General features: G+C 48.0%; 2 protein-coding genes across 2 annotated transcripts in view; one reads left to right on the forward strand and one right to left on the reverse strand.

The window, feature by feature from the left end:
* Nucleotides 1-10,376, forward strand: part of LOC139268769 (syntaxin-6-like) — a 40,151-nt gene extending 29,775 nt beyond the window's left edge. The window contains exon 8 of the mRNA XM_070887448.1: nt 6,370-10,376. Coding sequence (XP_070743549.1) covers nt 6,370-6,446 — 77 coding nt within the window. The 3' untranslated portion in view covers nt 6,447-10,376. The remainder of the gene's footprint in view (nt 1-6,369) is intronic.
* A 21,098-nt stretch (nt 10,377-31,474) lies between these two features.
* Nucleotides 31,475-103,192, reverse strand: kiaa1614 (KIAA1614 ortholog). Its single transcript, XM_070888269.1, has 9 exons — nt 102,190-103,192; nt 97,634-97,706; nt 84,458-84,598; nt 80,682-82,396; nt 74,823-75,024; nt 59,094-59,322; nt 45,437-45,558; nt 39,423-39,604; nt 31,475-32,070 (listed from the first exon to the last, which is right to left on the reverse strand). The coding sequence occupies exons 1-9, from the start codon at nt 103,190-103,192 to the stop codon at nt 31,859-31,861; spliced, it is 3,879 nt and encodes a 1,292-aa protein (XP_070744370.1). The 3' UTR covers nt 31,475-31,858.
* Between the last annotated feature and the right edge of the window lie 40,987 nt (nt 103,193-144,179).

A 144,179-nucleotide genomic window follows, 5' to 3' on the forward strand; every position in this document is an offset into this window, starting at 1 on the left:
AAGATTTGGAGGCAAATTACAAAAAGATGCAAGAACTATGGAGTAATAATGGAGGACTTCAGTCATCCTATATAAACAAGGATAGTAACAACCTAAAGGGGGAAGAAATTCCTGAAATGTATACAGGAGAACTTTCTTGATCAGTGTTTCTGGCCCAATGAAGAAGCCATGCTGGATCTAGTTCTATTCAATGAAGTGGAGCATGTTTCAGTGGAAAACATAACATAACATAACATAAGAATTAGGAGTAGGCCATACAGCCCCTCGAACATGCTCTGCCATTTAATCAGATTATGGCTGGTCTTTGACCTCAACTATACTTTCCCACCCAATCTCTATATCCCTTGATTTCCACTAGAGTCCAAAAATCTATCTCGTACTCAACAATTCAGCATCCACAGCCCTTTGGGGTAGAGAGATTCACAACCTCTTCAGTGAAGAAATTCCTCCTCATCTCACTCTTAAATGGCTGACCCCTTATCCTGAGATTGTTACCCCTAGTTCTAGACTCTCCAGCCAAGCAAAAACACCTCAGTGTCTACCCTGTCAATCCTCCTCAGAATCTTTTTACTGATATCATCTATCATTCTTCTAAAATGTCAGCTGTGGCTCAATGGATAGCACGCTCCCCTCTGAGTCAGAAGGTTGTGGGTTCAAGTCCCACTCCAGAAACTTGAGCAGATAAATCTAGACTAATACTCCAGTGCAGTGCTGAGGGAGCGCTGCACTGTTGGAAGTGCCGTCTTTTGGATGAGACGTTAAACCGAGGCCTCGATTGCTCTCTCAGGTGGACGTAAAAGATCCTATGACACTATTTCGAAGAAGAGCAGGCAAGTTATCCCCGGTATCCTGGCCAATATTTATCCATCAATCAACATAACAAAAACAGATTATCTGGTCATTATCACATTGCTCTTTGTGGGAACTTGCTATGTGCAAATTGGCTGCTGCGTTTCCCACATTAGAACAGTGACTACACTTCAAAAGTACTTCATTGGCTGTAAAGCATTTTGAAATGTCTGGTGGTCATGAAAGGCGCTGCAAATCTTTCTTTCTTAAACTCCAGAAAGTATTGGCCCAATCTACTCTCCATCTTTCCTCATGGACAACCTTCTCATCCTAGGAATCAATCCCAGGAGGGCATTTGGCGACCAGTGATTTATAATCCGGTTTAGAATAGTTATGGAAAAGGACAAGGTACAATCAGCATAAAAATACTCAACTGGAGGAGGCTAACTTCAGTGAGTTGAAAAGGGATCTGGCCCAGGAATCTGGATTGGAATCAAAAATTGTTCGGCAAAACAGTAATTGAACAATAGAAACATAGAAAATAGGTGCAGGAGTAGGCCATTCGGCCCTTCGAGCCTGCACCGCCATTCAACAAGATCATGGCTGATCACCCACCCCAGCACCTCCCTCCCCCACCCCCCCTCCGCACACCACCCGCCCCCGAACCCCCCTCCCCCCCCAGCCGCAGCGAACACATCCAACGAACTGGCATAACAACCCGCCGCGGCAGGGAACCCCACAAGCCATCAACTCCCCGAGTGAAGAAGTCTCTCCCAATCCCAGCCCCAAACAGCCCACCCCCCATCCCAAGCGCGTGCCACCCCCCGGCTCTGGACCCACCCAACACCGAGAACACTCCCCCCGCACCCAACCCGCCCCGTCCCGTCAGAAACCTTCCCAAATGCCGACCACCTCTGGATGTCGAGCCCCCAGCCCCGGCCACCCCGGAGCCACGCCCCCGCGATGCCAACCACACCACATCCACCAACCGCCATCTGCGCAGTCAACTCGTCCACCCCACTCCGAACACTCCCCGCACCGAGGCACAGAGCCCCCAGGCCCGCCCCTCCAACACACTTCGCCCCCCCCAGACCTTCGCTGCAATGTGGCCTCTCCTGTCCCCCGCCCTGGGTTTCTCCGCCCCGCCCCCCCCCCCCATCTCCATCCATCCCCCTCCATACTCTCCCCTCCATCCCCCGCCCCCGTCTCCCCTCATCTGCCCTCTGCCTCCCCGCACAGGCTCCCATCTTGGGGGCAGTAACCTTCTGGGGCAGGGAATTTTAGCCCCCAACGTGGAAATCCTGCTCCCGCCGCAGAATTGGCCTTGCCACCCCTCAATGGAAGCGGAGTGCAATTTCCCACACTCCACTTCCTTTGGGGGCAGTTACCGGGGCACGACTGGATGCTCCTGTGACAGTTTGAACTGGTGCTCTCCACTCTCTGTGGGAGGCCTTCAAAGAGGAGATGGTTCGGATACAGAGTAGACACATTCCACGAGGGGGTAAGAAAGGGAATCCAAACCTAGAGCTCCCTGGCCACAATCTTCTAATCTTGCTTGTATATGGGGTTGGTGCTAGAGGACTGGATGATTACAATTGTTACATCCTTGTTTTTTAAAAAAGGGAGAGCGATAAATCTAGCAACTACAGGCCAGTCAGCCTAACGTCGGTGGTGGGGGAAACTTTTAGAGACAATTTTTTTTTTCATTCACGGGCCAGCATTTATTGCCCATCTCTAATTGCCCCGAGAAGATGGTGGTGAGCCGCCACCTTGAACCGCTGCAGTCTGTGCGGTGAAGGTACCTCCCACGGTGCTAACTTTGTTGTAGCGGGTTGGTACAACTGAGTGGCTTGCTGGGCCATTTCAGAGGGCAGTCAACCATAAATGTATTTGGAAGAGTATGGGTTAATAAATGAAGTCAGCATGGATCTGTTAAAGGGGAATCGTGTTTGACGAGCTTGATCGAGTTCTTTGATAAAGTAACGGAGAGGGTTGGTGAGGGTAATGCGGTTGATGATGTGTATATGGACCTTCAAAAGGTGCTTGACACAGTACCACGTAATAGATTTGTTAGCAAAATTAAAGCCCATGGAATCAAAGAGCCATGGATATGCAATGGCTAAGTGACAGAAAGCAGAGAGTAGAGACTTTAGAACATGGGCAGACACATGGCAGGTGAAGTTTAACACCGAGAAGTGTGAAGTGATACATTTTGGTAGGAAGAATGAGAAGAGGCAATATGAACTAAATGGTACAATCCTAAAAGAGCGGAAGGACTATAGAAGGTGGCAATACCAGTTGAGAAGGCTGTTTAAAATATGCATAGGGGTTCCTTGGCTTTATTAATAGAGGCGTAGAGTACAAAAGCAAGGAGGTTATGCTAAACCTTTATCAAATACTGGTTAGGCAGTATTTAGGGAGTATGATGTTCAATTTGGGAAGGATGTCAAGGCCTTAGTACCAGGGATGAGGGATTTCAGTTACCTGGAGAAGCTGGGGTTGGTATCCTTGGAGCAGAGAAGGTTAAGAGAAAGTTTGATAGAGGTGTTCAAAATCATGAATGGTTTTGTTAGAGTAAATAAAGAAAAACTGTCGGTAACCAGAGAACAGTTTTAAGGTGATTAGCAAAAGAACCAGAGACGACATCGGGAAACTTTTACACAGTGAGTTGTTGTGATCTGGAATGTACTGCCTAAAAGGGTGGTGGAAGTAGATTCAATAGTAACTTTCAAAAGAGAATTGGATAACTACATGATGGGAAAAACATTTTCAGGACTATGGGGCAAGAGCAGAGGCGTGCGATTAACTGGATCGCTCTACCATGGAGCTGGCACAGGCACGATGGGCCTCCTGTGCTGTGTCATTCTATGATTCTAACAGAAAATTCTTGAAACATTCAGCAGGTCAGATAGCATCTGTGGACACAATGAGAGCTAACGTTTCAGGTCGATGACCTTTCATCAGAACTGGAAGAAGTTAAGCCTGTAATATCCTGATCATATCGAACGTGTTCTTCACCAGCTACAATCTCTCTCAATCTAACGCATAATCACTCGGCTTGTAACGAGCTTGTGGAATGTTGACTATCAACACCATGATTTATTTAAAGCTCTGGCAATTCCAAATACATATTTATAATTTTCAACCCAGCTGTGCTTTCCCCACTCGATGCAGTGCTACTATTGGTGTGCTGGTGCTGCTCTGAGAGAGTGCTGAGTCGCAGGGGGGGATTGAGAATTAGAGTTGAGAAAGTAAATTTTGTTTCAGACTTGCTACATTCATATCTCGTATTAAAACCAAGCCAGAAATCGGAGTACTAAAATAAAAGCAAAAAAAGCTGGCAACACTCAGCAGGTCAGGCAGCATCTGTGGAGAGTGAATGAGTTAAGGTTTCAGGTTAATGGCCCTTCGTCAGCACTGAGAAAAGTTAAGATATGTAACCAGTTTAGAAGCAAGTACAGTGGCAGAGAAAGGCGGTGGGGGGGCTGTGGACAGAGGCGGGAAGGTCTGTGATGGGGTGGAAGGCAGGAGAGATTCAATAACAAAAGGGTTAATGATAGGCAAAAAGGGGTGGTAATGGGACAAGTAAAAAAACAAAAGATGGGTCCAGTGGAGATGTAAATGGCAACGACAGAACCATTACCAGAGCTGCTGTCTGAAACATTGGGAGTGGTGGTTATTGTCTGAAACATTGGGAGTGGTGGTTATTATCTGAAGTTATTGAAATTGGTGTTGAGTCCAGAATTAGTGCCTATTCGAAAGATAAGGGTGCTATTTGTCGAGCTTTATTGGAACAGCGTAGGAGGCCGAGGATAGAGTGGGGAGTGGCAGATTGCCATCTTAATTCACCATCCCATTCTCTGTCGCCATGAGCTAGGGAAGGCCTGCTGGTCTCTTTGGTGTTGATGCCTTCAGAAGAGCAGCGAAGCAAATCAAAATGGGGAAATAAACTCCTAGCACGAGTGTTGGTTATTACTGAGAAGTGTTCGGTGGCCAGTTATGTTAACGAACTGCTTTATTTAAACTCAGAGTTTGGGGGGGGGAGGGGGGAAGCAGACTGGTTTGCTTGTTTGTTTTAAGAAGCTCAAGTCCATGATTGACTGGCCAGTGGTTCACATTTAATGTGGCTTTTCTGTTCAGCAGGGCTGCCTCTGGCTTCTGATAGTGGAGTGTTGCTACACAGTGTCTGCTCAGACACCAGGAATGTGTAGGCAGCTGGTTGGAAATCCCCAAATATGGTACTGGGTTTTGATTCAGAGAACTGAGTCTCAGCCAGCAGGAAGTTGTGGAATGGAACAGGAAGTGTGAAGGGGGAACTTGCCAGGAAGTGACACCGGGGCGTATGTGGTTTGTTTTCTAGCTGGGTCGTTGACTCATATCACAGTTAAATCTGTGTCTCAGAAACTTGCACCAACTGGTGCTGTAACTGCTAATTGTGCCAACTGACCACATAAACTCAGGCTCTGTGGTGCATCTTAGGACAAAGATTGATCAAGAATTAGGATCACGTTGCTTTGTTTTTTTTTTCTTTTAAATGTATTGCATGAATACTGCCTTTGAGACCCATTGTTCAAGCAATACATTTAAAAGAAAAAAAACCTGGCCAATCTGGGAAATTCCTCTCCGACCCATCTTAGGCGATCGAAACTAGTCCAGGAGATAATTTTTTTTTTTAGGTGTTGGTTGAGGGATAAATATTAGCCCAGAAAACTGGGAGTTCTCCCCTGCTCTTTGAAATACTGCCCACCTGAGAGGATAGGTGATTTAATATCTCAATTGAAAGATAGAATTTGCGACAGTGCAGCGTATTGTACTGGGAGTGTCAGCCTGGATTATGTGCTCAAGTCCCTGGAGCGGGACTTGAACCCACAACCTTCTGACTCGGAGGCGAGAGTGCTGCCCACTGAGCCACGGGTGACACTGAGGCAGAGCAGCTTCGCTCTTGCGGAGGACTGTGCGGTAAGATGAATCGCCATTAGAGCTAACCCGGTTTCTTCAGCCCGCAGTAAAAATGCACCAGCAGTGAAGTGTCAGCTGAGGGGAACATGTCCACTGCTCACAAGGCTTCAGCAAGCCTCCTGCTCGATATGGAGAGTTGCTCGCTGCTCTTGTGCTTGCCCTGCAGCTGGCAGTGCCACCACCTGCAGACGGTGAAGGGCACAGTGGAGGCTTCTGTGTGTGGGGAGGGATGGGAAGATGAGGTTCCTAACATATGGAATTTACGGGCAAGAAAAGACCAGTTGGTCCATTAATCCTGCCCTTCCCCCCTCCCCTCCCAATCTGGAGTATCGTGACTAAACACATCCCTGCAGTCGTCTCCTGGGAGAGGCAAAAAAGCTGAAAAAAATCCCAGGGCCAATAAGGGAAAAAAATACCTTGGAAAATCACCCCTCAGGTGATCGGAACCAGACCAGGTGATCACAAGGGCCAAGTGTTATCCATAAAGGCACTTCACTTTCATATGATGCAATCTGCCCCAGTCAAAAACCAGTCCGGCTCCCTCATGCAGGCATGCAGAAAGATTGTGAAGGACATGAATAATGTGTTCTTTTTTAAATGACATTTTGTTTCCTTCCTCAGATCGACGACAATGGTGTGGAATCGTCATCCTACTAATTATCCTGCTTGTGGTGCTGATATTATTATTCACTATCTAAATCGATAGAGTCGGATCTGAACTGTTTGTGTCAGAGAGAGGAGGAGGAGGAGGCGGGGGCGGGAATTGGAAAAACAAAAGAACAGCCTTCCATTCTGTGGTGCATGCTTTTCATGGGCCAGTTGTCCAGACCAGGCCATGGGCTTTCTGTTGCCAAGTGGGAAGAGTTTTCTCCAGCGAACACGTCGTCCTAGCTCTGGCCACTGCATTTTCCAATTGCAGAGTTGCCGCAGAATTTCTATTGTGTGTTTTAAAAAAAAAAAATCATTCATAGAAACGGTTAAATATTAAAGCAGGGCTGCGCTAACAGCAAAGATCGAAGGTCTCACACACACAGCCGCACCCCACAGGGTGGAGGAATGTATTGTTTATCTCGGACCTGAGTAAGAGGGTTCCTGTCTTTTTTAAACAGTTCAAATTTTTTCTGTCCAGCTCCCTTGATGGGGCGGGTGGGTAAAGGAGGCTGTCCCGCTGTGTAGTCAGCTTCCAGCCCTGATCTGCCCCGAGCCAGCTTATCGCAGCCAGCGGTGCAGTTTGAGGCCCTTATAATAGAGCTGAGCAAAATGGAAAATATCAAGAGCCGAGCTCCTGCTCCTGATCACTGTGTGTGTGTGTGTGTGTGTGTGTATGGATACGAGGTACAGATAGGATAGGGCTAAGCTGTGGTGCCTCCCCCAGTCGAATAACCTAGTAATGTTCGCTTGTGGCGAGTTACCTGAGGGCTACCACCTGTGGAGGGACAAACCCCTCCCGCATCTGCAGCAGAAGGGATGAAGCCATAATTGGGTTTTGCCGGGTCTCCATTCTAACAGGCTCAGGGTGATGTGGTGAATGGCGATGTCCAGTTTATTCATGGGAAGGGGAGGTTGACACTGAAGAATAAGCATTCCCTGCAAACCCCTAACTTCAACCACTCACCTTGGGAAGGGAACCCATTGAAAATTATCCCCACAAAACCCTATCATACAAATTATATATTTTTTAAAAAGGATGCATTGTAGATCAACCTTTTTTAGTGCCTTACTGGTGCGTTGAGGAAATAAAATATATAATTCCCCTTTTTTTAGCTCTCTGTTAGCCAGTGAGGGCTGGTGTGTCTGACCAGCATGGTATAGTCCGTTAACCTGTCGATTCATGCAATCAGAAGTGAGCAGCTTTGGCTGTTTCTGACTACATGGCTGACCAGCTAGTGACGCTTTCCCGCTCGCACCCAGGCTGACCCCTTCCTGCTTGTTCTTGCCAGGCGCAGGCTGAGAAGATAATGAGCAACAGCGGCAGAAAACTGAGGAACGACTGAATTCGGGCTTGGTATGACTTTCTTCATCTGCGTTGGCACAAGCTGATGTATTCCCCTCCCCTAGCCCCCCCCCCCACCCAGGGAAAGAGCAGCAGTGTGGTGTAATGTGGCATGGCCCTTTAAAAGCAGAGGTGGGATGAGCTGGAGGGAACAAGTCATATTGTTCGGGGTGGTGGTGGGGTGGGAGAGTCTCACAATGTGCCGGTGGAATATTCTATGGTCGTTGCATTTCAAGTAAAAATCATGAGCAGAGCGTTAATTTTCAACTGTGGTTACTCCTCACCATTCTCAACCAACGCTCTTTATATTTCTTCTCCCCCCGTCCCCCGAACTTCCTCTTCCACCCGAGTAAAGTTAGACCGCGTGTTTCTGAGGTAGCGTTTTCCCTTTTAAATCAACTCCTCCCCAGTCCTTCAGATCACAAAGGGTTAACGCAGAATATTTCCAATGGAGTAAACCTTTACAACGTACTCACAACTCTACACTGCAGTTGTCACTATCAAGATGCCCTTGCTGTTATACTTTAGTATGTGTGTGTCGCCTGCACTTTGTACCTTCATTTTGGACTGACGGTAAAGCGGCACTGTATTTTACTGCTATCTTTGTCCTTTCTGAGATGGGGGTCACACTGTGCCGCAGTCTTGTTTTTCCTGTGGGGAATTAACAGCCAAAGTTAATTGCACTGCCAGCGAACGCCACTTGAAGAATCCTTACTTTCCTATGGCACATGAGCTGCCACTTGCAGTCTGTACAATCTGCACTCAAACTCCGACTGCCGCACCTCCCCATCCCCTCCAAACCCCCAGTGGCTCTCAGTGCATCACGGAACCCTACAGACTGCCAAGTTCCCAGGTTCAATCTCAGTGCGGCCGTAGGGGTGCTAACATTTGCCTCGGTGCCCCTGGGTTTTGGGGGAAGAGGTGTTGGGGGGTGGGGCGGTAATCGAAGCCGGCCAGGTTACCCACTCCTGAGCGCTAGCCCGTGACACCCGCTGCAAAGTGCGCCTGTGTGGCCCTGGAGTGTGAGCAGGACCGGGCTTGGCTGTAAGCTCCCACCCCTCGGCTGAATGGCCTTCTGACACTCTGGGACTGGGCTCACCCATTGAACAGTAGTCACGGGCTAGGTGTCCACAGAAGAGGGACAATTTGGGCATTTGGTTGGTGGTGCTGCGGAGCGTGGGGGCTGGGGGAGAATTTGTGGGGTGAATTAATTTGAAGGAAATTAAGGGTTGATCTAATTGAGGTGTTTAAGATGATTAAATGAGTTGATTTGAAAGGGTAGATAGAGAGAAACGATTTCCTTTGGTGTGAGAGTCCAGAACAAGAAGGCACAAAATTAGAGCCAGGCTGTTTAGGAGTGAAATTAGAAAGCACTTCTCCATGCAAAGGGTGATGGAAATCTAGAACTCTCTTTCCCCCCCAGCCTCAACAGCTTTTTAGGGGTGTTGATTGATAATTTCAAAACAGATTGATAGATTTTTATTCGGATGGGAAATTAAGGGTTACAGAACCAAGGCAGGTAAGATGCTGAATGGTGGAGCTGGCTCGAGGGGCTGAATGGCCAACTCCTGTTCCTATGTTGTTTTCCCATTTTTACCAGATGAAATGTTTTAATTTTTCCAATGCAGTATTAGCAAGGGATATATTTAGGTGTTTAATTAAAATCATAAATGGTATTGGGGCAGTTGCAATAGCCGGAAAATGTAAATTATCTGGAAATATTTTACTCTGGTCCAAAACCCGTGACAGATGTGATGTTTGAAAGTTCCATTTCTCTTCGGGTCAGACGTTCACTTCAGAGGGTTGCAGTTGGGGATTGAGGATGATTGGGCAGAGTCCTGCTGTTCAGTAATTGCTAATAGCTTCATGGGCATGACGCACTCACGAGTAGCACTTGCTGTTCTGAGATTCCCGTAGCCAATTGGATCTTTTTGGCGGGAAGAGTAGCCACAGATTCTGGCAGACTTTCCCCGCAGGGAGCGTTTGGCTGGGGTCACAAAATCGACGATGCCGCCTGCCGTTCCCAACGCTTATGGTTTATAACCCTGGCCAAAACTCGCCCCTCAACCAGTTGCTCTTTTCGGGAGGATCCTTGTATTAACAGTTCTCAAGCAATCAACCTCCACTCAGCCTTGACTAATTTCCACACGCTGGCCTTTTATGCTCCATTAGCTGTCAGCCGTGGCTGAGTGGGTAGCACACTCGCCTCTGAGTCAGAAGGTCATGGATTCCAGTCCCACTCCAGAGATTTGAGCCCATAATCCAGGCTGACACTCCAGTGCAGTGTTGAGGGAGTGCTGCACTGTTGAGGTGCTGTCTTGCGGATGAGACGTTAAACCGAGGCCCCCTCTGCTCTCTCGGGTGGACATAAAAGATCCCACTGCACATTTTTGAAGAGCAGGGGAATTATCTCCAGTCCTGGCCAATATTTATCCCTCAACCAGCAACACTAAAAAAAACAGGTTGATCATTATCACATTGCTATTTGTGGGATCTTGCTGTGCACAATTTGGCTGTCATGTTTCCCACATTACAACAGTGTTGACACTTCAAAAGTACTTCATTTTCTGTAAAAGGCTTTGGGATGTTCTTGAGACTGAAAGGTGCTAAATAAATGCAAGTCTTTACAAGGTTACTTTGTGTCTTCTGATTTCCATATTCACTATCTGGTGTGTAAATAAATGATGCCTTCTCTTCTGGCTATTCATAGAGGTTTTTTTTAAGTGCATCTAAGGAGTGAGGGGAAAGGACTGTGTCATCATCATCGTCATTATACGCAGTCCCTTGAAACGAGGATGACTTGCTTCCACGTCGAGAACGGATGAGTTCACAGGTGTTTCAATGATATTCCGGGTCCCAAACTACATCCTGAAGGGTGGAAGATGCCTGTGCGTGGATTTTTTTACCGTGTGGTGACCGTTGCACACCAGCCACCACACGGGCTTGACAGAGCTAGGCCTTGGTCCAGTGGCAAGGATTAACCAAGAAGACTGGAGACCAGCTCTGCTACACGGACCTAGTGCGCACATATATCCCAGTGTGGGCTGCCCCTGGGCCCTCACCTCTTCTGGGCCCCGAACTTTCGCCTCCTGGGCCCCGATCACATCCCTCTACGAACTCTTGCCGCTCCTTCACCCCGACCTCGCCGCTCATGCTGTACCTGCCCGCACTGCAGTCAGCTGTCACCCTCCTCAACAGCACACGCTGCTCCCTGAAGTGGCAGGCCGCCGCACGCTGCTCCCTCCAATGGATGTGTGTTTACACCTGGCATGAAAGTCCAGTTTGCTGCCTGTCAAAATCTGCGCCAACACATCAGTTGGGAGTAGCAGCGGGAGCAGACGGACCTCTTTCGAATCAAGAGTTTGAAAAACAGGAAAAGTATGATGTCACAGGAAATCAGGTAAGTGATTGGTTGGTTAGTATTTATCATCATTTTTTTCTAAACTAGGGCATTGGTTTAAACTAAGAGCTGGGAAATTAAAATGTTTAATCAGGGCAAGTAAAACAGTAAGCACATTAATAAAAGTATTAGAACAGAGCAAGTTTACCCGAGTGCAACGGAATTTGGCGAGTGCGGAAAATCGGTGAGGTGCGTGCATGAGGTGCTGCTTGATATATAAAAAAATAAATATAAACAAATAGGACTGTGGGCTGTTACAGTAAAGACCTAAAACATAACTAAATGTAATCAATTCAACAAGGTTATTGCCTAGATTAAAAACTATAAATAGACAATAGAGTGATATTTCAAAACTTGAAAACCTAATTAGTTAAATAAAATACAATAGAAATGGCAGAGCAGATGATTTGTTGCAGCTGTAGCATGTGGGAGCTGCTGGACACCAATGACATCTGCAGTAAGTGTCTGAAGCTCAAGGAACTTCGGCTCAGAGTTGATGAGCTAGAGTCCGAGCTTTGAACACTGTGATGCATCAGGGAGGGACAAAGACACTTCGTTCCAGGAGGCAGTCACTCCCCTTAGGTTAAGAACTTCAGATCTGGTCCGTGGTGGACTACAAGTGAGGCAGGTATGGGGATCCAGAATGTAGCATTGGAGGAGCCTCAGCCCTTGCACTTGTCCAACAGGTTGTTGCTCCCTGTGTGGACGAGAGCAGGGTCTGCAAGGAGGATGAACAAACTAACCTCAGCACCGTGGTGCATGGGGCCATTAAAGTTGGGTGAGTAAAAAGAAATGTAGTAGTGGAAGGGGACAGTATAGTTAAGGGGATAGATACTGTTCTCTACAGTCTAGAGTATGAGTCGAAGGCTGTGTTGCCTGCCCGATGCCAGGGTTAAGGACATCTCCTCTGGGCTGGAGAGGAACTTGGAGTGGGAGGGGAAAGATTTAGCTGTCAAGGTCTAAGTAGGTACCAACGACATAGGCAAGACTAAGAAAGAGGTTCTGCTGAGGGAATATGAGTAGCTAGGGCTTAAGGTAAGAAACAGAACCATAAAGGTAATAATCTCTGGATTACTACCCGAGACTCGAGCAAATTGGCATAGGGTCAATAAGATCAGAGAGTTGAATGCATGGCTCAAAGATTGGTGTGGGAGAAATGGGTCTCAATTAATGGGGCACTGGCACCAGTAGTGGGGAAAGAGGGAGCTGTTCCATTGGGATGGGCTTCACTTGAAACATCCTGGCGAATCAAATAACTAGGGCTGTAGATTAAACAAAATAGTGTGTGGTGGGTGGGGGGGGGGGGGGTGGGGCGGGGGCGGTTTCAGGTGGGTGGAAATTTTTAAAAATTCAAAGAGAAAGGAGAAGGCAATAGTGCAGGGTAGTGATAGGGATAATGATAACCAGAGTGTGACACGACAGAACAGAGCATACAAACATAAGAGTGTACCAGAAAGTAGAGTCACAGTAGGGAAAAATGGTAAAAATACAAATTTAAATGCTCTTTGTCTGAATGCACGCAGCATTCATAACAAGATGGATGAGTTAATGGCACAAATAGAAATAAATGGATATGATCTGATGGCCATTACAGAAACGTGGTTGCAAGGTGTCCAAGGCTGGGAACTGAATGTTCAGGGATATTTGATATTTTGGAAGGATAGACAGAAAGGAAAAGGAGGTGGGGTAGCTCTGTTAATAAAGGATGAGATCAGTGCAGTAATGAGAAAGGATCTTGGCTCAGAAGATCAAGATGTAGAATCAGTTTGGGTAGCGATAAGAAACAGCAAAGGAAAGAAGTCACTGGTGGGAGTAGTCTACAGGCTCCCTAACAATAGCTATACTGTAGGACAGCATATATATCAAAGAAATAATGGGCGACTTTAATCTTCACATAGATTAGACAAATCAAATTGGCAATAGTAGCCTTGAGGATGAGTTCCTAGAGTCTATTCAGGACAATTTCTTAGAACAATACATTGTACAACAATGAGGCAGGATTAATTAATGATCTCACAGTAAAGGATCCTCTGGGGAAGAGTGATCATAACATAGAATTTCACATTCAGTACGAGGGTGAGAACTTTGGTCTCAAACTAGTGTCTTAAACCTAAATTAAGGCAATTACAAAGGTCTGTACACAGAATTGGCTAAAGTGGACTTGGAAAATAGATTAAAAGGTAAGATGGTCATCATCATCATCATAGGCGGTCCCTCGAACGAGGATGACTTGCTTCCACATGTTTCAAAGAAGAACCCGATGTTCCAGTGCTGAACTCCAATTGAGTTGTTGGAAGATGCCTGTGCGTGGATTTTTTTTTAATGTGTGGTGACCATTCCACATCAGCCACCACACGGGCTTGACAGAGTTAGGTGTTTATCCAGTGGCAAGGGTTAACCAGGATAACTAGAGACCTGCTCTGCTGCACGGACCTAGTGCGCACCATATCGCAGTGTGGGCTGGTTCTCCATTTACAGGTGCCCCTCCCCTATCCCCCTATTTACTGGTGCCTCTCCCCTATCCCCTATTTACGGGTGCCCCTCCCCTATCCCCCATTTACTGATGCCCCTCCCCTATCCCCCATTTACTGGTGCCCCTCCCCTATCCCCTATTTACTGGTGCCCCTCCCCTATCCCCCATTTACAGGTGCCCCTCCCCCATCCCCTATTTACTGGTGCCCCTCCCCTATCCCCCATTTACAGGTGCCCCTCCCCTATCCCCCATTTACAGGTGCCCCTCCCCTATCCCCAATTTACTGGTACCCCTCCCCTATCCCCCTATTTACTGGTGCCTCTCCCCACTCCCCCATTTACTGGTGCCCCTCCCCTATCTCCCTATTTACTGGTGCCCCTCCCCACTCTCCCATTTACTGGTGCCTCTCCCCACTCCCCCATTTACTGGTGCCCCTCCTCACTCCCCCATTTACTGGTGCCCCTCCCCACCTCCCTATTTACTGGTGCCCCTCCCCACTCCCCCATTTACTGGTGCCCCTCCCCACTCCCCCATTTACTGGTGCCCCTCCCTTATCACCCCCATTTACCGGTGCCCCTCCCCTCCCCTCCCCCATTTACAGGTGCCCCTCCCCATCCCTCAATTACTGGTGCCCCTCCCTGTCATAGCAACACAGCAACAGGAGGCCATTCAGCCCCTCGAGCCTGTTCCGCCATTCAATGAGATCATGTATGTATATATATGTGTGTATGTGTATATGTATGTGTGTATATTAAAAAAAAGTTTGTGTTTGTCTGTATAAGAAATACTTGCCTTTATATAGCACTTTTCACAACCACCTGACATCTCAAAGCGCTTTACATCCGTCACTGTTGTAATGTGGAAAACACAGCAGCCAATCCGCGCGCAGCAAACTCCCACAAACAGCAATGTGACAACGACCAGACAAATTGCCTTGTCATGTCGATCGAGGGACAAACATCTGCCAGAACCCCGGGAACAATGCTTTCGGACGAGACGTTAAACTCTTCTTCGAAATAGTGCCATGGGATCCCCCACATCCACCCGAAAGGGCAGACTGCAATTGTATAGGGCTTTGGGAGACCACACCTGGAGTTCTGTGCACAGTTTGGGTCTCCTTATCTGAGGAAGGATACTCTTGCCTTAGAGGCGGTGGAACAAATGTTCACTAGATTGATTCCTGGGGTGAGAGGGCTGTCTTTATGAGCAGATTGTGTAGAATGGGCCTATCCTCTCTGGAGTTTAGAAGAATGGGAGGTGATCTCATTGAAACATATAAAATACTGAGGGGGATCGACAGGGTCGATGCTGAGAGGCTGGTTGAAGAATCTCGAACTACGGGGTCACAGTCTCAGGATAAGCGGTAGGCCACTTAAGAGCGAGATAAGGAGACATTTCTTCATTTCACTCAGAGGATTGTGAATATTTAGAATTCTCTACTCCAGAGGGCTGTGGATGCTCAGTCGATGAAAGAAAGACTTGGATTTATATAGCGCCTTTCACGACCACCGAACATCTCAAAGCTCTTTACAGCCACTGTCGGAAGGTTAGGACTGAGGGAGCGCTGCATTGTCGGAGGTGCCGTCTTTCGGATGAGACTTTAAACGTCTGTCCTCTCGGGTGGATGCAAAAGATCCCCTGGCACAACCTCAACGAAGAGCAGGGGAGTTATCCCCGGTGTCCCGAGTCAACATCTATCCCTCAATCAATGCAACAAGAAAACAACTACCCGATCATTATCACATTTCTGGCCGCGGGAGCCCACTGTGCACAAATTGGCTGCCGCGCCTTCCGCATCACAACAGTGCGGCACTCCCTCAGTACTGCCCCTCCGACAGTGCAGCGCTCCTTCAGTACTGCCCCTCCGACAGTGCAGCGCTCCCTCAGTACTGCCCCTCTGACAGTGCAGCACATAAAAGGTTACTGCACAAGATAAAAAGTTCATGGGGTTGGGGGTCATATATTAGCATGGCTAGAGGTTTGGCTAAAGAACAGAAAACAGAATAGGAATAAATGTGCCATTTTCAGGTTGGCAAACTAACTAGTGGGGTGCCACAATATTCAGTGCTAGAGCCTCAACTATTTACAATCTGTTATGTATGCAACATCTTGTAACCAGCATTCTACCGCCACCAGAGGGCGCATCTGTTATTGTCCCAAGGGATCCCAACATCCCTTGGGAGCGCTGCATATAAGCAGGCCTCCCATGCTGTGCCGGCACTCTGGAGTCAGAGTAAAGAGACTAAGGTCACACTTACCCAAGTCTTTCTCAAACGATTGACTGTTGAAACACCGAACCTGAGCAAAGCAATAACGATAACCCAGGCATTTATGTCCACCAGCGAAAACACCAAACAAATTTGACAGCATAAAGATGCATCGGCAAGTACTGTACATAAAGTAACGTCGTTTTCAGGCAGGAATGCATATGGCAGAACGTACACACCTGCTGCTGCACGACCTCAGATGGCTCAGAGTCCACCAAATGTGTGAATGCGAGGCAATTAACACCTTGTTGGCGCTGTGGAGGTGATCATCGAACCCATCAATGCCGCTTCAAAGGCTGTGCATGCAAAGGCTGTGGAACAATGGGACACCTCCAGCGAATGTGCAGATGAGCTGCAAACCCTGCAAACCACCACGTTGCAGAAAAAGACCGATCCATGGTGGATCAAACTGAACTAGAGACTCGAACCAAGAAGGCAGAAGTACAGGGTACACACCTTCACCATGAAATGTCCACCGATCATGTTAAAAGTTGTACTGAACGGATTTCCAGTATCCATGGAATTGGACACAGGTGCGAGTCAGTCTATCATGAGCAAAAAGGCTTTCGAGAGGCTGTGGTGCAAAAAGACACAAAGGCCCAAGTTGAGCCCTATTCACACCAAGCTGAGAACTTACATGAAAGAACTGATCCCTGTAATTGGCAGTGTAGCAGTAAAAGTTTCCTATGATGGAGCAGTGCACGAACTACCACTATGGATTGTACCAGGGAATGGCCCCACACTGTTCGGCAGAAGCTGGCTGGGAAAAATCCACTGGAACTGGGACGACACCCGAGCACTTTCGTCTGTCGATGATGCCTCATGTGTCCAGGTTTTGAGCAAGTTCTCGTCGTTATTTGAGCCAGGCATCGGAAATTTCCCTGGGACGAAGGTACAGCTCCACTTGGTTCCTGGTACACGACTCATCCACCACAAGGCACGTGCGGTTGCATACATAATGCGAGAGAAAGTGGAGATCGAGCTGGACAGGCTGCAACGAGAGGGCATCATCGCACTGGTTAAGTTCGACGAGTGGGCCAGTCCGATTGTTCCGGTTCTCAAGGGCGATGGCATGGTCAGAATTTGTGGGGACTATAAAGTAACGATTAACTGTTTTTCACTACAGGACCAGTACCCGCTACCCAAGACAGACGACCTATTTGCGACTCTGGCAGGAGGGAAGACGTTCACCAAGTTGGACCTGACCTCGGCCTACATGACGCAGGAGCTGGCGGAATGTTCGAAAGGCCTCACCTGCATCAACACACACAAAGGTCTGTTCATCTACAATAGATGCCCGTTTGGGATTCGATCAGCCACGGCTATTTTTCAAAGGAACATGAGAGTCTGCTAAAGTTGGTTTTGCACACCATGGTTTTCCAGGACGACATATTGATCACTGGTCGGGACATCATCGAACACTTGCAACACCTGGAAGAGGTTCTAAGTTGGCTAGATCATGTGGGACTCAGGTTGAAACGCTCGAAGTGTGTTTTCCTGGCGTCAGAAGTCGAGTTCTAAGGGAGAAGAATCACGGCAGATGGCATCAGACCCACCGACACTAAGATGGAGGCCATCAAGAACGCACCGAGACCACAGAACGTGACGAAGCTGCGGTCGTTCCTGGGACTCCTCAATCATTTTGGTCATTTCCTATCCGGTTAAGCACCTTGCTAGAACCTCTACATGTGTTGCTACGTAAGGAAGATGACTGGGTATGGGGGAAATCACAAGAGACTGCTTTTGAGAAAGCCAGAAACCTGTTATGTTCCTGTTGTTCTGTATGACCCATGTAAACGTTTAGTGCTAGCTTGCGATGCATCTTCATACGGGGTCGGGTGTGTGTTACAACAAGCAAACGAATCGGGAACATTGCAACTGGTCGCTTACACTTCCAGGAGTTTGTCCAAGGCCGAAAGGGCCTCCAGCATCATTGAAAAAGAAGCTCTGGCATGTGTTTACGGGGTGAAAAAAATGCACCAGTATCTGTTTGGGTTTAAGTTCGAGTTAGAAACTGACCATAAGCCGCTCATATTGCTATTCTCAGAGAGCAAAGGTACTAATACCAATGCCTCTGCTCGCATCCAAAGATGGGCGCTCACGCTGTCTGCATATAATTATGTAATTCACCACAGGCCAGGCACAGAGAACTGCGCTGATGCTCTCAGTCGGCTACCATTGCCCACCACCGGGATGGAAATGGCACAGCCTGCAGACTTGCTCTTGGTGATGGATGCATTTGAAAACGAAAAGTCACCCGTTATGGCCCACCAGATCAGGACCTGGACCAGCCAGGATCCTTTATTGTCCCTTGTAAAAAACTGTGTTCTCCATGGGAGCTGGTCCAGCGTCCCAGCGGAGATGCATGAAGAGATCAAGTCGTTCCAGCGGTGCAAAGACTGTCTTTTGTGGGGTAATCGCGTGGTTTTGCCTAAGAAAGGCAGGGAAACGTTCATACGCGACCTACACAGTACCCACCCAGACATAGTAATGATGAAAGCTATAGCCAGATCCCATGTATGGTGGCCCGGTATCGACTCAGATTTGGAGTCTTGCGTGCGCCAATGCAACACTTGTCTCAACTGAACAATGCAACCAGGGAGGCACCACTAAGTTTGTGGTCATGGCCCTCCAAACCGTGGTCTAGAATCCATGTTGACTTCGCTGGCCCGTTTCTAGGCAAAATGTTTTTGGTTGTTGTGGATGCTTATTCAAAATGGATTGAGTGTGTAATAATGTCTGTAAGCACATCCACTGCTACCATCGAAGCTTACGAGCTATGTTTGCCACACACGGCCTGATGTCCATGTTTGCAACAATGGGCCATGCTTCATCAGCGCTGAATTCAAGGAAGTCATGACCCGCAATGGGATCAAGCACGTCACATCTGCCCCGTTCAAGCCCGCATCTAACGGCCAGACAGAATGGGCAGTCCAAACCATCAAGCAAAGCTTGAAACGCGTGTCGGAAGGCTCCCTGCAGACCCGCTTGTCCCGAGTCCTGCTCAGCTACCGCACCAGACCCCACTCGCTCGGTGTTCCCCCTGCCGAACTGCTCATGAAAAAGGCACTCAAAACAAGGCTCTGTCTAGTCCACCCTGATCTCCATGATCATGTCGCGGGCAAGCGGCATCAACAAAGCATGTACCATGATCGTGCAAATTTGTCACGCGATATTAAAGTCAATGACCCTGTATTTGTACTCAACTATGGACATGGTCCCAAATGGCTTGCTGGCACTGTCGTAGCCAAAGAAGGGGGTAGGGTGTTTGAGGTAAAACTTGCAAATGGACTAACTTGCAGAAAGCATTGGACCAAACCAAACTGCGATTCATAGACAGCCACGAGCAACCTGAAGAGGACACCACCAACTTCGACCCTCCGATACACACATAACTGGCAACCGACATCACGGTTGACCACGAAGCTGAACTCATCATCCCCAGCAGCCCAGCAAGGCCAGCTGTACAGCAGCCCAGCGAAGGCCCAACCAACTCACTCAGTGTTTGCACCGAGACGATCGACTAGGGAGCGGAAAGCCCCAGATCGTCTCACCCTGTAAATAAGTGTACTATTGACTTTGGGGGTGAGTGATGTTATGTATGCAACACCTTGTAGCCAGCATTCTACTGCCACCAGAGGGCGCAGCTGTTGGATTCCCAAGCGGTCCCAGCATCCCTTGGGAGCACTGCATATAAGCAGGCCTCCCGTGCTGCGCCGGCACTCTGGAGTCAGAGTAAAGAGACTAAGGTCACACTTACCCAAGTCCACAGTACTCAGTCACATTGCTTTATTTGAGACATAACACAATCTATATTAATGACTTGGATGAAGAGACTGTGTACTGTAGCCAAATTTGTTGATGATACACAGAGCTAGGTGGGACACAAAGGATTTGTAAAGGTATATAGATAGATTAATTGAGTGGGCAAAAATTTGGGAAATGGAGTATACTGAGCTAGTTCTATAATTCCTTACCATGTGTTTTGCAGCACACTGAATGTTTATTAAGCAAAGGTGCCCTCCCTATTGTGCTGAATTAAATAAAGGCAATTACAAAGGTTGGCTAAAGTGGACTGCGAAAATAGATTAAAGGGTAAGACGGTAGATAAGATTCTGAAGGGGCTTGACAGGGTAGATGCAGAGAGGGTGTTTCCCCTCGTGGGAAAACCAAAACTAGGGGGCATAGTTTCAGAATAAGAGGTCGGCTATTTAAAATAGAGATGAGGAGGAATTTCTTCTCAGAATGTTGTGAATCTGTAGAATTCAGATTGGAGATAGACAGATTTTTGATAGACAGAGTCAAGGGATATGGAGAGTGAGCAGAAAAGATTTTTGAATGATAAGGGAGTTAAGGGGAATGGAGAACAGGCAGGAAAGTGGAGTTGAGGCCAAGATCAGATCAGCCATGATCTTACTGAATTGTGGAGCAGGCTCGAGGGGAGCGGCCAAATGGCTTATTCCTGCACCTATTTCTTATGTTCTTGTGTTCTTATAATGTGGGAAAATGTGAGGTTATCTACTTTGGTAGGAAGAATATTTCCTACAGTGACCACGTGGTTTGTAAGGCTCCCAACCTTGTTCTGAATCATGCCCAGTGATAAGAACATAACAAATAGGAGTAGGCCATACGGCCCCTCGAGTCTGCTCCGCCATTCAATAAGATCATGGCTGATCTGATCTTGACCTCAACACTTCCCTGCCTGCTCTCCATTACCCTTGACTCCCCTATCATTCAAAAATCTGTCCATATCAGCCATGAATAAATTCAATGACCCAGCCTCCACAGTGCTCTGGGGTAGAGAATTCCAAAGTTTTACAACCCTCTAAGAGAAGAAATTCCACCTCATCTCCGTCTTAAATGAGTGACCCCTTATTCTGAATTATGCCCCCTAGATCTAGCTTCACCCAGGAGGGAAACATCCTCTCAGCATCTGCCCTGTCAAGCCCCCTCAGAATTTTATATGTTTCAATTAGATCACCTCTCATTCTACTAAACTCCAATGAGTACAGGCCCAAACTGCTCAAACTTATAAGACAAAACTTTTATTCCAGGAATCAACCTAGTGAACCTTCTCTGAATAGCTTCCAATGCAAGTATATCCTTCCTCAAATACGAAGACCAAAAATGTATGCAGTACTCCAGGTCTTCACCAATACCCTGTACAGTTGTAGCAGGACTTCTCTGCTTTTATACTCTATCCCACTTGCAATAAAGGCCAACATTCCATTTGCCTTCCTGATTACTTGCTGTACCTGCATACTAACTTTTTGTGTTTCATGCAGAAGGACCCCCAGGTCTTTCTGTACTACAGCACTTAGCAAGTTTTCTCCATTTAAATTATAATTTGCTTTTCTATTTTTTCTGCCAAAATGGATAACCTCACATTTTCCGACATTATACTCCATCTGCCAAATTTTTGCCCACTCACTTAGCCTGTATATATTCCTTTGCAGGTTTTTTGTGTCCTCCTCACAATTTGCTTTCCCACCCATCTTTGTATCGTAAGCAAACTTGGCAACATTACACTCGGTCCCTTCATCCAATTAATTAATACAGATTATAAATAGTTGAGGCCCCAGCACCGATCCCTGCGGCACCCCACTAGTTACTGTTTGCTAACCGGAAAATGACCCATTTATCCCGATTCTCTGTTTTCTGTTAGTTAGCCAATCCTCTATCCATGCTAATATATTACCCTCAACTCCGTGAAATTTTATTTTGTGCAGTAACCTTTTATGTGGCACCTTATCGAATGCCTTCTGGAAATCCAAATATACCACATCCACTGGTTCCTCTTTATCCAACCTGCTCGTTACATCCTCAAAGAACTCCAGCAAATTTTTCAAACATGATTTCCCTTTTATAAAACCATGCTTACTCTGCTTGATTGAATTATGCTTTTCCAAATGTCCTGCTACTGCTTCTTTAATAATGAACTCCAGCATTTTCCCAACGACAGATGTTAGGCTAACTAATCTATAGTTTCCTGCCATTTTTCTAACTCCTTTTTTAAATAGGGACGTTACATTTGCGGTTTTCCAATGCACTGGGACAGCCCCAGAATCCAGGGAATTTTGGTAGATCACGACCAATGCATCCACTATCTCTGCAGCCACTTGTTTTAAGATGGTAGGATGTAAGCCATCAGGCCCAGGGGACTTGTCCGCCTTCAATCCCATTATTTTACCGAGTGCTACTTCAATAGTGATAGTGATTGTATTAAGCTCCTCCCTCCCTACAGCCCCGTGATTATCCACTATTGGGATCTTTTTAGTATCTTCTACGTGAAGACTGATACAAAATATTTGTTCAACGTCTCTGCCATTTCCTTGATCTCCATTATTAATTCCTCAGTCTCATCCTCTAGGGGACTAACATTTACTTTAACCACTCTTTTCCTTTTTATGTACCTGTAGAAACTCTTACTATCTGTTTTTATATTTTGTGCTAGTATAATTTCATAATCTATCTTCCCTCTCTTTATCAGTTTTTAGTTATTCTCTGCTGGCTTTTAAAAGTTTCCCAATCCTCTGGCCTCCCACTAGTCTTGGCCACTTTGTATACCCTTGTTTTCAATTTGATACCATCCCTTATTTCCTTAGCCACGGATGGTTATCCCTTCTCTTACAGTCTATCCTTCTCATTGGGATATATTTTTGTTGCGAGTTATGAAATATCTCCTTAAATGTCTGCCACTGCTCATCAGCCGTCCCATACTTTAATCTATTTTCCCAGTCCACTTTAGCCAACTCTGCCTTCATACCTTTGTAGTCTCCTCTATTTAAGCTTAGGACACTGGTTTGAGATCCAACTTTCTCCCCCTCCAACTGAATTTGAAATTCAACCACCATGTTATGGTCACTCATTCCTAGAGGATCCTTTACTAGGAGATCATTTATTAATCTTGTCTCATTATACAGTACCAGATATAAGATAGCCTGCTCCGTGATTGGTTCCACAACGTACTATTCAAGGAAACTATCCCGGATACACTCTATGAACTCTTCCTCAGCGCTATCCTGGCCAATTTGCTTTGTCCAATCAATATGAAGGTTAAAATCACCCATGATTATTGCCGTTCCTTTTTTACAAGCCTCCATTATTTCTTGATTTATGCCTACTCAAAGTCCGTCTGAGCGCTGCGGGGCACGCAGTGTCTGCTCACCTCCTGCTGACTCGCTGCAGCAATGTCGGAAATCTACTGCCTTGACCAAGCGTTTGGGCACCTGCCCTAATGGCCCCATTGTAATGTAGGCTCACGGGTATGTAGAGCTATTGTTGCCCTACGGAGGAGGCGGGGGTCCCCAATGGAGTGCTCTCTGTGTGGGAGTCCTCCCTCTATTTATTGGGGACTTGGCCTGGAGGATGTTGCACGTGGCAATCCCGTGTAATCGGTTTTTAAGTCGGTTCACAGACTCCCAGACCGCCTGCAATTTCTGCGGTCTGGAGGAGTCCATGTTCCATGTTTATATAATATGTGCGAGGTTGCAGCCCCTCTTCCATTATGTGAAGGGGCTGTTCCTTGATATTTGGTTGCACTTCAGTCCCACACTCCTGATCTTTGGGCACCCTGTGCGGAGGGGAGCAGGCAGGTCAGAAGGCCTCCTCGTAGGACTGTTCCTGGGCATGGCCAAGGTGGCCATTAACCGGTCCAGACAGGCGGTCGAGGGGGTCGTTCAGCCCGACTGCCTGCCTCTCTTCCGCAGTTACATCCGAGCCCAGGTGTCCCTGGAGATGGAGCACATGGTGTCCACCGGTATGCTCGCGGCCTTCCACAAGAGATGGGCGTCGGAGGGACTGGAGTGCATCATTTCAACAGGGAATAACATTTTAACTTAATTTGATTTGTCAAGGTTCCCTTTAATGTTTATTGGATAATTTGTGTATTTTTGTGCCCTTACAAAAAGAGGCACTTGATTTAAAGTTATACCAAAATAGTTGTAGAGCTATTGAGTTGGGAGTGGCTGAGCCAGTCACATGATGTTCATAAGACTCAATAAAACCCCAGCCAGTTGGGTTCAGGGGATCCACGATGAGGCAGGTGGTTGTGAGCCAGGTGGAGGAACTGTTAATGTGATTGTTAAACCTTTGTTAATAACGAACTAGTTCCTAATGTGTTGCTATGAATTCTTAAACAAAGAACCTATGAAGCAAATACACTACATCCATCTTTGATGGTGTCAATTTTTTCTCTGATCCACTCTTGTGAAGTGCCCTGAGATGGTTTGCTGCTTAAAGGAGCTAGTGTTTGTGAACACAATATGATAGAGAGTTGCACTGTGCACACCATTTAATTAAGAGTATATTCCCACTGATTACAGAGAACCATGTTGTTTCAGCAGCTTCTGGGGATTTCCAATGCTGCAGGGAGTCTGGAGCAGCAGCATGCGAAGGGTTAACAATGAACCCACGGCCTCTGCCTATGACATCAGTGTCTGGAATGAAAGTTGCTCTGACAGCAGGTGAGGGCGGGTTTGCCAAGCGTCAGGGCCCTTTAATCCCCCTGGGCGAGATGGACAATGGGCAGCTGGGGCCCAGGCCCCCTCCTCCCCTCTCCCGGGACAGTGGGACAAGCTGTCAGACCAGCTGGGTTGATTAGCATTGTAATGCAGCCGGAGGGGGAAGCTCAGGCTGACTGCATGGGATTAGCTGAGAGGTCTTTCGCGACACTCAAGTCGCTGACCCTGGGACGTCGCCAGTGCCTCTTCGCTCCCAGCACCTGGGGCTCCCACACATCTGCCACTCACTTCCTGCTCACGGTGGGGTGCCACAGTATGCAGACCATGGGAGCTCTAATCATAGCATTTGCGTCAGCTGTGGCTGAGTGGGCAGTGCACTCACCTCTGAGTCAGAAGATTGTGAGTTCAAGTCCTACTCCAGGAACTAGAGCACATAAATCTAGGCTGACACTCCCAGTGCAGTGCTGAGGGAGTGTTGCACTGTCAGAGATGCAGTCTTGCGTGTGAGACGTTAAACCGAGGTCCCGTTTGTTCTCTCAGGTGGACGTAAAAGATCCCATGGCACTATTTTGAAGAATAGCAGGGTAGTTATCCCTGGTGTTCTGGCCAACATTTATCCCTCAATTGACATAACAAAAACAGATTATCTGCTCATCATCATATTGCTGTGTGTGTGGGAGCTTGCTGTGCGCAACTTGGCTGTCACGTTTCCCACATTACAACAGCGACCATACTTCAAAAGTACTTCATTGGCTGTAAAGCGCTTTAAGACGTCCAGTGGTTGTGAACGCCGCTATAGAAATGCAAGTCTTTCTTTTATTTCACAGAGTTAACATATGCTCCACATGGGCCTCCTTCTACCCTACTTTATCGCACCTTATCAGCATCTCCTTCTATTCCTTTCTCCCTCATGTGTTTATCTAGCTCCCCCTCAAATGCATCTATACTATTCGTCTCAACCACTCCCTGTGGTAGGGAGTTCCACATTCTCACCACTTTCTGGGTTAAGAAATTCTCCAGAATTCCCTATTGGATTTACTGGTGGCAATCTTATAATTATGACCCCTAGTTTTGGTCTCTTCCACAAGTGGAAACATCTTCTCTACATCTCCGCTATCAAACATGGGTCTTTTAATTATTTCCAAATTTACACGTCTTCGCATCTTGCAATTGCAGATTAAAGAGTCAAATCAGAGAAAGTGCATCCAAACTGCATTTCTTCATATTCATTCTCGGAATGTGGGAGTTGCCAGCATTAATGCCCATCCCTAATTGCCCTCGAGAAAGTGGTGGTGAGCTGCCGCCTTGAACCGTTGCAGTCCGTGTGGTGAAGGTGCTCCCACAGTGCTGTTAGGGAGGGAGTTCCAGGATTTTGACCCAGCGACGATGAAGGAACAGCGATATGTTTCCAAGTCAGGATGGTGTGTAACTTGGAGAGGTACTTGAAGGTGGTGGTGTTCCCATGCGCCTGCTGCCCTTGTCCTTTTAGATGGTACAGGTCGCAGGTTTGGGAGGTGCTGCTGAAGAAGCCTTGGCGAGTTGCTGCAGTGCATCCTGTAGATGGTACACACTGCAGCCACGGTGTGCTGGTGGTGGAGGGAGTGAATGTTGCAGGTGTTGGATGGGGTGCCGATCAAGTGGTATGTTTTATTTCATTATTTCACCTGATATACTGATTTGAGGGACACTTATAATTTTCCTCTGCTTAACTGATTTGCTCTACAGTATATCCTGAGGCTGTGTCTTACTGCTCAAATATTGTGCTGTATGTAGGAACGTAAGAACTGAAGTAGGCTATTTAGTCCCTTGAACCTGTTCCGCCATTCATTGAGAGCATGGTTGATCTCTAACCTAACTCCATATGCCTGCCTTTGCCCCATATCTCTTAATACCTTTAGTTAACCCTTGGAGTCCAGGTACCATTTTTGTAAATCTACATTGTACTCCCTCCAAGGCCAATATATCCATCCTAAGGTGTGGTGCCCCGAACTGCTCGCAGTGCTCCAGGTGTGGTCTAATTAGAGCTTTGTTATAGTTGCAGCATGATTTCTAACCCCTTGAACTATAGTCTTCTAGATATAAACGCCAACATTACATTAGCCTTTTTGATTATTTTCTGTATCTATTCATGACATTTTAATAATCTATATACCTGAACCCCCAAGTCTCTTTGACCCTCCACTGTTTCTAGCTTTTTACCATTTAGAAAGTTCCGTGTTCTATCCTTTATAAGTCCAAAGTGGATGACCTCACTCTTGCTCCTATTTCTTATGTAAATGAATTTCATTTGTTTACATTGAAATTCATTTACATAAGAAATAGGAGCAAGAGTTGGCCATTTGGCCTCTCGAGCCTGCTCCGCCATTCAATAAGATCATGGCTGATCTGATCATGGACTCAAATCCACTTCCCTGCCCGCTTTTATGTGGTACCTCATCAAATGCCTTCTGGAAATCCAAATGCACATCTACTGGTTCCCCTTTATCCACCCTGCTCATTACATCCTCAAAGAATTCCAACAAATTTGTCAAACATGATTTCCCTTTCATAAAACCACACTTGACTATTATGATTTTCCAAATGTTATGCTACTACTTCCTTAATAATGGACTCTGGCATTTTCACCAAGGACAGATTTGCTCATTCATTTAATCTATCAATATCCTTTAGTAATTTTATGCCTTTATCTACACTGGCCACCATGCTGCCTATCTTTGTGTCATCGGCAATTGGAGTGCTGAAGCGCTTGGACCGCTCTGGAGGCTGCCTACAAAACTCCCTCAGCAGGTCTCCGAGTTCATTGTGGTGTGTTGCATGCTACACAACTTAGCCATCATGAGGGGACAGGATTTGCCAATGGAGATTGCAGGACCACCTCAGGAGAGAGGGGGGAAGGAGGACCACGAGGAGGAAGACAAAGAAGAGGAGCTTGGTGAGGAACTCATGCCACTACCACCATCACCACTACCACCACCACAAGCACAGGGGAGGCATCGCCGCTGCAAAAGCCTTACATCGCAGTTCATAATTGAACGCTTTGCTTGAAGAGTGAACAGCAGGTTTGAGCGTTGCCTGGCCACTCTATCCCACCATGTTGACTATTCCCACTCTTATTCTGCAAATGAGACACTACACAGGAATGGTTAAAGTGAACAAAAACATTTATTGAACATTGTAAACTTCGGAACCTTTATTGTGAGACTTAAATAAAATAAATCAAGAACATTATCAGAACATAATCCAGCACCACGAACTGAGTGGGGGGAAATGGAATGCTGTCATCCGGGGGAATGACACCACCTCCCATATTCCTGGAGCCACTCTGTCGCTGATGGGGTTGGTCCCTAGCAACCGGAGCACGATGTAAACTAACACCTTGCTTCGAAACCATCACTTCCCCGTGTGACAGTGAGGAATGCAGAGTATGGCAGCAGGCATGGATTGCATCACCTGCCCAATCTGAAGCAGAGCTTGTGCCTGTGATGCGCCATATTCTGCAAAGGATCGCGCCACATTCTCCGGTGTCACTGCTGGAGGCCACCAGCCTTGTGTGGGCTGGTATCACGGCTCGCACTGACAATCTGCGACCCTACCTCCATAATGGTCGCTTTCAGGTGTTGATGCTCACGGGAATCCTTCCTAAGACATCAAGGAGCTGACGGCTGATTAGGACGCTCTCCCTGGACATTCCCACCATGTCCAGTTCCAGGTCTGCCTGTCTGTCAGCAGACCGACTTTGCCGACTCACTCTCCGGAGAGATTGCCAGTGGGATTTAACCCCAGCACTGCAGTGCTGCACACCACTGGTCCCAGGAGCCTCGCATTCCTCGAACCCTAAGAACATCACGTGATCCGCAGAGGAGCTGAGTGCCAATAGTGGAGCAGGGGTCGTAGGATGCTGTGTTGGAGTCAGCTCATCCGTATCCTCCTCCTCCTCCTCCAGATGATGGCCTGACGTGGAGTGGTCCCTTGAGGGTTGCTGCACCTGTGGCTGGTCATCTGGAAGTAGAAAGCAACAGGTGAGTGGTTAGCAGCAGGGGAGGGGGCAGGGTGACATGAGGAAGGTCGCATAGCACAGGCTCATTTGAAGAACCTCCACTACTCCATTACATCTAATCCAGAGACACTATGACATTGCCCCAACCCTCGGGAATGATCGAGGTGGGGGGAGGGGATTGATCGGGGATAGGGGGTGGGGGGGAATAGTACGCTTTGGTGCCAGTTTCATGGCTATAAATGGGGATCAGCGTCATTGAAATTCTAGACCACAGATTGGTTCGAAAAGACAGCTGTTCTTACGCAGCGAGAGTTGGCCATCCGGCTCCTTCACCGGCTCTAAGATTATCATCCAGTGAATGCCTGAGTTATGGAGATGAGGAGAGCAGAGCCTTAACTTCCACTCATGATCTACGATGAGTTTGGTCTCCCACAGACAGAGCAGTGGCTGGGCAGTTCAAACCCCCCCGAGATAGGGACGGAGAGCTTCCTGCCTGCTATCTACTGACTCACATTGGTAGATGTGTGCGTGGAATGTTGGATGAGCACAGGGTCCGATCTCTTTCCCCTCCCCCCCCCTCCCAACTCCCCTTCACCCCACCGATGGCCAAACCTTCTGCCGACACTCACTGTCAGTCCCATCTGGACAGGTTTCATCGCTTGACCTCATCCCCCCCACTGCCCCGCCCCTGTGCTACCCTCATTGGCCGCCAGCATGTCCATCCTCATGATGCAAATGAATTTTTTTTAAAGCCCCTATGATTTTTCTCCTGGTTTGCTCGCAGCAAGTGCCCTGCCGATAAATCTTCAATTCCTGGAGACTCCAGCACTAACCTTTCTCCACTCTCCTAGCGCCAGTTTTAAATGGATGATCCCTTGTCATTGACTCCTGAGCCAGAGTGTAACGTATGCACAGATTTGTAGAGCTGTTGCATTGTGAGTGGCTTAACCAGTCACATGATGTTCTAAGACTCACCAGCCAGTTGGGTTCGGGGTTCCACGATGAGGCAGATGGTTGTGAGCCTGGTGGATGAACTGGTAATGTGTATTGTGATTGTTAAACCTTTGCTAATAAACCAACTAGTTCTTAATAGCAATGTGTTGCTATGAATTCTTAAGCAAAGAACCGTTTAAGCAAATACATTACACTGGGGAAATAGTCTTTTCCTATTCGTTCTATCAGAAACCTACATAACATTTAAAAATACATTAAATCTCTCCTTAACCTTCTCTGCTCCAGTGAAAATAGTCCCAGTATCTCAAGTCTCTTCTCATAACTATAGTTTCCCAACCCTGGCCCAATCCCGGTGAATCTATGCTGTATACTCTGTGGCTTTAATGTCCTTTCGATAATGGAATATTGATAACTGAACACAGTACTCTAACCCTGGCCCCAATACATTCTACCACAAATTTAGCATTACGTCTTTACACTTGAAGGTGAAATTTGTCTTGCGAATCGGCAGACCATTTTATACCCTGTCTGATTTTATTTTCCATTGACTTCAATAGATTAGAAATTCAGGTGAGTTGTGAAACGGTCTCACGATTCCCGTTCAGCAATTCTGCTTTCCTGCCCAGGTTTTACCTCCTTGTGCTCAATGACCCATTTTCTAAAACACAAAACATTAGCAGAAGTCCTGCCCCCGCCGTGGAATTGCCCTTACCGCCACTAAAAGGAAGCGGAGTGCAATCTTACGAGCTCCACTTGCTTTGGAGGGGGGGGGGGGGGCGGTAACCGGGGTGCTGAGTCAAACGCTATGTGGATGTTCCACGTAGTGCTGAAGCGCTTCAACACTTCTCCCCTTCGCTTAAAGGGGAGGGCCGCTGCGCGCTCTGTACGTCCTCTGATGGCCTCCACTAGGCCACCAGGGCAGCAGGGGTTGGCACCTGGCGCTGAGGGGTCTCCGATTGCGCGGCAGGCCGGGGCATTTATTGCAATTTCCCGGGAGGCGGTAGCGCCCCTTCCCCCGGGCGTAAAGTCTCCTCCACCCTGTTAGTGCCCCCCCCCGAGGCGCTAACAGGGCTATAAAAAGAGGCAATTTCGCTCCATATTGATCTTTAGTAACGGTTTACTCTCACACAGTCAAGGATTTATGTGTTAGACTCCTTAGGTGTCTCTCTCCATTTACTCCCTTCATTGACGAGCTGATCCTATTCCTTGTTTTTCTTTCCAAACTGCACTACCTCACTTCTCCACATTAAACTGCACCTGCCACCTGTCTGCCCATTCCCCTGGCTGGCTATCTCCTCTTCTACAGTCCTCCTTATTACTTCTCAAACCTCCCACCTTTGTGTCGTTGACAAATTTGAATATTGTGCTTCACATGTACCCAGAGTGCTTGGAAATACCAGTTGTAGGTTCGAAGCTTTTCAGAAAGGTCCCGTTCAGGGTCCAAGTAAGCAATATAATTTTTGCCCTTGGAACTCCCCAGCACCAGTCACCAGGGGAGAAAACTAAAGGGGAGTGAAGGAAAAGGACCAGTACGAGATTAGGCTTTATGTAAAATTTCCTACATTACAACAACAATGGGACTTCCTTGGGCAGGTCATGAAAGGCGCTGTATAAATGCAAGTCTTTCTTTTCTTTCTTTAAATAAGAAGACGTCATCAGTGCAGTTAAATAAATAGTGATTTTATTTCATGAGTAATGCTTCTGTGATGGAGTTTTATTGAATGTTATTGTGAAGGAAACACAGGGTGAGGCAGTTTCGTGAATGAAACCGCTCCAATTGTAGCTGCTGTTGGTGTCAGGGAGCAAAGTCTAAAGGCGAGTGTGTAAGGAACTCCGATTTTATCATCATTTTCAAATGGATGGCAAAGTGATGGTTTGTCAATGACTCGATGTCTCTTACCGACATGTGGGAACCCTATGCTTTGGTCTGGGTTTAAAATCCCCAATTAATTTTGTAGTTAGTTTCACGCACTTTGTGAAGAAATTACAATCCTGATCCATGCTGTGCCCAATGGAATTCCCCAAGGCAATCGTCTATGCGTCCTCCAAGTGCCAATCTGTTATGGCACGGAGTAACAGAAAGTTGGCTTGGTAAATAAAAGGGTTTGTCTGACTGGGCAAACGGAATTAGAGGGAGGTTTTCAGTACTGAGAACCAACACAGAACTGTCTGTCCAATCAGACATTGAGGAGGGTTCCAGACAATCAGAGGTCAGGAGTTCTTCAGTTACCTGCGCGAATGAAGGTTTTACAACTCTGTACCACTGCCATTGAGTCACAGGTGGAGGATGGTTAACAAAGTCATACGTGACCAGGATGCTCAGTTTTGATGCCACTCAGGGTCCTAGGTTTTGATAGGCCACCCAGATTGGCAACTGTGACTGTCCTGTGTCCATGTCCTGGGCAGGAGAATTAATGCACATAAATATTGGATCTAGAAGCACCACAATGCCCAGTCTGGTTCGAGGAACGTTTTACCCTTGTGTGCCTGCGTATTGTAAACACAAAGTACTTTGAATGAACAGCTGGCAGTGCCTGTGAACCCAATCCATGGCCCAATGGCCATTACTGTTCATGTTCTTGTTGACGTGCGGTTCCATTATGTCTTTTGACCCTAATGGACACCTTGCTGTCCTGTACCATCAGGCTGTTGACCTCATTGAAGCTGAGACCTTCCACAAGCTCCCCATTGACCTCCAAAATTTCATCCCCTAGTTCCAGCAATCCAGAGTACAGTTTCTCAGCATTCCTATCCGCCATTTGATGAATAAATATACCTAAAGGTAGGAGAAAAAAATATACGAGTTAACTTCGTAAAGACGCCACAATCAAGGTTCGTTTGTCAATCTGTGTCTCGATGAGACCTGCAGTGGGTGAAGTTTGATACACGTGTCTGTAATGGAGATTAATGATGGGAATGAACTACGAGATCAATTCCATAAGACCGTGGCAAAAATCTGTTTGGGAGCAGATTTTAAGGGCTATAAGGATAAGTACAGACTGCTAATACTAAATAGAATATGGTTCCCGAGTTACTGGGCATATTACAATTTCACACCGAGGGAGACAACTGGTCAATAATGAATGGCTTTGGATGTAAAGGCAGATAAATAATCTTGGTCACCCAGTATATGACAGGGTAGAGTGTACAGGGTGTGCAGGAGGAGATTAAATGGGTGGGTAGAGTCCATGATAGGGTAATGTACATGGTGTGTGGGAGGAGATTAAATGAGTGGTTAGAGTCCATGATGGGGTAGAGTGTATATGGTGCGTGGAAGATGGGGAAAACGAAGAAAAAGGTTTCAAATGGGTATTACTGCTGATTGGGTACAACAAACTCAACATAGGCATCGCCAGGAGCATGTATCGTCCATTGGCTTATCTGGGGAACACAAGTAATCTCACAATACTACTGGGGGGAGAGCAGGGAGATCACCCAGTGCCAACATTCAGCCCTCAACCAACAACAAACTAGATCAACTGGTTGTTCACCTCACTATAGTCTGGGGGTGTTGCTCTTGCCATATTTGCCTCTGTAACCACGGTAACTTTTCTTAAAAGAAAATTGATTATGTTGAGCGCTTTGAGATGTTTCGACATGAGATATATAAGTGCAGTATTATTTAGACATATATATCTGTATTCTTTGGATTTGGGCATTGCTGGCAGTTATTGCCTATTCCACATCTGGAGCACTGCATACAGTTTTGGTCTCCGTATTTAACGAGGGATATATTTGCATTGGAGGCAGTTCAGAGAAAGTTCACGAGGTTGATTCCTGAGATGAAGGGGTTGTCTTATGAAGAAAGATTGAGCAGGTTGGGCCTATACTCATTGTAGTTTAGAAGAATGAGATGTGATCTTATTGAAACGTATAAGGTTCTGAGGGGGATTGACAAGGTGAGTACAGAGAGGATGTTTCCCCTCGTGGGGGAACCTAGAACTAGGGGTCATAGTTTCAGAATAAGGGGTCGCCCATTTAAAAGGGAAATGAGGAGGAATTTCTTCTCTCCGAGGGTCATGAATCTTTGGAATTCTCTACCCCAGAGATTTGTGGAGGCTGAGTCATTGAATATACTTAAGTTGGAGATAGACAAGATTTTTGAGCGATAAAGGGAGTCAAGGGTTATGGGGAGTGGGCAGGGAAGTGGAGTTGAGGCCAAGATCAGATCAGCCATGATCTTATTGAATGGTGGAGCAGGCTCGAGGGGTAAAATGACCAACTCCTGCTCCTATTTCTTATGTAAATGAATTTCAATGTAAGCAAATGTGAGATCATCCACTTTCGACCTGAAAAGGATAGAACAGGGAACTTTCTAAATGGTAAAACGCTAGAAACAGTGGAGGGTCAAAGAGACTTGGGGGTTCATGTACATAGATCATTAAAATGTCATGAACAGATACAGAAAATAATCAGAAAGGCTAATGGAATGCTGGCCTTTATATCTAGAGGACTAAAATACAAGGGGGCAGAAGTTATGCTGCAGCTATACAAAGCCCTGGTTAGACCACACCTGGTATTGAGAGCAGTTCTGGGCATCACACCTTAGGAAGGATATATTGGGCCTGGAGGGAGCGCAGCATAGGTTTACCAGAATGATACCTGGAATTCAAGGGTGAAGTTATGAGGAGGGATTACACAAATTAGGGTTGTATTTCCTAGAGTTTAGAAAGTTAATGAGTGATCTGATTGAAGTTTTTAGGATATTAAGGGGAACAGAGAGGGTTGACAGAGAGAAACTATTTCTGCTGGTTGGGGATTCTAGGACAAGGGGGTATAGTCTAAAAATTTGAGCTGGACCTTTCAGGAGTGAAATTAGGAAACACTTCTACACACAAAGGGTGGTAGAAGTTTGGAACTCTCTTCCGCAAACAGCAATTGATGCTGGATCAATTGTTAATTCTAATGTTGGGGAAGTCCAGAACCAGGGGACACAGTCTTAGAATAAGGGGTAGGCCATTTAGGACTGAGATGAGGAGAAACTTCTTCACTCAGAGTTGTTAATCTGTGGAATTCCCTGCCACAGAGAGTCGTTGATGCCAGTTCATTGGATATATTCAAGATGGAGTTGGATGTGGCCCTTATGGCTAAAGGGATCAAGGGGTATGGAGAGAAAGCGGGAAAGGGGTACTGAGGTGAATAATCAGCCATGATCATATTGAATGGTGGTGCAGACTCGAGGTGCCGAATGGCCTACTCCTGCACCTATTTTCTATGTTTCTATGTAAATCGGGGATTGATAGATATTTTTTAACCAAAGGGATATGGGTCAAAAGCGGGTATATGGAGTTAGATCACAGATCAGCCATGATCTCAATGAATGGCAGAGCAGGCTCGAGGGGTTGAAAGGCCTGCTTCTGTTTCTATGTTCCTGTGTAGCAACAGGCCTCACAAAGATCTGGCGAGATGCTTTGGACCCCTCATGTTTCTTCCCTCCCACCAGGCCCCTGGCCTGTACTCCATGTCTCCTCTTTCAAGGGCCACATATTCGAACACAAAGTCCAATGCCAGTGTAACTCTGTGCACCACTGCAGGCGGCACCATGTCCCTGAGCTGAGATGAAGTATCAGGTTTTCCACTTCAATAGGACACGTGAGCAATTGAAACATTAGGAGAATTTTAAATACAAGGAATAATTTCCGCCAAGGTCGAAGAACATCAAGCCTGTTTTCATAATGGTGTATATATCCAATTATTGTATTAAATTTATGAGATGTTAAACCGAGGCCTCGTCTGCCCGCTCAGGTGGACGTACAAGATCACAGGGCACTATTCGATGAATAGCAGGTGAGTTCTCCCTGGTGTCTTGGTCTATATTTATCCCTCAACCAACAGCACCAAGACAGATGATCTGCTCATTATCACATTGCTGTTTGTGGGAGCTTGCATTGTGCAAATTTGATGCCGTGTTTCCTACATTACGATAGTGACTACACTTCAAAAGTACTTCATTGGCTGCAAAGCACTTTGGAATGTCTTGAGGTTGTGAAAGGCGCGATATAAATACAAGTTTTTTCTTTCTTTTGCTGTTTATAACTGACTGCTTATGCCCAATCAACTGAAAATAGACCAGTGCTTGACAGAACTACGCCAGTTAGCCCAAGGGTAAGGCTGCATGTTAAGTGTGTTATAGTTGAAAACCATGGGCCTGGATTCTGCACAACTTTAGAATGTAGATCTGACACTTAAAGGTCCTTCTTTAAAGGCAGAATAGGCAAGCGTGTCAGGGCACAATGAGGCTCATAGCTTGGCATTCTGACATGCCCACTTCAACAAGTGTCAGAGCGTGGATATCAGACCTGCATTCCCCTCAAACCAAGACCCTGATGTCAGCAAGGTAAGTCAATGGAGGCCATTCCCACCGAAAGTGGGGTGGATGAGAAGGCAGAAATCAGACCATGGGCCAGAGAGCTGAGGGATTCTGGGAGGAAGGCCTTCTCCAGGCTGGGAATGGTGTCTGTTACAAGGGGATCTGAGAGAGAAGACATAAAATAACTGGAACTGTGGAAGGGTGGGGAAACATCATCACAGAATTTCCGAAGTGCTTTCTCCCTCAGATCCACATAGAAACCTTGTTTATGCATGTTCTAACTGAACGACGGACCGGGCTCGAGGGGCTGAATGGCCTGCTCCTGTACGGGATTTCCGCCACACTTCCGATGAGTGAGGTTACAGTGGCCGAACGGGATCAGCTCCAAGGAAGCTCCGGGTCGTTCATTCTTACAGCTGTCCTGTAACGGTGGAGTAAAGTGAAAACATAGAAACATAGAAAATAGGTGCAGGAGTAGGCCATTCGGCCCTTCAAGCCTGCACCACCATTCAATAAGATCATGGCTGATCATTCACCTCAGTACCCCTTTTCTGCTTTCTCTCCATACCCCTTGATCCCTTTAGCTGTAAGGGCCATATCCAACTCCCTCCTGAATATATCTAACGAACTGGCATCAACAACTCTCTGCGGAAGAGAATTCCACAGGTTAACAACTCTCTGAGTAAAGAAGTTTCTCCTAATCTCGGTCCTAAATGGCTTACCCCTTATCCTTAGACTATGTCCCCTGGTTCTGGACTCCCCCAACATCGTGAACATTCTTCCTGCATCTAACCTGTCCAGTCCCGTCAGAATTTTATATGTTTCTATGGGATCTCCTCTCATTCTTCTAAACTCCAGTGAATACAGTCGATCCAGTCTCTCCTCATATGTCAGTCCTGCCATCCCGTGAATCAGTCTGGTGAACCTTTGTTGCACTGCCTCAATAGCAAGAACGTCCTTCCTCAGATTAGAAGACCAAAACTGAACACAATATCCCAGGTGAGCCCCCACCAAGGCCCTTTACAGCTGCAGCAAGACTTCCCTGCTCCTATGCTCAAATCCCCTAGCTATGAAGGCCAACATGCCATTTGCCTTCTTCACCGCCTGCTGCACCTGCATGCCAACATTCAATGATTGATGGACCATGACACTCAGGTCTCGTTGCATCTCCACTTTTCCTAATCTGCCGCCATTCAGATAATATTCTGCCTTGTGTTTTTGCCACCAAAGTGGACAACCTCACATTTATCCACATTATATTGCATCTGCCATGCATTTTCCCACTCACCTAACCTGTCCAAGTCACCTTGCAGCCTCTTAGCATCCTTCTCACAGTTCATACCGTCACCCAGTTTAGTGTCATCTGCAAACTTGGAGATATTACTCTCAATTTCTTCATCTAAATCATTGATGTATATTGTACTGAGCCCTGCGGCACCCCACTAGTCACTGCCTGCCATTCTGAAAAGGACCCATTTATCCCAACTCTCTGCTTCCTGTCTGCCAACCAGTTCTCTATCCACATCAATACATTACCCCCAATACCATGTGCTTTAATTTTGCACACCAATCTCTTGTGTGGGACCTTGTCAAAAGCCTTTTGAAAGTCCAAATACATCACATCCACTGGTTCTCCCTTGTCCACTCTACTAGTTACATCCTCAAAAAATTCTAGAAGATTTGTCAAGCATGATTTCCCTTTCATAAATCCAGGCTGACTTGGACCGATCCTGTCACTGCTTTCCAAATGCATTGCTATTTCATCTTTAATAATTGATTTCAACATTTTCTCCTCGACTAATGTCAGGCTAACCAGTCTATAATTCCCCGTTTTCTCTCTCCCTCCTTTCTTAAAATGTTTATTCCCCCCCTCCCAAGGCCTCTGGCACAGAGCAAACGACTCCTCACTAAAGTTGCCGAAACTTGCGCTTTGCGCTGTGAATTGTGCAATGCCTTCCTTTGCGATGCACCCCCAAAAGGCTGAAAGTTCGGCCTAAAATCGATTGCGCAGCGAAAATGGTAATTTTCACATATCGGCACAGTGTTCGCTCAAAAACCCTAAAATTCAGCCCATTATATCCTAAGTACAGGAAAGCATAAAAAGGCATATAAACCAGCAGAGCCATGGTGCTAACATAAAACATGCTTTACAGTTCATTTTGTGAATATACTGCTGTTAGTTTTAAAATGAGAGCTGTACACCGGCCTGCAATTAAAAAAGTGCAAATTGGGCTTGTTTATAGGGTTAAGCTGTCAATCATATAAGGATAAATGCTTCTCCAACGCTTATTTATTTAAACAAATTCAGTGTCTAAAGCTTGATTAAAACTGTATGCTCTTTATCTCATAGAGTTAACAAGTCGGTATTAATAAATGTATAAAAACACAGCTAGGAACAGTTTCCAGGTCACCTAATAACAAAAGGAAACAAAAATGAAGATAAGTTCCTTTACCAAGTTTGGTGAGAGCCAAATGAAAACATTTAAGCTATTAAGGCGGGAAGTCAGTTTTCAAATACTAGAATGTTTACAAGTTCACAGTGCAGAGTTCTGCTGTTCCTTGCAGACCCATTTCTAAAAGAAATTCAAAGGATGACGAGAGTAAAATCTGATATACATTTTAAATTATTATTTATGGCAAAATCAGAATCTCAGATAAGTGAATGTGACATATGGAGTTTCAAGTGTACCACTTTTTGTTGTTACAGGAAATGTGTTTGATGGGGGTCATGCAGTTGGTTTAAAATTTGACACATTTAATTTACTGAAGTAACAAGGCAGTGCTCATATAAACAGCAGCCCAACATGGACCCACTTGCTTTAAGCAGAGATAGAGATAGAGAGAGCTTAAAACTGAAATCACTTTTACAAATTAGTGATAATATATTGGACACTTGGTAAAATACCGATTGGTGTATAGAGATTACAGAAATGTAAAGGACACTGAGGTGTGGATCATCTTTTATAGCTAATACCAGAAGCATGAAATTTGAACATCAGTTATAACCAGATAATTTTAAAATTATTTACAATGTATGAATTATGATTAATCATACTGCATTGCATTATTTTTTGAGGGGGAAGACAAAGAGCAAGGTTTATTAAACAATTTGATATTACTTTAACAGAAAAACACCTGCATCTCTACCTGTCTGGATGCAATATTTATGTAAAAGTACAAGAGGATTTGAGTATAAGAGTAAAGATGTCTTACTGCAATTATATAGGGCCCTGGTGAGACCAGACCTGGAGTATTGTGTACAGTTTTGGTCTCCTTACTGGAAGGATATTCTTGCCATTGAGGGAGTGCAACAAAGGTTCACCAGACTGATTCCTGCGATGAGGGGATTGTTCTATGAGGAGAGATTGAGTAGACTAGGCTTATATTCTCTAGAGTTTAGAAGAGAGGGATCTCATTGAAACATATAAAATTCTTACAAGGCTTGACAGGATAGATGCAGGGAGGATATTTCCTCTGGGTGGGGAGTCCAGAACCAGGGGTCACAGTCTCAGAATAAAGGGTCGGCCATTTAGGACTGAGATGAGGGGAGAGTGGTGAATCTTTGGAATTCTCTACCCCAGAGGGCTGTGGAGGCTCAGTCTTTGAGTATATTCAAGGCAGGGATCAATAGATTTTGGATATTAAGGAAATCAAGGGATATGGGGACAATGCAGGAAAATTGAGTTGAGGTCGATCAGCCATGATCTCATTGAATAGCGGAGCAGACTCGAGGAGCCGAATGGCCTACTCCTGCTCCTATTCTTATGAAATAAACCTTTAGATCCTTGACCGAGACTAAACTCCAGATCCATACTCACCGCCACAAGATCTGGAGATGAAGAACCCAAAAGGTCCATGGGCCGGTCTGGTCAGTTCAAGCATGAAGCTGGCATCAGCGAATGTCTGAGTCACCTGACCAATCACCCTTGGGTGATTGGGTGATCCTATGTCTTCCACGCTGAGAGATCTCGTTGGCCTGCGGCCAGAAGGCTTGGGATCACTGTCAACAATGAAAGTAAAGAGCATTCACATCATGACACAACTACGCAAACCTGCACTTCCCCAAGAAGATACTCCTGGCTGAACGTTGCGAGACGGACACACACAAAGGTGCTGGTGCTCATAGACCATCCCCACAGCAATCGTTGTCACATGGATGGTGGGCGCGGACCCACAGTAGCGCAGTTACATCGTTTCCTGTCACACTTCAGCCCAGCCTGTGGAATCCCAAGGGGACCACAGCCAGGATCTGTCAGATGAGCAACTCTCCCCTGTTCAATTCCTCAGCGATCTTAATGGCCGTCACTGGTCGAAGAAATTGACAGAAAGACAGAGAACATAAACCCAATTGCTAAGGTGCCAGCCGTGGTTCAGTGGGTAGCACTCTCACCTCTGAGTCATGAAGGTCATGCTTTCCACTCCAGAGACTCGAGCACATAATCCAGGATGATGCGCCCTGTGCAGTGCTGAGGGAGCGCTGCACTGTCGGAGGTGCCATCTTTCGGATGAGATGTTAAACCGAGGCCCCTTCTGCTCTCTCAGGTGGATGTAAAAGATCCCACAGCACTATCTCGAAGAAGAGCAGGGGAGTTATCCCCAGTGTCCTGACCGATATTTATCCCTCGCCTAACATCACTAAACGATTATCTGGTCATTATCACATTGATGTTTGTGGGAGTTTGCTGTGCGCAAATTGGCTGCCGCATTTCCTACATTACAACAGTGACCGCACTTCAAAAGTACTTTATTAGCTGTAAAGCGCTTTGGCTCGTTCTGAAGATGTGAAAGATGCTATATAAATGCAAGTTCTTTCTTTAATCCTCTACAACTGTGTGCATTGAAAGTCTGTTACCATATTGTTTAAATATAACTTGTATTTATATAGCGCCTTTAATGTAGTGAGGGGTCCCAACGCGCTTCACAGCAGTATTATGCGCTAAAAATTTGACACTGAGCAGCATAAGTAGAAATTAGCGCAGGTGACAAAGAGATAGGTTTTAAGGAGCGTCTTGAAGGAGAAAAGAGAGGTAGAGAGGCGGAGAGGTTTAGGCAGGGAGTTCCAGAGCTTGGGGCCCAGGCAACAGAAGGCACGGCCACCAATAGTTGAGCGATTATAATCAGGGATGCTCAGGAGGGCAGACATCTCAGGAAGTTGTGGGGCTGGTGGAGATTACAGAGATAGGGAGGGGCGAGGCCATGGAGGGATTTGAAAATAAAGATGAGAATTTTGAAATCGAGGCGTTGTTTAACCGGAAGCCAATGTAGGTCAGCGAGCACAAAGGGTGATGGGTGAGCGGGACTTGGTGCGAGTTACGACACGGGCAACCGAGTTTTGGATCACCTCTAGTTTACGTGGGGCAGAATGTGAGAGGCCAGCCAGGAGTGCGTGGAATAGTCACGTCTAGAGGTAACAAAGGCATGGCTTCAGAGTTGAGGCAAGAGTGGAGATGGGCGATGTTATGGAGGTGGAAATAGGCAGTCTTAGTTATATAGGTGGTCGAAAACTAATTTCAGGGTCAAATATGACACCAAGGTTGCGAACCGTCTGGTTCCGCCTCAGACAGAAGTTGGGGTATTACCATCAGTTGTCTTTCTGAAGGAACATTTCTGTATAACACTCGCAGTCTTAATTATTCATTTCAAAAATGTAGCCCTACGTATCAATAATGGCGGCGAGGCGACACGATGCGTTGGAGCACTAATGGAATAACGAGGCACAGGTTCGATCACAATCTCGGCCACCTTGTCCCAGCATGTCTTCGAGTGGTGTCATTATCTGTTGCCAGAGATGGGGAGTCTCCGCCGGGTTCTTCGTACACCCAGCTTGGTGGCAGTTAACAGACCTGGTGATCTCAAAGCAGACCAGGTAAGATCCAGGAGGGGGGGGGGGGGTTAAACTGGAGGTATGGAGAGGGGGAAACATACTTTTCTAATTTTGGTCATCTGCCATAAATTCTTCTTCTGTGGCTCAGTGTCATATTTATATTTTTGCCTTATAACATTCCTGTGAAGCGCCTTAGGACATTTTAAAGGCGCTATATAAATACAAGTTGTTGTTGTTTCTTATGAGTGCTGTACCTGCCTTGGGAGTGTTTGATGGGACAATGTAGAGGAAGCTTTACTCTGCATCTAATCTGTACTGTATCTGCCTAGGAATGTTTGATGGGACAGTGTAGAGGGAGCTTTACTCTGTATCTAACCCATGCTGTACCTGCCCTGGGAATGTTTGATGGGACAATGTCGAGGGAGCTTTACTCTGTATCTAACCCGTGCTGTACCTGCCCTGGGAATGTTTGATGGGACAATGTCGAGGGAGCTTTACTCTGTATCTAACCCGTGCTGTACCTGCCCTGGGAGTGTTTGATGGGACAGTGTAGAGGGAGCTTTACTCTGTATCTAACCCATGCTGTACCTGCCCTGGGAATGTTTGATGGGACAGTGTAGAGGGAGCTTTACTCTGTATCTAACCCATGCTGTACCTGCCCTGGGAGTGTTTGATGGGACATTGGAGAGGGAGCTTTACTCTGTAAATTCTGCCTGCTTAAAAATCCCTGATTATAATCGCTCAAACATTGGTGGCCATGTCTTCTGTTGCCTAGTCCCCAAACTCTGGAACTCCCTGCCTAAACCTTTCCACCTCTCTTTCCTCCTTCAAGACGCTCCTTAAAACCTACCTCTTTGACCAAGCTTTTAGTCACTTGCGCTAATTTCTACTTATGCAGCTCAGTGTGAAATTTTTTTATCTCATAATACTCCTGTGAAGCACCTTGGGACATTTCACTACGTTAAAGCTGCCATATAAATACAAGTTGTTGAGGTTGTTGTTGTAATTGGTAGCCTATCACTCCTCTCCATGGTATTTTCCCAAGGGAGAAAAAAGATAAGCTTGGGTTCCCTCTCTTGATTGCTCTCCAGGAACTCCTGCTGATCGTGAATGCGACCATTGTGGGAGCATCTTCAGCCCACAGACAGCAGTGCTTCAAGAACAAGGCCCACCAACACCTTCTCAAGGGCAACTGGGGAAGGGCAATAAATGCCGCCAACACCCATATCCCGAGAATGAATCAAAAACCAAAGTTGGAAGCAGCATTGGGCTCGGCTTGCGATGCCTCGGACAGTCGAATAGCTTTGCTGATCCTCACTGCCTGGACTCACAAAGAATGGGCACTTGCATACGGTACTCGAGGGCTCTGCTTGCCCATGGGAATGCCCCCTAGGATAGTCAGTGCTCTCGGGAGAGAATCTAAAGGAGACATAATTAAGGAAAATAGGCTCAGTGGGCTGATCCTCATTTTCATGAAGTGAAGGGATTTGCTGAGCATGTTAGCTTGGTGCTGGTTTTACCAGGGTCCTGTGCCTAGCCTCAGTAACTGTGGGGGGGAGGGGGGGGGGCGCAGAGGTCCCAGTTATTTAAAAAGACTTGCAGTTATATAGCGCCATTCACGACCATTGGACATCTCAAAGCGCTTTACAGCCAATGAAGTACTTTTGGAGTGTAGTCACTGTTGTAAGGTGGGAAATGCAGCAGCCAACTTGTGCACAGCAAGCTCCCACAAACTGCAATGTGATAATGACCAGATAATCTGTTTTGTGGTTATGTTGATTGAGGGATAAATATTGTCCAAGACACTGGGGATAACTCCCCTGCTCTTCTTTGAAATAGTGCCATGGGATCTTTTACATCCCAGACAGAGCCCTGGTTTAACATCTCATCCAAAAGATGGCACCTCTGACAGTGCAGCGTTCCCTCAGCACTGCACTGGGAGTGTCAGCCTGGATTTATGTGGTCAAGTCTCTGGAGTGGGATCTGAACCCACAACCTTCTGACCCAGAGGGGAGTGTGCTGCCCACTGAGCCACGGGTGACATTAACATTATGTAGAGGCAAGATCCCACAAACAGCAATGTGATAATCTGCTTGCGTACGGAATTTGACTATACTCCAAGTTAGATACACGGTAAGAAAATATACCGCAGAAACTATATACAAAACGAACAGACATAACTGGGAAATTACCCAGGAAAATGCTGAATTCAACCCCTTCGTATTTGGGCCTGGATTGTGTAACGTCCGACCCGACACACTGTGGGAGTACCTTCACCACACAGACTGCAGCGGTTCAGTAAGAACGCCCACCACCACCTGCTCAAAGGCATCAGGCAACGAGCGATAAATGCCAGTGACGCCCACATCCCAAGAATGAAGCTGTAAAAAGGTTGCGAGGCTTAGAGAGCTAAATTATGAGGACAGGTTGTACAGACTAGACTTGTATTCGTTTGAATGTAGAAGATTGAGATGAATAAAGGAGTTGATAAGGCAGAGATAGAGAAACAATTTCGTCTGGTGGTGGGAGTCCAGAACAAGGGGAAATAACCTTACAATTAGAGCCAGGCCATTCAGGTGTGATATCGGAAAGCACTTCTTCACACAAAAGGATCGTGGAAATCTGGAACTCTTTCTCGCTCTCTCTCTCAAAAGGCTATTGAGGCTGGGGGTCAATTGAAGCTGTCAAGACTGAAATCGCTGGATTTTTGTTAGATAAGTGTATTAAGGGATATGGAGCAAAGTCGGGTAAATTAAGTTAAAATATAGATCAGCCACGATTGAACTGAATGTCGAACAGGCTCGAGGGGCTGAATGGCCTACTCCTGTTCCTGTATTACGAACAGTTGGTTTCAGACCCTATCAAGCCAACCAAAGGCTATTAGGGGACACCCCGGCTGACCCATTGTGCAGAGAGGTCATTGGAGCTCAGTGCTCAAGCCTGGCCAGAATCCAACTGCAGATCCATTGGTACTTCACCTCAGGTAACACGCAGTGAAAACCATTATTTGTGCATCTGGCGGACCTCCCATTAGATCAAGCAACAATAACTTGTTTTTATATAACGCCTTTAACGTAGTAAAACGTCCCAAGGCGCTTCACAGGAGCGTTATCAAACAAAATTTGACACCGAGCCGCATAAGGAGATATTAGGAAAGATGACAGAGGTCGGTTTTAAGGAGTGTCTTATAGGAGGAGAGAGTGTAGAGAGGCAGAGAGGTTTAGGGAGGGAGTTCCAGAGCTTAGGCACCTGGCAGCTGAAGGCACAGCCACCAATGGTGAAGCAATTAAAATCGGGGATGCTCAAGAGACCAGAATTGGAGAAGTGCAGACATCTCAGAGGGTTGTAAGGCTGGAGGAGATAGGGAGGGGTGAGGCCATGGAGAGATTTGGTAACAAGTGTGAAACATTACAGGGAGGATGTGATTGCACTAGAGAGGGTACAGAGGAGATTTACGAGGAGGTTACAAGAAACGGAGAATTTTAGCCATGAGGAAAGATTGGATAGATTGGGATTTGTTTTCCTTGGAACAGAGGAGGCGGAGGGGAGATTTAATTGAGGTGCATAACATTATGGGGCCTACACAGAGTGGATAGGAAGGACCTATTTCCCTTAGCAGAGGGGTCAACAACCAGGGGACATAGATTTAAAGTAACTGGTGGAAGGTTTAGAGGGGAGATGAAGAAACAATTCTTCACCCAGAGGGTGGTGGGGGTCTGGAACTCACTGCCTGAAAGAGTGGTAGAGGCAGAAACACTCACCACATTTAAAAAGTACTTGGATGTGCCCTTAAAGTGCCGTAACCCACAGGGCTACGGACCTAGTGCTGGAAGGTGGGATTAGGCTGGATAGCTCTTTTTCGACCGGCATGGACATGATGGGCCGAGTGGCCTCCTTCCATGCCGGAATTTTTATATAATTCTATGATTCTATGTAAGGTCGGCCACCCGACCCCTCCGCCGACGCCCTCCCCCCGCCCCACAACTACTGAACACATTGACTACCTACCTGCCTCCCAAGCCAGCCTCTGTCGTCTCTGCTACCAGGTACGAGCTGCAACGGCTCTTCTTCTTCTGAGAGTGAAGAGATTGGATGGACGAGGCTTTCCTCAACTGGGCCAATGGTGACACCTAGCAGGAGATAACGGAACTGCACTTAGTGTCAACATTGGAAATGCGTGGTACTAAGAGGGAGAAACTGGCCTGCTTTGTGCCCCATTAGTGCCCCTGGTGGTGGCAGTAATGGGGCGTTAAGGGGTTACCGACTGGGCACGACGGAATCATCAACATTCACAAACTTCCCTGGCGGTTTTGCGCTGGCGCTAACACTTACCGCCTCACTCTCTTGCGCCCCATAGATCGTGACGTCATCTAGTGCGCAGCGCTCCATTACCGCCCCAGATGTGATATTCGCTCCCGCCCCCTGCCGCATCGCTTGCCGTCAACAACGATAGCTGTAGGAGGCGTTATCATCTCGGGTGGCCGCTTGGGAAACGATAATTAAAGGCAGTGGTGGTCAGGTAAGGCAAACTTTTAAAAAATCTTCGCAGTGTGGCGATTTTTGCTTTTTTTGGGGCCTGCGATTGCTCAGCTCTGCACTCTCCCACAATGCTTGGGGCTGCTATGCATGTAGCACAGGTGCTGTGGCCCAACACAGACAGCAGGAAAACTCAGTCATCCCAGCATTGGCCCTTCCATTTAAGGGAGGGAAGGAGCCTGTGCAGACGGCAGCGCTATACGGAACATTGCTCAGAGCACTGCCGCTACCGCCCCTCTCGCTCCCTTTAATGCTCTAAGGGAAGTGATTTAGCGTCCCCATTTCTCTCTTGGTGTGCTAAAGTGGAAGTTCCCATCAGCGGCAAATCTTATTTTGGGTTACATACAAACAGATAAAGAACTCATGAATGCGAATTATCCACCCGACAGCGAAATAACCTCCATTCTTCGGAGTGGCCAAAAGACAGAGAAATTCCGTGCTCTTCAGGATAAACACTGGCAGGTTCTTCCCCGGATCCCTAACACAATCAAGCAAGACTCCAGGAGGTCTGAGCTACCCAGCACACATCACAAGCTGTACGTAAACTAACATCTCGCCTCCCACCTCCTGCCATAAGCCCCCATTTCCTTTGCAATCCCTGACTGTACAGGAGCTTGTGTTAATATTGAACCAATATTGAATGTTCCCTCTAATCGTCCTCTAACTTGAACTTCTTCCAATTCAAACATCCCCCGCAACTTTGGGCTTTCCTCATAGCTCCGGTGCCCTATTCAACTCGAACCACAGAGACGTAGAGCCATACAGCACAAAAGGAGGCCATTTGACCCATCGTGCCTCTTTGAAAGAGTTAATCAATTAGTCCCACTCCCCTGCTCGTTCCCCATAGCCCTGATTTTTTTTCCCTTCTCAAGTACTTATTCAATTCCTTTTTGAAAGTTATTGAATCTGCTTCCATTACCCCTTCAGGCAGGGCATTCCAGATCATAACCACTCGCTGCGTGAAGAAATTCTCCTCATCTCCCCCTCTGGTTCTTTTGTCAATTATCTTGAAGCTGTGTCCTCTGGTTACCGACCCTCTGCCAGTGGAGTTTCTCCCAATCTACTCTATCAAAACTCCTCATAATTTTTCAAAACATCTATTAAATCTCCCTGAAGGAGATGCTTCGTTGTTGGAGCTGGTATCTTTCAAATGAGACCTAGAATTACTTAGATTGTACAGCACAGAAACAGGTCATTCAGCCCAAGAGGTCGGTGTTGTTTTCTGTGCTTCACATGAGTCTCCTGTGCTTCACATGAGTCTCCTGCCACTCTAACGATAGCCACCTAACCAGCCCCCGGTAGCCCTCTATTCCCATCTCCCTCAGGTTTGCATCAAGCCTCCCTGTAAAAGCAACAATGCTCTCTGCTACAACCTGTCCATGTGAGCAATGTTCCCTTTAAGCTGTGCGACTGTGCAGCTACACAGTGCTCTGCAGGTTCCATCAGCCAGCCTGGAAATAGAAAAAACGCGCATGGACTTTTGAATGGCCCATGCAGCCTATTAAAGAAGCCACGCGGGCCAAACAAAATTAGAGGGGATGTTGGTAGTGAGTCCCACATTCTCAGCACTCTCTGTGTACAAGAAAGACTTGCATTTATATAGTGCCTTTCACGACGTCTCAAAGCGCTTTACAGCCAATGAAGTGTAGGGAGTGTAGTTACTGTTGTAATGTGGGAAACGGGGCCCCCAATTTGCGCACAGCAAGTTCCCACAACAGCACTGTGATAATGACCAGATAATCTATTCTTTTGTTATGTTGATTGAGGGATAAATATTGGCTAGGACACTAGGGATAACTCCCCTGCTCATCTTCGAAATAGTGTCATGGGATCTTTTACATCCACCTGAGAGAGCAGACGGGGCCTCAGTTTAACATCTCATCCGAATTACAGCACCTCAGACAATGCAGCATTCCCTCAGCACTGCACTGGAGTGTCAGCCTAGATTTATGAGCTCAAATCCCTGGAGTGGGACTATGAACCCACAACCTTCCGACTAAGAGTGCTGCCCACTGAGCCACAGTTGTAATAAATTCTTCATTTGATCTGTTAGTCTTTATATTTATGCTCACTTGTTTTGGACATCCCCACAAGTCAAAACAGTTACTCCACATCCACCCTATCAAACCATTTCATAATTTTAAAGCCTCTATCAGGTCACCCCCTCAGCCTTGTCTTTTGTGGAAAGAAGTGCCTCAGCTTGCTCAGTCTTTCCTGAGAGTTGCATCCTCTCAGTTCTGGTATCATCCTTGTAAATCTTTTCTGCACCTTCTCCAGTGCCTCTATATCCTTTTTATAATACAGAGACCAGAACTGTGCACAGTACCAGAGTGTGGTCCAACCAAGGTTCTGTTTAATTTAACATAACTTCGCTGCTTTAAGCTGTGACCCCTGCCATCTCAGGTGCACATAAACAGGGCCTGATATGTAGAAGAGCAGGGAATTCTCTGTGTGTCCTGACCAACATTCTTCCCTCAACCAACACCACCAAATAAAAAAATACAGATTAATTGGTAATTTATCTCACTTGCGATTTACATGGGATTACATAGGATATACAGCACAGAAACAGACCATGTCGACATTTATGTTCCACTCAAGTCTCCTACACCCTCTCCAGTGCCTCTATATCCTTTTTATAATATGGCAACCAGAACTGTATGCTGTACTCCGAGTGTGGTCTAACCAAGGTTCGATGCAGGTTTAGCATAACTTCCCTACTTGTCAATTTTATACCTCCAGAAATAAATCCTAGTGCTTGGTTTGCTGTTTTTAATGGCCTTGCCAACCTGTGTCGCAACTTTTAGTGATATATTTGTACTCTGAGATCCCTTTGTCCCTCTACCCCATCTAGACTCACACCTTCCAAGTGATCTCCCTATTCTTCCTACCAAAATGTAATCCCTCATATTTATCTATTGAATTTCATTTGCCAATTATATACCAATTCTGCAAGTTTATTATTGTCCTCCTGTAATTTGTTGCAGTTCGCCTCAGTATTAACTGTTCCCCGCCACCCCGCCCCTCCAATTTGTGGGATCTTGCTGTGCGCAATTGGCGGCCAGGTTTGCCTGCATAACAACAGTGACTTCACTTCAAAAGTTAGCCATGAAGTGTCCTGAGGGAATGATGAGGCGCTATATATGTGCAAGTTCTTTCTTCCACAAAGTCAAGATGTTCCCCCTGCCCCTCCTCATCCTGTGGCACAATGCCCAGAACTATACAGGATACCCACCGTGAGGGTAGGCGAGAGCTTGGTGCTCGATCCCTCAAGCTCTGCATTTGACAACAATAGTCTGCCTTTATATTTAACATCCGTAACGTCCCACAGCGCTTCACAGAGGTGTAGGGGGATAAACTGGGAGCCCAGACCAAGGAGATTCTAGGAGGGGCAATCAAAAGCTGGGACATAGCTGGGTTTTCAGAAGAGTCTGAAAGGAGGATAGGGAAGTGGAGAGATAGAGGGGTTTAGGGAAGGAATTCCAGAACGTGGGATCTAGGCAACTGAAGGGCTGCCAATGGTGGGGCGAGGGGTGGGGAGATGCACAAGAGGTCAGACTTTGAGGAGGTTGTAGGACTGCAGGAGGTTACGGAGGTAAGGACAGAAAAGGCCATTTAAACACAGGATGAGAATTTTGAAATCGAGGAGTTGCTGGACCGGGAGCCAATGTAGGTCAGCAAGCACAGGGGTGATGGGTGAGCGGGACTTGGTGCGAGTTAGGACACAGGCAGCTGAGTTTTGGCTGAGCTCCAGTTTATGTAGGATGGAAGATCTAAGGCCGGCCAGGAGATGGTGGAATAGTCTGGTCTAGAGGTAACAAAGGCACAGGTGAGGGTTTCAGCAGCGGATGAGCTGAGGCGGGGCGATGTTGCAGAGGTGGAAGTAGGCAGGGTTGGACTGGAGATGATTTCATGCCAATCCAGTAGTTAAGTGTTTACTACTCATCCCTAGTTGCCCTGAGAGCATCAAGAGCCAACCCATCTTGGAGCGGATGCAGGACATTCTGAAAAGGGAGGGAGAACAGCCAGTTGTCGTGGTGTACATAGGTACCAATGATATAGGTAAAAAAAGGGATGAGGTCCTACGAGACGAATTTAAGGAGCTAGGAGCTAAATTAAAAAGTAGGACCTCAAAAGTAGTAATCTCGGGATTGCTACCAGTGCCACGTGCTAGTCAGAGTAGGAATCGCAGGATAGCGCAGAAGAATACGTGGCTTGAGCAGTGGTGCAGCAGGGAGAGATTCACATTCCTAGGGCATTGGAGCCGGTTCTGGGGGAGGTGGGACCAGTACAAACCGGACGGTCTGCACCTGGGCAGGACCGGAATCAATGTCCTGGGGGAGTGTTTGCTAGTGCTGTTGGGGAGGAGTTCAACATATATGGCAGGGAACTAATGCAGGGAGACAGAGGGAAACAAAATGGAGACAGAAGCAAAAGACAGAAAGGAGATGAGTAAAAGTGGAGGGCAGAGAAACCCAAGGCAAAAAACAAAAAGGGCCAATGAACAGCAAAATTCTAAAGGCTCAAAGTGTAATAAAAAGGCAAGCCTGAAAGCTCGGTGCCTCAATGCGAGGAGTATTCGGAACCCAGGAGAGGGCTCTGAGCTAGTTAGAGTGGGTGAGAGCGCAGATGAACAGGACCCCAAGGAAGAATGCAAAAGGCAGGAGACAACAGAGCAGAGTAGCACTGGGGTAAGTGTAAACCACAAGGTGATAGGAAGGGACAATATGTATGAATATAAAGGGGCTGCAGGAGGGGTCAAAACTAAAAATCATGGTTTAAAAACTAGTATTAAAACACTCTACCTAAACGCACGCAGCATTCGAAATAAAGTAAATGAGTTGACGGCACAAATCATTACAAATGGGTATGATTTGGTGGCCATTACAGAAACGTGGTTGCAGGGTGGCCAAGACTGGGAATTAAACATACAGGGGTATCTGGCAATTCGGAAGGATAGACAAGAAGGGAAAGGAGGTGGTAGCTCTGTTAATAAAGGATGATATCAGGGCAGTTGTGAGAGACGATATTGGCTCTAATGAACAAAATGTTGAATCATTGTGGGTGGAGATTAGAGATAGTAAGGGGAAAAAGTCACTGGTGAGCGTAGTTTATAGGCCCCCAAGTAATAACTTCACGGTGGGGCGGACAATAATCAAGGGAATAATAGAGGCATTTGAAAAAGGAACGGCAGTAATCATGGGGGATTTTAACCTACATATCGATTGGTCAAATCAAATCGCACGGTGTAGCCTTGAGGAGGAATTCATAGAATGCATACGGGATTGTTTCTTAGAACAGTATGTTACAGAACCTACAAGGGGGCAAGCTATCTTAGATTTGGTCCTGTGTAATGAGACAGGAATAATAAAACGATCTCCTAGTAAAAGATCCTCTCGGAATGAGTGATCACAGTATGGTTGAATTTGTAATACAGATTGAGGGTGAGAAAGTAATGTCTCAAACGAGCGTACTATGCTTAAACAAAGGGGAATACAGTGGGATGAGGGCAGAGTTAGCTAAAGTAGACTGGGAACACAGACTAAACGGTGGCACAATTGAGGAACAGTGGAGGACTTTTAAGGAGCTCTTTCATAATGCTCAACAAAAATATATTCCAGTGAAAAAGAAGGGCGGCAAGAGAAGGGATAACCAGCCGTGGATAACCAAGGAAATAAAGGAGAGTATCAAATTAAAAACCAATGCGTACAAGGTGACCAAGGTTCGTGGGAAACTAGAAGATTGGGAAAATTTTAAACAACAGCAAAGAATGACTAAGAAAGCAATAAAGAAAGGAAAGATAGATTACAAAAGTAAACTTGCGCAAAACATAAAAACAGATAGTAAAAGCTTTTACCGATATATAAAACGGAAGAGAGTGACTAAAGTAAATGTTGGTCCCTTAGAAGATGAGAAGGGGGATTTAATAATGGAAAATGTGGAAATGGCTGAGACCTTAAACAATTATTTTGCTTCGGTCTTCACAGTAGAAGACACAAAAATCATGCCAAAAATTGCTGGTCACAGGAATGTGGGAAGGGAGGACCTTGAGACAATCACTATCACTAGGGAGGTAGTGCTGGACAGGCTAATGGGACTGAAGGTAGACAAGTCCCCTGGTCCTGATGAAATGCATCCCAGGGTATTAAAAGAGATGGCGAAAGTTATAGCAGATGCATTCGTTATAATCTACCAAAATTCTCTGGACTCTGGGGAGGTACCAGTGGATTGGAAAGCAGCTAATGTAACACCTCTGTTTAAAAAAGGGGGCAGACAAAAGGCAGGTAACTATAGGCCGGTTAGTTTAACATCTGTAGTGGGGAAAATGCTTGAAGCTATCATTAAGGAAGAAATAGCGGGACATCTAGATAGGAATAGTGCAATCAAGCAGACGCAACATGGATTCATGAAGGGGAAATCATGTTTAACTAATTTACTGGAATTCTTTGAGGATATAATGAGCATGGTGGATAGAGGTGTATTTAGATGTGGTGTATTTAGATTTCCAAAAGGCATTCGATAAGGTGCCACACAAAAGGTTACTGCAGAAGATAAAGGTACGCGGAGTCAGAGGAAATGCATTAGCATGGATCGAGAATTGGCTGGCTAACAGAAAGCAGAGAGTCGGGATAAATGGGTCCTTTTCGGGTTGGAAATCGGTGGTTAGTGGTGTGCCACAGGGATCGGTGCTGGGACCACAACTGTTTACAATATACATCGATGACCTGGAAGAGGGGACAGAGTGTAGTGTAACAAAATTTGCAGATGACACAAAGATTAGTGGGAAAGCGGGTTGTGTAGAGGACACAGAGAGGCTACAAAGAGATTTAGATAGGTTAAGCGAATGCGCTAAGGTTTGGCAGATGGAATAGAATGTCGGAAAATGTGAGGTCATCCACCTTGGGAAAAAAAAAAACAGTAAAAGGGAATATTATTTGAATGGGGAGAAATTACAACATGCTGCGGTGCAGAGGGACCTGGGGGTCCTTGTGCATGAAACTCTTTTTGGAGTTTATCTGCAAAAACAAAAAACATTAAACCGTGCCACCCTACCTGGGTGACACACCAGACATTTACAAGGCCCTTTTTTTTCCTTTTTTTTTGTTTTTTTTTGTGTTTTTCTTTTTTTTTTTGGTTTTTTTTTTGGGCACTAAAATCACAATTTTTCCCCAGTGCCCCCTATAAAAGGGGAGGGGGACACTAAAAGCACCGGCAATTAAAACAAATTAAACTTTAAAACGTAAAATCAAATTAAAATTTGGTTGCCGGGCGTGATGATGCACTCCAGTCCCTCCGGTGCCCACCTCTCGCGGAAGGCCGCGAGCGTACCGGTGGACACCGCGTGCTCCATCTCCAAGGACACCCTGGACCGGATGTAAGAGCGGAAGAGAGGCAGGCAGTCAGGTTGAACGACCCCCTCGACCGCCCGCTGCCTGGACCGGCTGATGGCACCCTTGGCCGTGCCCAGGAACAGTCCTACGAGGAGGCCTTCGGACCTACCCGCTCCCCTCCGCACAGGGTGCCCAAAGATCAGGAGAGTGGGATTGAAGTGCAGCCAGAATTTCAGGAGCAGCCCCTTCAAATAATAAAACAGGGGCTGCAACCTTGTGCATTCCATAAAAACATGGAACACGGACTCTTCCAGACCGCAGAAATTGCAGGCGGCCTGGGAGTCCGTGAACCGGCTTAAAAATTTGTTGCACGGCACTGTTCCGTGCACCACCCTCTTGTGCATGAATCCCAAATAGTTAGTTTGCAGGTGCAGCAGGTAATCAGGAAGGCGAATGGAATGTTGGCCTTCATTGCGAGAGGGATGGAGTACAAAAGCAGGGAGGTCCTGCTGCAACTGTACAGGGTATTGGTGAGGCCGCACCTGCAGTACTGTGTGCAGTTTTGGTCACCTTACTTAAGGAAGGATATACTAGCCTTGGACCGGGTACAGAGACGATTCACTAGGCTGATTCCGGAGATGAGGGGGTTACCTTATGATGATAGATTGAGTAGACTGGGTCTTTACTCGTTGGAGTTCAGAAGGATGAGGGGTGATCTTATAGAAACATTTAAAATAATGATAGACAAGATAGAGGCAGAGAGGTTGTTTCCACTGGCTGGGGAGACTAGAACTAGGGGGCACAGCCTCAAAATACGGGGGAGCCAATTTAAAACTGAGTTGAGAAGGAATTTCTTCTCCCAGAGGGTTGTGAATCTGTGGAATTCTCTGCCCAAGGAAGCAGTTGAGGCTAGCTCATTGAATGTATTCAAATCACAGATAGATAGATTTTTAACGAATAAGGGAATAAGGGTTATGGGGACCAGGCGGGTAAGTGGAGTTGAGTCCACGGCCAGATCAGCCATGATCTTTTTGAATGGCGGAGCAGGCTCAAGGGACTAGATGGCCTACTCCTGTTCCTAATTCTTATGTTCTTATCATCATCATAGGCAGTCCCTCGGAATCGAGGAAGACATGCTTCCAGTCCTGAAGTGAGTTCTTTGGTGGCTGAACAGTCCAATACGAGAACCACAGACTGTCACAGACTCTGGGGCAGACATTCGTCGGGGGAAGGGGTGGGTGGGACTGGTTTGCCGCACGCTCTTTCCACTGCCCATCTTTGGCTTGTTTGCCATGAAGGAGCTCCACATAGAGCACTTGCTTTGGGAGTCTCGTGTCTGGCATGCGAACTGTGTGGCTTGCCCAGCGGAGCTGATCGAATGTGGTCAGTACTTCAATGCTGGGGATGTTAACCTGGACAAGGACACTGATGTTGGTGCACCTGTCCTCCCAGGGGATTTATAGGATCTTGTGGAGAAATCGTTGGTGATATATCTCCAGTGACTTTAGGTGTCTTCTGCACATCATGATGTGGAACTGGAGTCACGTGAGGGCCCAGATTGGGTAGGGCTGGCAGGTTCCCTTCCCTGAAGGACCATTTGGGTTTTTACACCAATCTAGCAGCCCACAATTGTCAGATTATTGAAGTGAATTTCCCATGAATTTGAACCCATGACCTCAGGTTACCAGGCGCGTGTGATAACGACACTATCAGAGCCTTCCTGCAGTGGGCTGCATTGCAACACGAGTGTGCCTGTTCTTAGGGTGCCCACCAGGTGGAGCTCACATGCTATTTTTCACCCTCGTTTATTACTCTGAATGTTACAACATGTATTTTTATAGCGCCTTTAACTTAGTAAAACATCCCAAAGCGCTATCAGACAAAAATTTGACACAGAGTCAGACAAGAAGAAATTAGGGCAGGTGGTCAAAAGTTTGGTCAAGGAAGTAGGTTTTAAGGAGAGTTTTGAAGGAGGAAAGAGAGGTAAAGAGGCGGAGAGGTTTAGGGAGGGAGTTCCAGAGCTTGGGGCCCAGGCAACAGAAGGCACGGCCACCAATGGTGGAGTGATTAAAATCAAGGATGCTTAAGAGCACAGAATTAGAGGAGTGCAGATATCGCAGGGGATTGTGGGGCTGGAGGAGATTACAGGAGATAGGGAGGGGCGAGGCCATGAAGAGATTTCAAAATAAGGATGAGAATTTTGAAATCAAGGCGTTGCTTATCTGGAAACCAATGTAGGTCAGCGAGCACAGGGGTGATGTGTAAGCGGGACTTGGTGTGAGTTAGGGCACGGACAGCAAAGTTTTGGATCACCTCTAGTTTACATAGGGTAGAATGTGGGAGGCCAGCTAGGAGTGCATTGGAGTAGTCAAGTCTAGAGGTAACAAAGGCATGGATTAGGGTTTCAGCAGTGGATGAGCTGAGGCAGGGGTGGAGACGGGCAATGTTACGGAGATGGAAATAGGCAGTCTTAGTTATGCTGCGGATATGTGGTCGAAAGCTCATTTCAGGGTCAAATATGGCACCAAGGTTGCAAACAATCTGGTTCGGCCTCAGACAGGAGTTGGGGAGAGGGATGGAGTCAGTGGCTAGGGAACGGAGTTTGTGGTGGGGACAGAAAACAATGGCTTCAGCCTTTGCAATATTTAATTGGAGAAAATTTCTGTTTATCTGGTACTGGGTGTCGAACAAGCAGTTTGACAATTTAAGACCATGCAGGGATCGAGAGAAGTGGTAGTGAGGTAGAGTGAGTGTCATCAGCGTACATGTGGAAACTGACTCTGTGTTTTCGGATGATATCGCCAAGGGGCAACATGTAGATGAGAAATAGGAGGGGCCAAGGATAGATCCTTAGGGGACACCAGAGGTAATGATGTGGGGTGGGAAGAGAAGCCATTGCAGGTGATTCTCTGACTACGATTAGATAAATAAGAATGGAATCAGGCGAGTGCAGTCCCACCCAGCTGGACGATGGTGGGGAGGTGTTGGAGGAGGATGGAGTGGTCAACCGTGTTAAAGGCTGCAGACAAGTCAAAAAGGACAAGGAGGGATAGTTTACCTTTGTCACAGTCACATAGGATGCAATTTGTGGCTTTGATGAGAGCCATTTCAGTGCTGTGCAAGAGTGGAAACCAGATTGAAAGAATTCCGGGAAAGATGGTCACGGATTTGGGGGCGACAATACGTTCAAGAACTTTGGAGAGGAAAGGAAGATTGGAGATGGGGCGGCAGCTTGCGAGCACAGTAGGGTCAAGGGTTGGTTTTTTGAGGAGAGAAGTGATGAAGGAGAGGACAGTAACTGAGGAGAGAGAACCGTTAACAATGTCAGCTAACTTGGAAGTCCGAAAAGGAAGTAAAGTGGTCCGCAGTTTGGTGGGAATAGGGTCAAGGGAGCAGGAAGTTGATTCCATGGACAAGATGAGCGTGGAAGGTCAAGAGGGGAGATTAGAGAGAAACTGGAGAAAGGTGCAAGTTCAGGGCTAGGGCAGGGGGGGACCTCAGGAAGTTTGGCCGGTGGGCTAGGGGAAGGATGGGGAGTGACCGAGGCAGCTGATCGGATGGTCTCAATCTTAGAGACCAAAGAGTCTATGAGTTCCTCGCACTTGTTGTTGGTGGTGGAGATGGGGGGAGGGGTTTAAGAAGACGGTTAGCAGTAGAGAATAGTAGCTGGGGGTTATCTTTGCATTCCAGAATGATCCTGGGATAGTGAGCAGTTTTGGCAGGACCTGATAATGCTTTATATAGTCTAGCCGGATCTGGCGGTGATTGGCAGGGTGACCATGACCAGTATAGAATGTACAGCACAGAAACAGGCCATTTGGCCCAACTGGTCCATGCCGGTGTTTATGCTTCACATGAGCCTCCTCCCACCTCTCATCTCACCCTAACAGCATATCTTTCTCCCTCATGTACTTATCTAGTTTTCTCTTAAATGCATCTATTCTATTCATCTCAACCACTCCATGTGGAAGCGAGTTCCACATTAACATAAGAACATAAGAATTAGGAGCAGGAGTAGGCCATTCGGCCCTTGTCTGCCATTTAATATCATGGCTGATCTATCTCAACTCCACTTTCCTGCACTGCCCCCATATATCTTGATTCCTTTAATATACAAAGATTAATTGATCTCTGTCTTGAATATACTCAAAGACTGAGCCTCCACAGCCCTCTGGGGTAGAGAATTCCAGAGATTCACCACCCTTTGAGTGAAGAGGTTTCTCCTCATCTCAGTCCTAAATGGCTGACCCCTTATTCTGAGACTGTGGCCCTTGGTTCTAGACTCCCCAGCCAGAGGAAACATGCTCCATGTTCAATGAGATGAGATCACCTCTCATTCTTCTAAACTTCAGAGAATATAGGCCTAGTCTACTCAATCTCTCCTCATAGGACAATCCCCCCATCCCAGGAATCAGTCTGGCGAACCTTCGTTGCACTCCCTCAGTGGCAAGTATATCCTTCCTTAGGTAGGAACCCATAACTATACACAATACTCCAGGTGCGGTCTCATCAGGGCCCTATATAATTGCAGTAAGACATCTTTACTCTTATACTCAAATCCTCTTGTAATAAAGGCCAACATACCATTTGCACATTTTCCAACCCACACTTTTCCTGTATTCCTCATTGGATTTATTACTGATTATCTAGGGTAGATAGATGGAGTTAAGATACAAATCATTTATTATCTAAGTGATAGTGGAACAGTCTCAAGGGGCTGAATGACCTCCTGTTCCTAATGTTCCTATCTTATATTTATGGCCCCTAGTTCTGGTCTCTCCAACAATTGAAAACATCCTCTCTACGTCTCCCCTATCTAACCCCTTCATAACCTTAAAGAGCTCGATCAGGTCACCCCTCAGCCTTCTCTTTTCTCGAGAAAAGAGCCCCAGACTGTTCAATCTTTCCTAAAAAGTTGAACCCCCTCAGTTCTGGTATTACCCGTGTGAATCTTTTTGGCATCTTCTCCAGTGTCTCTATATCCTTTCCATAATATGGAGACCTGGGGGCCGAAATTGTCCTCCGACCCGTTTGGGGCGGTTCATTCGAATTAAATGGCGAATTACCCCCAGTACAGACGGGGCGGCGAATAGGGGGAAATTGGGCATTTTTGACTGCAAAAATGAATGGGGCGATGTTGGGGGTGGCAGAGGGGCGGAAGAGTCGGGAGCGGTGCGGAAGGTGGGCGGTGTCATCAGCACCGCTGACGCGACAACATCCCTCCCTTTCAGTTAAAGGGGAGGGACGCTGCGAGGCCTACTTGGCACCCACTGGTCCACCAGGGAGGGGCTTCCGCCGGGTCAGCGGCCCAGCATCCAAGAGGGGGCTGCCAGGCTGCCTGTTGGTGGCCCGGCCCAACCAGCGGCTGCCATTGTCGAGTCGACTCTGCAGTCGGCCAACAAACAAAGCAAAATGGTGGCCGCGGCAGTGCGCCCTTCCCTTTAAGGGAGTATGCGCCGCCCAGCCACTGGCAATGACCGGCGGCGGCTGCGCTCCTACGGGGCAATTTCCCTCGAGGCGTGGAAAAGGGCTCGCCACCGGGCGTTAAGGGTCGGCGCCTGTCCAACAACGGACCAGAACATTTGTTTCCACCGTCCCCGGCCAGGGGACAATTCCGGACGTGTCGCACCCTCTGCTGCCCCTGGACGGACAGGCCTTCTCTGCCCCATTAAAGGGGCAATTTCAGCTGAACTCTTCACAGTACTCCAAGTGTGGAGTAACCAAGGTTCGATATAAGTTTAACATAGCTTTTCATTCCATCTCTCTCGGAGTGAACCCCAGTGGTTGAGGCTACGCACCAGCCGTAGTGATTGTAACGAAGGAGCCTTCCTCAGGGGCCCCTGGGTCTCCTCATACTGCCGTTCCCCAGGCGTGTCCTCTGTGGATCGGCGGTTAATCTGCTCCAAACTGGACGATCGAAGCCGGCTCAGCTTACTGACCGTGCTGTGTCCAATCGTAGCGAAGAAGGCCTTCAGGGAAGATCTGGACTTGAGATGGCGGCCTGTCATCTGCTGAGCTGCAGAGCTGCTGTCAGAGGGGTTGGACAAGAAGGTAGAATGTCATTAACACTGCGCTCACACATAGCTCGTCACTACTTCATATCACAGACTAGGAGGGCCCATTCCGCAGTCCTGTGCTCCGAGCGGGAGGGTGTGTTACATGGGAATGTGGGTCAGGGGGGCGGGGGGGGGTTACACGGGGAGTGTGGGTCGTGGGGTGGTTACATGGGGAGTGTGGGTTACACAGGGAGTGTTGGTCGGAGGGTTGTGGGGAGGGGGGGGGGGTTACATGCGGAGTGTAGGTCGGGGGGGAAGGGGTTACACTGGGAGCATGGGTAACACAGGGAGTGTTGGTCGTGGGGGGGGGGGCTTACACAGGGAGTGTGGGTCACATGGGGAGTGTAGGTCTGGGGGGGGGAAGGGGTTACACGGGGAGTGTGGGTCACACAGGGAGTGTTGGTCGTGGGGGGGGGGGGGGCGGTTACATGGGGAGTGTGGGTCGGGGTGGGGGAGGTGGGGGGAGGAGTTACACGGGGAGTGTGGGTCGGAGTGTCACATATTTACAGCATTTGATGATTTATATTTTCATTTACCTCTTTAACAATAATAAACCGAATTAAGTTGGCCTGTGTTGTGGCCGATTTTATGATTGCCCAAACGCTGGACAGTCACATCGGAACACCACAGGTCCATAGTCCACGAGTTTCAATCCATTCAGCTCTGTTGCACAGAAATATACAGGCATTGCCCTCACGGTTTCCCTATATGAACCAGAACAACGTGTGTTCAGGTCCCACTCCAGAAACTTGAGCACATAGGAGGGGCAGTATGAGGGGGCGCCGCACTGTCGGAGGGGCAGTACTGAGGGGCGCCGCACTATCGGAGGGCAGTACTGAGGGGACGCCGCACTGTCGGAGGGCAGTACTGAGGGGGCGCCGCACTGTCGGAGGGCAGTACTGAGGGGGCGCCGCACTGTCGGAGGGCAGTACTGAGGGGCGCCTCACTGTCGGAGGGCAGTGCTGAGGGAGCGCCGCACTGTCGGAGGGGCAGTACTGAGGGGGCGCCACACTGTCGGAGGAGCAGTACTGAGGGGCGCCGCACTGTCGGAGGGGCAGTACTGAGGGGGCGCCGCACTGTCGGAGGAGCAGTACTGAGGGGCGCTGCACTGTCGGAGGGGCAGTACTGAGGGGCGCCGCACTGTCGGAGGGGCAGTACTGAGGGGCGCCGCACTGTCGGAGGGGCAGTACTGAGGGGGCGCCGCACTGTCGGAGGGCAGTACTGAGGGAGCGCCACACTGTCGGAGGGCAGTACTGAGGGGGCGCCGCACTGTCGGAGGGGCAGTACTGAGGGGCGCCGCACTGTCGGAGGCGCAGTACTGAGGGGGCGCCGCACTGTCGGAGGGCAGTACTGAGGGAGCGCCACACTGTCGGAGGGCAGTACTGAGGGGGCGCCGCACTGTCGGAGGGCAGTACTGAGGGGGCGCCGCACTGTCGGAGGGCAGTACTGAGGGGGCGCCGCACTGTCGGAGGGCAGTACTGAGGGGGCGCCGCACTGTCGGAGGGCAGTACTGAGGGGGCGCCGCACTGTCGGAGGGGCAGTACTGAGGGGGCGCTGCACTGTCGGAGGGCAGTACTGAGGGGGCGCCGCACTGTCGGAGGGGCAGTACTGAGGGAGCGCTGCACTGTCGGAGGAGCAGTACTGAGGGGGCGCCGCACTGTCGGAGGGGCAGTACTGAGGGAGCGCTGCACTGTCGGAGGAGTAGTACTGAGGGGGCGCCGCACTGTCGGAGGGGCAGTACTGAGGGGCGCCGCACTGTCGGAGGGGCAGTACTGAGGGGGCGCCGCACTGTCGGAGGGGCAGTACTGAGGGAGCGCTGCACTGTCGGAGGTGTTGTCCTTCGGATGAGACGTTAAACCGAGGTCCCATCTGTGCTCTCAGGAGAGTGTAAAAAATCTCGAGATACTATTTCGAAGAAGAGCAGGCAGTTTGTTCATCCCTCAAACAACATCACTAAAATGTACTATCAGGTCATTTTCTCATTGCTGTTTGTGGGAGCTTGCTGTGCGTGATGGCAGCCACGTTTCCTACATTACAACAGTGACTACACTTCAAACGTAATTAATTGGTTGCGAAGCAATTTGAGAAGTCTTGAGATCTTGAAAGACATGATATAAATACAAGTTTTTCATTTTACTGTACGATGGTGTAGCGATTGTGTTACTAATAATCCAGAGAATGTGAGTTCAAATCTCACCCTGGCCATTTGAAAAACTGAATTCTGTTAAAAAAAAATCTGAAAATAAAAAGCTGGTGTTCGTAATGTGACTGTGAAGCAGTTGGATTGTCATAACAACTTAACTGGTTCAATAATGTCCTTTAGAGGAAGGAAACCTGCCATCCTTACCCGGTCTGGGTCTATATGTGACTTCAGTGTTAGCTGTGGCTCAGTAGGTAGCACACTTGCCTCAGACTCAGAGTCAGAATGTTGTAGGTTCAAGTCCCACTCCAGAGACATGGGCACCAAAATCCAGAACAACACTCTCAGTGCAGTACTGAGGGAGGGCCGCACTGTAGGAGATGCCATCTTTCGGATGAGATGTCAAACCAAGGTCTGCCCTCTTAGGTGGATGTAAATCATCACATGGCAATATTTTGAAGAAGAACACGGGAGTTTTCCCCCAGTGTCCCGGCCATTATGTATCCCTCAATCAACATCACTAAAAAACAGATTATCTGGTCATTATCACATTGCTGTTTGTGGGAGCTTGCTGTGCACAAAGTGGCTGCTGTGTTTCCTGCATTACAACAGTGACTGTACTTGAAATAGTATTTCACTGGCTGCAAAGCGCTTTGGGACGTCCGGTAGTCGTGAAAGGTGCTCTAGAAATACAAGTCTTTGTTTCTTTCAGTCCCACCGCAACGTGGTTGACTCTTAACTGCCCTCTGAAGCGGCCTAGCAAGGTACTCAGTTGTATCAAACTGCAACTGGCGGTTTCTCGAAGAAGTCCCACCACCTTCTCAGGGGCATACAGAGATGGACAATAAATGCTGGGCTCTTCAACCCAGAAAATGAAATCTTTAAAACAAATCTGATATAGAGTGGCGATATAGAGTGTTCCCGAGATCGAAGTTGCTGTGATATTACCATCAGAACATCAGAACATGCTCACATCAAACTGCGCTCTGCTAGTGTAATGGAGGCATTAACCCATTTAAATAACAATAAGTGGTTTAGCCCTTCCACTATAACAGAAGACAGAGGAATCTGATACAAGCGTTCACACACAACCTCAGGCAGCATCATTTCCAAGTGGTTCACTCCCCCCATGACGGAGTTGGTCACTTTCTACGCTGATGGTGGAAGGGACTATACTTTATCAGCTCAAGCGGAGGGATGCGAATGTGGCGGGGTCAAGGAATATTCCCATTGTGCAGGTCTCATGCAGGAGAGTGCTACCACTGAGCCCAGGTTCACACATCAGTGCAATGTAAATACACTGCCACAAGAGGGCCGATCTAAGCCTTTTTATTTCCAGTTATTTTTAAAGCTGAATTCAAATTCTCAAACTGCCATGGTGGGATGTGACCAACTGTTTATCTGGGTTATTAGTCCAGCAACTTAACCACTGCTCTACCACACCCGTTAATTAACAGAGAGAGTGAGGGGAACAACAGGTTTTGTATCTCAGAGGTGAGGATATTCGGTGATAACTGCACAGTGTTCAATTCCATTCGCAACTCCTCAGATGATGAAGCAGTCCATGCCCACATGCAGCAAGACCTGGACAATATCCAGGCTTGGGCTGATAAGTTGCAAGTAACATTCATGCCAGACAAGTGTCAGGCAATGACTATCATCATCATCATCATAGGCAGTTCCTCAGGATCGAGGAATGAGAATGTAGATAGAAGGTTTGCAAATGTGTTAGTAAGGGATCATGGGAAAATGGCCAAGAGAAATTGTCCAGCTGCGATATTTGCCCTGTCGACACAAACAAAGGATTACTCAGAGTTGTGGTCAAACACGAGTTACGCGAAAAAGCAAAAGTCAGACATGAGTCAGACGAGGGGCTGCTATATCCAGCCATGAAATAGGGAAATCGAAACAATAAACACATCCTTGGAGCCCGCCCTATGTCAAAGAGTTGTTAGCCTGCAATTGGGTATGCTATGGGGTTAATCGACCAATGATTGTATAAACTAAGTGTCACTCAAATGTGAACTGCTGTAACAATGTATAAGTGTTGAGCTTTTGTACTGTTACGTAGCTTGTCAGGACAGAGGTGGACAAACTCGACTCGAGTGCGTTCCCCTTTATCTTAACAGGTCCCGGCTGGGAGAATCTACAGAATAAAGGTCTTATGTTGCTAAGACTAAAAGTGTTCGTGTGTCAGTGAATTCGCTGAAACAGATTGAAGGGAAAAGAATCCAGTATCTACATTTGGTGTCAGAAGTGGGATCTCAACGGACGACTGCCGAAAACTTGCGAATTAAGAGCTAGACTAGCCTTGGACGAGACGAGAGGAAAATGGCCACTGGAGTAAGTATAATTTCAATACTGCTCCAGTTTCAAAAGTCTGAGGAAAGTTTAGCCACTCGCTGGTTCTCAGGTGGTGTCTGAACGAGATCCAGGTCAATCTGGCGAACACTTTCTAAACTTAGGAAATTGTCGTGCGGCGTCACGAACAGGCTGTGTGGGTTCGAGGCCCAAGTAAATTTAAATCGGGAACCTAGAAAGATTAAGTAAGAATTGTCGTGCGGCGTCACGAACAGGCTGTGTGGGTTCGAGGCCCAAGTAAATAGAGAATCGCGCGAACCGCGTAGGGAAACGCGGAGATTAGGGAATTACGTAAAATTAAGCTGCAGGACTACGTAAATTTTAAATTGTACTTACGCCAGGTGCGGTGTCGATCTTGTATATCACTTGCTCCACCTCGGCTCTGGGTAAGCTAAACTGAGATCACCACGGGGCAGCGTGGGGGACGATTCGGATTAATTAGGACCCCGATCCAACGTGCGGCGACACAAGGATGGGTAATTTAGATAAAACTACGAATTCCCTGAAAGGTCATGGATCCAAAAATCTTGTGAACGTCTGTTTTAAATGCTTGTATGATTTTTACTGTGGATGAGAAAGCTTGTGTTGGGGAAGCCGGGGAGTTGTGGTTTGCTTTAGCTCCACCCACTTTTTCAAACAGTGAAAGTTTTTTTAACCCTTCGTAGTGTTGTCCTGTATGTGGGAAGTTTAAGAGTGTGAACCTTATTGAATTACGTATAGTCGGATGATAAGTTACGGAGCCAGGAAATGCACAAAGGATAGGTTTGTTGAGTAAAAACAAAATTTAATAGCCAAATGGAGACAGTACTGTCAAAAGCTGAAAGATGAGTCCCTTCTGTCAAGCTGGCAGGAGAACGCCACTAAACTAGGGCTGTCCTTGACAGAAGGAGGACATGTTAAAACTGTAGACGTCCTAAAGAGAGAGTGCGCGCACGAGAAACGTACTAAGAGTTCCCCTGGGACCTCTGAGAAGGGTACCGATAGACCACGTGGTCGAATGGTTGGTTTTGCGTTGACCGAGGCTGATGATGAATGGTCACTGACTCGGCGCCCAACCCCAACAGCGCCTCCCGCAGCCCCGGGCCCCTCACCACAGTCCCCTTCCCGCCGACCTCCACCCGACACTCCGGCGGTAGGAGGTGATGATAACCGTAGCCCCACACTAATGAACCGACAAACCCAGACGGACTCTTCCTCTTCAGGTAGTGACTCAAGTCCTCAGTTCACTGACCCTGCGGCCGGTAGGACCAGATCTAAGACTAAAGGACGTAACCTGATCGTTCAGACCCCTAGTCCAGAGAGGCGATGCGGGCGCTCTCATCAGCCCCGCTCTCAGTCTGAACCTCGGGGCCATTGGCGACGATTCACTCGTCATAGCTGAAGCTCCAGCATTAGTTCTACAGGCTCGGAGTGCTCTTCAGATAGAGAAACGGCCTCAGGAAATACTTCTGTCCAGAAAACTAGGGTAGGAACTAGGCAGTTCCCAGTTCGACCCATGCCAAATCCCAATCCAGAGCAGGTTGCGGATCACCCCACCATAGAAGTATATATGCCATGGAAACCGAATGAGATTATGGCTATCCTGGCTACCATACCAGATCGAAAGAGAGAACCTGTCAAATTTATCGATCGCCTCCAACTCACCATTGGAGTTTATAATGCGGAATCAAGAAACTTGTGGTTCTTAGTGCAGCAGACCCTGAGCCCGACTGAACACGTCCGGTTCTTAGAAAATTTGAGGCGAGCCACCCATGGTGCATTAGTGACTGCTGACCTTAATAATGCCCAGGATCACCTAAACGCTATCTTTAATGCTCTCAGCAAGAACCTTCAGAAGCCCATCAGTATGGCAGCAGTATTAGAGACTAAACCCAAACGAGAAGAAACTGCCGACGAATTCATGGAAAGATTTATTGAAATATACGGAGGTCAATCAGGAGATAATGCCTTCAGGGCAGGGGACAATTCACCTCAATTCTGCGCTATCCTACTTCAGTGCCTGCCCTATTCGATTGCTCACGCTATCCGGACAAATAATATGAATTGGACAGATAACAGTAGAGCCCAAATGGAAAGAGCGGTAAAATATTATTGGCAGGAGAAGAAAGGAGGGGAAGGAGGAGGCGCACCCCTGACCCGGGTCAAAACCGAATATGTGACTAGAAAGGAAGAACCCCCACAGAGAGGACCCTGGTCCGACCCGAGGGGATACCAGATGGAACCACAGTACTGTGTAAAGGGATGGGTGGATAACCAAGGATACGGATATACCCAACACCCAAATGGCCCAGGGCCCTGCTAATTACGGACCGCCCTACTGTCCCCGGCCTGGTATGGGAAGAGGTCGAGGCTGGGAAAGACGAGATGGATGCTTTAATTGTGGGCAAGAAGGACATTGGAGTAGAGAGTGTCCTTCCCGTCGGCACGAAAGAGGAAGAGGAGGGGGGCAAGGGGGGAAAGGATGGGGATCTTACACTAACTTCTCCCAGAACAACCCCTTTGGCCAACCGTCCCCCAATTACGTAACTTGATTGTACAGAGAACCTCCCTGGATGACGAACCGATTTGCCGGTTTCCAGTCCCTAGCACGGTTAAACAAATGCGACAGTGGTTGGGGATGATCAATTACTGCAGATCCTGGATCCCTAATGTTGCCCTGATGACTAAGCACCTCACCCCGTATACAAATAAGGAAGGCAGCTTTGAAATAAAAACTGCAGACGTCCAAGTCTTTAAGGAACTAAAGACAGCCCTGCTGCAAGCTCCGGCTTTGGGCCGGCCCCTCGATGACCGGCCCTTTCAACTGTATTGTACAATCTTGAAAGACTGTGCCACTGCTGTGTTAACTCAGAAACACGGGGATAAGCATAGGCCTGTTGCCTACTACTCTTCCAAAATAGACCCCGTTGTCTTGGGGCACCCTGTATGTACCCAAATATTAACCACTATCTACAATAGCCTTCAATCCGCTGCCAACATTACCCTCCAGCAGGATATTGTTGTGTACACCTTCACTCCGTAGCTGCCCTCCTGGGCCAACTGCAGACTCAACACCTTACCATGGTCAGGCAAAGCAGATATGAGATCTACCTACTGAATAATCCTAAGCTGACCTTTCGGCACTGTACGGCCATTAATCCGGCCTGTTTTCTTACTGAGCCACCCCAAGATGAGGAAGAACCCAGTCATGATTGTTTGTCTTTAATTCAGGAGGCCTCGTCGGTCAGGGAAGATTTAGTTGACGTACCAATGGAAGACCCAGACTGTATTATGTATGTTGACGGAAGTTCTTCTATTAATCCAGAAGGTGCACGAATCTTAGGATACGCCATAGTAAACCAGGAGAATCAGGTCTTGGAATCTGCCGCCTTTGAAACTGCCTATTCTGCCCAACAAGCTGAACTATTCGCCCTCACCCGAGCCTGTATCTTGGCCAAAGACCTCAAAGTCAATATCTATACCGACTCTAGGTATGCCTTTAGGGTAGCCCATGATTTCGGACAGTTATGGAAAAACAGGGGATTCCTAACCTCACAGGGGAATGAGATATCTCATAGGCAACTAGTATTAGATTTGTTGCAAGCCCTCATGCTCCCTAAACGTATTGCTATTGTCAAGTGCACTGCCCACACTACCGGAAACTCTCCGGTCGATATAGGAAACCGCCGTGCTGACAGAGAGGCTAAACAGGCCTCTCGCAGACAAAATATGGTGGTGCCTAGAATGATGAGTCAAACTAAAAATCCTGCCAAGGATAAGTTTGCCTCGGAAAAACCAATGCCAACCATCCAAGATGTTATTAAAGCACAGGAGGACGCTCCTGAAAAAGATAAACTGTTGTGGAAAGATTATGGATGTACTTATGACAATGTTTCTAAACTCTGGACCACTCACGCGGAACAGACTTGCATGTCTGACGAGTTGGCTCTATGGGTTATTGAATGTATGCATTTTGCTACTCATTGTGGAGCAAGGACAAGTGACACGCTTTTGGCCACTTGGTGGCACCCTAGACTCCAGATGCTAGCCCAGAACATCAGTAGTCGCTGCCTTGTTTGCCAACAGCATAATCCAGGGAAGGGAGTCCCCTGTGATTGGGGTAAGACGCCCCTACCAGAAGACCCCTTTGAGACCTTACAGTTGGACTACATTGAGTTGCAAAAAGTTCAGTGTTACAAATATGTGTTAGTAATAATAGATGTGTTTAGCAGATGGATTGAAGCCTACCCTACCCTGGATAATAAGGCTCAAACTGTTGTTAAGGTGTTAATGAGGGAAATTGTTCCTAGATATGGTATCCCAGCTCGACTGATGACCACCTATGTTCTTTCTCTGACTCAGGCTCTGCGACTAGTTCACAACCAGGTTCGAGAGGCTCACCTCGACCTCCCAGTTTTACCCGAATCGTCCCTCGTGGCACCAGGGAAGTATGTCCTGATTAAGAAATGGATTCGAAAGGGACTAGAGCCACGATGGGAGGGGCCTTTTCAGGTGTTACTCACTAACCCCACTGCAGCTAAGGTTGAAGGGAGAAGTGCCTGGGTTCACCTGCACCACTGTAAACTGGCTACTACATAAGCCTATGTTATCAGCCGTCCTAACCCTTGTTTCTGTTCCAGACTTCCTCTCTACCATAGCTGAATAAACCACATCCTTGGGGCAGGAAGAAAAACGCCAAGAACACGGGAAAAGAAAGGAACAAACAGACTTAGCTGTTTTTGATTTGTCCTTATCTTATTGTTAACTAATGTATAGTATCGTCTAAAATTATTTAAACATGTGTAAGCTAGCAGGTATAATTGTGCTATCTTGTGCTATCCTAGCAGAACTAGAAGGGCTACATACCCGATTGCATGGCAATCGAACTGTGTGTTACCCACTAGCCCAATCAGTAGAGGCCCTGTTCGTGGCCACCCCTGGGTGGACTCCCAGCGATTTATATATGGCGGATACCTCGGACGCACCCTGTGAGGGACAAACGGGTGAATATAGAAGGGGTATACCGGGAAGATGTGTGGAATTAATAGACTCCATGAATCCTGAGTGCAGGGGATCCCAGGGAAAGAACGGAGCGGTATGCTCGGACATTGCAAGCTACCCGCTTTGCTTCTCAGGACAAGGGTGGGGTTGTGTATATGCCCTGGTCCCCGGGAACGCCACCTGTGTGCAGACGCAGTGTGCCCATCAGCACTGTCGAGTGTGTAAGGGCCAGTTTACCTGTACCTGTAACGAGCATAGATGCCTGAATGTGACCGCAGGAAGGCAAGTTATCTGCGGTCAGTGTAACGGAACTCATGTCAGCTCAGAAGCATACCCTTTTGATGCTTACTAATTGTTAGGATCAGGCTCAAATTCAAGGGAACCTAGCAATTGGTGGTATAAGCAGTTCACGAGTGTTAGCAACACCGACGTAAAGTGTTATAGAGCTAAGGAAGGATTCGTGTTCCTCCTCAATGGCACCTTCAAGACAGCAACACCGACCCTCCCGGTCCTCTTTGCAGTAGGAACTATAGGACCACTCACTGTCCCATGCCCCAAAAGGGGGCATACCCGGAGAAGGATAGTAACACGGGCCATCAGCAAGGAATTCTGTGCCGATTGGGAGGATCCTATCACGCTAGGATCATCACTCGGCTATGGGTTCCTTGGGGCCCTGTCTGTAGGTGGATCAGCAGGGGTAATTAGTGCCAAAAATAGGAACTACCTTATTTGGGATTGACCATTTTGGGCAATAGCACATCTAAGGTACTGGATGCCATTAACCGAGAGCTGTCTGAACTAAGATTGTATACGCAGCAAACCCGCTATGCCGTAGATTATCAGCTGGCCCAACAAGGAGGAGTGTGCACCATTATAGGGGTCAAATGTACAACACATGTCAAGGATGAATCATACAATATCACCCAGGCCATTGATGGCATAAAAAAGCAGCTGGATGAGTTTAGGCAGGGCCCAAACAAAGGAGATGGTTGGTTAGATTGGTTACTCGGAGGATCATGGGGATCCTATTTACTCGAGAATCAAGAAGAGTATGAGAAACAAGAATGCGAACGGCTGAATGCGATACTCCTGGAATAATCACCAGGGTTATCATAGAATGATAAAAGGGGGGAATGAGAATGTAGATAGAAGGTTTGCGAATGTGTTAGTAAGGGATCATGGGAAAATGGCCAAGAGAAATTGTCCGGCTGCGATATTTGCCCTGTCGACACAAACAAAGGATTACTCAGAGTTGTGGTCAAACACGAGTTACGCGAAAAAGCAAAAGTCAGACATGAGTCAGACGAGGGGCTGCTATATCCAGCCATGAAATAGGGAAATCGAAACAATAAACACATCCTTGGAGCCCGCCCTATGTCAAAGAGTTGTTAGCCTGCAATTGGGTATGCTATGGGGGAAATCGACCAATGATTGTATAAACTAAGTGTCACTCAAATGTGTTCTGCTGTAACAATGTATAAGTGTTGAGCTTTTGTACTGTTACGTAGCTTGTCAGGACAGAGATGGACAAACTCGACTTGAGTGTGTTCCCCTTTATCTTAACAGGTCCCGGCCGGGAGAATCTGCAGAATAAAGGTCTTATGTTGCTAAGACTAAAAGTGTTCGTGTGTCAGTGAATTCGCTGAAACAGATTGAAGGGAAAAGAATCCAGTATCTACAGGAAGACTTGCTTCCACTCTAGCATGAGTTCTTCGGTGGCTGAACAGTCCAATAAGAGAACCACAGTTTCTGTCACAGGTGGGACAGATAGTCGTTGAGGGAAAGGGTGGGTGGGACTGGTTTGCCACACGCTCCTTCTGCTGCCTGCTCTTGATTTCTGCATGCTCTCGCCGACGATACTCAAGGAGTTCAGTGCCCTCCCGGATGCACTTCCTCCACTTAGAGCGGTCTTTGGCCAGGGACTCCCAGGTGTCAGTGGAGATGTCGCACTTTATCAGGGAGGATTTGAGGGTGTCCTTGTAACGTTTCCTCTGCCCACCTTTGGCTCATTTGTAGAGCTTTTGCTTTGGGAGTCTCGTATCTGGCATGCGAACTATGCGACCTGCCCAGCAGAGCTGATCAAGTGTGGTCAGTGCTTCAATGCTGGGGATGTTGGCCTGGATGAGGACGTTAATGTTTGTGCGTCTGTCCTCCCAGGGGATTTGCAGGATCTTGCGGAGACATGGCTGGTGGGAGAGAGTCTAACCACCTGCCATTGTCGTTCAACAGCACTACCATTGCCAAAACCTCCACCATCAACATCCTGGAAGTCACCATTGACCAGAAACTTTACCAGGCCAACCACATAAATACTGTGGCAACAAGAACAGGTCAGAGGCTGGGTATTCTGTGGTGAGTGACTCACCTCCTAACATTTCAATTCCTTTCTAACAGAATAAAAAGCACTTGCATTTATATAGCGCCTTTCATGACCACCAGACATCTCAAAGTGCTTTACAGCCAATGAAGTACTTTTGGAGTGTAGTCACTGTTGTAATGTGGGAAACACAGCAGCCATCCTACGCACACCAAGCTCCCACAAACAGCAATGTGATAATGAGCAGATAATCTGTTTTTTTGTTATGTTGATTAAGGGATAAATATTGGCCAGGACACTGGGGATAATGTCCTTGCTCTTCTTCGAAATAGTGCCTGGGATTTTTCACGTCCACTTGAGAGAGCAGATGGGGCCTCGGTTTAACAACTCATCCGAAAGATGGCACCTCCAACAGTGCAGTGCTCCCTCAGTGTTTGCCTAGATTTTTGTGCTGAAATGCCTGGAGTGGGACTTGAACCCACAACCTTCTGACTCAGAGGCGAATGTGCTACCCACTGAGTCACAGCTGACAACACTTTCTACCATGTACAAGGCACAAGTCAGGAGTGTGATGGAATACTCTCCACTTGCCTGGATGAGTACAACTCTAACAATGCTCAAGAAGCTCGACACCATCCAGGCCAAATCTGTCCTCTTGATTGGCATTCCATCCACCATCTTAAACATTCACTCCCTCCACTATTGGCACATCTTGGCTGCAGTGTGTACCATCTACAGGATGCACTGCAGCAACTTGCCAAGGCTTCTTCGACAGCACCTCCAAAACCCACGACTTCTACCACCTAGAAGGACAAGGGCAGCAGGTGCATGGGAGCACCATCACCTCCAAGTCACACACCATCCTGACTTGGAAATATATCACCATTCCTTCATCGTTGCTGGTTTAAAATTCTGGAACTCCCTCTCTAACAGCACTGTGGGAGTTCCTTCACCACACGATCATAATATATACTCTCCACCCCACCCAAAACCATGTATTGTGTATTCTCCTGGAAGAGGTGAAAAACTGGATAAAAATCCAGGCCAATTTGGTGGAAAACATCAGCTAAATTCCTCTCCAACCACCCCTACCCGCTCCCCACCCCCTCCACTCAAAATGAGTCCAAGAGATCACATTGACCCTGATTTATAGCATAGGACAAACCTTTAGTACGAGGTGATCACTGCCCCAGCCTGAAACAGGTCCAGCTCTCACTTGAAAGAATTCAGCAAGTCTGCATCCACCACTCAAGAGGGCAGCTTGTTCCAGAGGTCTACTATTCTCTGGGAAAAGAACCACCTCCTGACATCTAACCTAGATCTGGCCTTACACAACTTAAATGTATGACCCTTGGTCCTACCTGACCTACTTAATGGGAACAAACTGACCACTCAAACACAATCTATCCCCTTCATTATTGTATAAAGCTCAGTCAGATCTTCTCCAAGTCTATGTATTTCTAAAGTGTAGAGTCTCAGCTCTTTTAGCCAATCTAAGATGCTTCATACTGGGAGTGAATCTAGTGGCCCTCCTCTGCACCCTTTCCAAAGCTTCATTATCACCCAGCATGTGAGGAGGCCAAAAGTGGACAGATTATTCTAACTGAGGCCTGACCAAAATCTTGCACAAGGACAAAAGAGTGTGCCTGCAGCACAGAGGGAGGCCATTCAGCCTATTGTGTCTGTGACAACTCTGAAAAATCTACCCAATTAGTCCCACTCCCCTGCTCTTTCCCCATAGGCCGGCAAATGTTTCCTTTTCAAGTATATAGCCTGTTCCCTTTTGAAAGTTATTACTGAATCTGCTTCCACCACCCTTTCCATTCCAGATCATAACAACTCGCTACGTGGAAGAATTCTCCTCATCGCCTCCCTGTTTTTCTTGGCAATTACTTTAAATTTGTGTTCTCTGATTATCGACCCTCCCGCCAGTGGAAACAGTGTCTCCCTATTTACTCTATCAAACCCCTTCATCATTTTGAACAACTCTATTAAATCTCTCCTTAACCTTCTCTGCTCTAAGGAGAACAATCCCAGCTTCTCTAGTCCCCCCACATAACTGAAGTACCTCACGGGAGGCTGTCTTGGTGTCCTATATTGAAAAAAGAAAGACTTTCACGACCTCAGAACGTCCCAAAGTGCTTTGCAGCCAAAAGTACATTAGATGTTTTGTCACTGTTGTAATGTAAGGAAACACAGCAGCCAATTTGCAAAATTCCACAAAGAACAATGAGATATATGACCAGATAATCATCTTTAGTGATGTTGGTTGAGGGATAGATATTGTCCAGGACTCTGGGGGATCTCCCCTGCTCTTCTTCAAATAGTACCATGGGATCATTTACATCCACCCGAGCAGGTGGAGTTTAATTACTCATCCGAAAGGCTCTGATAGTACAGGGAATGCTGCACTGGAGTGTCAGCTTGACAATGTGCTCAAGTCCCTGGAGTGGGGCTTGAACCCACAATCTTCTGACCCTAAGACAAGAGTGCGACCCACTGAGCCACAGCTGACCTAGTATCCTGAAGGTGGTCACTTTCATGGAGCTGTGTTTTCCATAGGCAATGGCTCCCTACAGTAACTCAGCCTTGTGTCTCACCGTTACCTGTCAGACCAGACAATGAGTGTCAGCTGTCTAAAGCCTGTTCCAGAGGTCCACCATTCTCTGGGAAAAGAACCACCTCCTGACATCTAACCTAGATCTGGCCACATATACAACTTAGATTTGGGAGCCCTGGGACCCCGCGAAAGAGCATTCTAGCTGAGTCCACTCCAGCCCAGGTGGGGCCACTGGACAGTGATCATGAACGGTAGCTGATTTATGTCTATTCCCTTCAGCCCCTCCTTCCGGCTAACCCAGGACCAATATTTTCGGGCCAGGTTCGGCTGCCTCAAAGTCCACCAAGGATCGAGCCTGAGGCCTACACATGTAGGGAGAAGTGACCAATTTGGTCACATAGGGTAGTGTAGTGGTTATGTTGCAAGACTAGTAATCCAGGAGCCTAGACTAATAATCTGGAGATCGTGAGTTCAAATCCCACCACGGCAGCTAGGGGTAATTTAAATTCAGTAAATTTAATTTAAAAACTAGTATCAGTAATGGTGACCATGAAACTACTAGATTGTGGTAAAAAAAACATCTGGTTCACTAATGTCCATTTAGGGAAGGAAATCTACCATTCTTACCCAGTTGGCCTGTATGTGACTCCAGATCCACAGCAATGTGGTTGACTCTTAACAGCCCTCTGAAATGGCCGTGCGAGCCACTCGTTTGACTGTGGGAGTACCTTCATCACACGGACTGCAGCGATTCAAGAAGGGGGCTCACCACCTTCTCGAGGGCAATTACGGGTGTGCAATAAATGCCGGCTTTGGCTGTGACGGTCACAAGTCTCAATAAAACCCCAGCCAGTTGGGTTCGGGGGATCTACGATGAGGCAGGTGATTGTGAGCCTGGTGGATGAATTAGTAATATGCAGTGTGATTGTTAAACCTTTTGCTAATAAACCAACTAGTTCTTAATAGCAATGTGTTAATTCTTAAGCAAAGAACCCATGAAGCAAATACATTATACTGGCCTTGCCAGCGACACCCACATCCCTTGATTGAATAAATACATTGTTTTTAAAATAATACATGAAGCTGCAGAGATTGAGGGGAGCTGAGACTCACGCTGGCACCCGGTGGCCCCCGGAAGGCCCGTCGGCCGGGCGATGGGTGGGCCTCTCTCCGCAGTGGTCCGGCCCAATCCCTGGCTCAGGAGGCCGTGCCGGACCACATTGCTCCCCGGGCTCCGGGGACATGACTGGGGCCGGCTGCTTCCGACCGGAAGTGGTATCCCGGGGCCGTGTCTTCACCATCGCAGGCCGCCTTTCTGTGAAAAAGAAGAGAGCATGACGACCCGCGACCAGAATCCCACGGGCTTTAATGTGTACAGAGTGGAGATACATCGCGAGCAACCGGACCAGAGGCTGCACGAAATGAAGTCTGGGCCGCACTTTACTTCCACCTCCCACTAGGGTACCCAACTCTACTTCGATGCGTGGACATTTCATCACATGACGGGGGAAACATGACAGGACTACGGGGATAGAGCAGGGGAGTGGGATTAGTTGGACAGCTTTACCAAAGAGCCAGGACAGGCACGATGGGCCCAATGGCCTCCTCCTCCTCCATCACTTCCTGCCGCCAATCCACCCTGCCCCCACACTCCCGCCATTGGTCGCCCAATTCGTCCATCCTCCCGGTGTCCCACCTTCCCAGCCAATCGGAAAGAAAACAGACTCTTCATTACCCCTGATTGGATGATCCTTGACGGTCTGTCAAACATCACTGTAATAGAGCTCCACCTAGTGGACTACTAATGTAATAACAACTACTGATGTATTAATAAAAGGTCATGCGGTAAGGTCACATGATCACAGTTCTTGTTAAGGAGCCATCTTGTAATGTGTGCTTGTTAGTGATGCCTTAAAGATATCACAATCACTTTTCTCCCATCTCTAATATTTTGTTAACTAATAAACAAAAGTGTAAGACAATACAATTCTTGTTAAAGCCCCGATGATTTTTCTCCTGGGTTTTTGCTCTGGACATTGATCTTCAATTCCTGGAGCCTCAGGGGCAATCCTGGAGGGTTGGCGACACATGTCAGCCACATCAGTGCGAGGATTTTAAAAGCAGATTTCTGGTAACTCAGGGATTCTTTTACAGAGAGCAATGAGGCAAAGCATCAGCAGATGCCCAGCAGCAATGTGAACTGTACCTCAGAGCCAAATGTAGGGCAGGGGGAGAAACTGAGGGATGTGCTGGGAATTTCTGTTTTTCACGCTGAATCGTTGCGGACACATTCACTCGGCAAGTAAGTGGGCAGAAGTTTCTCTGAAAGACCTCCCATGTGAAATGATGTGTAGCTGATCAGTGAACCTGGGACTCCTGCCAGCAATCTGTGCTGTGACTACATGAGTCCTAATTGCAACACATCATTTGTAATTTAGAGTAACATTAGCAACACTCCCTCAGACAAGCTGCTAATGAAGATTACACCTGCCACATCACTAAGTGTGTGCTGCTCAGATTCCAGAATCCGGTTAACCATCTCATTACAGAATGAGCTTGGTGGTTGGTTTTTATTTCAAAGACATCCTCCCTTTTTTATGAACTTACACGTCCATGTCAATGTTGAATGCCCCAGCCTCAATATCCTGGGGCATCAGCATTGACTGTAAACAACACTGGACCAGCCACATAAATACTTTGGCTATAAGAGCAGGTTCGAGGCTGGATATGCTGTGGCAAATGGCTCACCTCCTGACCACTGTTCCCTCAAAGGTGCGCAGCTACACACGAGGCTGGACAGTTGAAGTGGGGGAGGGACCCAATATATAATGGTCCGCAACGCAGGCCGAGCCGATTGCTAGTCTTGCGGCCTCCGAGCTGAATCAAATTGGAAATCAACAAAAGAGTTGGGGCAGCGGCGGACATGATGAGGGATTGGGAGACGTGTCGGTTGTGTGGCTCTGTAAGAAGTTCCACCTGCTGCAGGCAGAAGCTGTAGAGGAGTCACACACAGCTGCTCCCGTGATGATAAGGGCAACGTCTCCCTCCTTCTTCGACACCACAGTTCCGGGGCCGTGTCACAGAAACTCCGCGGGGGCAAATCGGAGCGGGGCCAGCTCAGTGCATCCAGCCGCCGCTATGGGGTTGGACGAAGCTTAAAAAATCGGTGGGCGAGATCGGTAGATAACCATGTGTGCCTCATCATATTAAACCTGTCGCAGGTTTGTGAATCGCCGAGTTTTACCTGCCACAGGTGATTAAGAATAGACTTTGTTGCTGTCAGACGGCAGTGACATGTTTTAGGAGAGGAAATGAGAACCGGGTTTGTGTGAACTTTCAGCCTGATAGTGAATCCGCTTTTTAATAATAAAATGATCCTGCTGCAGTTTGTGAGATCAGGCTTTCAATCATTAGGTGAGGCAAGGAAGCATTTTAGCACAGGGAAGAAGGGTGATTAACACAAATTTAACTTGATTTTATGAACTACCTTTTACTAAATGCAATATTGCACTGGGTTGGATTTATGGTTTTAGTCTTGTTGCTGATGAAAATTTAATAAAAACCTTAGTAACATAAAAAGTGGAGAAAATTGGAGCTTACTTTTGAAAATCCGAATTCTGGCGTCAGGTTTATATTTTTAGAAAAGTTGAGTCACCTCACTTTCTGGAGACAACCCAACGAACACATCTGCCTGCTGAAGAATTCAAACCGCCTGGGGGCAACAAAGGTTGCCTCTTGTATTGGATGGTAGAGTGAGTGTGGCAGCTAAAGGCACGGCCGTCAATGGTGGAGCTATCAAAGTCGGGAATATGCAAGAGGGCCGAATTGGAGCAGCGCAAAGATCTCGGAGAATTGTAGGCCCTGTTTCCTGTATGGTGCGATCTGCAAGGTCCCGCACACTTACATTCAAAGGCTGCATAGTGAGCTGGACAGCTGGAGCGGAGGGAGAGGCCCAATATACGATAGTCCTGAAATCTCAGTTTCTGTGACGGCCGTAAAATGTCAGAGTACATCGTAGTACCTTTGAAATGGCCCGCAGGTTCCAGAAATCGCACATGCACTTGCGCATATGCGAAACCCAGAATTTAAGGCCTGTCAATGTACGTGTTGACATGCAATCCCCGGGGTTCAGATAAAGCAATCGCTGGCGCAGATTTGGGCTATTTACCCAGCGACTGGACAGCAATGCCCACGCAAGTCTTAAAACAACAACTTGTATTTATATAGCTCCTTTAACATCCCAAGGTGCTTCATTGGAATATTATGCGATTAAAAATTTGACTTCGAGCCGCAGAAGAAGAAATTATGGTAGATGACCAAAAAAGCTTGGTCAAAGAGGTAGGTTTTTAAGGAGCGTCTTGAAGGAGGAAAGAGACGTAGAGAGGTGGAGAGGTTTAGGCAGCAAGTTCCAGAGCTTGGGGTCCAGGCAACAGAAGGCACGGCCACCAATGGTTGAGCGATTATAATCAGGGATGCTCAAGAGGGCAGAATTCGAGGAGCACAGACATCTCGGGTTGTGGGGCTGGAGGAGATTACAGAGATAGGGAGGGACCGAGGCCATGGAGGGATTTGAAAATAAGGATGATGCAAGCAGCGGTAGGGCAATTTCTGGGCCCGGCCCGAGAATCCTCGCTGGGCATTGTTTGTGCCCTCAGTCCCGATCTGAATTGGGACAGCATTTGCTAAGATCCAGCGGGTGGTGTCTCGGGATTGTGTCGGTAACTCCTTTCCGTATAGTCCATTCCCAGGGGCTGAGCAGTGGCCGCACTTTGGAACAACACGGGTGGAGGCGCAGCACGTGTACAATGACCACTGGAAGGAGGCAGAAGCAAACCATTTGTAGGCCTCTGGTGAAACAAAAATATGAGAATTTTTTTATAATTTGGAAAATTGTTTAAAACTGGAAAGAAATACGGGAAAATGATGTTGAATATCCTGCGGTAAATTCCAGTTAAATTTGGCCAGGTGTTGTCCCTGTTTTGAAAGAGTTTGTCAGGTTTATTTAAATCATGTGAGAGAGGGGAAACATTTGTACCTCAGTCAGTGAGAGGCGGAGGGAACGGCAGCAGAAAAAGGAAACAACATCTCCAAAACTGATCCCAACTCATCGCCAAGGCTGGGGGTCGATAACCTCACCGCCTGCTTAGGAAGTTTAACCACTTTGTTCACTTTCTCATTTGAGCTCCATTTGGAATTAGAATTTATTTTATTATTATTTTGTTGTATGTTTAACGACAGCATTGAAGAGGGAAAGAAAAACCTGGAGCAACTTCTTCTTTCAGAGCTGCAGTGAGAATTGAAAGGATTTAAAGATTTTTAATTAACTTTTCACAAAGGACGAGTGTTAAAAACCCTTTTTTTTTTTTAAAACCCCTAAGTTTCAAATATGATTTTGGAAGAAACAAGCAAAAATCAATTTTCCTCTCATCTAAAATTTGCCCACAGACGAAAAGGTTGCTCTCAAAGGAATGCGAGGCCTACTCAGTACAAATTAGAGGGAACAGTGCTCCTGGATGAGGGTAGCTCCAACAACTCTCAACAAGCTCGACACCATCCAGAACAAAGCAGCCCACTTGATCGGCACCCCATCCACCACCTTAAACATTCACTCCTTCCACTACCAGCACACCGTGGCTGCAGTGTGTACCATATACAAGATGCACTGCAGTAACTTGCCAAGGCTTCTTCGGCAGCATCTCCCAAACCCGCGACCTCTGCCGCCTAGGACAAGGGCAGCAGGCGCATGGGAACACCACCACCTCTAGGTTCCCCTCCAAGTTACACACCATCCTGAATTGAGAGTATATTGCCATTCCTTCATCGTCGCTGGGCCACAATCCTAGAACTCCCTCCCTTACAAAACTGTGGGAGCACCTTCACCACATGGACTGCAGTGGTTCAAGGCAGCAGCTCACTACCACCTTCTCCAAGGCAATTAGGGATGAACAATAAACCCAGCACTGCCCACAACCCGAGAATTAATAAAGAAAAAAGCATCAAATATTGATATTGATTTCATATCCAGCCAAGACGAGATCATCTACATGTCGCAAAAATAAAACTAGACCCAGCACAGATCCTGGGTTATATCGTACTCCAGTCTGAACAACCATTTACAATTTAAAGGGGGTGCAGGAACAGAGACACCTGGGGGTGTACGTACACAAATCTTTGAAGGTGGCAGGACAAGTTAAGAAGGCTGTTTTAAAAAAAAACATACGGGTTCCTTGGCTTTGATAAATAGAGGAATAGAGCACAAAAGCAAGGAAGAATTGTTAAACCTTTTTAAAACACTGATTCGGCCACCAGCTGCAGTATTGTGTTCAATTCTGGGAACAGAAAGAATGTCAAGGCCTTGGCGAGGGTGCAGAAGAGATTTATCAGAATGTACCAGGAATAAGGGACTTCAGTTATGTGGAGTGACTGGAGGAGCTGGGGTTGTTCTTAGAGCAGAGAAGGGGATTGGGAGGGAGTGTTCTGGCGGTGATTGGGCAGGTCGAGGCCGCAATGAGGGAAAGGGACACTCCTGCTCCTCCCAGCTCTACATTCAGATAAGTATATATTAAATGTTTACCTTGCTGGTTGCGGCCTCCTCCCATCCCTTTCAGACCCGTCGGCTAGGCTGCATGTAGACCTGATTATCCTGATTGTGGCTGGCACTGGCTGTCTCAGGGCAACCCAATATAGCAGAGGGGGGCCTCAAACTGGAGTTAGGTCCTTTGCCAATGCAAATAAAGGCCCTAATTCCTGTTTCAGGCACTGGCCCGAGACACACATTGTTTGGCCTACACCAATATGGTGGGCAGGGCACTTCAGGTTTGTAATGAGTGTACGCTTCCTACCCACTATATTCGAGGATCAGGAGGCCATTCAGCAGCCCCAAAAATCAAATTGCTAGGCCATGAGCTCCATACAGTTATTGCACTGAGTGACAAGGAGGGACAAGGTAGTCGATATTAATTTGCTGCTTACCCATTTTGTCGTTCTGCTTTTCAGTGTCCTGCTCAGATGAGGAGACAGTCTCAGGACTTGGACCTGTAAGACAGTTCGGGTTCTTGGCGAGTTCATTGGACTCATGGTGCTCAGAGGGCAATGCCTCACCATTTGGGTCGATGAATTGATTGGGAGCCCGTGAACTCTCTGAACTTTGACTGGCTCCACTGGTCACTGTATTCCTCGGCAGCCGGACGGCAGGACAGATGGGAGAGTGAGCAGGAGGGCCTGAAGAGTGCAAGGCATGAACATGGCCATCTGGCAGCTGTAGGTCGGGGACACCGGCACTGCGCTGAGATTGAAGAGAAGAAGCTTCTAGAACAGCTTGGGAATCGGACAGTCTTTCATCGCTCCGCTGTGGATCTAAATGAATGAGCCGATACTGAGGAGACGACGGAGATTGTAAGATGGCGCTCTCCCTGTTCTGCTCAGAGCTTTGACCTGACGTTGGGGCTGGATTCAGCGGAGTGTGTCGTTGCTCAGAGACGGGGGTCACTTGCGTAAGCCGCCCCGTGCTCAGACTTGCTATGTGACTGTGCTTTGACACCGGCGCACTGCCCACTAGTTTGGAATTGGCGGAGCGCCTGCACTTTGGACTGCTGCCGGCGGGCCCCCGCTCTCTTTGGCACTGAGTGGGTTGGACGCAGTCTCTTCCTCTGTCGATGGTTTTCCTTCTAGCCTTCGATTTCCAATCAGTCGCACTGTTTACTGGTTCTGTGATGACCCTGCTGTCCCCAGTGCATGTCCTTGGCTGATCTTTGCCTTTGGCGTTCAGTTCAATGCTCCCCGCGGTCCTCGCGTTGCTCCCTGATACTATGGCATAGCAGTACGCTGAGACCTTAGCACCTCTACTATCATTCATCTCTACAGTACTGTCTTGGAAAGGAGCGCCAGTATCGGCCAAAGACACGTCATCAATGGAAGTGACCTCCCCAATGTAAGTTTCCTTGATGGGCTCAACTCTGAACCTGTGCTGTGAAGGGAGAACCCAGCACGGTATGACTCTGGGAGGCAACGAGACCACATCTGGAGCCTCCGCAGTCAGGTTGGTCTTGACTCCCATCGCAGTATCTAGGGGATGTTCCTGCCGGTTGGGCGTGTAAGGTTCCCTGCCTTGGGGGACAATGCTATCATCTGGAAATTCATAAGAAGGAGGGTCAAGGCGGCTGGCTTTGGAATCCAGAATGATGTAAGAGCCACAGCAGCTGCATTTCCCATCAATGCAGATTGCAGTATTGATGTGTGGGCCCCTGGCCTGGTCATGTGGTCTTTCTTCAGCCTCGCCATTGGTAATTGGGTTCGCCCCGCTTCTCCAGCCCCAGGTCCCCAGCGCGTTTCTATTGTTACAGCAAGGTTTGCTGGTGTCCCCCGAGTCAGCCTTCAGTGCGCACTCCTTGCTGGGAAACCCGTAGACTGGAAGACCAGGCTTTGGGATCAATCCTCTCAGGCCGCGGCAAAGTGAGGGCTCGAGGCCACACTTCCTGCGCAGTTGGTGGCGGACTTCGGCCTCCTGGGTAGACTCGTCCTCAAACCTCACCTGGCTCGGGGATTGGCTCCGCTTCTTGCGTGGTCCGCAGCGCGACTCGCCGCTGGAGGAGTCGCTGAGGTTGCCGCTATGGTGGGTGTTGGAATATAGTCCGTCTCTGAAGAATGGGCCTTTCTTTAGTGAAGTGGTGCCATCGCCACTGGTTTCCCTGCAGAGCGAGGAGAAACAAGACGTTATTTTAACAGGCTGCAACTTTACAAAACTTTTCCAGCTTGTTGCTACCTCTGTTCTCACCCCGGAGGGGCAGCAACGGCGGCAGTAAGCTCTTCTGGGCAGATGGCCAGCTTCCAGCGGGGTTTTCGGTGCCGGTTTCGGCAGGGCACGGAGCATTACTGCCCGTAAGAGGCGAGCCGGTGTGCAACGCCACTGGTTGTGACACCGGCTCGATTTTTGGCTTCCACCCGATCCGTAGAACGACGTGCTGGGACCGCCTGTTAAAGCGGGCGGTCGAGCTGCGGCGGCTGCAGTGAGGTAAGTAAAGTCCACCTCAGGTAAGTGTGATTGTTTTTAATTGCGATTTACGTAGTGGTGGTGTGGGCTATGTATTGGGAATTTTTTTGGTGGTGCTTTTTTTTCAGGGTTTTTTTTCTACCCAGGTTTCTCTCAGCACTCCGAGGCCGACTGTTTAGCTCGGGATTTTCCATGCTCAGCCGGCCTAGTGCCCTAACAGAGGTGTACAACGCCTCCCTTAGTGCTCCACCCCACACTCGGGGCCCAATCTTGCTGACTGAGGCGCAAACTGTTCTTGGCGCAAACTTTACCGCCCCACCGCCATTACCGCCCTGAAATGAGCAGAGCCAAAAATCCAGCCCCAAGAGGCCAACCCGCTGAATGCCGATGGGTGACATAATGTGGGCATTTACCCACAAAGCAGCAGTACATCGCTTCTCAAGGTACCCCACGTCAAGTTCCTCACTCTCTCCTGGACAGTCCAGGATCAACTGAGACTCGGCATTTCCCTAATGGAAGGATGAATCAATAGCGAGGGTATTATTGTCTACGTTAGCCGTGGCTCAGTGGGTAGCACTTTACCCTCAGAGTCAGAAGGTTTATGGTTTCAAGTCCTACTTCAGAGAATTGAGCACTAAATCTAGGCTTGACACTCCTAGCGCTGTGCTAAGGAAGTGCAGCACTGTCTTACAAATGAGACGTTAAACTGAGACCCCGTCTAACCTCTCAGGTGGACGTAAAAGTTCCTACAGCACTATTTCAAAGATGAGTTCTCCCCGGAGTCCTGGCCAAAATGTGTCCCTCAACCAACTTCACTGAAAAAAACATGATCTGGAAGTTTGTGGGATCTTCTGTGCACTAATCGGCTCCTGCTTTTTCCTACATTGCAACAGTGACTACACTCCAATACTTTACTTCAAAGAAAGGTGGGGGATTTCAAAAGATAAAAATGGAGTGCCCGACAGCAGGAGTATAATTCATTTTTAGCCCATACAAGGTGAAGTTAAACCAGTCAATCATTCACTGATTCAAAGGGGATTCCTGGTTGCCACACACTTGCAACCAATTGCATCGCTCGACATTCAGTCCAGTACTGACAGAAAATCAGTACACAGACCCACAGGACTGAACCCTGCTACTGCGGAATATCCTTCAAAGCATTTTTTTTTATAGTCTTCTTTCCTCCATTTAAAGATGAGCTAGTTTGAAAGTAGGCTCCTATTTCTGCCAGTGGCATCATTTTACAGGTCACAACATGGAAGTAGGCCATTAAGCCCATCCCGTTCGTGTCGATGTTTACCCTCCGTACAGCTGGGGGAGTCCAGAACAAGGGGTCATAACCTTCGTGGGTGATGTCAGGAAGCACTTATTCACACAAAGGGGAGTGGAAATCTGGAACTCTCTCCACAAAGAGCTGTTGAGGCTGGGGGGTGGGCAATTGAATATTTCGAAACTGAGATTGATAGGTTTTTGTTAGGCAAGGGTAACAAGGGTTACGGAACCCAGACGGGACGATGGAGTTAAGATACAGATCAGCCATGATCCAATTGAATGGCGGAACAGGCTCAAGGGGCTCAATGACCTTCTCCTGTTCCTAAGTGAATATACCACAGATTATTCAGATTTAGCTTGCAGTTAACTTTAGGCACACTGATGTTGTAATCTTACTGGGGGTCCCCTGTTAAGCTTCAGGTCTGTTCCTCTGTTGCAGGGTTTGTAGTGTTGATTGTTGTTGAAGCAAGCTATGAGTGGCACTTACAGAGGGCTCCTCTCTACGGGCAGAATGCTGTGGTCGGCCTTGAGCGGACTGGCTCGGGCCTTCATTCGAGCTCTCTCCAGCAGTCGCTTCGCCTGCTCGTGCCTGGGACTCAGTGGCAGCTGGCTGGAGGACACAAAGGCTCTGTCGGGTAGATTAGGAACACACGGTGATTAGCAGAGTTAACGAGGCAGCACACGCGCGCACGCACGCACACACAGTCCTGACAAACCTTTGTGTTACCGGTGCGAGAGAGCCAAAGAAAGGATCGGGCGGGCCTCACCTTGGAGAAACCGAAGGATGATTTAATTGGGAATAATGCTTATTTATTCAAATAAAGAAAGCAGGACGGTCAAAGAAAACAAGCTCACAGGCAGCACAACACTTCACTGATCCGGGCCACAGGCTGCAGGAAGTTTTTTATCACACTGGCTGCTTTCTATTGGCCGGCCCTTTAACAATCCGGCACTTCACTAATTCAGGCTCCATCGGCCCTCACTGATTTCTCTGTGAGACGGAATGGGCTGGACTGACGAGTGGAGGCGCACGAGGGGTTTGCTTTTCACCGAGCCCCCTCCGCCTGGGGGGGAAGCTGACGGGATCAGGTCAGATGCCCGATTTACATCCCTGACTGACTACAACAGCGAGTAAAACCGGATTGGGAGGCTAGAATTACCCCACAGTCTGAAGTGAACATTAGCAGAGTTCAGGGCCCACTGACACTCAGTCCTGGCTTAAACTTGGCCCACTGACACCCTGTCGTGGCTAAGGTTTGGCCTCACTGATACGGACATATGAAAATGTAGGACAGGAAAAGACCACCTAGTCCATCAAGCTTGTCCCATGCTCTTATTGTGCAATTTCTGCACAGCTGGGAGAGGCAAAAACACACAAAGAAAAGCGACCAAACTAGTTACAGGAGACCATGGAGTCAGGAACACACATCCCTCAGTGTCAGCCGTGGCTCAGTGGGTAGCACACTCGCCTGTGTCAAAAGGTTGTAGGTTCAAGTACCACTCTAAGAGACTTGAGCACATAAATCTTGGCTGACACTCCAGTGCAATGCTGAGGGAGCGCTGCACTGTCGGAGGTGCCGTCTTTCGGATGAGACGTTAAACCGAGGCCCTGTCTGCCCTCTCAGGTGGACGTAAAAGATCCTGTGGCACTATTTCGAAGAAGAGCAGAGGAGTTATCCTCGGTGTCTTGGCCAATATTTATCTCTCAATCAACATAACAAAAAAAATGATTATCTGGTCATTATCACATTGCTGTTTGTGGGAGCTTGCTGTGCGCAAGTTGGCTGCCGTGTTTCCCACATTAAAACAGTGACTACATTCTAAAAGTATTTAATTGGCTGTAAAGCACTTTGAGACGTCCAGTGATCGTGAAAGGCAGTATATAAATGCAGGTCTTTCTTTGGAACACACATCCCTCAGTACTCGCTTACCTTCCATACATAGCTAGGTCAGCCACACTCAGTAACTCGCCCTGTTCCCTTTCAGATGTTTGCAGTGAGTTCACACTCACCACACAAGTGACTTGTTCCAGAGGCTCCTGACATCTGACCTAGTTCTATGTCTACAGAATTTATCCACAAGTACCCTGAGCCTAGTTTGATAGCCAATCCTAATGGGTTGAATTCAATCCTTTTATTGTGTTAAAAACCTCAACAGAAGTTCCCCAAAGTCTGGGAAAATAGCAATGTAAAGGGCAAAGGGGGGGAATTCCTCAAGTGTATACAAGAGAACTTTCTTAATCAGTGTGTTTCCATCCCAATGAGGAAGGAAGCAGCGTGGACCTAGTTCTGGGGAATGAAGTGGGGCAAGTGGAGCATGTTCCAGTGGGAGGGCATTTGGGTAACAGTGTTAATATCATTAGGTTTAGAACAGTTATGGAAAAGGACAACAACCACCTAGATTTATATAGTGCCTTTAATGTAGGAAAACGTCCCAAGACACTTCACAGGAGCCGTTACTAATATTTTTTTGATACCGAGCCACAGGAGATATCAGGACAGATGACCAAACGCTTGGTCAGAGAGGTAGGTTTTAAGGAGCATCTTAAAGGAGGAAAGAGAGGTAGAGAGGTGAAGATGTTTAGGGAGGGAGTTCCAGAGCTTGGGGCCCAAGCAACGGAGGCACGGCCATCAATGGTGGACGGATTAAAATTGGAGATGTGCAAGAGGCCAGAATTGGAAAAGAGAGAGATTAAAGGCTTATAGTGCTGGAGGAACTTACAGAGATAGGGAGGGGTGAGGCCATGGAAGGATTTGAGAACAAGGATGAGAATTTTAAAATTGAGGCGTGAGAATGGGAGCGAGTGTAGGTCAGCAAGGACAGGGATGATGAGTGAACGGGACTTGGTGCAAGTTAGGATATGGGTAGCACAGTTTTGGATGAGTTCAAGTTTATGTAGGGTGGAAGATGGGAGGCCAGCCAGGATAGTGTAGAAATTGTCAAGTCGAGAGATAACAAAGCATGGTTGAGGGTTTTAGCAGCAGATGAGCTGAGGTAGGGTTGGAGTGGGGCGACGTTATGGAGGTGGAGGTAGGCAGTCTTGGTGATGAAGTGGATACATGACCGGAAGCTCATCCTAGGGTCAAACTCAACACTAAGGTTGCGAATGGTCTGGCTCAGCTTCAGACAATTTCCTGGGATGGAAACGGTGGTCAGGGAACAGAGTTTCTAGCGGGGAACCGAAGCTTCAGTCTTCCCAATATTTAACTGGAGGAAATTTCTGCTCATCCAATATTGAATGTCAGACACTGGAGGAGTCAAGAGAGGTGGTGGTGAGATAGAGCTGGGTGTCGTCAGCGTACATGTGGAACCTGACGCTTGTTTTTAAATGATGTCGCTGAGGGGCAGCGCGTAGATGAGAAATAGGAGGGGACCAAGGATAGATCTTTCGGGGACACCAGAGATAACGATGCGGGAGCGGGAAGAGAAGCCGTTGCAGGTGATTCTCTGGCTACGATTAGATAGATTAGAATGGAACCAGGTGAGATTAGTCCCACCCAATTGGGCAATGGTAGAGAGGATGGTGTGGTCAACCATGTCGAAAGCTGCAGATAGGTTGACAGGATGAGGAGGGATAGTTTACCACAGTCATATAAAATGTCATTTGTGACTTTGATAAGAGCTGTTTCGGTACTGTGGCAGGGGCTGAAACCTGCCTAAAGGGACTCAAACATGGAATTGTGGGAAAGATGGGCAGAGATTTGGGAGGCGACAACACGTTCAAGACTTGAAGAAAGTGAGGTTGAAGATGGGGCTGGTAGTTTGCAAGTACAGCAGGGTCAAGGGTGGGTTTTTTGAGGAGAGGAGTGATGACGGCAGATTTGAAGGAGAGAGCAACAGTACCATTAACAATATCAGCTAACATGGGGCACATGTGCTAACAAGGAAGGGAAGTTGGGTGGTCAACAGTTTGGGATTAGGATCGAGGGAGCAGGAGATGGATCTCATGGACAAGATAAGTTCAGAGAGAGCGCGGCATCAGATGGGATAGAATCAAGAGAAAGATGTGAGTTCAGGGCTAGGGCAGCTGGGACAAGAGACAATCAAGCATAAAATGGCCCAGGTGGGTTGGAATCAAAGATTGGTAGGTAAAACAGTAAATGAGCAATGGGAGGCCTTCAAAGAGGAGTAGTTCAGGTACAGTCTGGACACATTCCCACAAAAGGGAAGGAAGGGAATCCAAAACTAGAGCACTTTGGATGACTATAACATAAGAAATAGGAGCAGGAGTAGGCCATTCAGGCCCTCAAGCCTGCCCCGCCATTCAATAAGATCATGGCTGATCTTCTATCTCAACTCAACTGAAAGTTAACATGCAGGTACAGCAAGCAATTAAGAAAGCAAATGGTATGTTCGCCTTTATTACAAGAGGATTTGAGTATAAGAGTAAAGATGTCTTACAGTAATTATGTAGGGTCCTGGTGAGACCACACCTGGAGTATTGTGTACAGTTTTGGTCTCCTTACCTAAGGAAGGATATACTTGCCATTGAGAGAGTGCAACAAAGGTTCACCAGACTGATTCCTGGGATGGGGGGATTGTCCTATGAGGAGAGATTGAGTAGACTAGGCCTATATTCTCTGGAGTTTAGAAGAATGAGAGGTGATCTCATTGAAACATACAAAATTCTTACAGGGCTTGGCAGCGTAGATGCAGGGAGGATGTTTCCTCTGGCTGAGGAGTCTAGAACCAGGGGTCACAGTCTCAGAATAAAGGGTCGGCCATTCAGGACTGAGATGAGGAGAATTTCTTCACTCAGAGGGTGGTGAATATTTGGAATTCTCTACCCCAGAAGGCTGCGGGGGCTCAGTCGTTGAGTATATTCAGGTCAGAGATTGATAGATTTTTGGATATTAAGGGAATCAAGGGATATGGGGACAGTGCAGGAAAGTGGAGTTGAGATAGAAAATCAGCCATGATTTCATTGAATGATGGAGCAGGCTCGAGGGGCCGAATGGCCTCCTCCTGCTCCTAATTCTTATATTCTTATGTTATGTTCAATGCCACTTTCCTGCCCTATCCCCATATTCCTTGATTCCCTAAAAATATAGAGATTAAGGAAGCTTATGAAAAATGTCAAGCTGATAATACAGTACAGAACCAAACTAAATACAGAACGTATAAGGGAGAGCTGGAAAAGGAAATAAGAAACAAAAGCCAGTCTTTGCTCCAGCGACAGGGAATTTACTTCCCAGCACCATGCGGATAGGTCCCTGCGATCCAGTCACCCCTGTAAGTCTGTGCACATTGCGTGATGCCTCCTGACGGTTGAATAGCCCTCCAGTACCAATTGTCCAGCCTCCGACGTGAATACAGGCCTCTGGGGATGAGATCCTGAGGGCCCCAGTGATCGAGAACCTATACGCGAGTGCAAGTCGACATCTTAAGAATGGAAGAGTGGAAAACCGCTGGAGATCGAAATTGTATATTCCAAATGCTAACAGCGCACTATCATAAATATAAAAACGCTGGCTCCCCTAGTGGGCAGGAGGTATAACCTTTATATTAGGATGCGTCTATTTGTACTAACTGAACTGCAGCCGTTTTTCTGATTGGCTCTCCATTATCACATGACCTATTGCTGATTTATCCTCCAAGGGGACCAGCCACACCCTGAAGTTTCTCTGGAATGTGTGAATGGAATCTCCCAGCCTAACTTTGCATATTGTAACATGATCCATTTTGACTTCAGAAGTCAGAAAGGACACATCCCCCTCCCAACCAAAGTGCCTTACCCCAGCACCTTACCGATGCCCCCCCCACCCCAACGCCCCTGCTCCCGCCATAGATAGGGTATTGTGTACAGATTGTCAACAGGTTTATTGGGTATGAAGTGAATAGTGACAGTGTCGTGACTTCTGGATATCATCCACTCCAACGATGTCCCTTGTCAGGGGTTGTAACAACATAATTCGTCTTCCACCGAGTTCCCTCTCTCCTCTCCGATCCCCCCCCCCCCCACCTGTGTCTCTTCCTCCACCCACCCCATGCCCCCCAGCCATCTATCCTCCCCCCCCCCTGCCCAGTCTCTCTCCCTCTCTCCCCACCCCCCACACCCAATCTCTCTCTTTTTCTCTCTCTCTCTCTCTCTCTCTCTCGTCTTTCTCTCCAGTTTCTCTCTCCAGTTTCTCTCTCTCTTCCACTCCCCTCTCAGCCACCCGCCACTCCTATAGCCCTGTACTCGGCCGCCCATCGCTTCTCTCCCCATCACTGCTCTAGGCCACCCGCGGGCCCTCTTGGGGCCAGACAGATCGGAGGTTCGGTGCTGCCCTGTCCAGGCCTCGGCGCTGCAGTGGAGGCACCATGATATTGTGTGTCTGCTCAGGGCTCCTCAGAGGCACGGTACAGTTGGAGGCAACGTGGTCAACGGATCGGAGGATGGATTGGTGCTGCGGATGGGCGCATGCGCAGAAAAGGGTTAGTCTAAAATTGCGCTGGGGGGGAGGGGGGGCGGAGTCAGAGACAGTTTGTCCTAACTCGCTTCTGCGCATGCGCAGAAGGGATGCAGTACAAATAGTTACTCCATTATATTATATAATGGCATCATCTAATCGTTACTCTAGGGTCCCCCAAGGATCTATCCTTAGTCCCCTCCTATTTCTCATCTCTATGCTGGCCCTTGGCGACATCCTCCAAAAACACAGCATCAGTTTCCACATGTACGATGAGGACACCCAGCTTTACCTCACCATCACTTCTCCCAACCCCTCCACGGTCTCTAAATTGTCAGACTGCTTGTCCGGCATCCAGTACTGAATGGGAAGACTGAAGCCATTGTTCTCTGTCCCCACCACAAACTCCATCCCTCTCCCTCACATCTGTCTGAACCACACTAGTCGCAATCTTGGTGTCATATTTGACCCTGAAATGAGCTTCCGATCACATATTTGCACCATAACTAAGACCACCTAGTTCCACCTCCGTAACATCGCCCATCTCCGCTCCTGCCCCAGCTCATCCGTTGCTGATACCCTCATCCATGCCTTTGTTACCTCTAGACTTGACTATTCCAACGCTATCCTAGCTGGCCTCCCACATTCTATCCTACATAAACTTGACATAATCTAAAACTTAGCTGCCCATGTCTTAACTCGCACCAAGTCCCGTTCATCCATCACCCCTGTGCTCGCTGACCTACATTGGCTCCCAATTAAGCAATGCCTCGATTTCAAAATTCTCATCCTTGTTTACAAATCCCTCCGTGGCCTTGCCCCTCCCTCTCTCTGTAATCTCCTCCAGCCCCACAAACATCTGTGCTTCTCAAATTCTGCCCTCTTGAGCATCCCTGATTATAATCGCTCAACCATTGGTGGCCTTGCTTTCTGTTGTCTTGGCTGTAAACTCTGGAACTCCCTGTCTAAACCTCTCCACCTCTCTCTAAACCTACCTCTTTGACGAAGTTTTTGGTCACCTGTATCTCCTTATATGGCTCGGTGTAAACATTATTGTCTCATAATACTCCTGTAAAGCGCTTTGGGATGTTTCATGACGTTAAAGGCACTATATAAACACAAGTTGTTGTTGTAGCCTGAGATACTGGCACCGTTTTTCAGTTTATTGGAAAAGATTGGCCTAGAAATTCTATTAAGCCCGAAAATAGGCGGTGCCATCACGGACCGCCCGCATAAAGAGCGTTGGCAACACCAGTACTTTGGTGCAGTCTGCTGATTTAAGTAAGAGCAGTGCTGAATCTCTCATGGAACGCATACTTTCTGACGGTTACATCAGCAGGAGGCCAAAGGTCGCGTCGAAAGGATCGGTGGGGCATTCTCGGGCAGTCACCTATTGATAGTGGTCTTTGGGATAATTTGGTGGGTTTTGGTGGGTCAGGAGGTATCGAGTCCACCGATGGCCCTTGTACGGTTGCAGCATTGTCCGCTGTGGCACGTTAGGAGGCATTTGTTTGTCCACGCCTCCCCTCTTACTTTCGCCGGCATTTGTCTGGGTCTTGTGTGGGTTCCACAAATGGGTGCCAGACTGCCCGCTACTCCCACCTTCGCTGGTTGCCATGGTTGCTGTATGGAGGTTTGTGCTCCACCATGGTGCTGGAGGGGGATGGGGATGAGGGATGGGGGATGGACCGTCTTGCAGCAAGCAGTGACTGCACTCACCTGTATGTCACATAAGTGTTAGCCATGGCTCAGTGGGTAGCTCACTCGCCTCTGAGTCAGAAGGTTGTGGCTTCAAGTCCCACTCCAAGAACTAGAGCACTTAAATCTAGGCTGACACTCCAGTGCAGTGCTGAGGTGATGTCTTTTGGATGTGACGTTAAACCAAGGTTCCGACTGCTCTCTTAGGTTGATGTAAACGATCCCTTGGCACTATTTCGGAGAAGAGCAGGGGAGTTATCCCCGGTGTCCTGGTCAATATTTATCCCTCAATCAACATAAGTGACATTACAAAAGTGACTACACTCCAAAACGTAATTAATTGGCTATAAAGCACTTTGAGATGTCCAGTGGTCGTGAAAGGCGCTATATAAATGCAAGTCTTTCTTTTTTTCTTTCGAAGAAAGTTCAATTACATTATTACCAACAGCAGAGTTTAAGAATTTTTGATGACAATTGATGAGAACAGGCGTTTCTGCGGCTGTAGACGTGACTCCTAAGTGGTTTTGTGCCTCACTGGTGCCAGGGTCAAGGATGTCACAGAGCGGACGCAGGTCATCCTGGGGGCGGGGGGGGAGGGTAAACAACTAGAGGTCATGGTCCATATCGGGACCAACGACATAGGTAAAATGAGGGATGAGGTCCTACAGGAAGAATTCAGGAAGAAAATTAAAGTGTAGGACCTCAAAGGTAGTAATTCCGGGTTACTACCGGTGCCACGTGCTAATGAGTATAAGAATAGAAGGATGGAGAAGATGAACACGTGGCTGGAAAGCTGGTGTAGAAGGGAGAGCTTTAAATTCTTGAGGCATTGGGACCTGTACAAACCGGACGGGTTGCACCTCAACAGCGCCAGGGAGTTTTCTCGCAGGGAGTTTTGTTAGTGCTATTGGGGAGAGTTTAAACTAGCTTGGCAGGTGGATGGGAACCTGAGAACGAATTCAAAAGGGAAGGAAGTAAAGCAGAATTTGGATAGTAAGAATCTAGAAAGCGAATCTGTAAGACAGAGGAAACAGGGCATAGTACGTAGTAAGCAAGGAGGTCTTCCTGTGCTGAATGGTATATACTTTAATGCAAGAAGTATCGCGAATAAGGCGGATGAGCTAAGAGCACAGGTAAACACTTGGGAGTATGACATTATAGCCATTACAGAAACATTGTTGAAATAGGGTCAGGTTTGGCAGATCAATATTCCTGGTTACAGGATTTTTAGACAAGATAGAAAGGGGGGTAAAGGGGGGAGGGGAGGTGGGAGGTTGCGGTACTAATTAAAGAGGGTGTGGAATTCTTGAAATGCATTCAAGAGAACTTTTTTAGTCAGTATGTAGCAAGCCCAACACGAGAGGGGGCGGTCTTGGACTTAGTTTTGGGGAATGAAGCTGGGCAGGTTGAAGGGGCATTAGTGGGGAAACACTTGGGTGCCAGTAACCATAATTCAGTCAGATTCAAGTTGTTATGGATAAGGACAAGAATAGGCCTGGAATAAAAGTCCCGAATTGGGGAAAAGCTAATTTTGCTAAGTTAAGGAATGATTTGGCCACAGTGGACTGGAAACAACTACTTGTGGGTAAATCAGTGTTGGAACAGTGGGAGGCATTCAAGGAGGAGATCTGGAGGGCTCAGGCCAAACATGTGCCCTTAAAGAAAAAGGCTGGGAAAAATAATTCTAGAGCCCCCTGGATGTCTAGGGACTTACAGGGGAGGATTAAGAAAAAAAGGGACGCTCATGTCATATACCAATGGCTAAATACTTTAGAATCTTTAGAGGAATATAGAAAGTTAAGAGGCAAAATTAAAAAGAATATTAGGAATGCTAAGAGAGAGTACAAGAAATTTTTGGCCAGTAAAATTAAGGAAAACCCTAAGATGTTCTATAAATATATTAAGAGTAAGAGGGTAACTAACGAAAGGGTAGGGCCTATTAGAGACCATGAGGGTAATCTTTGTATGGAGATGGAAGATGTTGGTAGGGTTCTTAACGAATACTTTGCGTTTGTTTCCACAAAGGAAAGGGGTTATACAGATACTGCTATCGAGGAGGAGTGTGATATTCTGGATGAAATAAATATAGTGAGAGAGGAAGTATTAAGGGGTTTAGCAGCTTTGAAAGTAGATAAATTCCCAGGCCCGGATGAAATGCATCCCAGGCTGTTGAGCGAAGTAAAAGAGGAAATAGCAGAGGCCTTGACCATCATTTTCCAGTCCTCTTTGGATCTGGGCATGGTGCCGGAGGATTGGAGGACTGCTAATGTAGTACCCTTGTTTAAGAAGGAAAAAAAGGATAGGCCAAGTAATTACAAGCCTGTTAGCCTAACCTCAGTGGTGGGAAAATTATTGGAAAAAATCCTGAAAGACAGGATAAATCTGCATTTGGAAAGGCAAGGATTAATTAGGGACAGTCAGCACGGATTTATTAAGGGAAGATCGTGTTTGACTAACCTGATTGAATTTTTTGAGGAGATGAGGGTAGTAGATACGATGTAGTACATATGGACTTTAGCAAGGCTTTTGATAAGGTCCCAAATGGTAGACTGGTCATGAAGGTTAAAGCCCATGGGATCCAGGGCAAAGTGGCAAGTTGGATCCAAAATTGGCTTGGAGGTAGGAAGCAAAGGGTAATGATTGATGGATGTTTTTGTGACTGAAAAGATGTTTCCAGTGGGGTTCCATAGGACTCAGTACTGGGACCCTTGCTTTTTGTGGTATATAGCAACAATTTAGATTTGAATATAGGGAGTATGATTATAGGGAGACAACACTAAAATTGGCTGTGTGGTTGATAATGAACAGGAAAGTCAATCTACTGGTCAGGTGGACAGAGCAGTGGCAAATGGAATTTAATTCAGAGAAGTGTGAGGTGATGCACTTGGGGTGGGCTAATAAGGAAAGGGTATACACATTAAGCGGTAGGCCACTTAATAGTGTAGATGAACAAAGGGACCTTGGAGTGCTTGTCCACAGACCCCTGAAAGTAGCAGGACAGGTAGATAAGGTGGTTAAGAAGGCATACGGAATACTTACCTTTCTTGGCCGAGGCACAGAATATAAAAGCAGGGTGGTTATGCTTAAATTGTATAATAGTTTGGTTAGGCCACAGCTGGAGTACTGCTTGCAGTTCTGGTCATATTATAGGAAGGATGTGATTGCACTAGAGAGGGTGCAGAGTGATTTACTAGGATGTTGCATGGAATAGAGAATCTTAGTTATGAGGACAGATTAGATAGGCTGGATTTGTTCTCATTGGAACAGAGGAGGTTAAGAGGAGACCTCATCGAGGTGTACAAAATATTGCACATAGTAGATAGTAAGGGTATATTTCCATTGGTGGAGGGGTCTATTTCGAGGAGGCATAGTTTTAAGGTGGTTGGTGGAAGGTTTAGAGGAGATTTGAGGGGGGGCTTATTTACGCAGAGAATTGTGGAACTCGCAGCCTGGAAGAACCCCTCACCACTTTTAAGAGATGGGTGGATGGGCACTTAAAGTGCCGTAACCTGCAGGGTTACGGACCTAGAGCTGGTAATTGGCAAATTGGGATTAGACTGGATGACCTTTTGTTGGACGGCGCAGATATAATGGTAGTACTGCAGGGAATAGAATACGGCTAGGGTGATCTCCTGGACTAGTTTTGATCGCCTGGATAGGTCGGAGAAGAATTTTCCCAGATTTTTTCTCCCTAAATTGGCCTGGGTTTTTATCTGGTTTTTGCCTCTCCCAGGAGATCACATGGCTCCGGTTGGGTTGGAGTGTAGACGTTTCAGTATAAGGAGTGTCGCAGTTGTGTGAGGCGGACTGGTTGGGCTGGGTGCTCTTTGCCTTTCTGTCATTGTTCATAGGTTTATATGTGATCTTTAGGGCTGCTGACCGAGGGCCGTGTGGCTCTTTGTCAGCCGGCTCGGACATGTTGGGCCGAAATGGCCTTTTTCTGCGCTGTAAATTTCTATGTTTCTATGTTGATATGGTTCTAAATCTTCCTTAAAACTTCAAAACCTTGCATGTTATTTTATCAGTTCCTAACCTAGAAATATAAAGAAAGACTGGATCGACTAGGCTTATATTCATTGGAATTTAGAAGAATGATAAAGGATCTCATAGAAACATATAAAATTCTGACGGGACGGGACAGGTTAGATGCAGGAAGAATGTTCCCAATGTTGGGGAAGTCCAGAACCAGGGGTCACAGTCTAAGGATAAGGGGTAAGCCATTTAGGACCGAGATGAAGAGAAACTTCTTCACTCAGAGAATTGTGAACCTGTGGAATTCTCTACCACAGAAAGTTGTTGAGGCCAGTTAGTTAGATATATTCAAAAGGGAGTTAGATGTGGTCCTTACGGCTAAAGGGATCAAGGGATATGGAGAGAAAGCAGGAATGGGGTACTGAAGTTGCATGATCAGTCATGATCATATTGAATGGTGGTGCAGGCTCGAAGGGCCGAATGGCCTGCTCCTGCACCTATTTTCTATGTTTCTAAAACTCAATGTATGAAATTTAAGGAAATGCAGCTTTGATTTCTTCCTGAGATCTTTACCACTGTAGCACAGTATAGTTTATTTTACAAGTATTTACCTCCTGTAATGTTTAACTGACCGGGGGGAGGGGGGTCGGGGGCGAGAGTTGATGCATTTCATTGGAAGCAGCTTTCACCCGAGATCACTCAGTCTGAGCTCTCCACAGTTACCAGTTATCTCAGCAGCTATTTACGGTACGGTTTCTCGCTCACCGCCGCTTTCTCCCGGCCCTACGCGCTGTCAATGGCTACACGCACGGGCGTGTTTTGGAGAGGGCGGTAAGAGGAGCGGCGATGTCCAAAATTGCTGAGCGTGCGTCAGTCCGGCGATTGACGTCACGCTCCTGGTAATAAAAATACTCGTGGCGAGCGCAGGCAATGGCAGCGCTCCCGACCTGCCCAATATGGCAGCCGCCACGTTCCGCGGCCAAAGTGGGCGGAAGCGAGGGGGCTGCCATTTTTGCTTCAAAACCAGCCTTCACGGCCGCCGCTCAAAGTTCGAATTTCTAAGCCATAATAATGTCAGCACAAAGATCAGAAATATCTGGTATTGTATAAAACGACTGCTATATTCAGTTTTAAAACAGTTAAAATAAGGGAAGGATTATATGGAAGGTTGGGGGATGGTCTAGTCGAGACGTTTAAGATGATTAAAGGAGTTGATAGGAGTTTTTCTCTATCTACCCTCTGATCGGGGAGTCCAGAACAAGGAGGCATAGCCTTAAAATTAGAGCCAGGCCGTTCAGGGGTGATGTCAGGAAACACTTCTTCACACAAAGGTAATGCAATTCTGGAACTCTGTCCCCCAAAATGCTGTGGATGCTGGGGGTCAATTAAATCTTCCAAGACTTAGATTACAAGATTTTTGTTGTGCAAGGGTATCAAGGGATATGCAGAAAAAGTGAGTAAAAAGAGTCGAGGAGCAAGCTTGAAGGGCTGAATGGCCTTCTCCTGTTCCTATGTGTGAGCCCAATGGCCCCCGCAGATGGAGCCTCAGCCACCAATCCCTGTAAAACTCCCGAGCAGGTCAACAGCAAGGCGCTTCATACCTGATCCCACGATCAGACTCCTGCAGTGAAATCCCTGAATCCCAGTCACTGTCACTCTGGACCATCCCGCAGCCTGGGGAAAAAGGAAACAGAAAAGCAAATTATTCAGATTGCACTCGGACACAGGGAGCAGGCTGTCGAGAAATGCCGACAACACAAAAACTAGGAGGTAGATTTAGAGAACAGAGAAGTGGGGCGGTAAAAGCCTTCAGGGGGACAAGGACAGATTGGGGAATGGGTGGGTTGGTGGCAGCCGCAAGTTAATGAGGACAAGTGTGACACAACACATTTGGGGAGGGAAATCAAGGAATCAAAGTGTATGCACAATGGAAAGAGGTGTGTCAATGAACTGAGTGTTCAAATTCAGAGGAGTACAAATTGGTGTGCCCATATTTCAGGTGTGAAACGTGCAATGCGGGGACGCAATGCTCCGTCCCACTACCATGTCAGCTGTGGCTCAGTGGGTCACACACTCACCTCTGAGTCAGAAGGTTGTGGGTTCAAGCCCCACTCCAGGGACTTGAGCACATAAATCTAGGTTGACACTCCAGTGCATTGCTGAGGGAGTGCTGCACTGTCAGAGGTGCTAGATTTTGGATGAGATGTTAAACTGAGGCCCCGACTGCTCTCTCAGGTGGATGTAAAAGATACCATGGCACTACTGGAAGAAGAGCAGGGGCATTCTCCCCATGTCCTGACCAATATTTATCCCCCAATCAACATTACAAAAAAAACAGATGATCTGGTCATAGCTGTTTGTGGGAGCTTGTTGTCTGTAAATTGGCTGCTGTGCTTCCCACATTGCAACACTCCAAAAGTACTTAATTGGCTGTAAAGCACTTTGGGGCGTCCCGAAGTTGTGAAAGTCGCTATATAAATGCAAGTCTGTCTTTCTTTCTTTGAATGCGCGGGCCCAATTTTGAGGTGCCCTGTGCCTTCAGCTGCCAAGGCACTAGGCTCTGGAATTCCCTCCCTAAACCTCTCTGCCCTCTTTGACCAAGCTGTTGGTCACCTGTCCTAATGGCTCTTTCTGTGGCTGGGTGTCAGATTTTCTCTGATTATTCTCCTGTGAAGAGCCTTGGGACATTTTATAATGTTAAAGGCGCTATATAAATATAAGTTGCTGTTTACTTCGTACTTTTATTTCCTTCCAGACCCTGATCTACATTTTGGAGCTGGAGGGAAATTTGGAATAAAAGGGTCCACACCTTGGCTCCTCGCTTCTCCACACCGATACTCGCTTGCTCGCCTGCTGAGTGCTTCCAGTGCTTTCTGTTTTTGTCTTAGGAACACATGTATCCTTTAGCTGAAAGGTAACAGCTTCTAAGACTAAGGTTTTCCAGGCACGAACAGCCCAGCCTTGACAAGTGCAACGAAGTCAATCTTTGATGAATTTTTACACGTTAAGATAAGGGAGCAGCCTGCTGACTGAATAGATTAAGGAAGAGCTCGCATAGTCTCGATGATAACCCTGTCTCCAGCATTCGACAGCTTGTAAATAAGTACAGACTTTGTTTAGAGCATGAAGGCTAATACTGCTCCTTACACACTGCTCAGGGCAGTATTTCGCAGGTGATGGGCTGAGGGAAAAAAAGACTCACGTTTCTACAGTATCTTTTTTTTAAAAAGACTTGCATAAAGCGCCTTTCACTACCTCAGGACATCCCAAAGTGCTTTACAGCCACGGAAATACCTTTGAAGTGTCGTCTCTGTTGAAATGTAGGAAACGTAGCAGCCAATTTGCACACAGCAAGGTCCCATAAACAGCAATGGGATAATGACCTGTTTTCTGTGACAGAGGCTTAGAGTACAAAAGCAAGGAAGTCAGGCTAAACCTCTATACATCACTGGTTAGGCCCCAACTGGAGTAGTGTGTCCAATTCTGGGCACCACACTTTGGGAAAGATGCCATGGCTTTGAGAAAGGGTGCAGAGGTGATTTACTAGAATGGTACCAGGGATGTGGGACTACGCTTTTGTGGAGAGACTGGAGAAGCCAGGATTTCCTCCTTAGAGCAGAGAAGGTTAAGGGGAGATTTAATAGAGGTGTTCAAAATCACGAAGGGATTTGATAGAGAGTAAATAAGGAGAAACTGTTTCCACTGGCAGGAGGGTCAGTAACCAGAGGACACAGATTTAAGATAATTGACAAAAGAACCAGGAGGGGAGATGTGGGAATTTTTTTACGCAGCGAGTTATGATGATCTGAATGCTCTGCCTGAAAGGGCGGTGGAACCCGATTCAACAGTAACTTTCAAAAGGGAATTGGATATATACTTGAAGGGGAAAAATTTGCAGAGCCTCAGATTAACGTCTCAAAGAAAAAGACTTACATTTCTATAGCGCCTTACACGACCACCAGACGTCTCAAAGCGCTTTACAGCCACTTGAGAGAGCAGTCAGAGCCTCGGTTTAATCTGAAAGACAGCACCTCTGACAGTGCAGCACTCCCTCAGCACTGCACTGGAGTGTCAGCCTAGATTTATGTGCTCAACTCCCTGGAGTGGGACCTGAGCCCACAACCTTCTGACTCAGAGGCGAGTGTGCGACCCACTGAGCCACAGCTGACACAGAAGATGAGGGAGATGCAGCTTCACATTCCCACCTACATGGAGCCTGACCATCTCCCCAGCCCCTTACCCTACAGTACAAATCACAGCTGCTGACAGGACAGTTCCATAGTGAGCCTTGGCTGTGGACGCGACATCAGTGCGAAGACAAATTACTCAACCAATGTCAGCCGTGGAACAATGGGTAACATTACCGGCTTTAAGTCAGAAGGTTATGAGTTCAAGTCCCACTCCAGAGCGTGTCATCTAAGCTGACACCGTCTGTGGCATACTGAGGGAGTGCTGTACTGTCGGAGGAGCTTGTCTTTTAGGTAAGTCGTTAAACCGAGGCCCCAGTCGCCCTCTCAGGTTGTCATAAGAGCTCCCACGGCTTTTTTCGAAGAACAGGGGAGTTCTCCCCGGTATCCTGGGCTGACTTTGATCCCTGAACCAACACTTAAATCAGATTATCTGGTTATTATCACATTGCTGTTTGTGGGAGCTTGCTGTGCGCAAGTTGGCTGGCGTGTCTCCCACATTACAACAGTGACTTCACTTCAAAAGTACGTCATTGGTTGTAAAGTGCTCTGGAACATCCTGAGGTTGTGAAAGGAGCTAGAAAAATGCGAGGCCTTTTGTTAAAACGAGAAGACCACTCTGAAGCGATGAGTAAATGGGATCAGTGACTCGCTAATATAGTATAGTGGTTATGTTACTAGACTAGTAATCCCGAGGTCTGGACTAATGATTCAGAGTAAGTTCAAATCCTACCACAGCAACTGTTAATTAAATAAATCTGGAATAAAAAGCTAGTAGAAAGTATATGGATTGTCGTAAAAGCCCAACTGATTCACTAATGTCCTTTAGGGAAGGAAATTTGCCGTCCTTACCTGGTCAGACCCACAGCAATGTGGTTGACTCTTAACTGCCCTCTGAAATGGCAGCCCACCACCACCTTCTCAAGGCAATTAGGGGTGGGCAATAAATGCTGGCCTTGCCAGCGACGCCCACATCCTGTAAACGAATAACAACAACCAAGAGCAAAGTCCGAACAAGCTCGTGTCTTCGAACAGACCACAAGCAGGACTGGATTTTCAATGTTCTGACCGAGTGTAAAACCAGTGCTGAGGATTGAGTGCCCGGTACAGAACCCACCACAATCAGCACTGTCGTGGGTTTATTTAAGCTCCCAAGGGGAGGGGAGGGTCGGTAGCAGATTCCAACAGGCTTTAGGGCTAGATTTTTGGCTTTGGTGATTTCGGGGCGGTAATGGCAGCGGGGTGGTAAAGTTTACTCCTCAGTCAGCAAAATTGGGCAGCTGGGCCCTGAGTGTGGGACGGAGCGGTAAGGGAGGCGATGCACACCTCTTTAGGGCGCTAGGCCGGTTGAGCATGCGAATATCCTGAGCTAAACAGCCGGCCAGGGAGCGCTCCAAGAAAAAACCTGCAAAAAAACACCAAAAGCATTCTCAATACGTAGCCCACGCCACAACATAAATCTCAAAGAAAATTAAAGAAAAAACAATCCCACTTACCCGACGTGGACATTACTTACCTCACTGCAGCCGGTATAGGTTGGACCGCCCGTTTTCACAGCTGGTCCCAGGACGGAGGGGTGCGGATCGGTGGGAGTCAAAAAGCAAGCCGGTGTCGCAACCAGGGGCGTGTTACACCGGCTCACCTCTTCCGGGCGGTGCTGCTCCGCGCCCTGCAGAAACCGGCCCCAAAAACCCCCGCGGAGGCTGCCCAGAAGACCTCACCACCGCCATTGCCGCCCCTCTGGGGCGAATACAGAAGCGGACATCAGCGGAACATCCGCTCCCTGAAAGACAGAAGCTTGTAGTGATTGGGGCTTCCTTGATGATGGTAGGTAGGTAATCCCATGAGATTGACCTATACAAAAGGTAATAAAATGGCCATGTGAAAGAAGTACAGTGAAAGCTAATCTATTTAACGAGGAGGAAAGTGTTCCCGAAGCTCACAAGCAGCTAGTGTGGGAAAGAGTTTACCTTGCTTGGTACATTTGTTCCCAGGGAGGAGGTCATCCAATAGGCTGGACTGCAATCGGCAGCCAGATGGTGCAAGGTTCTCCTGGGAAAGACTTTCCACGGAAAGGCCAGGCCCCGGCTGGAGCAGGGCAGGTGCCAACATCCGCTTGATGTTGGAACGGTTGAGCTCCACCTTTTCTGTCAGAGATAACAAGCTGGCGTTACTACTGATGCTCTCCCAACTGTCGGTCCGCCAAAGGCCCCCCAGATGGCCAAGCTTGCGTGCAGTGCATTTCCCTGCGGGCCACTCTCCGCACCTCAGTGCAGAGCTGCCTAGGCTATTGGTGCTTGCCCGCTCCCCCGATGGGCCCCTTGGCCCAGAGCCATTGCTGTAATCTGCAGTGGGACGCGCAGAGCCATTAATATTCCAACTTTCCTTCTGGAGAAGCCCATCGTCGCAAGTGTCTGCCCTGTCGCCCGACGCCAAGTTTTGCCCATCAAGGACCTTCCAGAATTCTTTCGGAGGGCTCCAGTCCTTTGCGTTGCATTTTTCAGGAGGATTCTGCCCATTCGGCCATGGAGGCGTTTCCGAGCTGACCGGTTCCTCCTGCCTTCTCGGCAGGCATTTTCCCCCGGCAAACTGACCCTCCTCGCGGCTAAGGATCCTGTCCGTCAAGTAGGTGCGTCTCTGAAAACCGGAGCCGAGTTCCCCCTCGAGCCACCTGCCTCCCCGGCCATCTCCCGGCGGGCCGCCGTCACTTGCGGTGCCCTCCGACAGTTGGGCAGCTCGGTTCACTGGCCAGTGGCCTTTCAGGGCCCGCAGCTTGGTCTGGAGGGTCGAGGCATTGGAATCGGGATCGGGTGGCCTCTGACAGACTGCGGGGTACCTGTTGAAGGGCTCCGAGTGTACATCCCTCCCTGGCCCGCGGGCACAATGAGCTGCACTCTTCTCGTGGGGAGCAGCGCCAACCGTGCCGTGCTGTTCACGTGACCGCGACAGCCGCGAGACACCACTTTCCGCCATGTTGATGTCCAACAGTCACTTCCAATCAATCGCGTGCAATGACTTAAATGTACCTGGAAAAAAACCACAAGACACAATATCAGGCGCAGGTAAAGAAAAGTGCTTCTTGTGTTATACGGTGTTGTACGGAGCATTTGATAAATTACTTTTCTTATCAGTAGGAAACCTTTTTGACATTGCTGTTGCCAAATTAAGTTAATCTAACGGTTAAGTCATGGCAGGAGAGCCCAAACCCGTGTCATGCTCCTCTTGTGCTATATGGGAAATCAGGGACGCTACCAGTGTCCCTGACTACTATGTGTGCAGGAAGTGTGTCCAGTCGCAGCTCCTGGCAGACCGCATTGCGGTACTGAAGCTGCACATGGACTCACTCTGGAGCATTCGCGATGCTGAGGATGTCGTGAATAACACATTTAGTGAGTTGGTCACACCGCAGATAAAGGTTACTCAGGCAGATAGGGAATGGATGACCATCAGGCAGAGCAGTGGAAGGAAGGTAGTACAGGGGCCCCCTGCAGTCATCTCCCTCCAAAACAGATACACCGTTTTGGGTACTGTTGGGGGAAATGACTCATCAGGGGAAGGCAGCAGCAGCCAAGTTCATGGCACCATGGGTGGCTCTGCTGCACAGGAGGGCAGGTAAAAGATTGGGAGAGCTATAGTGATAGGGGATTCTATTGTAAGGGGGACAGATAGGCGATTCTGCGGCCGCAAACAAGACTCCAGAATGGTATGTTGCTTCCCTGGTGCAAGGGTCAAGGATGTCTCGGAGCGGCTGCAGAGCATTCTGGAGGAGTAGGGGGAACAGCCAGCTGCCGTGGTGCATATAGGCACCAACGATATAGGTAAAAAAATGGGATGAGGTCCTATAAGCTGAATTTAGGGAGCGAGGAGTTAAACTAAAAAGTAGGACCTCAAAGGTAGTAATCTTAGGATTGCTACCAGTGCCACTTGCTAATCAGAGTAGGAATTGCAGGATAGCTCAGATGAATACGTGGTTTGAGGAATGGTGCAAGGGGGAGGGATTCAAATTCCTGGGGCATTGGAACCGGTTCTGGGGAGTTGGGACCAGTACAAACTGGACGGTCTACACCTCGGCAGGACTGGAACCTATGTCCTAGGCGGACTGTTTGCTAGTGCTGTTGGGGAGGAGTTAAACTAATATGGCAGGGGGATGGGAATCTATGCAGGGAGGCAGAGGGAAGTAAAAAGGGGGCAGAAGCAAAAGGTAGGAAGGAGAAAAGCAAGAGTGGAGGGCAGAGAAATCAAGGGCAAAAATCAAAAAGGGTCACATTACAACATAATTCTAAAAGGACTAAATGTTAAAAAAACAAGCCTGAAGACTCTGTGCCTCAATGCGAGGAGCATTCGTAATAAGGTGGACGAATTAACTGTGCAGCTAGCTGTTAACGGATATGATGTAATTGGGATTAGGGAGACTTGGCTCCAGGGTAACCAAAGCTGGGAACTCAACATCCAGGGGTATTCAATATTCAGGAAGGATGGACAGGAAGTAAAAGGAGGTGGGGTAGCGTTAATGGTTAAAAAGGAGGTTAACGCAATAGTAAGGAAGGACATTAGCTTGGATGATGTGGAATCTATATGGATAGAGCTGCGAAACACCAAAGGGCAGAAAACGCTAGTGGGAGTTGTGTACAGACCACCAAACAGTAGTAGGGATGTTGGGGATGACATCAAACAGGAAATTAGGGACACGTGCAATAAGGGTACAGCAGTTATCATGGCCTACATATTGATTGGGCTAACCAAACTGGTAGCAATACTGCGGAGGAGGATTTCCTGGAGTGAAAAAGCGATGGTTTTCTAGACCAATATGTCGAGGAACCAACTAGAGAGCAGGCCATCCTAGACTGGGTTTTGTGTAACGAGAGAAGATTAATTAGCAATCTGGTCGTGCGTGGCCTCTTGGGGAAGAGTGACCATAACATGGTAGAATTCTTCATTAAGATTGAGAGCGACACAGTTAATTCTGAGATTAGGGTCCTGAACTTAAAGAAAGGAAACTTCGATAGTATGAGACGTGATTTGGCTAGGATAGACTGGTGAATGATACTTAAAGATTTGACGGTAGATAGGCAATGGCAGACATTTAATGATCACATGGATGAATTACAACTATTGTACATCCCTGTCTGGCGTAAAAATAAAACAGGAAAGTTGGCTCAACCATGGCTAACAAGGGAAATTAGGGATAGTGTTAAATCCAAAGAAGAGGCATACAAATTGGCCAGAAAAAGCAGCAAATCTGAGGACTGGGAGAAATTTAGAATTCAGCAGAGGAGGACAAAGGGTTTAATTAGGAGGGGGAAAATAGAGTATGAGAGTAAGCTTGCAGGGAACATAAAAACTGACTGCAAAAGCTTCTATATGTGAAGGGAAAAAGATTAGTGAAGACTTGCAGTCAGAATCAGGTGAATTCATAATGGGGAACAAGGAAATAGCAGACCAATTGAACAAATACTTTGGTTCTGTCTTCACTAAGGAAGACACGAATAACCTCCCGAAAATACTAGGGGACCGAGGGTCTAGCGAGAAGGAGGAACTGAGGGAAATCCTTATTAGTCAGGAAATGGTGTTCGGGAAACTGATGGAACTGAAGGTCGATAAATCCCCAGGGCCTGATAGTCCGCATCCCAGAGTACTTAAGGAAGTGGCCCTAGAAATAGTAGATGTATTGATGGTCATTTTCCAAAATTCCATGGATTCCGGTTCAGTTCCTATGGATTGGAGGCTAGCTAAGGTAGCCCAACTGTTTAAAAAAGGAGGGAGAGAGAAAATAGGGAAGTCTAGACCAGTTAGCCTGACATCGGTGGCGGGGAAAATGCTGGAATCAATTATTAAAGATGTAATAGCAGCGCATTTGCAAAGCAGTGACAGGATCGGTCCAAATCAGCATGGATTTATGAAAGGAAAATCATGCTTGACAAATCTAGAGGTTTTTGAGGATGTAACTAGTAGAGTGGATAAGGGAGAACCAGTGGATGTGGTGTATTTGGACTTTCAAAAGGCTTTTGACAAGGTCCCACACACGAGATTAGTGTGCAAAGTTAAGGCACATGGTATTGCGGGTAATGTATTGACATGGATAGAGAACTGGTTTGCAGCCAGGAAGCAAAGAGTGGGAATAAACGGGTCCTTTTCAGAATGGCAGCCAGTGACTAGTGGGGTGCCGCAAGGTTCAGTGCTGGGACCCCAGCTATTTACAATATACATTAATGATTTAGTCAAAGGAATTGAATGTAATATCTCCAAGTTTGCAGATGACACTAAGCTGGGTGGCAGTGTGAGCTGTGAGGAAGATGCTAAGAGGCTGCAGGTTGACTTGGACAGGTTAGGTGAATGGGAAAATGCATGGCAGATGCAGTATAATGTGGATAAATGTGAGGTTATCCACTTTGGTGGCAAAAACAGGAAGGCAGATTATTATCTGAATGGTGACAGATTGGTAAAAAGGGAGGTGCAATGAGACCTGGGTGTCAGGGTACATCAGTCACTGAAGGTAGGCATGCAAGTACAGCAGGCAGTAAAGAAATCAAATGGCATGCTGACCTTCATAGCGAGAGGATTTGAGTATAGGAGCAGGGAGGTCTTACTGCAGTTGTACAGGGCCTTGGTGAGACCACACCTGGAGTATTGTGTACAGTTTTGGTCTCCTAATTTGAGGAAGCACATGCTTGCTATTGAGGGAGTGCAGCGAAGGTTCACCAGACTGATTCCCGGGATGGCAGGACTGACATATGAAGAAAGACTGGATCGGTTAGGCTTATACCCACTGGAATTTAGAAGAATGAGAGGAGATCTCATAGAAACATATAAAATTATGACGGGACTGGGCAGGTTAGATGCAGGAAGAATGTTCCTGATGTTGGGGAAGTCCAGAAGCAGGGGTCACAGTCTAAGGATAAGGGGTAAGCCATATAGGACCGAGATGAGGAGAAACTTTTTCACCAGAGAGTGGTGAACCTGTGGAATTCTCTACCACAGAAAGTTGTTGAGTCCAGTTCGTTGGATATATTGAAGAGGGAGTTCGATGTGGCCCTTATGGCTAAGGGGATCAAGGGGTATGGAGAGAAGGCGGGGGTGGTGTACTGAAGTTGCATGATCAGCCATGATCATATTGAATGGTGGTGCAGGCTCAAAGGGCCAAATGGCTCCTGCACCTACTTTCTATTTTCTATGTTTCAATGTTTTACTTATTTAATGTCCAATCCAGTAGAACCAGAGGACACGGCTTGCACTCAAAGGGAGGTAAATTCAAAACTAATCCACAGAAACAGTGTTCCAGTGAGTGAGTGGTCAATCTATGGGACAGGCTCCCGTAGGGGGATGGTGGAAGCCGTTAGTATTGATTAATTCAAATGCAAATTAGACAGATTTCTTTCAGAATATTTTGGAATACGGTACAGGAGTAATTTGAGAAATGATGTGTGGAAAGTGCTGGGGAGGAACAGGTTCCAAAGCTCTCCATCACTGGGGGTTTCCTCACCTCATGTCTGGCTCTGTTGCAGAATCAGTGATGGAGATTTGATTGCTGTGATTGGTCAATAACTCCATTATTGTTGTATCATGTGACTACCAGGATGGTAGAAGACCAACTCAATGGACCTCGGTCTTTTATCATCTAGTGATTCCTATGTAAACAATAAAAAATTAGGATTTAAACAGGGACTACCACTGTTCTGGTGAGAGAAAGATTGGTGTTGATTTCATTATAACATCAACAACAACAACAACTTATATTTATATAACACCTTTAATGCAGCTTTACAAGAGAATTATGAGACAAAAAAATCATTTGAAACCGAGCCGCATAAGGAGAAATTAGGACAGGTGACCAAAAGCTTGGTCAAAGAGGATTGTTTTAAGGAGTGTCTTGAAGGAGGAAAGAGAGGTAGAGAGGTTTAGGTAGGGAGTTCCAGAGCTTGGGGCCTCGGCAACAGAAGGCACAGCCACCAATGGTTGAGCAATTTATAATCAGGGATGCTCAAGGGGGTAAAATTAAAATGAAAAGAATTTAAGGAGCTAGGAGCTAAATTAAAAAGTAGGACCTCAAAAGTAGTAATCTCGGGATTGCTACCAGTGCCACGTGCTAGTCAGAGTAGGAATCGCAGGATAGCGCAGATGAATACATGGCTTGAGCAGTGGTGCAGCAGGGAGGGATTCAAATTCTTGGGGCATTGGAACCGGTTCTGGGGGAGGTGGGACCAGTACAAACCGGACGGTCTGCACCTGGGCAGGACCGGAACCAATGTCCTAGGGGGAGTGTTTGCTAGTGCTGTTGGGAAGGAGTTAAACTAATATTGCAGGGGGATGGGAACCTATACAGGGAGACAGAGGGAGACAAAAATGAGGCAAAAGCAAAAGACAGAAAGGAGATGAGGAAAAGTGGAGGGCAGAGAAACCCAAGGCAAAGAACAAAAAGGGCCACTGTACAGCAAAATTCTAAAAGGACAAAGGGTGTTAAAAAAGCAAGCCTGAAGGCTTTGTGTCTTAATGCAAGGAGTATCCGCAATAAGGTGGATGAATTAACTGTGCAAATAGATGTTAACAAATATGATGTGATTGGGATTACGGAGACGTGGCTCCAGGATGATCAGGGCTGGGAACTCAACATCCAGGGGTATTCAACATTCAGGAAGGATAGAATAAAAGGAAAACGAGGTGGGGTAGCATTGCTGGTTAAAGAGGAGATTAATGCAATAGTAAGGAAAGACATTAGCTTGGATGATGTGGAATCTATATGGGTAGAGCTGCAGAACACTAAAGGGCAAAAATCGTTAGTGGGAGTTGTGTACAGACCTCCAAACAGTAGTAGTGATGTTGGGGAGGGCATCAAACAGGAAATTAGGAGTGCATGCAATAAAGGTGCAGCAGTTATAATGGGTGACTTTAATATGCACATAGATTGGGTGAACCAAACTGGAAGCAATACGGTGGAGGAGGATTTCCTGGAATGCATAAGGGATGGTTTTCTAGACCAATATGTCGAGGAACCAACTGGGGGGAGGCCATCTTAGACTGGGTGTTGTGTAATGAGAGAGGATTAATTCGCAATCTCATTGTGCGAGGCCCCTTGGGGAAGAGTGACCATAATATGGTGGAATTCTGCATTAGGATGGAGAATGAAACAGTTAATTCAGAGACCATGGTCCAGAACTTAAAGAAGGGTAACTTTGAAGGTATGAGGCATGAATTGGCTAAGATAGATTGGCTAATGATACTTAAGGGGTTGACTGTGGATGGGCAATGGCAGACATTTAGAGACCGCATGGATGAATTACAACAATTGTACATTCCTGTCTGGCGTAAAAATAAAAAAGGGAAGGTGGCTCAACCGTGGCTATCAAGGGAAATCAGGGATAGTATTAAAGCCAAGGAAATGGCATACAAATTGGCCAGAAATAGCAGCGAACCTGGGGACTGGGAGAAATTTAGAACTCAGCAGAGGAGGACAAAGGGTTTGATTAGGGCAGGGAAAATGGAGTACGAGAAGAAGCTTGCAGGGAACATTAAGGCGGATTGCAAAAGTTTCGATAGGTATGTAAAGAGAAAAAGGTTAGTAAAGACAAACGTAGGTCCCCTGCAGTCAGAATCAGGGGAAGTCATAACGGGGAACAAAGAAATGGCAGACCAATTGAACAAGTACTTTGGTTCAGTATTCACTAAGGAGGACACAAACAACCTTCCGGATATAAAAGTGGTCAGAGGGTCTATTAAGGAGGAGGAACTGAGGGAAATCTTTATTAGTCGGGAAATTGTGTTGGGGAAATTGATGGGATTGAAGGCCGATAAATCCCCAGGGCCTGATGGACTGCATCCCAGAGTACTTAAGGAGGTGGCCTTGGAAATAGCGGATGCATTGACAGTCATTTTCCAACATTCCATTGACTCTGGATCAGTTCCTATCGAGTGGAGGGTAGCCAATGTAACCCCACTTTTTAAAAAAGGAGGGAGAGAGAAAGCAGGGAATTATAGACCAGTCAGCCTGACCTCAGTAGTGGGTAAAATGATGGAATCAATTATTAAGGATGTCATAGCAGCGCATTTGGAAAATGGTGACATGATAGGTCCAAGTCAGCATGGATTTGTGAAAGGGAGATCATGCTTGACAAATCTTCTGGAATTTTTTGAGGATGTTTCCAATAAAGTGGACAAAGGAGTACCAGTTGATGTGGTATATTTGGACTTTCAGAAGGCTTTCGACAAGGTCCCACACAGGAGATTAATGTGCAAAGTTAAAGCACATGGGATTGGGGGTAGTGTGCTGACGTGGATTGAGAACTGGTTGTCAGACAGGAAGCAAAGAGTAGGAGTAAATGGGTACTTTTCAGAATGGCAGGCAGTGACTAGTGGGGTACCGCAGGGTTCTGTGCTGGGGCTCCAGCTGTTTACATTGTACATTAATGATTTAGACGAGGGGATTAAATGTAGTATCTCCAAATTTGCGGATCACACGAAGTTGGGTGGCAGTGTGAGCTGCGAGGAGGATGCTATGAGGCTACAGAGTGACTTGGATAGGTTAGGTGAGTGGGCAAATGCGTGGCAGATGAAGTATAATGTGGATAAATGTGAGGTTATCCACTTTGGTGGTAAAAACAGAGAGACAGACTATTATCTGAATGGTGACAGATTAGGAAAAGGGAAGGTGCAACGAGACCTGGGTGTCATGGTACATCAGTCATTGAAGGTTGGCATGCAGGTACAGCAGGCGGTTAAGAAAGCAAATGGCATGTTGGCCTTCATAGCGAGGGGATTTGAGTACAGGGGCAGGGAGGTGTTGCTACAGTTGTACAGGGCCTTGGTGAGGCCATACCTGGAGTATTGTGTACAGTTTTGGTCTCCTAACTTGAGGAAGGACATACTTGCTATTGAGGGAGTGCAGCGAAGATTCACCAGACTGATTCCTGGGATGGTGGGACTGACCTATCAAGAAAGACTGGATCAACTGGGCTTGTATTCACTGGAGTTCAGAAGAGTGAGAGGGGACCTCATAGAAACGTTTAAAATTCTGACGGGTTTGGACAGGTTGGATGCAGGAAGAATGTTCCCAATGTTGGGGAAGTCCAGAACCAGGGGTCACAGTCTAAGGATAAGGAGTAAACCATTTAGGACCGAGATAAGGAGAAACTTCTTCACCCAGAGAGTGGTGAACCTGTGGAATTCTCTACCACAGGAAGTAGTTGAGGCCAATTCACTAAATATATTCAAAAGGGAGTTAGATGAAGTCCTTACTACTCGGGGGATCAAGGGGTATGGCGTGAAAGCAGGAAGTGGGTACTGAAGTTTCATGTTCAGCCATGAACTCATTGAATGGCGGTGCAGGCTAGAAGGGCTGAATGGCCTGCTCCTGCACCTATTTTCTATGTTTCTACGTAAAAGGAGTGTGAAAACAATGCAGCTGGAGGATTTTCTCTGTGTTGTGTGCAGTGAATCTGTAAGCCCCATCTTTACAAGAATGTTTAGGATTCTGCCATGCATAATGCACTGAGGAAGTCTTCCCTTTGCTGTGATAATCATGTGTCAATTGTGATTCAGTGGTCGCGCACCCACCCCAGAGCCTAAAGGTTGTGGGTTCAAGTCCCACTCCAGAGACAAGAACACATAATTCAGGCTGACACTTCAGCGCAGTGCTGAGGGATGCTGCACTGTCGGAGGTGCCGTCCTTCAGATAAAATGTTAAGTCGAAGCCCCGTCTGCCCCCTCGGGTGGACGTAAAAGATCCCATGCACTTTTTCGAAAAAGAACAGGGGAGTGCTCCTCAGTATCCTGGCCAATATTTATCTTTTAACCAACATCATTAAAACAGATTATCTGGCCATTGCTGTTTGTGGGGCTTTGCTGTGCACAAATTGGCTGCTGCATACCCTACATTACAACAGTGACTACACTTCAAAAGTACCTCACTTGTCTGTGAAGTGCTTTGGGACGTCCGGTGATTGTGCTCTACTCGGAACTCCTACACGGCAAGTGAGACCCAGGCGGGCAGAGGAAACGATACAAGGACTCCCTCAAAGCCGCCCTGATAAAATGCGACATCCCCACTGACACCTGGGAGTCCCTGGCCAAAGACCACCCAAAGTGGAGGAAGAGCATCCGGGAGGGCACTGAGCACCTCGAGTCTCATCGCCAAAAGCATGCAGAAATCAAGCGCAGGCAGCGGAAGGAGTGTGCAGAAAACCAGGCTCCCCACCCACCCTTTCTTTCAACCACTGTCTGTCCCACCTGTGACACAGACTGTAATTCCCGTATAGGACTGTTCAGTCACCTGAGAACTCACTTTTAGAGTGGAAGCAAGTCTTCTTCGATTTCAAAGAGTTGCCTATGATGATGGTCATGAAAGGCGCTACATAAATGCAAGTTCCTTTTTTCTGCTGAACCATGCTCTCTGATTCCTATAAGATCTGCAGCACCCCATTTTATTCCCAGTCACAGATTAGTGGCACGTTTCTTTCACACCATTCCAACTCACAGTTCCCAGGTGCATGAAGTCGGTGACATTGGCTACTCAATGACCAGTTTGGCTCAGGTCGATGATCGAGACCTGATATCTGCACTGCTTGTTGAGAGTGACAATCCATAAATTCCATCCCAGGCCCGCTGTGAGCCACTGATTTGAGCCGGGAGCCATTAGTCTGGGTGCTAAGAGTTGGGCTCTGTGTTACCCTGCTCCTGGTCGCTGCTGCGAAGTGTCTAAGGGCAGGTTGCAGAAGCTGGGGAAAGGCTGGATCGGGACGAGCGCTGACGGACAATTTTCCAACACTTGTCGCTGAGGCTTAGACATGAATAGGCCACAGAAAAAGAGCTGCTGGTGCCTATGAAACCTCACCACAGTGCTAGTTACGGGTACAGTAGTACAGAAGTTGTGTTCCTCGCTGCCATGCTCCACCTCACAGTCAATAAGCTCCCCGCTGGAGTGGAACTAAACTACAGAACCAGTGGGATCCTGTTCAACCTTCGCCATCTCCAGGCCAGATCCATAGAAACATAGAAAATAGGTGCAGGAGTTGGCCATTCGGCCCTTCAAGCCTGCACTACCATTCAATAAGATCATGGCTGATCATTCACCTCAGCACACCTTTCCTGCTTTCTCTCCATACCCCTTGATCCCTTTAGCTGTAAGGGCCATATCTAACTCCCTCTTGAATATATCCAATGAACTGGCATCAACAACTCTCTGCGGTAGGGAATTCCACAGGTTAACAACTCTCTGAGTGAAGAAGTTTCTCCTCATCTCAGTCCTAAATGGCTTACCCCTTATTCTTAGACTATGTCCCCTGGCAAGAAGGTCCTTCCTCAGATTAGGAGACCAAAACTAAACACAATATTCCAGGTGAGGCCTCACTAAGGTCCTGTACAACTGCAGTAAGACCTCCCTGCTCCTGTACTCAAATCCCCTAGCTATGAAGGTCAACATACCATTTGCCTTCTTCACTGCCTGCTGCACCTACATGCCAACTTTCAATGACTGATGTACCATGGCGCCCAGGTCTCGTTGCACCTCCTATTTTCCTAATCTGCCGCCATTCAGATAATATTCTGCCTTCGTGTTTTTGCCCACAAAGTGGATAACCTCACATTTATCCACATTATACTGCATCTGCCATGCGTTTGCCCACTCACCCAACCTGTCCAAGTCACCCTGCAGTCTCTTAGCGTCCTCCTCACAGCTCACACCGCCACCCAGCTTAGTGTCATCTGCAAACTTGGAAATATTACACTCAATTCCTTTATCTAAATCATTAATGTATATTGTAAATAGCTGGGGTCCCAGCACTGAGCCCTGCGGTACCCCACTAGTCACTGCCTGCCATTCTGAAAAGGCCACCCCATCCAAGGCCACCCCAACTCATGTCGTCGAGCTACAGTACGCGGAGGACGCCTGCGTCTGTGCACATATAGAGGCTGAACTTCAGGGCATAGTCGACATATTTACTGAGACATACGAAAGCATGGGCCTTACGCTAAACATTATTAAGACAAAGATCCTCCACCAGACTGTCCTCGCCGCACAGCACTGCCCCCCAGTCATCAAGATCCACGGCGCGACACTGGATAACGTGGACCACTTCCCTTATCTCGAGAGCCTCCTATCAACAAGAGCAGGCATCACCTCCAGTGCACCAGTGCAGCCTTTGGCCGCCTGAGGAAAAGTGTGTTTGAAGACCAGGCCCTCAAAACTGTCACCTAGCTCATGGTCTACAGGGCTGTAGTAATACCCGCCCTCCTGTATGGCTCAGAGACATGGACCATGTACAGTAGACACCTCAAGTCGCTGGAGAAATACCACCAACGATGTCTCCGCAAGATCCTACAAATCCCCTGGGAGGAGAGACGGACCAATGTTAGTGACCTCGTCAGGCCAACATCCCCAACATCGAAGCACTGACCACACTTGATCAGCTCCGCTGGGCAGGCCAGATAGTTCACATGCCAAACACGAGACTCCCAAAGCAAGCGCTCCACTTGGAGCTCCTTCACGGCAAATGAGCCAAAGGTGGGCAGCAGAAACATTACAAGAACACCCTCAAAGCCTCCCTGATAAAGTGCAACATCCCCACTGACACCTGGGAGTCCCTGGCCAAAGACCGCCCGAAGTGGAGGAAGCGCATCCGGGAGGGCGCTGAGCACCTCGAGTCTCATCACCGAGAGCTTGCAGAAAACAAGCGCAGGCAGCGGAAAGAGCGTGCGGCAAACCAGTCCCACCCACTCCTTCCCTCAACGACTATCAGTCCCACCTGTGACAGAGACTGTGGCTCTCGTATTGGACTGTTCAGCTACCCAAGAACTCATGTTAAGAGTGGAAGCAAGTCTTCCTCGATTCCGAGGGACTGCCTATGATGATGATGAGTGCGGAAGTCATGTTACTCCACTAGTAATCCAGAGAACGAGTTCAAATCCCACCATGGTGTTTGCAAATTTTAATTCAGTTAATGAAAATCTGGTGTCAGTAAAAGTGACCATGAGGCTGCCGGAGTCTTTTATAAAACCAACTGGTTCACTAATGTTCTTTAGGGAAGGAAGTCGGCCATCCTTACTCGGTCTGGGTCTATATGTGACTCCAGTCCCACACCAATGTGTTTGATTCTTAATTGCCCTCTGAAGCGGTTCAAGAAAAAATCCCAACACCACCTTCCGAGGGCAATTAGGGCTGGGCAATAAATGCCGGCCTTGCCAGCGATGCCCACGTCCCGAGAATGAATAAAAACAAAAGTCATTGCCTTCGGCAGAGAAGAAAGTGGGAACAATCAGATCAGTGGATATTTGGGCCCTGATTATACACGGCTGGTATTGAGTCAGCTAGCTTAGTGCCAAAATATGTCATTTCCTGACATCTGGAGCCAGAAAGCCTGATTGCTCAGGTCTGCAAGAAAGCAAAATATAGCCGATTGGTTTAGTGACTAGACTGCGTTATTTCCTGTACATTTGGGCCAAAGAATACAGTGAAATGGTGGTGTAATTCCAACGGTCTCCTGCACAAAGAATCGAGGAAATTCTGCTGTAAGTGATATGTGCTGTCTTTTCACACTACGCTCGCAGTTCCTCGATTCTGTGCAGTCTCTGCATCCGCCACATAGCCCCACCTACCCCTGTGTAGACGCACAGCTCACGTGAATTTCCTCAACTCATGCCAGTTCCGAACGGGCTGTAGATTTGTATCTAAAACTTAGGTTCAACATAGGGTTGCCAACTCTAATTGGATGTATTCCTGGAGGTTTCATCACATGACCTCGTGTCTCCAACTGCCCCACCCCAGCACTCCCGCCATTGGTTGCCCAACATGCCCATCCTTGCGATGCACCACCTTCCCATGCCCACTGAAAACCAGTGCTCGCTTCACTTTGCAGCTGCTGTAGGAAGGTGATCACCCAATTAGATGATTCTTGACCATCAGTCAACCGGTATTCCCCCCAGCCCCCACACCCCATCACCAATATCTTATAACTAATAAACAGAAGTGCTCAAAGAAAATGAAAGAAACACCATTTCTTTTAATGCCCCTATGATGTTTCTCCAGGGCTGCTCGCAGCAGTCCTGGAGATGAATCTTCAAGTCCTGGAACGTCTATGCTATTCCTAGAGACTCCAGGCCGATCCTGGAGGGTTGCCAACCCTAGTTCAACAGGAGCCAAAGTCCACATTTCTGGTGTTTTATGGTGTTTATATTTTTTTTAATTTCTCCTCACTGCGATGCATTTTTGTATCTTTGAGAGCATCTCCATGGTATCAGAATAATTTGCATTAAAAGTTGCTCAAACTCCTGATTGTATTTTCTTACAGGTGCTGTGCCTAATGAGTGTAAATTATTCTCGAACATAAAGAGGGAATGGCGCAGGAATATGGCATCGGGTGGATGATTTCTTTGGGCCCTGATGGTTTGCACTGATTTTCACTTGTTTTCCAAGGGTTTTTTTTTTAACGTTCTTGTCTCTGCTAATGAGATCCTCAGGCCTCAGGCCCAAATTCCGGGCCTGCCTCAGAACTCATGGTTCGATGACACCCTTGAATTTTTACCCCTTTCTGTTCAGGCAGTTCTTTAAATGCAACTTAAGTGTTCATTTGTGTTCTGTATATTGAGCCCCCTTGGGAGCCTACTGTCAACAAGAACAGACATCGATGACGAAGTCTAACACTGCCTTCAGTGTGCCAGTGCAGCCTTCGGCCGCCTGAGGAAAAGAGTGTTCGAAGACCAGGATCTCAAACCCGGCACCAATCTCATGGTCTACAGAGCAGTAGTGATACCCGCCCTCCTATATGCTTCAGAGACATGGACTATGTACAGCAGGCATCTCAAAGCACTGCCTCCACAAAATCCTGCAAATTAATTGGCAGAATAGCCGCACCAATGTCAGGGTTCTCTCTCAGGCCAGCATCCCCAGCATCGAGGCATTGACTACGCTCAATCAGTTTCGATGGACGAGCCACATTGTCCGCATGCACGATACTAGACTCCCGAAACAATCACTCTACTCTGAGCTACGTCACGGCAGGCGAGCTCCAGGAGGGCAGAGAAACTGCTTCAAGGACACCCTCAAAGCCTCCTTGAAAATATGTAACATCCCCACCGACTCTTGGGAATCCCTGGCCCAAGACCGCTCAAAGTGGAGAAGCATCCGAGGAGGGACCGAACACTTCGAGTCTCTTCGCCGGGAGCATGTGGAAGCCAAGTGCAAACAGTGGAAGGAATGTACGACAAGTCAACCACCCCACCCACCCGTCCCTCCAACCACCATCTGCCCCACTTGACAGAGACTGTAGGTCCCGCATTGGTCTCATCAGTCACTTTAGAACTCATTTTAGTGTGGAAGCAAATCATCCTCGACTCCGAGGGACTGCCTAAGAAGAAAAAGAGAGACCAGGGTATAGTGTGAGACACCAGCGTATATTGTGATACCCCAGGGTATAGTGTGAGACATCAGCATATATTGTGATACCCCAGGGTATAGTGTGAGACACCAGCGTATATTGTGATACCCCAGGGTATAGTGTGAGACACCAGCGTATATTGTGATACCCCAGGGTATAGTGTGAGACACCAGCGTATATTGTGATACCCCAGGGTATAGTGTGAGACACCAGCGTATATTGTGATACCCCAGGGTATAGTGTGAGACACCAGCGTATATTGTGATACCCCAGGGTATAGTGTGAGACACCAGCATATATTGTGATACCCCAGGGTATAGTGTGAGACCCGGGGGACTGCCTAAGAAGAAGATATTGAGCCCAGTGCTTTCAGAAAGTAATACTTGCCTTTATAATTGTAGTTCATCAGTATTGAAAGGTTGCAAAACGGGGTGGGGGGGGGTGAATTTTGACTTTTAACACCAGGTGGAAAGTGATTGTAGATACCGCCCAACTTGCGTGTCCTTTGACTTTAATACAATGGGCTACTTTTACTGTTGTGATCAGAATAAATCCACAGGACTATATCGTAAGCTCAAACTGTTGTGACCTTGGTCTCTTTATTCAGACTCCAGAGTGGGAAAGCAGCATGGTGAGTCACCTTTTATACCTGCTTGGCCCAGGGTGCACAGGTGACCCTTAGGTCTTCCACAGGTGTGCCCCCTAGTGGCAAGCCTTACATTTTGGTAAGGTTTACATACATACATAACATTTAGCAGGAACCCCGAGGCCAGCCCGGAATTTGGACCTCAGGCCTCACCACATTAACTCAAAGTGCTTTACAGCCAACAAAAAGAAAGACTTGCATTTATATAGAGTCTTTCACGACCAGCCGATGTCTCAAAGCACTTTACAGCCAACAAAATACTTTGAGTGTAGTCACTGTTGTAATGTGGGCAAGGCAGCAGCCAATTTATGTACAACAAGCTCCACAAACAGCAATGTGATAATGACTGAATAATCAGTTTTTTTTGTTATGGTGATTTGAGGGATAAATATTGGCCAGGACACTGGGGAGAACTCCCCTGCTCTTCTTCAAAATAGTGCCATGGGATCTTTTACTGAGGGCAGATGGGGCCTCGGTTTAATGTCTCATCCGAAAGACAGTACCTCTGACAGTGCAGCGCTCCCTCAGCACTGCATTGGAGTGTCAGCCTAGATTTATATGCTCAAGTCAGTGAAGGTGGTCGTGAAGGACGCTATATAAATGCAAAGCTTTCTTTCTTTTAATGGCGCAAGTTGGTGGTGCCCGCCCCATTGAATGCCCGCCCCATTTGACGACATTATTTTCTGGCCACTCGCCTGTCCAAAGGAGGGGGTGTGGAGTGACATTGGGGGGGGGGAGGGGTCAGGTGTGAAGAATGGGCAGTTGGTACACTGTGGAGTTGGGGGAATCACTCCTACTCCTACTGACTCCACAGCAGCAATTTACTTACCTTTTTGTGGCAGTCACCTTGCAACCATTTACGAATCCCGAGCGGAGCATGCCCGGCTCCTGCGAGCGGGCCTAAGACAGGTGTTGGGGACCCTCGTTTACACCTGTAAGGGAAATAGCGCCTGTTGCAAGGCCTCCGCCAGGAATGACTGGTGAAAAAAATAGCCTGACCCAATAACGGGTCAGGTCGTAAAACGAGCGCAACAAGGTCCAAGATGTTCCCGCCAAACTCTGCCATTATAATTCTGAAATGTTAAATCCCCCTCCACAGCCTTGCCCCTCTCAATCTCTGTGATCTCCTCTAACTCGACAACTCCTCCTCCCCCTGTAATGTATTTGCTTCATGAATTCTTTGCTGAAGAATTCATAGCAGCACATTGCTATCAAGAACTAGTTGGTTTATTAACAACGGTTTAACAATCGTACTGCACATTACCAGTTCATCCACTAGACTCACATCGGCATACCTCATTGTGGATGACCTGGACCCAACTGACTGGGGTTTTATTGAGTCTTGTGAACATCACGTGACTGGCTAAGCGACTCACAATGCAACAGCTCTACAACTATTTTCAGTTGAACATTAATACAAGTGCTCCCTTATTAAAGGGGCACTAAACCGACAAATAAAACAAATTAAACTTAATGTCTAAAGTGGTTCAAATTAAAATTCTGTTCCCGGGGTTGATGATGCACTCCAGTCCCTCCGGCGCCCACCACTCGCGGAAGGCCGCGAGCGTACCTGTGGACACTGCGTGCTCCATCTCTAAGGACACCCTGGCTCGGATGTAACCGCAGAAGAGAGGCAGGCAGTCGGGCTGAACGATCCCCTCAACCGCCCGCTGCCTGCACCGGCTGATGGCCCTCTTGGCCGTGCCCAGGAGCAGTCCTACGAGGAGACCCTCAGACCTACCCGCTCCCCTCCGCACAGGGTGCCCAAAGATCAGGTGTGTGGGACTGAAGTCCAACCAGAATTTGAGGAGCAGCCCCTTTAAATAATGGAACAGGAGCTGCAACCTCGCACATTCCATAAAAACATGGAACACGGACTCTTCCAGACCGCAGAAATTGCAGGCGGCCTGGGAGCCCATGAACTGACTTGAAAATTTATTGCACGGGACTGCTCCGTGCACCACCCTCCAGGCCAAGTCCTCAATAAATAGTGGGAGGACTCCCGCGTAGAGTGCACTCCATCGGGGACCCCCGCCTCCTTTGGATGGCAAGATGGTACATCATGGCGTGTCCGGACGGCAGACGAGGATGGCAAGGTGGAGAGTGTGCAGGAGCAGCCCGTACAGGAAACCCCTCTGCGCAGAACTGAAAGGCACGGCGAGGATTTCCCCGAGGCGGCTCAAGTTGTGAGGCGCCGGCCTGCAACAGCTCTACAACTCTTTTGAGAGAATAAATAAACATTAAATCAAGTGCCGCAACAGCTCTACAAACCTGTGAGCATCCTCACAGGTGCATACATTACACCCCACCATGAATTTTTCAGTCTTCTGATTCTGTTCTCCTGCTCACTGCCCTCACTCCCTTATTGGCTGCCATGCCTTCAGCCACCTAGGTTCCACTCACTGGCATTCCCTCCCTGAAACCCCTCTGCCTCTCTCGCCTTCTTTAACACTGTCCTTGCAAGCCACCTCTTTGGTCAAGCTTTTAGTCGGCCCCTCCTATTATCTCCTCCTCTGGCTTGGCGTTCAGTTTCCGTCTCATTAAACCTCTGGAGCACTGCGGGATACATGTCTAACATTAAGTAGGGGTTTAAGTCCAACTCCAGGGACCTGAGCACATAATCTAGGCTGACATTCCAGTGCAGTGCTGAGGGAGTGCTGCATTGTCGGAAGTGCCACCTTTCAGATGAGATGTTAAACCGAGGCCCTGTCTGCCCTCTCAGGTGGGCGTAAAAGATCCCATGCCACTATTTTGAAGAACAGCAGGGAGTTATCCCTGGTGTCCTGGGCCAATATTTATCCCTCAGTCAACATAACAAAAAAACATTATCTGGTCATTATCACATTGCTGTTTGTGGGAGCTTGCTGTGTACAAGTTGGCTGCCGTGTTTCCCACATTACAACAGTGACTACACTCCAAAAGTACTTCATTGGCTGTAAAACACTTTGAGACGTCCGGTGATGGTGAAGGGTGCTATATAAATGCAAGTCATTCTTTCTTTAGAGGCGCTTTATAAATGCTGATGACAGTAGACACACTTGCACTTATTTTGTAACTGTGGTTAACGATAAACGACGTTTGAACGCACAGCACCGCATTCGGTCACATTTAGTTTAAGTACAAATACCTTGGTTAAGAGAAGAGACACACAAGCTCTTTACCTGAGCCTTGTGCTGATGTCAGATGGTGCGATGTCAGGTACTGCAGACTTCCTTATTGTGAGAAAAATCCGGTAAATGGCTGGTCAGTCATTAGTTCTATCAACTCACACAAGCTGCAGATGTAGCCTCATAACTGTCACTCCAAACATTACATTTTGCAGTTTCCTTCCTGAGTCTGCTGGAACACGCGCATACACACACCAGAGTAACAGCCACCCCATCTTCAGTTCAAATGCACGGCCATCTTTATGTGGAAAACATAAGCATTAACGAGAGCTTTTAAAAATAAACTTTTCTTCCAATCACTGCAGGCACTGCGATGTGTGTGTGTGTGTGTGTGCGACTGCATGAGAGAGTGGCTGTGTTAGCTCAAGCTGCATACCAACGCACCCAACATTACCCAAAGGGCGAAAACCACTGACTATAAAAGGCAAAAATGTGTGTAAATCCAGCTGGTCTCCATGACGACAAGCAAAACTGACACCAGCAGGGGATTGGAGGCAGACCAATGTAAGCTTGAAGTGATCGGCTGCCAGTAAGTTTCCTGAAACTTGTGCGGTTCAGTTTAAGGAGTGGTGTTGTGGTAATTCTATACCTGACGACTAAGCTTGCTGCCGGGGAAGATCTAATGAGGCAGGATTGCACGCTCTTGTAGATTAGTCCTTCCTTGGCCAACAAACTCACTGGGGTTTTTGCAGCTCAGCATTTCGAATGCTCTCACTTTCTTTTCTACTTGTTGCCCTCCCCCTGTAAACCAGTTCTTGGGATTGGACTGGAATCTCCGGGAATTAAAGATTAATCACCCACACACTGCTGAGGGCGGAATAAAATCCCGTGAGGAAAATCACTGGGGCATTATTAAAATAGTTATGTGGTTTTTAAAAACTTCTTTGAATGCTTCTGCTTATTAGTTATAAAAATATTAGAGATAGTGGGGGGGAAGCGGGGAGAAAAGCTGTTCAACCGGATGGGCGGTTATAAGTCATGTGATGATGCCTCCAGGAATACGTCCAAACAGATTTGGCCACCCTTGGTATAAATCAATGAACAACTCAGTCATGTGCCTTTTAACTGTTAGCAACACTTAACAAGTACACATCAGGGCTTATGTACCTTATCCAGGGGGTCTCGGACATTATAGGCACCTGTGTGTGTGCAGTGACCCTGTGTTAGCTATGGCTCAGTGGGTAGCACACTCGCCTCTGAGGTTGTGGGTTCAAGCCACACTTCAGGCACTTGAGCACATAAATCTAGGCTGACACTCAAGTGCAGTACCAAGGGAGTGCTGCACTGTCAGAGGTGCCGTCTTTCAGATGAGACATTAACAGAGGCCCTGTCTGCCCTCTCAGGTGGACATAAAAGATCCCATGGTACTATTTCAAAAAAGAGCAGGCGAGTTATCCCTGGTGTCCTGGCCAATATTTATCCCTCAATCAACATAACAAAAACAGATAATCTGGTCATTATCACATTGCTGTCTGTGTGCGCAAATTGGCTGCCACGTTTCCTACATTACAACAGTGACTACACTCCACAGTGACTACATTGGCTGTAAAGTGCTTTGAGATGCCTGGTGGTCATGAAAGGCACTATATAAATCCAAGCCTTCTTTCTTTAATACTTGGTCAGCACAGGGGCAGACCCTCCTAGGCCTCAAGTGTGACAATAGAAGGAAACGTGGCAGCCAATTTGCGCACACAGATTTCCAGACAGACACTCCAGTGCAGTGCTGAGGGAGTGCTGCAATGTCGGAGGTGCTGTCTTTCGGATGAGACGTTAAACTGAGGCCCCGTCTGCTCTCTCAGGTGGACGTGAAAGATCCCATGGCATATTTCAAAGAAGATCAGCGGAGTTATCCCCGGTGTCCTGGCCAATATTTATCACTCAACCAATATCATTAAAAATAAATTATATGGTCATTTATCTGATTGTTATTTATGGAATCTTGCTGTGTGCAAATTAGCTGCCGCATTTCGTACATTATAACAGTAACTACACTCCAAAAGTATTTCATTGGCTGTAAGCGCTTTGGGACGTCCTGAAGCCATTGTTCTCAGTCCCCGCCACAAACTCCGTTCCTTAGCTACTGACTCCATCCTTATCTCCAACTTCTGTCTCAGGCTGAACCAGAGTGTTCGCAACCTTGGTGTCATGTTTGACTCGGAAATGAGCTTTTGACCACATCTCAGCAGCATAACTAAGACCGCCTAGTTCCACCTCCGAAACATCGCCCGTCTCCGCCCTTGCCTCAGCTCATCCGCTGCTGAAGCCCTCATCCATGCCTTTGTTACCTCTAGAATCCACTATCCAACGCACTCCTGGCTGGCCTCCCACATTCTATCCTTCGTAAACTAGAGGTGATCCAAAACGTGGCTGCCTGTGTCCTAACTCGCACCAAGTCCCGATCACCCATCACCTCTGTGCTCGTTGACCTACGTTGGCTTCCGGTTAAGCACCGGCTCAATTTCAAAATTCTCAATCTTGTTTACAAATCCCTCCATGGCCTCGTCCCTCCCTCTCTCTAATCTCCTCCTGCCCCACAATCCCCCGAGATGTCTAAGCTCCTCTAATTCTGCCCTCCTGAGCATCCCTGATTATAATCGCTCAACCATCGGTAGCTATGCCTTCAGATGCCTGGGCCCCAAGCTTTGGAATTCCCTACCTAAACCTCTCTGCCTCTCTACCTCTCTTTCCTCCTTCAAGACGCTCCTTAAAACCTACCTCTGTGACCAAGCTTTCGGTCACCTGAGCCAATTTCTACTTATGCGGCTCGGTGTTAAATTTTTTATCTCATAATACTGCTGTGAAGTGCCTTGGGACGTTTCACTACATTAAAGGTGCTATATAAATACAAGTTGTTGTTGTTGAAGTTGTGAAGGGCGCTATATAAATGCAAGTCCTTTCTTTCTTTCTGTTTATACAATGATATTGAGGCAAGAGTCCTGCTAACACTATTCTCTCCTGGGACCTCTATGCCTGTTGTCAGATACACAAAGTGACTGCCCTCCGCTGGGTTCAAATTTCATTTAAAGAAATGAATCAAAATATCAATTAAATTACACAATACAGCCATTCAAAGGCAGAAGTTGAACATAAAGGAAATACATATCTTTTAAAAGCTCCATTGACTAAGGATAAACAGTCCCGTCACATAACATATTCAAGACCATTCACCAATAATCCTAACATTGTATCTCAAAGCACAGACATAGTGCTGGATCTGACAGCCAGCAATGGAAGAACTAACCATGCAGTACAGAGAGACACAAGCCTGGCCCAGTCACAGGGTCCAGCTACAACGCTGCCTCTACGATTAGATTCTCAGTTTATTCATTTTGGAAAGTTGCAGCCCAGACTTGAATGAAGCGAAAGATAAAAAGGCATGTTGGTAAACTTGTTGGGAATAAAAATCCAAACAGGAGGAGCTGAGAGGCAGAGAATGAAGAGATGGACCAATTAGAGAGAGGGAGGGAGTGGCTTATGGCCCCAAACACTGAAAAGCACAGGTCGGCAGAAGATGGAAATTTGAAATTTGGAAAAAAACAGAGAGTAATGGAAACAAAAACTCTCAGTGAGACAGACTGTGGAGAGAAAGAAAGACTTGGATTTATATTGTGCTTTTTACGACCACCGAACGTCTCAAAGCGCTTTACAGCCAATGAAGTATTTTTGGAGTGTAGTCATTGTTGTAATGTGGGAAACTCGGCAGCCAATTTGTGCACAGCAAGCTCCCACAAACAGCAATGTGATAATGATCCGATAATCTGTTTTTGTTATGTTAATTGAAGGATAAATATTCAGAGCGATTATTAGCAACTGTTTTTGTGTGTCTTTCTGCACATGTGCGCATTGGACTCTGCCCCCTTTTTGCGCATGGGCACGCGATTTGGTCGCGCATCGCAGTGCGATGTACGAGGAAGCCGATAGTGGGGCTGGACCATGTGGAGCTCATTGCTGCTGGAGCTGCTTCTAACTTTTGGATTATCTTCAGTACCTGTGCCTAGACTATCGCTGTGAAAACTTGGGTTTGGGGTGTCAGGAACTTGGGCTGTGATGGGCCAATAACTTGGGCTGGGAGGTGGGGGTCAGGAACTTGGACCGGGAGGCATGAAATTGGGCTGGGGGATCAGGAACTTGGGCTGGGGGATCAGGAACTTGGGCTCAGGGGGATCAGGAACTTGGACCGGGGGCATGAAATTGGGCTGGGGGGGGATCAGGAACTTGGGCTGGTAGGCAGGAACTTGGGCTGGGAGATCAGGAACTTGGGCTGGTGGGCAGGAACTTGGGCTGGGGGATCAGGAACTTGGGCTGTGGGCAGGAACTTGGGCTGGGGGATCAGGAACTTGGGCTGGTGGGCAGGAACTTGGGCTGGGGGATCAGGAACTTGGGCTGGGGGGGGGGGCATGAATGGCCTGGGTGGGCATGAACGGGCTGGGGGGGGGGGGATCAGGAACTTGGGCTGTGGGGTGCAGGAACGGGCTGGGGGGGGATCAGGAACTTGGGCTGGGGGGGCATGAAAGGCCTGGGTGGGCATGAACGGGCTGGAGGAGGATCAGGAACTTGGGCTGGGGGGGGGGACATGAACGGGCTGGGGGGATCAGGAACTTGGGCTGGGGGGTGCAGGAATGGACTGGGGGGGGCAGGAACTTGGGCTGGGGGGGGCATGAACGGGCTGGGGGGGATCAGGAACTTAGACTGTGGGGGGTGCAAGAACGGGCTGGGGGGGCAGGAACTTGGGCTTGGGGGGGCATGAACGGGCTGGGGGGGCAGGGAACTTGGGCTGTGGGGTGCAGGAATGGGCTGGGGGGGCAGGGAACTTGGGCTGGGGGGGCAGGAACGGGCTGGGGGGGTAGGGAACTTGGGCTGGGGGGGGTCAGGAACTTGGGCTGGGGGGCATGAACTTGGGCTGGGGGTGTCAGGAACTTGGGTGGGGAGGAGAGAGCTCTCTTCTGCCTGGAGCCTGGAGAATGGCTCGAATTACACTTGCAAAGTCACTGAGAACTTGGGCTGTGCGGTTCTAATTACACATTCCAGAGAAACTGTTGGGGGCCGCCCATTTAAAACTGAGATGAGGAGGAATTTCTTCTCTGAGGGTTGTAAATCTGTGGAATGCTCTGCCTCAGAGAGCTGTGGAGGCTGGGTCTTTGAATATATTTAAGGCGGAGATAGACAGATTTTTGAGCGATAAGGGAGTCAAGGGTTATGGGGAGTGGGCAGGGAAGTAGAACTGAGTCTGTGATCAGATCAGCCATGATCTTATTGAATGGCGGAGCAGGCTCGAATCCTGTTCCTATTTCTTATGGTCTTATCCTCCAAGGGGACCAATCAGCAATCAGCTCAAGTGATCTGTTTTTCTGTTGTAAATAACTACGGCCATCAATATTGGCCAGGATATCGGGGATAACTCCCCTGCTCTTCTCTGAAATAGGGCCACGAGGATCTTTTGCACCCACTTGTGAGAGCAGATGGGGCCTCGGTTTAATGGTTCATCCGAAAGATGGCACCTCCGACAGTGCAGCGGTCCCTCAGCACTGCAGTGAAGTATCAGCCGAGATTTATGTGCTCAAGTTCCTGGGGAAATAAGAGTGGGTAAGCTGCAAATGCACCACATGTGAGATTTAAGCAGAAAGTGGGAACAAATGTGGATCCTCCAACCCTGAGAAAAAAGAGGGAAAAGTATTAGGACGACCCCTTTGCATTTCACCTATTCTCTGCCTCCTGTGCAGGCCTGAATGAGTTATGCATCTGCCATGATTGCGAAGGCAGGCAGCTGACATGACCACACTAGGTCTCTGCCAGGCCTACTCCACAGCAGGCTCCTTCGGATGCCTGGCCTACATTGTGCACTTCACCTGAATACAACACGAGCAGAGGAGTTCACCACAGGGCCCTTCGGCTGTAGGTCACTGCTTTATTATGAGCGTATGCACTCTGATACGCTCATAATAAAGGATGAAACTGAGTACTGTGAGCAATAAGTAAGTGTGACCTTAGCTCCTTTAATAAGACTCCAGAGTGCAGGTACCTCGTGAGTGGCCTGCTTATATACCGTGCTCCCAAGGGATGCTGGGATCCCTTGGAACTCCAACAGGTAGGCCCTCTGGTGGTGTGATACAGGTTGCCAAGGGTTAAATACATAACATCACTCCCTCGTAAAGTCAATAATACACTTATTTAGAGTGTGAGACGATCTGGGGCTTTTCGCTCTCTTGTCGATCGTCTCGGTACAAATGCAGGTGTGGGTGCGTTGGTTAGTTCTTCACCGGGCTGCTGGGCAGCCGGCCTTGTTGGGCTGCTGGGGATGGTGAGTTCGGCTTCGTGGTCAACCATGATGTCGTTGCCACTTGTGTGTGTGTGTTGGAGGGTCGAAGTTGGTGGTGTCCTCTTCGGGTTGCTCGTAGCTGTTGATTTGGAACCACAGTTTGGTTTGGTCCAAATGCTTTCTGCACTTTAGTCCATTGGCCAATTTGACCTGAAATACCCTACTCCCTTCTTTGGCTATGACCATGCCAGCGAGCCATTTGGGACCATGACCATAATTGAGTACAAACACACGATCATTGACCTCAATATCGCATGACAACTTTGCGTGGTCATGATACATACTTTGTTGATGCCGCCTGCCCTCTACGTGACCATGGAGATTGGGGTGGACAAGAGAGAGCCTTGTTTTGAGCGCCCTTTTCATGAGCAGCTCGGGTGGGGAACCCCGGTGAGCGAGTGGGGTCTTGTGTGGTAGCTGAGCAGAAGTCAGGACAGGCGGGTCTGCAGGGAGCCTTTAGACACACGTTTCAAGCTTTGCTTGATGGTCTGAACTGCATATTCTGCCTGGCAGCTGGATGCAGGCTTGAACAGGCAGATGTGACATGCTTGATCCCATTGTGGGTCATGAATTCCTTGAATTCAGCACTGGTGAAACACAGCCCATTGTTGCTGACTAGGACATCAGGCAGGCCGTATATGGCAAACATGGCTCGTAGATTTTCGATGGTGGCAGTAGACATGCTTACAGACATTATTACACATTCAATCCATTTTCAATAAGCATCCACGACAACCAAGAACATTTTGCCTAGAAATGGGCCCGCATAGTCAACGTGGATCCTTGACCACGGTTTGGAGGGCCACGACCACGAACATAGTGGTGTCTCTCTAGGTGCATTGCTCAGTTGAGAGCAAGTGTTGCACTGGCGCACGCATGACTCTAAATCTGAGTCGATGCCGGGCCACCACATCTGGCTATGGCTTTCATCATTACTATGCCTGGGTGGGCGCTGTGTAGGTCGTGTATGAACGTTTCTCTGCCTCTCTTGGGCAAGACCACACAATTACCCCACAAAAGACAGTCCGCCTGCGGGGACATTTCGTCTTTGCACCTGTGGAACAGCTTAATCGCCTCCTGCATCTCTGCTGGGACGCTGGACCAGCTCCCATGGAGGACACAGTTTTTTTTAACCAGGGACAGTAAAGAATCCTGGCTGGTCCAGGTCCTGATCTGGCAGGCCGTAACAGGTGACTTTTCATTTTCGAATGCATCCATCACCATGAGCAAATCTGTAGGCAGGCTGGCTCCACCCCTGTGGTGAGCAATGGTAGCCGACTGAGAGCATCAGCGCAGTTCTCTGTGCCCAGTTTGTGGCGAATTACATAGTTGTAAGCCAACAGCATGAGCGCCCATCTTTGGATGCGGGCAGAGGCATTGGTGTTAATCCCTTTGCTCCCTGAAACTTGAGGCCAAGCAAATACTGGTGCATTTTTTTCACCCCGGAAACACACGCCAGAGCTTCTTTTTCAATCATGTTGTAGGCTCTTTCGACCTTGGACAGACTCCTGGATGCATAAACGACTGGTTGCAAAATCCCCGATTCGTTAGCCTGTTGTAACACATACCCGACCCTGTATGACGACGCATCGCAAGTTAGCACTAATCGTTTACATGAGTTAAACAGAACAAGCAGTTTGAACATAACAGATTTCTGGCTTTCTCAAAGGCAGCATTTTGTGATTTCCCCCATACCCAGTCGTCTCCCTTGCGCAGTAGCACATGTAGAGGTTCTAGCAAGGTGTTTAACCCGGGTAGGAAATTACCAAAACAGTTGAGGAGTCCCAGGAACGACCGCAGCTCCGTCACGTTCTGTGGTCTCGGCGTGTTCTTGATGGCCTCCGTCTTGGCGTTGGTGGGTCTGATGCCGTCTGCTGTGTTTCTTCTTCCCAAGAACTCGACTTCCGGCGCTAGGAAAACACACTTTGAGCGTTTCAACCTGAGTCCCACGCGATCCAACCGACTTAGAATCTTTTCCAATTCTTCAAGTGTTCGATGGTGTCCCGACCTGTAACCAGTATGTCGTCCTAGAAAACCACAGTGCGAGGAACCGACTTTAGCAGGCTCTCCATGTTCCGTTGGAAAATTGCCGCGGACGACCGAATCCCGAATGGGCATCTATTATAGATGAACAGAACTTTGTGTGCGTTGATGCAGGTGAGGCCTTTCGAAGATTCTTCCAGCTCCTGCGTCATGTAGGCCGAGGTCAGGTCCAACTTGGTGAAAGTCTTCCCTCCAGCCAGGATCACAAATAGGTCGTCTGTCTTGGGTAGCGGGTACTGGTCCTGTAGTGAAAAATGGCTAATCATTACTTTATAGTCCCCACAAATTCTGACCGTGCCGTTACCTTTAAGTACTGGTACAATCGGACTGGCCCACTCGTTGAATTCCTCCGACGTGATGATGCCTTCTCGCTGCAGCCTGTCCAACTCAATTTCCACATTCTCTCACATCATATACGGTACCGCCCATGCCTTGTAGTGGATGGGTCGCGTACCGGGAACCAACTGGATCTGAACTTTCGCACCCGAGAAACTTCTAATGCCTGGCTCGAACAACAATGAAAATCTGCTCAGAGCCTGGGCAGATGAGGCGCCGTCGACGGACGAAAGTGCTCGGATGTCGTCCCAGTTCCAGCGGATTTTTCCCAGCCAGCTTCTGCCGAACAGTGTGGGGCCATCCCCTGGCACAATCCAGAGTGGGAGTTCGTGCAATGCTCCATCAAAGGAGGCTTTGACTTCTGCACTGCCAATTAAAGGGATCAGTTCTTTGGTGTAAGTTCTTAGCTTGGTGTGAATGTGGCTGAGCTTGGGCCTGTGTGCCTTGTTGCACCACAGCCTTTCAAAGACCTTTTAGCTTATTATGGACTGACTCGCACCCGTGTCCAGTTCCATGGATACTGGAATTCCGTTCGGTTCAACTTTTAACATTATTGGTGGACATTTCATGGTGAAGGTGTGTACCCCGTACACATCAGCCTCCTCAGTTCGAGTCTCTAGTTCAGCCTGATCCACCGTGGATCGATCTTCCTCTGTAACGTGGTGGTTTGCAGCTCGCCTGCACATTCGCTGGAGGTGTCCCATTGTTCTGCAGCCGTTGCACGCATAGTGTTTCAAGCGGCATTGATGGGCCCGATGATCACCTCGACAGCGCCAACAAGGTGTTAACTGCCTCGCATTAACGATTGATGCCGAACTTTGGGTCATCTGAGATCGTGCAGCAGCAGCCGGTGTATACAATCTGCCATGTATATTCCTGCTCGAAAACAACATTACTTTGTGCACAGTACTGGCTGAAACCTCTTTATGCTGCGAAATTTGTTTGGTGTTGTCGTTGGTGAACATAAATGCCTGGGCTATCGTTATGCCTTCGCTCAGATTCGGTGTTTCAATAGTCAATAGTTTGTGAAGGACTACCTCAAGGCCAATGCCAAGCACAAAAAAGTCTCTCAGCATTTGTTCGAGGAATCCATCAAATTCGCAATGTCCTGCGAGGCGCCTTAGTTCGGCGACGTAGCTCGCCACTTCTTGGCCCTCTGACCGTTGACACGTGTAGAATCGATACCTCGCCTTCAAAACGCTTTCCTTAGGATTTAGGTGCTCCCGGACTAGCATACACAATTCTTCATGGGATTTGGTTGTTGGTTTTACCAGAGCTAGAAGATTCTTCATGAGGCCATAGGTTGTTGCCCCACAGACGGTAAAGAGGATCGCCCTTCGTTCTCATCCCCTTCCAGCTCGTTGGCCACGAAGTATTGGTCGAGTCTCTCCACGAAGGCCTCCCAATCGTCCCCTTCTGAGAACTTCTCCAGGATATCAACTGTTCTTTGCATTTTCGCACGGTTGTTCGTTATCTCGTTGCCAATTGATATGCTCATAATAAAGGATGAAACTGAGTACTGTGAGCAATGAGTAAGTGTGACCTTAGCTCCTTTAATAAGACTCCAGAGTACAGGTACCACGTGGGTGGCCTGCTTATATACAGTGCTCCCAAGGGATGCTGGGATCCCTTGGGACTCCAACAGGTAGGCCCTCTGGTGGTGGTGTGATACAGGTTACCAAGGGTTAAATTCATAACACACTCTACTGCAGCAACTTGAGCTTAAGGTCTGCAAACACTCCAGTGCAGTACTGAGGGAGTGCCGCACTCTGAAAGGGGCAGTACTGAGGGAGTGCTGCACTGTCGGAGGGGCAGTACTGAGGGAGTGCTGCACTATCGGAGGGGCAGTGCTGAGGGAGCGTTGCACCGTCGGAGACGTTAAACTGAGGCCCCTTCTGCTCTCTCATGTGCACATAAAAGATCCAATGCCACTATATTGAAGACGAGCAGGGGAATTATCTCCAGTGTCTTGGCCAATATTTATCCCCCAACCAACAACATTAAAGTACAGATTATCTGGGTTATTGCCTTTTGAGGGACCTTGCAGTGTGCAAAATTGGCTGGCGCGTTATGCACATTACAACAGTGACTGCACTTCAAAAGTACTTTATTAGCTGTGAAGCACTTTAGGGCAGCCTGCGGTATTGAAAGCCGTTCTATAAATGCATGTTCTTTCTTTCGAATAGTGTGAGACCCCAGGCTACAGTGTGAGACCCCAGGGTACAGTGGGAGGGACCAGGGTATAGTGTGAGGGATCCCAGGGTATAGTGTGAGGGATCCCAGGGTATAGTGTGAGGGATCCCAGAGTATAGTGTGAGGGACCCTGGGTATAGTGTGAGGGACCCTGGGTATAGTGTGAGGGACCCTGGGTATAGTGTGAGGGACCTCAGGGTATAGTGTGAGGGACACCAAGGTATAGTGTGAGGGACCAGGGTATAGTGTGGGGGACCCCAGGGTATAGTGTGAGGGACCCCAGTGTATAGTGTGAGGGACACCAAGGTATAGTATGATGGACCAGGGTATAGTGTGGGGGACCCCAGGGTATAGTGTGAGGGACCCCAGGATATAGTGTGAGGGACCCCAGGATATAGTGTGAGGGACACCAAGGTATAGTGTGAGGGACCAGGGTATAGTGTGGGGGATCCCAGAGTATAGTGTGAGGGATCCCGGTATAGTGTGAGGGACCCTGGGTATAGTGTGAGGGACCCTGGGTATAGTGTGAGGGACCTCAGGGTATAGTGTGAGGGACACCAAGGTATAGTGTGAGGGACCAGGGTATAGTGTGGGGGACCCCAGGGTATAGTGTGAGGGACCCCAGGATATAGTGTGAGGGACACCAAGGTATAGTGTGAGGGACCAGGGTATAGTGTGGGGGATCCCAGAGTATAGTGTGAGGGATCCCGGTATAGTGTGAGGGACCCTGGGTATAGTGTGAGGGACCCTGGGTATAGTGTGAGGGACCTCAGGGTATAGTGTGAGGGACACCAAGGTATAGTGTGAGGGACCAGGGTATAGTGTGGGGGACCCCAGGGTATAGTGTGATTGACCCCAGGGTATAGTGTGAGGGACACCAAGGTATAGTGTGAGGGACCAGGGTATAGTGTGGGGGACCCCAGGGTATAGTGTGAGGGACCCCAGGATATAGTGTGAGGGACACCAAGGTATAGTGTGAGGGACCAGGGTATAGTGTGGGGGACCCCAGGGTATAGTGTGAGGGACACCAAGGTATAGTGTGAGGGACCAGGGTATAGTGTAAGGGACCCTGGGTATAGTGTGATGGACCAGGGTATAGTGTGAGGGACCCTGGGTATAGTGTGAGGGACCCTGGGTATAGTGTGAGGGACCCTGGGTATAGTGTGAGGGACCTCAGGGTATAGTGTGAGGGACACCAGGGTATAGTGTGGGGGACCCCAGGGTATAGTGTGAGGGACCCCAGGGTATAGTGTGAGGGACCCCAGGGTATAGTGTGGGGGACCCCAGGGTATAGTGTGGGGGACCCCAGGGTATAGTGTGGGGGACCCCAGGGTATAGTGTGGGGGACCCCAGGGTATAGTGTGGGGGACCCCAGGGTATAGTGTGAGGGACCCCAGGGTATAGTGTGAGGGACCCCAGGGTATAGTGTGGGGGACCCCAGGGTATAGTGTGGGGGACCCCAGGGTATAGTGTGGGGGACCCCAGGGTATAGTGTGAGGGACCCCAGGGTATAGTGTGGGGGACACCAGGGTACAGTGTGAGGGACACCAGGGTACAGTGTGAGGGACCCCAGGGTATAGTGTGAGGGACCCCAGGGTATAGTGTGAGGGACCCTGGGTATAGTGTGAGGGACCTCAGGGTATAGTGTGAGGGACACCAAGGTATAGTGTGAGGGACCAGGGTATAGTGTGGGGGACCCCAGGGTATAGTGTGAGGGACCCCAGAGTATAGTGTGAGGGACACAAAGGTATAGTGTGAGGGACCAGGGTATAGTGTGGGGGACCCCAGGGTATAGAGTGAGGGACCCCAGGGTATAGGGTGAGGGACACCAAGGTATAGTGTGAGGGACACCAAGGTATAGTGTGAGGGACCAGGATATAGTGTGAGGGACCAGGGTATAGTGTGAGGGATCCTGGGTATAGTGTGATGGACCAGGATATAGTGTGAGGGACCCTGGGTATAGTGTGAGGGACCCTGGGTATAGTGTGAGGGACCAGGGTATAGTGCGAGGGACCCCAGGGTATAGTGTGAGGGACCCTGGGTATAGTGTGAGGGACCAGGATATAGTGTGAGGGACCCTGGGTATAGTGTGAGGGACCAGGGTATTGTGTGAGGGATCCTGGGTATAGTGTGAGGGACCCTGGGTATAGTTTGAGGGACCAGGGTATAGTGTGAGGGACCCTGGGTATAGTGTGGGGGACACCAGGGTATAGTGTGAGGGACCCTGGGTATAGTGTGAGGGACCCCAGGGTATAGTGTGAGGGACCCCAGGGTATAGTGTGGGGGACCCAGGGTATAGTGTGGGGGACCCCAGGGTATAGTGTGGGGGACCCCAGGGTATAGTGTGGGGGACCCCAGGGTATAGTGTGGGGGACCCCAGGGTATAGTGAGGGGGACCCCAGGGTATAGTGTGGGGGACCCCAGGGTATAGTGTGCGGGACCCCAGGGTATAGTGTGGGGGACCCCAGGGTATAGTGCGGGGGACCCCAGGGTATAGTGTGAGGGACCCCAGGGTATAGTGTGGGGGACCCCAGGGTATTGTGTGAGGGACCCCAGGGTATAGTGTGAGGGACCCCAGGGTATAGTGTGAGGGACCCCAGGGTATAGTGTGAGGGACCCCAGGGTATAGTGTGAGGGACCCCAGGGTATGGTGTGAGGGACCCCAGGGTATGGTGTGAGGGACCCCAGGGTATGTTGTGAGGGACCCCAGGGTATGGTGTGAGGGACCCCAGGGTATAGTGTGAGGGACCCCAGGTATAGTGTGAGGGACCCCAGGATATAGTGTGGGGGACCCCAGGGTATAGTGTGAGGGACCCTGGGTATAGTGTGAGGGACCCTGGGTGTAGTGTGAGGGACCCTGGGTATAGTGTGAGGGACCAGGGTATAGTGTGAGGGACCAGGGTATAGTGTGAGGGACCCTGGATATAGTGTGAGGGACCAGGGTATAGTGTGAAGGACCAGGGTATAGTGTGAGGGACCAGGATATAGTGTGGGGGACCCTGGGTATAGTGTGAGGGACCCTGGGTATAGTGTGAGGGACCCCAGGGTATAGTGTGAGGGACCCCAGGGTATAGTGTGAGGGACCCCAGGGTGTAGTGTGAGGGACCCCAGGGTGTAGTGTGAGGGACCCCAGGGTGTAGTGTGAGGGACCCCAGGGTGTAGTGTGAGGGACCCCAGGGTATAGTGTGAGGGACCCCAGGGTATAGTGTGAGGGACCCCAGGGTATAGTGTGAGGGACCCCAGGGTATAGTGTGAGGGACCCCAGGGTATAGTGTGAGGGACCCCAGGGTATAGTGTGAGGGACCCCAGGGTATAGCGTGAGGGATCCCAGGGTATAGCGTGAGGGATCCCAGGGTATAGCGTGAGGGTCCCCAGGGTATAGTGTGAGGGACCCCAGGGTATAGTGTGAGGGACCCCAGGTTATAGTGTGGGGGACCCCAGGATATAGTGTGAGGGACCCCAGGGTATAGTGTGAGGGACCCTGGGTATAGTGTGAGGGACCAGGGAATAGTGTGAGGGACCCTGGGTATAGTGTGAGGGACCAGGGTATAGTGTGAGAGACCAGGGTATAGTGTGAGGGACCAGGGTATAGTGTGAGGGACCCCAGGATATAGTGTGAGGGACCAGGGTATAGTGTGAGGGACCCCAGGGTATAGTGTGAGGGACCCCAGGGTATAGTGTGAGGGACCCCAGGGTATAGTGTGGGGGACCCTGGGTATAGTGTGAGGGACCCCAGGGTATAGTGTGAGGGACCCCAGTGTATAGTGTGAGGGACACCAAGGTATAGTATGATGGACCAGGGTATAGTGTGGGGGACCCCAGGGTATAGTGTGAGGGACCCCAGGATATAGTGTGAGGGACCCCAGGATATAGTGTGAGGGACACCAAGGTATAGTGTGAGGGACCAGGGTATAGTGTGGGGGATCCCAGAGTATAGTGTGAGGGATCCCGGTATAGTGTGAGGGACCCTGGGTATAGTGTGAGGGACCCTGGGTATAGTGTGAGGGACCTCAGGGTATAGTGTGAGGGACACCAAGGTATAGTGTGAGGGACCAGGGTATAGTGTGGGGGACCCCAGGGTATAGTGTGAGGGACCCCAGGATATAGTGTGAGGGACACCAAGGTATAGTGTGAGGGACCAGGGTATAGTGTGGGGGACCCCAGGGTATAGTGTGGGGGACCCCAGGGTATAGTGTGGGGGACCCCAGGGTATAGTGTGGGGGACCCCAGGGTATAGTGAGGGGGACCCCAGGGTATAGTGTGGGGGACCCCAGGGTATAGTGTGCGGGACCCCAGGGTATAGTGTGAGGGACCCCAGAGTATAGTGTGAGGGACACAAAGGTATAGTGTGAGGGACCAGGGTATAGTGTGGGGGACCCCAGGGTATAGAGTGAGGGACCCCAGGGTATAGGGTGAGGGACACCAAGGTATAGTGTGAGGGACACCAAGGTATAGTGTGAGGGACCAGGATATAGTGTGAGGGACCAGGGTATAGTGTGAGGGATCCTGGGTATAGTGTGATGGACCAGGATATAGTGTGAGGGACCCTGGGTATAGTGTGAGGGACCCTGGGTATAGTGTGAGGGACCAGGGTATAGTGCGAGGGACCCCAGGGTATAGTGTGAGGGACCCTGGGTATAGTGTGAGGGACCAGGATATAGTGTGAGGGACCCTGGGTATAGTGTGAGGGACCAGGGTATTGTGTGAGGGATCCTGGGTATAGTGTGAGGGACCCTGGGTATAGTTTGAGGGACCAGGGTATAGTGTGAGGGACCCTGGGTATAGTGTGGGGGACACCAGGGTATAGTGTGAGGGACCCTGGGTATAGTGTGAGGGACCCCAGGGTATAGTGTGAGGGACCCCAGGGTATAGTGTGGGGGACCCAGGGTATAGTGTGGGGGACCCCAGGGTATAGTGTGGGGGACCCCAGGGTATAGTGTGGGGGACCCCAGGGTATAGTGTGGGGGACCCCAGGGTATAGTGTGGGGGACCCCAGGGTATAGTGAGGGGGACCCCAGGGTATAGTGTGGGGGACCCCAGGGTATAGTGTGCGGGACCCCAGGGTATAGTGTGGGGGACCCCAGGGTATAGTGCGGGGGACCCCAGGGTATAGTGCGAGGGACCCCAGGGTATAGTGTGGGGGACCCCAGGGTATTGTGTGAGGGACCCCAGGGTATAGTGTGAGGGACCCCAGGGTATAGTGTGAGGGACCCCAGGGTATAGTGTGAGGGACCCCAGGGTATAGTGTGAGGGACCCCAGGGTATGGTGTGAGGGACCCCAGGGTATGGTGTGAGGGACCCCAGGGTATGGTGTGAGGGACCCCAGGGTATGTTGTGAGGGACCCCAGGGTATGGTGTGAGGGACCCCAGGGTATAGTGTGAGGGACCCCAGGTATAGTGTGAGGGACCCCAGGATATAGTGTGGGGGACCCCAGGGTATAGTGTGAGGGACCCTGGGTATAGTGTGAGGGACCCTGGGTGTAGTGTGAGGGACCAGGGAATAGTGTGAGGGACCCTGGGTATAGTGTGAGGGACCAGGGTATAGTGTGAGGGACCAGGGTATAGTGTGAGGGACCCTGGATATAGTGTGAGGGACCAGGGTATAGTGTGAAGGACCAGGGTATAGTGTGAATGACCAGGATATAGTGTGGGGGACCCTGGGTATAGTGTGAGGGACCCTGGGTATAGTGTGAGGGACCCCAGGGTATAGTGTGAGGGACCCCAGGGTATAGTGTGAGGGACCCCAGGGTGTAGTGTGAGGGACCCCAGGGTGTAGTGTGAGGGACCCCAGGGTGTAGTGTGAGGGACCCCAGGGTGTAGTGTGAGGGACCCCAGGGTGTAGTGTGAGGGACCCCAGGGTGTAGTGTGAGGGACCCCAGGGTGTAGTGTGAGGGACCCCAGGGTATAGTGTGAGGGACCCCAGGGTATAGTGTGAGGGACCCCAGGGTATAGTGTGAGGGACCCCAGGGTATAGTGTGAGGGACCCCAGGGTATAGCGTGAGGGACCCCAGGGTATAGCGTGAGGGATCCCAGGGTATAGCGTGAGGGATCCCAGGGTATAGCGTGAGGGTCCCCAGGGTATAGCGTGAGGGACCCCAGGGTATAGTGTGAGGGACCCCAGGTTATAGTGTGGGGGACCCCAGGATATAGTGTGAGGGACCCCAGGGTATAGTGTGAGGGACCCTGGGTATAGTGTGAGGGACCAGGGAATAGTGTGAGGGACCCTGGGTATAGTGTGAGGGACCAGGGTATAGTGTGAGAGACCAGGGTATAGTGTGAGGGACCAGGGTATAGTGTGAGGGACCCCAGGGTATAGTGTGAGGGACCAGGGTATAGTGTGAGGGACCCCAGGGTATAGTGTGAGGGACCCCAGGGTATAGTGTGAGGGACCCCAGGGTATAGTGTGGGGGACCCTGGGTATAGTGTGAGGGACCCCAGGGTATAGTGTGAGGGACCCCAGGGTATAGTGTGAGGGACCCCAGGGTATAGTGTGAGGGACCCCAGGGTATAGTGTGGGGGACCCTGGGTATAGTGTGAGGGACCCCAGGGTATAGTGTGAGGGACCAGGATATAGTGTGGGGGACCCAGGGTATAGTGTGAGGGACCCCAGGGTATAGTGTGAGGGACCCCAGGGTATAGTGTGAGGGACCCCAGGATATAGTGTGAGGGACCAGGGTATAGTGTGAGGGACCCCAGGGTATAGTGTGAGGGACCCCAGGGTATAGTGTGAGGGACCCCAGGGTATAGTGTGGGGGACCCTGGGTATAGTGTGAGGGACCCCAGGGTATAGTGTGAGGGACCCCAGGGTATAGTGTGAGGGACCCCAGGGTATAGTGTGAGGGACCCCAGGGTATAATGTGGGGGACCCTGGGTATAGTGTGAGGGACCCCAGGGTATAGTGTGAGGGACCAGGATATAGTGTGGGGGACCCAGGGTATAGTGTGAGGGACCCCAGGGTATAGTGTGAGGGACCCCAGGGTATAGTGTGAGGGACCCCAGGGTATAGTGTGAGGGACCAGGGTATAGTGTGGGGGACCCCAGGGTATAGTGTGAGGGACCAGGGTATAGTGTGAGGGACCCCAGGGTATAGTGTGAGGGACCCCAGGGTATAGTGTGAGGGACCCCAGGGTATAGTGTGAGGGACCCCAGGGTATAGTGTGAGGGACCAGGGTATAGTGTGAGGGACCACGATACAGTGTGAGGGGTCTTGTGTAGTGAGACAGTAGAATACAGCGTGACAATACAGGGATTAGTGTGAGGGACCCCAGGGTATAGTGTGAGACCCAGATATATGATCGATCAGTGTATATTGAGAGGGACCACTGTATAATGGAAGGGTTAAGGGTATGGTGCAAAGAGGTCATGCTAGAACTTTATAACTCGCCTGGTTAGGCCTCAGCTGCAGTATTGTGGACAATTCTGTGCACCACACTGCAGAAAAGGTGTAAAAGCCTTAGAAGGAGCACAAAGGAGATTTACCAGGATGTTGCCAGGGATGAGGGCCTTCAGTTATGAGGAGAGGTTTGAAAAGTTAGAACTGTTCTCCTTGGAACAGAGACGGTTAAGAGGTGACTTAATACAGGTTTTCAAGATGATAAGAGGTTTTGATCGAGTAAATAGGAAAAAAATATTCCCTCTGGTGAGTGTTTCAATAACTAGAGGGCATCAATTCAAAATCATTGGAAAAAGACCTAGAGGGGAGATGAGGAGAAATGTTTGAAGAGTTATCGGGATCTGGAACACTCGACATGAAAAGGTGGTGGAAATGGATTCCATAAATGATATTTTAAGTGAATTGGGAAGATTCCTGAGGATGAGGACCTTACAGGGTTACAGACAAAAAGCGGGGGGGTGGGACTGAGTATGACTGTTCTTTCCAAGAGCCAGTGTGGGCATGATAGGCCGAATGGCCTGCTCCTGTGTTGTAAGTATCTGTGATTCTATGACTGGCTTTGCCCTCCTCCATGAACCATCTATGGGTGTGCGCTCTGAATCCAGGCAAGGACAACGATCTGAGTTTACGATGGCGGTATCAATCATTTGGGGGGATTTTCCGCTCCTTTGCACTCCGTTTTCCACCCCGGAGACGCGACAATGGCGGCGGTGAGGTCCTCTGGGCGGGCGGTCAGCCTCTGGAGCTCTCCGCGGGGGTTTTTGGGTCCGGTTTGGCGGGGGCACGGAGCAGCACCGTCAGGAAGAGCTGTGCCGGTGTGCAACGCCCCTGGTTACGACACCGGCGCATGCTTTGATTCTTACCCGACCCGTGCGCCCCGCAACGCGCCCCGCAGTGAACGCCTGGGAAATCGGACGTTGCAATCTATACCGACTGCAGAGAGGTAAGTAATGGATTCCTGAGGTAAGTGTAATTGCTTTTTCTTTACATTTTTTTTGAAATTTGTGTGTGGTGGTATGGGTAATGTTTTGGGAATGTTTTTGTGGGGTTTTTTGAGATTTTTTTTTCTCCCAGGCTTCTCTCGGAGCGCTCCCGGCCCGGATCTTTAGCTTGGGAGTTTCCCACGCTAACGCCCAAGAGAGGTGTACAAGGCCTCCCTTAGCACTACGCCCCCTGACTCAGGGCCTAGCTGCCCAATGTTACTGACTGAGGCACAAACTGTTCCCAGGCACAAACTTTACCACCCCGCCGCCATTACCGCCCCAAAATCATCAAAGCCGAAAATCCAGCCCCTTGAGTTTTTTGCTGCAATATTTAACAACTTTAATTGCATTACGCTGCTTTGATTGTGAAGATAATATGAACAACGTGGATTGCAAAGTGTTATAGCGCTCCCCCTAGTGGACTACTGCTCCACCTAGTGGACTACTGATGTACTGCAACTACTGGTGTAAATAATAAAGGATCATGTGGCAAGGTCACATGATAACAGTTTCTGTGTTGAGAACCATCTTGTGTAGTGTGTGTTTGTTGGTGATGTCGTAAGAATATATCACACAAACGCTTCTAAAGATGCAGTGAGGCAACACACCAGTCTATTGAAGTTGCATGATCAGCCATGATCATATTGAATGGTGGTGCAGGCTCGAAGGGCCGAATGGCCTACTCCTGCACCTATTTTCTATGTTTCTATGTTACTGAGCTAGAGAGCTGTCAGATTCCTACGCATTTCCCACACAGGGAGCTACAAGCTTCGCCATGTCATCCCAGGAAGATGTCAAACAGGGGCCAGAGGCAGATCGCAATCTCCAGGAGCTGTTCTTACATATCTCCCAACTATGTCAGTCAAGAGAAGCATTGACAGAGGGTTGAGTGCAAGTCAACTGTCCACCTTGGTCATCCCCCCCACTTTTATTGGTGAACTGGGCTAACTTGGAGGAGAGAGAGAAGTACAAGTAACAAACAAAAGCTAGTCTGCTGTTCTGGTTGAGCAATGCTTGCAACGAGTGATGCTAAATACCGAAACAGGGCAGCTTATTATCTCTGGAATGCACAATGATCTTTATCTAATATAAACAGATGTTGAATCCCATGGACTCAGCTCAGTGTGACCTTACAGCTTCTATGGCTACTGAAGCTACTATTGATTACAGGAAATGACAGTCTAGTAGCATAGTGGTTATGTTGCTCGACTAGTAATCCAGGAAATGGGAGTTTAAATCCCACCATGGTAGTTTGAGAATTTGAATTTAATTTACTTCAGGAATAAAAATCTAGTACCAGTAAAAGTGACCGCCAAGATGTTAAAGAAAGACTTGGATTTATATAGCACCTTTCAAGACCACCGGACGTCTCAAAGCGCTTTACAGCCAATTAAGTACTTTTGAAGTGTAGTCACTGTTGTAATACAGCAGCCAATTTGCGCACAGCAAGCTCCCACAAACAGCAATGTGATAATGACCAGATAATCTGTTTTTTTGTAATGTTGATTGAGGTATAAATATTGGCCAGGACACCGGGGATAACTCCCCTACTCTTCTTTGAAATAGTGCCATGGGATCTTTTACGTCCACCTGAGAGAGCAGACAGGGACATCAGTTTAACATCTCATCCGAAAGACGGCACCTCCAACAGTGCAGTGGAGCTCAGCACTGCATTGGAGTGTCAGCCTAGATTTTTTTGTGCTCAAGTTCCTGGAGGGGTCTTGAACCCATAAACTTCTGTCTCAGAGGCAATTAGCAATCTCGTTGTGCGAGGCCCTTTGGGGAAGAGTGACCATAATATGGTGGAATTCTGCATTAGGATGGAGAATGAAACAGTTAATTCAGAGACCATGGTCCAGAACTTAAAGAAGGCTAACTTTGAAGGTATGAGGCGTGAATTGGCTGGGATGGATTGGCGAATGATACTTAAGGGGTTGACTGTGGAGGGGCAATGGCAGACATTTAGAGACCGCATGGATGAACTACAACAATTGTACATTCCTGTCTGGCATAAAAATAAAAAAGGGAAGGTGGCTCAACCGTGGCTATCAAGGGAAATCAGGGATAGTATTAAAGCCAAGGAAGTGGCATACAAATTGGCCAGAAATAGCAGCGAACCTGGGGACTGGGAGAAATTTAGAACTCAGCAGAGGAGGACAAAGGGTTTGATTAGGGCAGGGAAAATGGAGTTTGAGAAGAAGCTTGCAGGGAACATTAAGACGGATTGCAAAACTTTCTATAGATATGTAAAGAGAAAAAGGTTAGTAAAGATAAACGTAGGTCCCCTGCAGTCAGAATCAGGGGAAGTCATAACGGGGAACAAAGAAATGGCGGACCAATTGAACAAGTACTTTGGTTCGGTATTTACGAAGGAGGACACAAACAACCTTCCGGTTATAAAAGGGGTCGGGGGGGTCTAGTAAGGAGGAGGAACTGAGGGAAATCCTTATTAGCCGGGAAATTGTGTTGGGGAAATTGATGGGATTGAAGGCCGATAAATCCCCAGGGCCTGATGGACTGCATCCCAGAGTACTTAAGGAGGTGGCCTTGGAAATAGTGGATGCATTGACAGTCATTTTCCAACATTCCATTGACTCTGGATCAGTTCCTATAGAGTGGAGGGTAGCCAATGTAACCCCACTTTTTAAAAAAGGAGGGAGAGAGAAAACAGGGAATTATAGACCGGTCAGCCTGACAGTGGGTAAAATGATGGTATCAATTATTAAGGATGTCATAGCAGTGCATTTGGAAAGAGGTGACATGATAGGTCCAAGTCAGCATGGATTTGTGAAAGGGAAATCATGCTTGACAAATCTTCTGGAATTTTTTGAGGATGTTTCCAGTAGAGTGGACAAGGGAGAACCAGTTGATGTGGTATATTTGGACTTTCAGAAGGCGTTCGACAAGGTCCCACACAAGAGATTGATGTGCAAAGTTAGAGCACATGGGATTGGGGGTAGTGTGCTGACATGGATTGAGAACTGGTTGGCAGACAGGAAGCAAAGAGTAGGAGTAAATGGGTACTTTTCAGAATGGCAGGCAGTGACTAGTGGGGTACCGCAAGGTTCTGTGCTGGGGCCCCAGCTGTTTACACTGTACATTAATGATTTAGATGAGGGGATTAAATGTAGTATCTCCAAATTTGCGGATGACACTAAGTTGGGTGGCAGTGTGAGCTGCGAGGAGGATGCTGTGAGGCTGCAGAGCGACTTGGATAGGTTAGGTGAGTGGGCAAATGCATGGCAGATGAAGTATAATGTGGATAAATGTGAGGTTATCCACTTTGGTGGTAAAAACAAAGAGACAGACTATTATCTGAATGGTGACAGATTAGGAAAAGGGGAGGTGCAAAGAGACCTGGGTGTCATGGTACATCAGTCATTGAAGGTTGGCATGCAGGTGCAGCAGGCGGTTAAGAAAGCAAATGGCATGTTGGCCTTCATAGCAAGGGGATTTGAGTACAGGGGCAGGGAGGTGTTGCTACAGTTGTACAGGGCATTGGTGAGGCCACACCTGGAGTATTGTG

Source organism: Pristiophorus japonicus, chromosome 8 (genome assembly GCF_044704955.1).
Source record: "Pristiophorus japonicus isolate sPriJap1 chromosome 8, sPriJap1.hap1, whole genome shotgun sequence".
NCBI classification, from domain to species: Eukaryota; Metazoa; Chordata; class Chondrichthyes; family Pristiophoridae; genus Pristiophorus; species Pristiophorus japonicus.

What these genes read in the sequence shown, in the direction of transcription:
- kiaa1614 (XM_070888269.1), bottom strand. Translation starts at nt 103,192, where the DNA reads ATGGCGGAAAGTGGTGTCTCGCGGCTGTCGCGGTCACGTGAACAGCAC. An exon ending in GGGGGCCACCGGGTGCCAGC is followed by an intron (nt 59,323 to 74,822) that starts GTGAGTCTCAGC and finishes CCCCTCTGACAG; the next exon opens with CAGCTCTGCAGCTCAGCAGA. An exon ending in CGTTACAATCACTACGGCTG is followed by an intron (nt 45,559 to 59,093) that starts GTGCGTAGCCTC and finishes ATCTCCTGCTAG; the next exon opens with GTGTCACCATTGGCCCAGTT.